This window comes from Sorex araneus, chromosome 3, assembly GCF_027595985.1.
Source record: "Sorex araneus isolate mSorAra2 chromosome 3, mSorAra2.pri, whole genome shotgun sequence".
NCBI classification, from domain to species: Eukaryota; Metazoa; Chordata; class Mammalia; order Eulipotyphla; family Soricidae; genus Sorex; species Sorex araneus.
Window position 1 is genome coordinate 100,457,438 of NC_073304.1, and position 117,934 is coordinate 100,575,371.

A 117,934-nucleotide genomic window follows, 5' to 3' on the forward strand; every position below is an offset into this window, starting at 1 on the left:
GAAACCTCAGACTGGTGGAAATTGGAAAGAAATACCAGTTGTAGTGCGGTCAGACCTTGAACGACATGGGGTTCAGGATAGACCAAGTTCAAGTATAGTCAAAGATCCAAGTAGAATTGATTGCTGGCCCTTTGTGCATGGAGGCCTGAAGGATTTCACACCAAATTAGATTAATCCATGAATGCAGAAGCCAAGGATAAGGGGGGAAAATCACAGGTAAGTGTATCTGTGCCGTTCAAGAGTTAATCATAACGATATTGCTATAAAACCCATCCCACATCAAATATTGACAGCTTACAACAGCAAGAATTTATAACCTCCCAGTTTCTGAAGGTCAGTAGTTGGGGGGGGGCGGGCACAGGGGGTGGGGTTCCTGGCTTGGAGAGTCTACTGAGGCTGCAGTGAAGAGATGGGCCAGGGCTGTGACCCAGCTGAAGCTTGGGCTGCGCTGGGCATCCTGTAGCCCACACGGCTCACACAGCTGCTGGCCAGAGCTCTGATTCCTCTCCGCTTGGGCCCCTCTACGGTACGGTTGTTCGTTGCTTCCCCCCACTCCACCCCTCCCGAGCAAGCGGCAAGAGAAGTGATTGTAAAGGCATCAGCTAGACTTGGGAAGGGTACCCTGTTCACAGATGGTCACACTTAGTCCTTAGGACTTGCAGTAGGAGCATGATGCCTGGTGGAGCCCTCGGGCTCTGCTGACGGCCTGCGGGTACAGGGCAGCGCCACTCACTGGGGCAAGGCTGCAAGACCTCAGAGGTGTGCTCTGAGGACCAAATATGTGGGCATGAGTAAGGAAATGTCCACTGTATGCTTCTGAAATTCTCCTGTAATTTTGAAACATTAAAGGAGAAAGCTTAAATCGTCATCAAGAAGGAATAAAGCTAAGTCCACTGCAAAAACATCTAGGAAGGGGTGAGGGGGGTCGTGGGGTGGAAGGCAGCAGAGAGAATACTGAAGTAAGGCGTTTGCTTTGCACACATCTGACCCGGGCTCTGTCCCCAGCACCACATATGTTCCCCTGAGTACCACCAGAAGTGATCCCTGAGCACAGAACCAAATATAAGGCATGAGCACACCCGGCTGTGGGGCCAAAGAACATCGATCCAGGAGAAGGAGAAATGACCAGAATAGAAAATTTGAATTAAGTTAAAAAATAAGTAAATAAGGTGGCAGTAGTAGGGCACATGCCTGAAGTATGTGGGGCCTGGGTTCAATCCCTGACACCACACACACACATGCTTGTGACAACAGCAAATATGTGGACGAAGTTCAGATCACGCATTTGGTGCACATAAAATGTTCTGGAAGCATGTGGGGAGCTGACGGGGACAGGGGAGAGTTCCTGTCTCTGCTAATAAAGCCCAGGGCATTCTGGGACATTTCCTTCCCTCCCGTTTGCTCTCCACTGCACCAGCTCTGCCTGGTCTTTCCCCAACTGCTGTTGGCCTTCTGGGCTACTTCACATCGACACCTCAAATCTGCTCCCCAGAGCCTGTGTTCTGGAGGGGGAAAGGGTCCAGCCTCCTGCGGTGGAGACAGCAGTGAGACTAGACAGCCCCACGCTCTCACTTTGGCTCCTCTGAGTAGGGTGGGTGACTTAGCTGTCTAGCTTTAGCTCCAGAGAAGTGCCTTCCCTCCCAGGGTGGCCCTGCCAGAGAAGGAGACCCCGGTCCCTGAGTGCCGGGACCTTGCTGAGCCAGACCCCTCTCCCAACAACCTCTGGAGCTGCCCCAGAGAGAGGTTCTGGCTGTGGGGGAGGAGCGGCACAAGCTACCCAGGATGCCCAGAGGACTTGGCTCTGCCTTTACCTCCCAGGATTCGGGGCGGACACCACTGTGGAGTGATTCTTGGAGAAACAGGCACTGCAGTGACTTTCGGAGTGGCCGCACCTCCAAGGTCTCTGTGTAAGCAAACAGAGGACAGGGCCTGGGGTGGGAGCCACACAGGGGGCAGAGCAAGAGCGAGCAGGAAGGGCTTTTGCCTTGCACAGGTCCGAGTGACCAGGGTACAATCCCATATGGTCCCCTGAACTGCCAGGGATAATTCCTGAGTGCAGAGCCAGGAGTAAGCCCTGAGCACCACCTGGTATCACCCCAACCACCACTCCCTAACTGCCCACCCCCACAGCAAAAACAAAACAAAAAAAAAGTACTCCGACAGAGACTGCAAAGGTGGTGGGCAGGATTCAGCCTGATGAGTCCTGAGGCAGACAGATCCCCAGGGCTCTGACCGCAGACAGCCTTAAGAAGCCCTCTGAACGCTTACAAATGCTCCCCTGCTAGTTCTTGACGCTCAGACACAGAAATGGGGAGGGGTTTTTGTTTGTTCTGTTTTTTTGCTTTTGCTCTGGGTGCTTACTTTTGGCTCTGAGCTCAGGGATCACAAAGAGTGATATCTGCCAAATCTGTGAACATTTTAGCCTTATCTATTCCATATAGATTCATTTCCTTTCTCTAGTGATCGATCGTTATTGAGGGTGAACAAAAGAAGCAGACCTGGATTGGATGGGGAAAATGAAAAGCCCAGTCTCATACCCCGGGTTAGAGAAGGCTGGTTCCCAAAGACCTGAGTTTCACGCAGACGAACACACACAATAATTGATGAAGGAGTTGAGGGATCTGGCTCACAGCTCAGACAGTCACAACCCGCAGATCAGTTCCGAGGCCACCCCACCCAGGCCCCGGGGACAAGGCCCTCCTCTTCTTCCCTGACCCCTCCACACAAAAAGTAACCCTGTCTGAAGGTCGGGAAGGTTTCTGGGTTGCTTCTGCACACGCTGAAAAGAGACAGTGCTTCAGAGGAAGAGGAAGAGTTGAGTGACAGAGCACTTAGGAAAGAAAAAAGACAAATTAATTAACTTGTCAAATCCTTTTTCTCCGAGACCATGAATGCAATAGTCCCTCACAGAGTGAGCTACCATTTCCCAGTAGGCCCACATGTCCGTTTTCATGCTTCTCGGTAAGCTCTCAATGTGGTTCAGGGGATACTCACAAATTAAAGCTGTGTTGACAGTTGCACATGGTGTCTGAGGAGGACGTTTTGCCATATTAGCACTCTGGCTTTAAATCTCTACATGCACGTACAGCTGTGACATGTATAAGGCTAAGTCTTTGCATCACTGCGTGACTCCAGATTTTACTTTAAATGATGTTACAATTTATAAGAGGTAGAAGTATAACGTTGTGAAATTTTTTCATTGGAATGTTGGGGGGGGCGATAATGATAATCTATGCAACTTGGTTAAGTATTTGAATAGGGTATATTGAATTCATGGCTCATTTCCAACTGTATACATCATTTTAAGATTTTGTTGTAAGTTCCACTTATACTGAACCTTTCTCCAAATTGAAACTAATTTTTAAAATTACCTTGGAATTACAGTACTCAGAAAAAGCTAGTCTAATACTTTAATCAAACTTAGCATCATCATCAACAGAACACAAATTGTGCAAAAATCTTGATTATAAAACATAAGTAGTTTAGCATTGAGAGGCAAGAAAAATTAGGTTACTGAACATTTATATATTTATATATAATGAACATTTATATGTTAATTTATTAATTATGTATATCTTAATATTTTTGCTCACCTAAACATCACAACTAATCAACAGAATATCCAAATATGTTCAAATATAAGTTCTCTCATCTGTATTGCTTTGCTAACTTTTATTCATACGAAGACAGAAATTTTACTTTTAAACATGTTCTTGTCTAATGGTAGAGGGAAGGTCTAACTGGTGGTAGGATTAATGTTGCAATATTGAATAACTAACAAATTATCACAAACAACTTTGTAAACCATGGTATTGAAATAAAGGGGAAAATACTGTATATTTTCTTTTTGGGTCACACCTGGTGATGCTCAGGGGTTATTCCTGGCTCTGCACTCAGAAATTACTTTTGGTGGTACTCAGAGGACTATAAGGGATGCCAGGGATCGAACCTGGGTCTGTTGTGTACAAGGCAAACACCCTACCCGCTATTTTTTAAATATTTTTTAAATGTTCTTGTCTAGCAGGTATGTGGTGTTGAATGTTGCATGCATTAAACCCTGTGTCCATATTGTCAATTGTGGCACCTTAAAAAAAAAGTTTTAATTAAAAAACAACTGGAGTAGGTGGGGGGAAAAAAAACTAATGGGGTTATTTTTCAAGGTGGAATAAATGTTTCCTCTTCCCGTCCCTTTTTTGTTGCAATTACTGTGTTGGGATAGGAGTTCCATATTTTTATTTTAGGGGGGCTGGGGGGGCTCCTGCTGAGTCACAGGCTCACACTCTTGTCCATGTTGCTTTGCACACATGCTGACTAGGGGTTGCACTTATCTCATTGTGGCCAAGAATGGGAGAGACAGATAGACAGACAGACAGACAGACAGAAGTGGCTGGTGGCTGCCATAAAGGCAGGCTGGGGTTGGGTGAGGAGTGATGGGAGGGAACCTGGGGACACTGGTGCTGGGAAATGTGCACTGGTGGAGGAATGGGTGTTGGAACACTGTATGACTGAAACCTAATCATGAACACCTTTGTAAGGGTCTATCTCACAGTGCTTTAATTTTTTAAAAGGTAAATAAAAAGAAAAGGAAAGCTCCCGCACATTCTGGTGTTAGCATTCACAGGGGTCACTGTGGTGCTCACACATAAGCTCTCTAGGGGTCACACACCTTTGCTTGTGGTGTTAATCCCCACCTGCACATTTTCCAGAGCTGATATACTCCACTGGAGTGTCACGGGTCCCAGAGAGGAGAGCCACTGGGACCCAGCTCATCACTGTGATGGCACTGGGGACCAAACCCAGGGCCTCACGCTTGCAAGGCAGGCACTTTCAGTCTCAGGGTCATCCCCAGGCCCCTAAGATATTTTTCACCAATAGTTGATTGGCGGGGCAGAAAGACACATAGCCAGCATGTGAGAGGCCCTGAGTTTAAGCCCCGAACTCATGCATGGCCTGCTGAGCATGGCTGGGTGTATGCTTTAAATCATTCCTGATGAATGTTTTAAAATAATAATAGTTTATTGATTTGGGGTTCTATTTTTAGATGTGTATAGATATGTTTTGTGGGCCTCTACAGTTCATGGTGACCTCTTCATCTGTAGTTTCACTTTCTTTAGTTTCGTTCATAGTCACATACACATACACATACACAGACATGCATGCATGCACACTCATGGCAACTACAGTTTAGAAGTATTACTTACAGTAAACTGTTCTGAGGGATGGAGTGATAGTATAGCAGGCAGGGTGCCTTGCACGCAGCAGACCCAAAGTCTATCCCTGGCTTCCGTACGGTCCCCCAGCCTGCCAGGAGTGAACCCAGAGCTCAAAGCCAGGAATAAGCCCTGAGCACCTCTGGTGTGGCCCAAAATAAACAAAAAATACTTTTTGAGAGGGATCACATTCACATAGCTTTTTTTCTAGTATATTGCCATAATCATTCTGTCTTATTGGTAGTTGTTATTAATCTCTTACATGCCTAAATTACTTTACACTTTTTTTTTAATAGGAATGAACTGGTAGGAGAAAAGCAGTGAGTCTAGGGTTCAGTGTTCTGCAGTTCCCATGTCCATGTCTTGGAACTTGGAACTCTATCAGCACAGCACAGAAACCTGCTGGCTGCTGCGTGAGCCCCTCCCCACCCCCCCCACCCCCTCCCCACCCATCTATGGCCCTCACCACAGGAGGGAAGTGAATTCACTCTACATTTTAATTCACTAGAAAGGAAGTGTTTCAAGTGGTGTAAAGAACTTGACTGAAGACATTAAAGTTTTTTCTTTTTTGTTTTTAAAGAAATAATTATTAGGGAAATTGTCTGCCATAGAGGCAGGGGGAAAGAGTGGAATGGGGGTGGAGAGATACTGGGGACATTGGTGGTGGGAAATGTGCACTGGTGGAGGGATGGGTGTTTGATCATTCATTGTATGACTGAAACTCAAACATGAAAGCTTTGTACCTCTATCTCATGATGATTCAATAAAGAAAAAGAAATTTAAATAAAATCCAAATTTTAAAAATGTTTTAAAAGAAATGATTATTTACAATTGATCCCCTATCTCATTTTTTTTTAATTACAGAGATTTTTGCCTGGCTTTGACTCAGGAAAGTCCTGGTGGGGAATAGCTGCCTTCTCCTCCAGGCCCCTCCTTTGTTCTCTGAGCCTGAAGGGCCAGAACCCCAGCCCTGTGAAGAGGGGCAGTGGAAACGACCCCAGCTTATCCCACAGACCTCCTCCGCTCCTGCTCTGGACTCTGCTTTTGGCTAAGGAAGAAGAGCGCTTTCAAGCACCCACAATTGTCCACCTGTCCAACGCCAGGGTCAGCTACTCCACAAACTGAAAAGATGGCTGGTTTTCCTGTCTCTGGCGGTCTCAGGTCCCCAGGGAAGGGGAAACACTGCCACTGACATCAGCTCCCCACTGAGAAGCATTTGCTCCGTTTCCATGGTGTGTGTGGTGTGCTGGGGTGGGGGATGGGAAGGGGCAGGCCTCACACACAGGCACCGACCACGCACCTCCACAATCAATCTCACAATAGGCACCCTTTTCCAGGAGCCCTTAGGTGGATGCTTTTATTTCCCTGACATAGATTCCCAGGAGAAGGATTGCTGGGTCAAAGGGCATATGTATTTTTAATTTTAATAGATTTTTCCAGATTGATTTTAAAAAAGGCTACAATAATTTACATCTCCACCAGCAATGATTAAGGAAGTATATCCCCCTGCATGCATTATGGATGGCCAGTTTTCATTTTGCCACTCTGCTCATACCATCTAATATTAAGATATTTAATATTACATTTGTTACTAGTTTGCATTCCCTAGAATTCGAATGAATTTGAGCACCTTTCCATACAGTTGGATATTTTTCTTCTCTAAATTGCCTGTTTATATCATGTGGTCTAATTCTCTATTGGGTTGTCTTATCAATTGATAAAAGCTCTTTGCATGTTACATTAACCTTTGTCTATCATCTGCATCAAAAACATCAAAATCATCTGCATTAAACAAAAGTATTAAATTTTTCCAATTTAATACTTATTTTATAACAATGATTGAAGCATTGTAGCTCATTTAAAATGTTTCCAAGTATGTCATGGAAGTAAAAATTCCCACTTTTTGATCTTTAAAATCTTTCCAAATTTGCTCGAGAAGGCCTTCTAACTCCTAGTTCACATAAGACCTCTTTCTTCAATTTTTTAGCTTTGTTTTTTGTTTTGGGGCCACACTGGAGATGCTTGGGGCTTACTCCTGGCTTTGCACTTGGGGATTACTCCTGGCAAGCTCAGGGGACAATATGGGATGTGGGAGATCAAATTTGGGTCAGCCGTGTGCAAGGCAATCACCTTACCCGATCAACTATCTCTCCAACCCCCTCCTCCCCAGATTTTTGTTATTGTAATATAACCTGGACTGGCGCGATAGCACAGTGGGTAGGGCACTTGCCTTGCACACAGCCGACCCAGATTCAATTCCTCTGTCCCTCTCAGAGAGCCCAGCAAGCTACCGAGAGTATCCCGCCCCCATGGCAGAGTCTGGCAAGCTCCGCATGGCGTATTTGATATGCCAAAAATAGTAACAGCAAGTCTCACAATGGAAACGTTACTGGTGCCCGCTCGAAAATTAATGAACAGTAGGACGACAGTGCTACAGTGCAGTGCAGTAATATAACCTGCCTGTGAAATAGTGCACATACTTTATGGAGCCATGGATTTTCGAAAGTGACATGCCCACGTAAGCAGAACCCAGATGCAGAAACCCTACCAGCTCCCTCATGTCTCCCTGTAAGATGGTAATCTCTGCTCCCCCTCCTCTGACTTCTAAATCAGAGGTTAGGAATTAAACTTGATTTCAGTGGGCCATCTCTAGGTACTCCTGTATCTGGATTCTTTCATTAGCATGATGTGTGAGAAATGCATTTATGTGGTTCATGCATTTCGTGCCACAGTCCTTCCTATACACATACCACACCAGATCTGGTTTACTCTTGAAGGCCATTTAAATAAATAAAACTTCTACAAACATTTGTGTATAAGCTTTCTGGTAAATCTACACCTGAATTCTGTTAGATATTTACCCCAGAGTATAATCTTGATGTGTTCAGCTTTTATAAATATTGCCAATTTTCCAAAGTGGTCAGACCCACTCTGGTATCATCTAACTCTTTTCCTCATTGGCATTCTGGTGGGTAGAGGCAATTGTGGCCTAGTTATTTGTCATGCCACGTTTTTAATACTTTCTTTCCTTTTTTTTTACATTCAAATCTTTAACCCATCTGGGATTTTAGTTTTATTTATGGTAAGGCAGAAGTCAGTTTGGCTCTGTTCCAGGAGAACGGCCCAATGGACCAGATCAATGTGACTAAAGGTAAAAGTGTGCCACAGCAAATTACACCAGAGAGGGGCCAGGGCCAGATCTTCTTGCCATTCTTGCAAAAGGTCAGAGTCACAAAGCTGTTGTTGAATGATGCAGCAAAGAACGAAGAACCCAGTCAGTCCCCCTGTCGTCTGGGGAGATTCTTTGGTCTCCGCATTTGGAAATCTGTGCTTCATCCAGCCGTTGTCCTCGGGAAACGCTGAGAAGCACTAACTAAGATCCATTACCCGTGCTGCTTCACTCCCGGACATGGGCACTGGTTGCTGCCCCATCCCTCTCCATTGTGGCTGTTGGGCTGACAGGGCACACTGTGGTGACACAGGGCCCACACAGAGACTTGCAGACCAGCTCAGTGCATGTGGGCAGCGTGGAGCATCAAACTCCGAGTCTCGCACTTCCAAGGAAGGTACTTGCCACTGAGCTGCCCTCCCGTCCCCGACACCCCTCCAGAGGACACGCTTAGCCTCTGTTTAACAGAGGAAAGCCTGGGGCTCAGAGATACCAAATGGCTTGCCCTTGGTCACACAGCAAGAAGGGCTGAGATGGAAACCTCAGTCTATCTCCCTCCTGAGGTCCTGGTTCCCCCTCCCAGACAGGCTGCTCACAGAGCCCGGGGATGAGAAGTGAGCTCCCAGCCACCTCCAGAATAATGGATCACGCCAGGAAACAGATCTGCAGAGCTACTTCCTCTTCCACCAACATACTCGTTTACCTGTTGGTGGCTGTTGGCTCTGCCCAGCCACACAGAGGCTGTTGGAAAAGCAGTCACTGTTCCAGGCAGCTAGGATCTCGTGAGAGGATGGATGTGCCAGGACACACGACTCTGGGCTTTGGGGTAAACTGATGTGTTGTGGGGTTCAGGGAAAGTGTCTGGGACACTGGAGCCAGAATGCTGGGTTGCCTCCGTTAGCCCTGAGCCATTGTAGTGGCCTCTGTCCTCACAACACGGGGGGCAGGAACTCTCACCAACATGAGTAAACGACAGGACCTCAGACACGGCAGACACGCGCACACACAGATGACTCGCAGGCTCCACGCGGCCCTGATCACTCCCTTCAGATACACCCTCCTGGAACATAAGAGGCCCAGCAAGTTCTTCTCACTCAAGGACTCCACACTTTACCCTGTGAGTGATTCTGCAGAGGGAAGTCACATGAATCACGAAGCAATTTCCCACCAAAGGGAAGATTTTAACTGCTAGACATAATTGTAGAAAAGTGCGCTGAAATTATGAGGTGCCATTTCCCTCTATCAGATTGGCAAAGAGGAAAAGGTTTGATAATTCTCGAGGTGTTGGTGGGGGTAAAGCAGCCATTTGGCAGAAAGAGTAAAACAGTTACTGGGCCCAGGAGAGAGCTCAAGTGTGTGTGACGGGCATGTGTGAGGCTTGGGGTTTAGCCCCTGGCACCGCATGAGCCTCCCCGAATCATGGCTGGGTGGAATCCTGGTGGTCCCCAAGCTAGGCAGGCTGAGTGACACTGGGAATGGCTCTGGACACCCTAGCACTGCTGAAAGTAGCTATTACGTGCATGAGGAAGTGGGGAGGTAGGGGACTAAAATTTTTTTATTTTCCCATATTTGTGCTATTCGACATTTTTATAATAGTTACATGTTAACTAGATAATACATTGTTTTAACTGAATTAAAAATATTTTAGGGGTTTCTGAAAAATTCACTTTGGAAAAAAGTTCCACTGAGGGTATCATGCTGAGTAAAGTCAACCAGGAAAGGGACAATGTGGAATAAATGTAGAATATAAACATGTATTTGTATATATATACAAATATATGCATATATGTACATATACATGTTAGTTAAGGGAATTAAAACTGTCTATGGTGGCTGGAGCAATATAGTACAGTGGGTAGGGCGTTTGCCTTGCATGTGGCTGACCCAGGTTCCATCCCAGACACCACATATGGTTCCCCAACCACCCAGCTCTGCCAGGAGTGATCCCTAAATGCAGAACCAAAAGTAAGCCCTGAGAACCTCTAGTGTGCCCCACCCACCCCCCAAAAATGGATATGGTAACAGACCCGGAGAGTAGATCTCCAGAACTGAGTTTACCAAGGGTATGAAAGGGGTGAGTGAGAACCTTGAGACATTGGTGGGACGACGCTGACACTGGTGGTGGTGTGGGAACTGTGTGTGCCTGAAAGTCTGTTATTAACATATTGCAAATCACTGCATCTGAATAAAAGTTGAAAAGAAAAAGAGGTCCATTGTATGACTGAAACCCGATCATGAACAGAGTTGTAGCTGTGCATTTCACAGTGATTCAATAAATAAATAAATAAATAGATAAAGAGTTCCACCAATAAAAGCTGTGGAAAACCTTCACGTAACCCCATCCTATTGGACAAATAGGAAAAAGTGTGGAAGACTTGAAATGGGGAGAAACAGCCTCAGAACTACAAGGCTACCTACCCCTTCACTCATTCTACTGCGGTGACCACATTTCCATGTAAGTCAGTCCACTTTCCCTGTCTACATTTGTAAGTCTCAGGAAACTCACAAGGATAGAGATGCCAGAGTAAAGCAAATAAATTTTGAGGGTGGAGAGGAGAGTGATTTCCCCCTCACTGTGGAAGAAGCCAGTTTGCTTTCAATTAACAAATTCCATAATGCGACAGAATTGTTCTCTTTAAAATGGTTCATTCTGGAAACCCAAGAGGCAGTTTTGCCCTGCACATGGCCAACCTGGGTTCAATCCCTGGCATCCCATATAGTCCCCAAGGCCTGCCAGGACTGATCCCCAGCATAGAGCCAAAAGTAAGCTCTGAGCACCACCTGATATGGCCCCAAAACAAAACCAACAAAAGGTTAATTTTGTTATTTAAATCTCACCTCAAAAAAAATTTTTTTAAAGCCCCCCCCCACACACAAAAAAAATTCTTTCCATTCTTCCTAATTGCCTATATGAGTTTGTGATTTCTGTATTTTTCTCTGAACTGGTTTTTAATGCAAGATTGGTTCCCTCATTAATTAGAGTTCAATAAAATTTAAAAATTAGTTTACACTTTTACTAAAGTAAAAATTATCTTTCGGGTCTAAGAGATAGTACAGGGTTAAGGCATTTGCCTTGCACACAACCAACCAAGTTTCCATCCCCAACATGTCTCATGATCCCCGCCAAACACAAGCCAGGAGTAAGCCTTGAGCTTACTGGGTGTGGCCCCCCCAAAAAATTAAATAAATAAAATCTTGGGGCCAAAGAAATAGTACAGCATCGAAGATGCTTGCAGCTAACCAGGGTTCCATCCCTAGCACCCCATATCATCCCTGAGTCCCGCCAGGAATGATAATCAGGAGTAACCACTGAGCATTGCAAAGTGTGTGTGCACCTCGCCAAACAACAACAATAGTGACAAAAACAAACAAAACAAAGTGGAAACCATGAATACCAGTTGAGGAAAAGGTATGCCCAAGGTTGGTGCCTGCAGTTGCAAATACAGTTGACCCTTAAACGACATGATTTGGTAGCTGGAGTGATAGCACGGTGGGTAGGGCGTTTGCTTTGCACACGTCCGACCTGGGTTTGACTCCCAGCATCCCATATGGTCCCCAGAGCACTGCCAGGAGGAATTCTTGAGTTCATGAGCCAGGAGTAACCCTTGCGCATCACTGAGTGTGACCCAAAAAGAAAAAAAAAAAGCATAAACTACATGGTTTTAATTTCTTTAATTAATTAATTAATTATTGCTTTTTTTGCGGGGGTCACACCGGCGATGCACAGGAGTTAACTCCTGGCTCTACACTCAGGAATAACTCATGGCAGTGCTCGGGGGGAATCATGTGGGATGCTGGGAATCGAACCCGGGTCAGCCGCGTGCAAGCCCTACCCGCTGTGCTATTGCTCCAGCCCCTCTTGAATTCATTTATAAGCAAAAATTTTCAAAGATAAGTAGCCCCAAGGAGTCGGAGAGATAGCACAGTGGTTAAGGCGCTTTCCTTGCATGCCAACCCGACTTCAATCCCTGGCACCCCATAAGGCCCCCGAGCCCCACCAGGAGTGATCCTTGAGTGCAGAGCCTGGGTAAGCCCTGAGCATCGCCCGGTGTGATCCGAACACAAACAAGCAAAGCAATAAACTCTTGGAATCCGACTCCAGCGCGTGCTCCGTGCAGGCACGTGGCGCGTTTCGAAGGCGCCTTCCCGCAGGTCCGGGCACGAAGTCCACACGCTGCTGAGACTCGGGCGGGCGCTGGACACCGGGCGCCGCCCGCGCTGGCCGCGCTGCCCTTCCCGCCCCGACAGTCCTCGCCCAGGCGCGCGGGGGCGGCGGCGACCCCCCTCCTGGGGGCTCGGATGGGGAGAGCGGCGCGGGGGTGGGGGGCGCACGCTGGCCACCCGGGCCGGCCCGACACGCCCCGCGAGCTGGAGAAGCCGCTGCCCTTAGGTTTGAAGCCCTCAAGCAAAGGCTGGAGCTCCGGGTGCGCGGACGTGACAAAGAGGCCTCCAGCGCGAGCCCGGGGGCATTTTTTTTCTCTTGCAGGAAATCCCGGAGGCTGGAGGCCGGGCTCCCGGCTCCCCCGCGCCGCTGCGGCTCCGCGCGGCCCTGCAGCGCCCCCTGCGGGCCCGAGCAGCTCCGCCCGCGGCGGCCTGAGGCCTGCGGGGTTCGCTCTGCGCAGCCTCCACTCACCCCGACCTCCAGCTCCGCTATGCATCCCCGAAACCCAGGCGCAAAGGAGGGGCTCCCCGGGACCCTGAGTCTCGCCCAGGCCACTCTGGTTCGTCTTAAGCATCCCTCTCTTTGCTATCTCCCCAACCTCTGGAGGAATGGGTTTTATATAAAATAATTTTCAGTGGTGGCCTTCGTGTACCCACCATGAAGGCGGTTGCAATGCACCACAGGGCACCAGCTCTCTCCACGGGCTTTCTCCAAGCCAGGGCGCAGGAAATACCGTTTGCGGGAACGGGCTGGCTGGAGCAGGCGGGGTTAGAAGTGGCTGGCTCCTGGCTGCACACCAGCCCATGCTCCAACAGTTTTGGGGAGGCCCTGTACCGTGACCAGCTAAAAACCGGGCTGGAAAGAGAGTAATAAGGTGCTCCCATGCAGAGAGTCAACCCCGACACCCCATATCATCCCCCAACCCCGCCAGAAGTGATCCCTTGCGCACAGAGCCAGAAATAAGCCCTGAGCACTGCCGGGTGTAGACCAAAAAATAAACACAAACAAAAACAGCCCAGAGTTCTTCCTGGGAAGGCTCATTCAACAGTGTAACTCCCTGGGTAAGTGAAAACAATAATGTATTCAAGCCCTGAGGAAATCTTGTTGGATAATTTTTTAAATAAGTGGCTTATTAATAGGGTCACTCTCAAGTTACAGTATCACCTGCATCACCTATTATCCTGTTGCTCATCGATTTGCTTGAGCGGGCGCCAGTAACATCTCCATTAGTCCCTGTAGCGTTCAGAATCAGGGGAATGAAACCCATTATTGTTACTGTTTTGGGCATATTGAATATGCCACGAGTAGCTTGCCAGGCTCTGCCCTGCAAGATTCTGCATTGCTCTCTTCCAGGAGCTTTGTTTTATAGTTTCTGATTCTTGGCCATTGATGAGATTACATGGGGGTGGGAAAGGGCAGCGGTTTGTGGGTGTGACTGCCAAGCTACTGGAAAACAGGGGATCTGGGTGGAGGAGGCCCAGTCCTAATCCAAGCAGGTTTGGAGATCTCAGCCACGGGTCCCACATACCTGGGTTCCTCTGTTGGTTTCTTCATGGGTGAAGCTCATCAGAGCGCGTGGAGAGGGTCCTTGAGCATGGCTGTGGCTGGGTTCTGGAGGTTTTGGTCTGCCAGAGCTCTGCTTGGGGAGGGAAGGGAAACTCAACCCGCCTCCTTCAAGGGGACCCCAGTGAAGTCAGCCTGGCACGGGGGCAGGAGATTCTGCCTGGCGCAGTGTAATCCCATCAATGGCCAAGATCCAGAGACTATAAAACAAAGTTACAGTATACAGGATAAATCTTAATAAAACCCCTTTCTGTGAAAATGTCTGTGTCTGTGTGCACACTTTCTTTTTCTTTTTCTAAAAATAGAAGTGATGCAGGGCTGGGGCGATAGCACATCGGGTAGGGCGTTTGCCTTGTACGTGGCCAACTCGGGTTCGATTCCCAGCATCCCATATGGTCCCCCGAGCACCGCCAGGGGTAATTCCTGAGTGCAGAGCCAGGAGTTACCCCTGTGCATCGCCAGGTATGACCCAGAAAGCAAAAAAAGAAAAAAAAAGTGATGTGACACTTGCCTTTCCATGAGATAGACCACTACAAAGCTGTTCATAATTGGGCTTCAGTCATACAATGATCCAGCACCCATCCCTCCTCCAGTGTACATTTCCCACCACTGATGTCCCCTGGTTCCCTACCACCATCCCTAACACCCCACCACCAACCCCAACCTCCCTCTGTGGGAGGCACTTTCCTTCTTTCTCTCTCTCTCCTTTTCCTTTTGTGCACACTTTCTAAATACCTGCAAAGATACACCCCCAAAAAAATGAACTGTGGAATTAAGGGTTATTTTTTAGGATTTTTGGGCCTCACCTGGCAGTGCTTGGAGATTACTCCTGGCAGCACTGGAGGACTCTCATGGTGCTCAGGATCAAACCTGGCTTGGCAGCGTGCAAGACAAACTCCTGAACCCTCCAACTATCTCTCCAACCTTTACGGGTGATTTTTTAAAAGCATTTGTAACTCTCTGTATTTTCAAAATAGGTATTATTATGTATTTGTTATGATTAGTGGAATTTCTTTGTTTTATGTTTTTGAGCCATGACTGGCAATGCTGAGAGGACCATATGTGTTGCTGGGGATCAAATCCAGGTCGGCCACATGCCAGGCAACTCATCTCTCTCTCTAGCCCCTGGAGGAATGGGTTTTACAGAAAAATAATTCTCATTGACCCTGATGAACAATGTAAGTTAGAGCTGCATAGATCCACTTACCTGTGATTTTTTTTCTTTGCCCTATTCCTGGAGTCTGCATTCTTTAGGGGCCACACCAGATAGAGCTCAGGGTTTGCTCCTGGCTCTTGCTCAGGGAACCATACGCAGTTCCAGGGAGGCTAAGTGTTGGTTAATATTGGGTTGTCCTTGCTCCTCCCCCAGGGAACTTAAGGTTTGTTGAGCCACTCCCACAACAGTGCTCCGGAGGCAACCCAATTCCATCAGGCACTAGTAATCTTGTATTGTTTTTCTCTTTTCTTTATGTAATTTGCATGGTTTATTTAACAATGTCCTTTTTGTAGACACAGGAAGATAGTTCATGCTATGCTTTGTAACATGGGAGTTAATTGACTCCAAAATAATATTTACTCCTGGGAATCCATATTTACTTGACTTAAGTCTCATTTCCCTTAGTTCCTAGCACTCAAAGAACAGAGTACTAATGAGGGACTGATGGACCCAGGACAAGCTGTGAGCTACCCTGGCATTGAAATGGGCCAGGCCAAGCACCTAATACTTAACTGTAAGTTAAGATCACGGTCATGGACAAATTCTGTCATGACCCAAAAAAGAAGTAACTGAATAAGGACCATGCTGGGGTTAGGAAAGACTAACCCAGCCTGAGGACTGGGGTCTGAATATATGACCCCTGAGATGACCCCAGAAAGAGCCAACCTTTAAGCTTAATATATTTCTTACTGTATTCATACAAAATGACATTGCTAGAAATATAATAGGGAGTAAATTTACTATGACTGTTTAAATGGATTACTAGTGAGGAAAGGAGAAATGAATACACCTTGGATAGAATCCCGCCCTTGAGCAAATCTCCTAGTAATCTGGAGTGCTGAACCCTCAGAGGAGATTTTGTCCTTGAGTTACTCCCCTGTAAGAGTGGCTTTACATCTCTTTGTGTTATGATAATGTTCAACCCCACCTTTGTATCCCCACCTTCATGATTTCTATATAACTATGCTGTAAGGGGTAAGAAGAGACTAGATGCTGGGGAAAGATGTTGAAGATGCTGAGTATGAGATGTTGGAGATGTTGAAGACGTTGGGGACTCGATGCTGAAGACTAGACATTGGGGACTAGAAAGTCAACAACTGGACGTTGGAGACAAGAGGAGAACGGAGACTTTGAAACATTGACATACATGAGGATTAGAAGGAGAACCAGATGACGATGATGACTGGAAGTAGAGGACTATGAGACTACGATAAGACGAGGAAGAAGATATAATGAAGGAGAGGACTTTGGGTCTACGAGGAGACTAAGATGATGGAACTCAGATCACCAGGACTATGACCAAAATGATGACTACGACTGTGCCTTGAAGGGAGAGATCGGACTACACTGGGAGGAGATAGAAATACACCGACAGCTGACCAGTCCAGTTTCTCCGTCCTTTGCCTGCCAGGGCGGCTCTCAGCCACCAAATGCTTGAGTCCTACATGGGTGCACCCACCGAATATTTTCTTCTGGAAACTTATCGGTGGGTAGGCTGATGCACAGCTAGAACTTTACCCCCGTGCTATCTCTCTGGCCCCATGATTAGTTTTATAGCAGCAAAGTGTTCACTGCCCACTCTAGCAACAATCAAGACATGGAAAGGGTTGGGTCAACAAGAAGAGATATGGAGCAGGAGCAATAGTACATCAGGTAGGGTGCTTGCCTTGCATGAGGCAGATCTGGGTTTGGTTCCTAGCACAACCTACGATCCCCTGGAGTTCCACTTAGAAGTGATCCCTAGGCACAGAGCCACGTGTAATCCCTGAACACAGCCTGAGATGGCCTAAAAAACTAAAAACAATTAATTAATTTTAACAAAGGAAGTAGGGATAGAGATTATAATGACACTTCCTGATAAATTTTCTGAAGCATGGACTACAACAAAGTCTGCCACACGACCCCATGGGCTGACTATACATTCCACACATCAAAAGCTCTGGAAGAAAAACCGCTACTTGCTACCGACTCAAGTTGTAACGAACAAGTCACGAATCCGCCAGTCTGATTTTTGTCCCAGAAAGTTGACAGACATGCAGTGATCAATGCAATTCTTCGCTGGTACTAACTCCATGCAAATTGACTGGAACACAAAGAACAGCCTCTGAAATTCACAGCTCTGTTCAAGCTCAGCTCAAGATCCATCCGGGAGCTGGATCTCCTCCAATAAGGCTTTAGATTCCAGCTGTGTGGAGCCCGTCTAGGTGTTACTGGGAGGGGTAGGGACAAAGCCGGTGTAAAGAGGAGCAAATCCTCCAGATTCTCCCTGGAAGGGAAATGACACTAAAAACCGTTCGCTTTTTTCCTTTCGAAACTCAGCAAAAGGACTGGAACGATAGTACATTGGGTAGGGTGTTTGCCTTGCATGTGGCCAAGCCGGATTCAATCCCCAGCATCTCATATGGTCCTCTAAGCACCGCCTGAAGTAACCCCTGAGCATCACCGGGTGCAACCAAAAAAAGAAGAAGAAAAAAACTCAGCAAAGTAACTAGTGGAATCTGTTTCTAATTTCCTTTCTCAAGAAAACCCAGCTGACTTTCAACATTACTTCCTGGTCCTGTGTCTTTGGGGGGGAGGGGGGAATCTAATTTTTCAGTATAACCTTGTCTAAGATATGCCTATTTGGAATGAGTAAATAAAATTGACGTGTTAGAATATGTTCTCAGTAAAGTACTACCCATTTTTTCTTTTAAAATTTATTCTCAATTGTTGGAAATTCTAGCACTGTAGCACTCTATCACTGTTCTCCCATTGTTCATCAATTTGCTCGAGCTGGCACCAGTAACATCTCCATTGTGAGACTTGTTGTTACTGTTTTTGGCATATTGAATACGCCACGGGTAACTTGCCAGGTTCTTCCATGTGGCGAGATACTCTTGGTAGCTTGCCGGGCTCTCCAAGAGGGATGGAGTAATCAAACCCGGGTTGGCCACGTGCAAGGCAAACACCCTACCTGCTGTGCTAAAAGAATCCAGAAAAATAAGGGAGTGGGGGAGGATTAGAATTTCAACATTAGGGATGACTTGCTTAAAATAATCTGTTTGCAATAAACTGCAATGAACTGTAATATCCCTTTTAAAGGAAGACTTAGAAATTAATTGCTATCTGTATAGAATCCATTTTCCAAAAGCCTATAACTGAAAGGGGATGAGGGGAAATGAATTGCCTGATATTTCTGGGAAGTAAGAGGTGACCTGCCACATTTGTTGAGGACCATTGACCTCAAGAGATGACCGCTTGAAGGGTTAGCCCCCAGTTTAACTGCTGCATTCCAAGTATGTTATAAAAAAAAAAAAACACTGTCCCATAGAATATAGATATAGATCCAATGGGCTTTAGTCTGCCCTGCTTCCTGTTTCAGAATTTTATTTTATTATATTTTATTTGTTTTGTTCAAAGGCCACACCTGCTGCTGCTCAGGGTCTATTCCCCATATCATGCTTAGGAGTGACCCCCAGCTGTGCTCAGAGGACCATATAGCAGTGCTAGGATTCGAACCTAAATTGGTGGGATGCACCCTCACATTCTCTTTCTGACCTGCCTTAGAACTGTGAAACAGGAGTGTGTGGGGCCTGAGAGATGGTACAGGGGTTATGGTGTTTGCCTTGTACACTATTGACCCCAATTCTATCCCCAATACCACATATGGTCCCCCAAGCACTGCCAGGAGTGATCTCTGAGTACAGTCAGAAGAAATCCCCGAGTATATCCAGGGATGGTCCAAAACAGAAAAATTATAATTAAGCAAATAAAAAGGGGAGTGTGGTGTATCTTTAGAAATCAGAGATCAAATCTCAGCCCCGCTGTTCCCCACTGTCACTCTCAGAAACTGTGCTCAGGCGAACCACTCAACCCCTCCCAGCCCAGTTCTACCTGACTAGGGAGAGAACTCTATCCATGGCAGTGCTTGCTGGGGGAATCATGATTTTATTATTTAATTCATATTTATTGAATGTCAGACACTGATCATAACAGATAAGCCCCTTTCCAAATAGGGTGAGATCATGATCACTTGTATCACTTGTCATCCTGCTGATCTTCAATTTGCTCGAGCGGGGGCAAGTAACGTCTCCATTCATCCCTGTCGAGTGCTAGTGTAGCCCAATGGTATCTGCTCGCTCCAGGAACATGAAGAACCTCAAACCTTTTGTTCAGGGATCACGATGAAGGGATGAATTTAAAAAAGAGAAAATGACATATTAATAAGTTCTGGACAGAAATAAAAGAGGCAGAATTGGTAGAGATCTGCACAATGGTCAGATGAGATTGGTTGGGCAGAGGCCAAATCACACTTTAAAACAGAATTGAATAGCAGAAAGGATCAAGGAGAGATGGTGCCAGAGAGATGGTACAATGGGTAGAGTGTTCGCCTTACACACGGCCAACTCAGGTTCAATGCCTCACATCAAATATGGTCTCCAAGCGCTACCAAAAGTGATCCCTAAGCACAGAGACAGGAGTAAGCTCTGAACACCACTGGGTGTGGCCCAAAAATAAAAATATAATGGTGGTAAAGATATTAAAGTCTAAGAAATGAATCCTTCTAAAAATTAACAAGTGCTCTATACAGGAAAGTCTAATGTGTTATTTCAAGACATTTAGATAAATAAAGAAAAAGATGTATCATAGTCCTAGATACAACTCAGTATTATAAAAATTTCATTCCTCCTCAAAGTAAAACTGAACTCCTGTTTGTTTGTTTGTTTTCTGATTTTGACAAGCCAGTTTGAAAACAGAGCCAACAATAGTCAAGATGTTACTGAAAAATCAGAGAAAATAATTTCTATTGACTAAGGATATAGCTCAGTGGCAGAGCACTTACCTTATATAGGTGAGGCCTGGGTTCAATCTCTGGCATGAAAAAATAAGAATTTATATTCTCAGATATCTAATGATAGGGCTGTTGAGACAAATAAATAGACCAATGCAACAATATAAAAGAGCCCAAATAGATATACAGGTGAATAAACATTTAATATTAGTCAGAGGTTACAACACAAAATCACTGAGAATTACCAATAAAATAAATTGTGACAATTGGTTATTAATAAAAATTTCTCCCACAACACACACAAATCTACTCCAAGATGAATCAAACATCTAAATATGAAATGCAAAACCACATAGCTCTGAGATTATGCAGATACCAGAAAGTATCTTCATGATACCAAGTAAGGAAGGATTGTTTTCTCCTAGCAATGAAAATATGAGTGAAAAAAGAAAAGGCAACAGTAAACTGGTACAAACTACTCATTATAGGGGCCAGAGTGATAGTACGCTATAGGGCAACTGCCTGGTATGCAGCAAACCCAGATTCAATGCCCAGCCGTACGGGGTTCTCTGAGCTGACGAGGCGTGATCCCTGAGCACAGAGCCAGAAGTAAACCCTGCCCCACCCCTCAAAAAACTATTAATTACATTCAAATTACGAACTTAAAAGGTTGAAGATATACTTAGCAATAAACAACACACCTTGCACAGGAGACCCTGGGTTTAAACCCTGACCACCCCCCACCCCAAGTAATAACTTACTTTTAATTCACTAAAGATATTATAAAAAGACAAGTGCAGGAGAGGGACAAAATATTTGCATTTAATAAATAACAACCTTGTGAAAATCACCAAATGGCAGCATTCTGTTGTTGGCAGGTCTGTGGAGCCTCAGTGACTCAAGGCCTGTTGGTTGAGTGGGGAGGACAAACTGGTATGTCACTTTGGAGATAAGTAAGAGATGTCTGACCTCTAAGAAGGCTGAAGACAGGTACATTTGACCCAGGAGCTTTACGTCCTTATATGCTCAAGAAACTTCTGCATATATCAGCAGTATCCCTACCAGTAAGACATGGGGGAAATTCCAAATGCTCTATTTTTGGTGAATGGATAAAATGGTGACATGGATAAGAATCTAACATTTCCACTCAGTGGGATATTATCTAGATGCTAAGCTGCCAAAAAGATAGAACAGGCCACTGCAGGGGCCAGAGTGGTAAGGAGCTTGCCTTGCATGCAGTCATCCAGGGTTTGATCCCCGATATCCCCTACGGTCCTGTGAGCCCATTCTGGGGTGATCCCTGAGTGCAGAGCCAGGAGTAAGCCCTGAGTACAGCCTGGTATACCCCATCCCCCCCACCACAAAAACACCTAAGCAAAAAGTCACTGCACTATGATCTAGGCAGAGATGCCTATTTTCCTTGTAGTATGAGAAACGGATCAGGGCCAGGAGGAAAATCACATAGAGTTCTGAGGGACCATAGCAATGACAGAATTTTGGGTCAACATGTAGCAGACCCAGTGCACTTCTCTTTCAGATACCTTTACTCCCACAACCACTCATTAGAAAAGGAATTATGTAGCAGATGACAGAAGTCAGTATTTAAAACCAGGTATCCTGGGCCAGAAAGATATAACAGGAGTTAAGGTGCTTGCCTTGCCTGCAGGGAGCTAACTTTTATTTGGTCCCTGGAACTGCATATGGTCTCGGAACAATCACAGAGCCAGGAGTGAGGCCCAGCATAGCAAGGTGTGCAACCAAAAAGAAAAAGAAATGTAACAATGGGTTGGAGAGAGAGCTCAGAGGTGAAGGCACTTGCCTTACAGGCCCAGCAGGGCCGTGGTTAGACTCTGGCACCAGGCAGGGCCTGAGCACTGCCAGGAGTGACCCCTGAGCACAGAGCCAGGTGTAGTCTTTGAGCAAGGCTAGGTATGGTGCAAGAAAGAATTGCACTGTAGCACTGCACTGTCTTCCCTTTGTTCATGGATTTGTTCTAGCGGGCACCAGTAATGTAAATAAAACTATGTATCAGATCCTACATTCTTTCCATTTAAGTAGAAATTGTTGCACACCTTGGGTTAAAGATACTCTATGCTTCTTGCACTGTGCCTGGGACCACATGTAGCAAAAGACATTTGTGCTTTTACTGTGGAAAGGGCAAAGTAGAAGGTAGAGGAAGCCCAGGCACCTGGGGGCCTCAGCTATGCCTATCAGTGGGGTATTTTCTACTTCTTTTTAATTAATTAATTAATTAATTAATTAATTAATTAATTTGCTTTTTGGGTCACACCCGGCGATGCACAGGGCTCACTCCTGGCTCATGCACTCAGGAATCACCCCTGGCGGTGCTCAGGAGACCATATGGGATGCTGGGATTCGAACCTGGGTCAGCTGCGTGCAAGGCAAACGCCCTACCCACTGTGCTATCACTCCAGCCCCAACTTCTTTTTAATTTATTCTACCTTAGCTTGGAAAACAGTTCAAGCTGATGGTTCTAGAACTGTTAGGAGACTTGAATCAAGAAGTAAAACAGGGACCAGAGTGATTACATAGCGGATAGGGCATTTACCTTGCAAGAGGTTGACCAGGCTTCCATCCCTGGTACCCCCAGAGCCCCGCCAGGAGTGATTCCTGAGCACAGAGCCAGAATTAGCGGCAGCACCGCCAGGGGTTCCACCACCTCTGAAAATATTCAAAGGAAGAAAAGCAATCAGAAGGCCAAATTTCCTTTTGCCTCCAAGCACATCACGCGAGTAATTACAGAATCCAAGTCAGATAACGGTGACATAAGCAGTGTGACGATGACAGAGTGGGCGCCGCAGCCTGTAGAAGTTCTAAGCAAGAGGCTCCCAGTACAAAAGGACCACACAGCCAGTATGACAGAGACGTTCCAGAAGCTGAGAGCCCCAGGCCAGGCCTGGGCCTCACCCTGCCCCTATGAGGCTCCCCAAACCCAAAAAGAAGCCTAGACAACTCAGTCCTTTCCCCTTTGCCAGGCAGCCAATCCCAAAGGGGAAGCCCCAGCCCCCCCACGACCCCCCATCCCACCTCCGTTATTAGCTCCCCTCACCAGCTAAGAAGAAGAAAGGAAGCTAATAACGGAGCACATTAGGAGAGAACATGGAGGGGGTCCCACCAGACTTTTTTTTCCTTTCTGGGTCACACCCAGCAATGATCAGGGGTTACTCCTGGCTCTGCACTCAGGAATTACTCCCAAAGGCTGAAACCCCAAAGGCCCCTCACCTGGCCCCAAATGGTGTAGCAAGTCCAATGAGGAACCATCGCTTCCTCTCTCTGCTTTGCTAGTGGCACCCTAGTCACCTGGTGCCTGTGCCTTCCACACAGCTGCCTCACCCTATGTGGCAATCTATCCCTAGCTCTTCTGGTGCCCTCCTGCGGCAGCTTAGGTGCAGGATGTCTGACTGCCCAGGGCTGCCGCTGCAGCAGACAGAGCTCCTAGGGTTTGGATTCTTCCTTTCTTCTTCTTTGTCCCTTAGGATTTTTCTGGAACCTCCAAAACTGTGCTCTGATTCCAGCTATCAGCTGGTGACAGACTATGCCCCTGGCATCACAGTGACACAGTGCAGCCTGGCTGAAACCCCAAAGGCCTGGAGCTTCAGGGCAAGAGGGCTAACCTAACTTCCAAAGGACTGCTGGGCGGGGGCGGGGGCTGGAGCAACAGTACAGCGGGTAGGGTGGTTGCCTTTTGCCTTGCACTTGGCCGAACCGAGTTTGATCCCCGGCATCCCATATGGTCCCCCAAGCACCGCCAGGAGTAATTCCTGAGTGCAGAGCCAGGAGTAACCCCTGATCATTGCTGGGTGTGACCCAGAAAGGAAAAAAAAGTCTGGTGGGACCCCCTCCATGTTCTCTCCTAATGTGCTCCTTCAAACCCTTCAGATCACATGGTGATACCAACTGGCGTTTGCATCAAAGTTATTTTAATGTGGATATTGGACTCTGCTTGTATCCCTGCAAGCTGCTCCTTCACCTAGAAGGCTTGGGTGGGATGCCTCAAGCTTCCATTTGGCTCTGTAACTTTCTGAAACCAATTTGTGTTTTCTTTCTCTTTTCAAGATCCTAGGGGAAGAAAGAACCAATCACCAAGGCCAAGCCTGGAGCAATTGAGGGTTGTGGGGGAGCCCAGGGGGAGTTTCAGGCCTGCACAGCCTGTTCTTTGTTCGGCCTAGACAATGGGGCCCCAGCTGCCTGCTCAGGGCTGCTGTTTCATGCTCCCCTCACTCTGCTCCCCCCCAGAAATCTCACTTCCAGAAAAGCAGCTGGCAGATAGAGGGTCCGAATCTGACTTTCTCTCAGGAAGCATTTAAAGAGGGACTGTAGTGAAGAGAGCTGAACGCTGCACTCGCCCCTGGTGAGAAGTGAAAAGTCCAGGCCACTGTCATTGTGTGTGTGGGACCCGAAGTCACCCATCAGGCTCACCCACGTTGGCAACTGTACCTGGTAGTCCTCATTCCCTGAAGCTCCTGGCGAGCAAGTTCTCAGCTGGAACTGAGGTCCACTCTGGCGCTCGAGTCTGGCCTGGCCATCACCCACAGTGTGAACTCACGATGAATAATCAGCCTGCAAGCGTCCAGGGCAGCTTCCCACAAGACTGGATGGGGCCATGCCTGCTGTTGCAGCCAGCAAAGTGTCAGCACTTAGTTGAACATTTCCAAGGAAAATAAATTATTATTTTCTGTAAGTACTTTTTTTAGCTATTGTCCTGTCCTGTGACTAAACCAAAAGTTTAAATAATGTGTATTTAAAAGGTGCTACTTAGTAGATCTATTTTGTTTTTAATTTTTGGTAGGGGAGGATCCTCTCAAACAGTGCTCAGGGGAGCTGGGGGCCAATCCCAGTGATACTTGGTAAACCAAGGTGAATGGTTTGATATTAGGGATCAATAATGCAGTACTGGGGTGCATTGGGGCCACACTGGTGATGCTCGGGACCCTCCAGGACTACATCTGGCAGTGTTGGGGAGCAGGTAGGGGCAGGTAATGCTAAACATAGTATCAGGACCTTACACATGAAAGATATGCACCCCTGAACTCTGAGTTATTGCCCAGCCTCCTAGAGAATAGATGTTATTCTGAGGAAGAGGGGGAATTAAAGAGTAATTTTTATTTCACTAGAGAGAGTAGATCTTAAAAGTTCTCATCAAGGGGCCAGATATCCAGGGAGTAAATAATTTTCCTTGCATGTAACTAATCTTGGTTTGAGCCCCCGCACCTCAGACAGTCCGCTAAGCACAGCCAGGGGTGATCCCTGAGCAGATAACCAGGAGTAAGCCCAAAGCACTATCAGGTGTGTGCCAAAAGCCAAAAATAAATAAATTAAATATACTATTAAAACACTTTTAGTTGGACTCACAAATAAATCTCTCAGAAAAGAACAGAGATGCCTCTGGACCCCGAGCCAGGCTGTCTTATCAGGATAACCTGGGTGGGGGTGAGTTACCCCCTCCCCAACAGAGCCCCAGCAGCCAAAATCCTCCAGAACTCAATCGCTGCCATGTTCACAGCCAATCTCCACAGGCTCAAAAGAGTTTCATTCATGAGTGAATCTGCTGGAAAACCCAGGTATGCGAGACTCGTGACTGAAACCTGCAGGCTCCCACGAAGTCAGGGATGGGCGACCTCCCCCCATTTCCTGAGCTTCCAGTAGCCTGGCAGTCACAACCAGAAACTGCCTCTGGTGCCATATAAGCTCATTAACAACCATGACCCAGAGACTCACAAATAAACCTCGGAAGAGGAAGAGAGCGACACAACACAGAGATGCCTCCAGACCCGAAAGTCACCATTCTGTTAAAAATTTAATTCCAGCTGTATCACCCTATTTAAAATCTTAGAATTCCTTGAACTTGTGGCCACTCATACTCTATACAAGTGCTAAATTCACACACTTTCATCTAAGGAAATCTTTTTGAATCATTTTTAGCAGATTATTCGTAACAAACAATACAAAATAAATTATTTAGGTCCTGCTTTGAGGGCAGGCTTTGGCGGTTGGGGTGGAATAATTTGAAATATGGTGGTGGGAAGGTATAATGGTGGTGGGATTGGTGTTGGAATATTGAATGAAATCAGTTATTGTGAACTATTTTATAGAAATTAATTTAAATTAAAAAATTTTAAAAACACCTTAAATTCTCAGGCACTCTTGAGGAATGAGTGGGAAATGGGAACATTGGTGGAGAGAAGGTCACAATGATGGTGGAATTGATGTTGGACCTGTGAAACAACTGGTTTATGAACAACTTTGTAAGTCACTGTGTTTAAATTAAAAAAAAAAACTGAAAAAAAATTAAGGGATCAGATCAATAGTATAGCAGTGAGTGCATTTGTCTTGCACATCAGGGTTTGCTGAACAGGGTTTGCTCCCTGGTGCTCCAAAAGGTCCCCCATGCCTACCAGGAGTCATCCCTGAGCACAGAGCAGGGAGCAACATTGTTGTTCAGGAGCACCCTGAACATCATTGGGTGTACCCCCAAAAGCCAAAAATAAGTAATTTTAAATTCTCATAAAGAAAACAGTTACTATGTGAGTCAAAGATGCTACTCATTGTTGGGGAGGGGGTGGGGAGAGCACGTCCAGCTACTCCTGGCTGTGTGCTCAGGAATTACCCCTACTGAGTGGCAGAAAGAGATCTCAGGTTGGCTGGGTGCAAGGTAAGGTGACAGAACACCTTACCCTGGTTCTGTCTCTCTGTTTCCTAGATATTAGCTAAACTTTTAGTAATCATTATCACTGTCACTGTCACTGTCATCCTGTTGCTCATCGATTTGCTCGAGAGGGCACCAGTAATGTCTCCATTGTGAGACTTGTTGTTACTGTTTTTGGTATATCGAATACGCCACGGGGAGCTTGACAGGCTCTGCCGTGTGGGCGAGATACTCTCGGTAGCTTGCCAAGCTCTCCAAGAGGAGCGGAGGAATCGAACCTGGGTCGGCTGCATGCAAGGCAAATGCCTTACCCGCTGTGCTATCGCTTCAGCCCAGTTATCATTATACATTGATTATATATTAATTATTTCCTAATAAATTTCAAACTGGCATAGAGTAATAGAAAGCATAGAAAGCAGGGGAATGGGTACAAAGGAGCTAGTAGCTCTCATGGGATACTGAAGATCCCAGGAAACTTTTTCTCCACATCTCACTGGTGTGGCATACTTCCTGTAGGATTGTTTTGTCCATAGCCTTTCCCACAATTTGGCTTTCTCTGTTCCCCGCCCCCCGCCCCCACAAATGTACCTTGAAAATGTATTTAGCTGGAGGCAGGTGGGTTGGCCTGGTGACCACCCAAGCAGAGCCCCCCGAAGCCACTTATTTACACAATACAAAATCACTGCTCTACCCCTGGCCTGGCTCCACCATCTCAGGACAGACCTCACCAAGATATAATCTGCTGAAAACTCGGGTATGCGGGTTTTGTGACTGAAATCTCCAGGCTTTCTTGGAGTTAGGATGGGCTATCTCCCCCACTTCCCAATACTCATGGAAGTACTGGCAGTCACCCACATGAATCAACTCCAGCACCACCATGTAAACGCTACCACTGGCCTTGCTTCAGAGACCCGTAAATAAATTGCAAAAGAGATCAAAAGCCATGGTTAAGATCAGATCCACGCATGGCTGAACATACCAGGGTAAATCAGAGGGGTTGGGTTGGCCTGGGGCTCACACAAGCAGAGCCCCCAGCAGCCACTTGCTTTCACAATCCAAAATCACTGCCATATCCCCAGCCTAACTCCACCATCTCAAGATAGTCCTCACCAAGGTATAATCTGCTGAAAACTCAGTCGTGCAGGTTTTGTGACTGAAATCTCCAGGCTTTTTTGGGGTTGGGATGGGCTACCTCCCCCCACCTCCCTCTACTTCTGGAAGCTTCGGCAGTCACATCCACACCCCAAAGTGGCCACCCAGTTGAAAAGCTACTCCAGCCTTACTTTTCCAATAAAAATACTGAATGAGCTGCACAAACACCATGACCTCTTGGCACCTGTATTGCAAACCATAATGCACAAAAGGAAAAAGAGAGAGCAAGAAGGAAAGTGTCTCCCATAGAGAGAGGCTGGGAATTGGGGGGTGGTGTTGGGGGATGGTGGTGAGGAAACAGGGGACATTGGTGGTAGAAATGTACACTGATGGAGGAATGGGTACTGGATCATTGTATGACTAAAACTTAATTATGAAGAGTTTTGTAATGGTTTATCTCGCAGATATCCAATTAAAAACTTTTAATTAAAAGAAAAAGTAATGTGGAGTTCATGCCCAATTGAATCAGCATAATCAATAGCTGAACAAAAAGCAGTACTCCTACATTAAAAAAAGAAAAAGAAAATCTATTTAGCTTGCCCTCTCAGGCTTCAACCTTATGTGGTTTTCAGGTCCATAATCAAAAACACGCAGCTACAGATTCTGGGGTCTTGGAATTCTCCATAGAGAGAAGTGACCTCTGACCAGTCAGGAGTTTTGCTGCTTTTGTGTTAGACACTGGTTCAAGAGGTGACAGAAAGACCTGCTGACTAGGAGCCATGGAAGGGCAGTTTCTCCGGGACTGACATGCTCCTCTGAGAAGCAGAGGCACAAGCAAGTCTAGAAACAGCTTTGGGCTCCACGTGGATTTCATTGGTCCCTCAGCTTCTTTTTCATGGTCGTCCAAATCTTTTCCCATGTCAACAACTCTTATTTAAAAGGGATGATATGGTCAGATGGGCTGGGATTGCTGAACCAAGGGAGAGATGGCCAGAATGGGGGTGTCTGTACTGGTGATCTGGCACTGCGGGGAGAACTAAGCCTCCTGCCTAAGATCAAAGCAAGGGAAATAAGTTTCACTGCCAAGTCCAAAGGTCGGGGTAAAATGGAAAATCTGACACAGAGCCAAGGTCAGGAGCCAGCAGGACTGGAAAAATGGAAACTGTCCCGGGAACAAGATCAGGCAGGACCTTCAGGCTGGCAAGTCTCATCTCACTGGCTCTCAATCTTGATCACACATAGAAGGGTCGAAGCCAAGAAGATAGGACTTATGCCCAATCCTCAAGGAACAACAGGAGAAAACAAGGCTTAAACTTGTGCGGTCCATGGTTTCCAGTGCATGCAGCTGACCTGGGTTTGATCCTCAGCACATCAGACAGTCCCCTACAACTGCCAGGTGATCCCAAAGCGTAGAGTCAGGAGTAAGTCCTGAGCACATTTTTTTCTGAGCCTGTTGATAGAGGACCGTGGTGGGGTTGGAGCCATAGCACAGCGGGGAGGGCGTTTGCCTTGCACGCGGCCAACCTGGGTTCTACCCCGGCATCCCATATGGTTCCCCCAAGCACCACCAGGAGTAATTCCTGAGTGCAGAGCCAGGAGTAACCCCTGAGCGTTGCCGGGTGTGACCCAAAAAAGCAAAACAAAACAAAACTGTGGACACCCCCGCCCCCCACCCGCCTTGGGGGATTTTTATGGCTTGAATCTAGTAATCCCACAAGGACAGTCACTGCAATCTCGATCTGAACATAAATCTTGAAGGATCTCAGTCGCCCTCCAAAGGGATTGAATTTCTCTGCCCACGTGGTGCCCCAGCCTACTGCGGCCCCCCAATCAGATGCCCCCGAAAGAGGATCTGCTGGTCAGGGATGCCGGCTGGACAGGCAGGCAGAGTGTGACTCCGGGAGCGGCTCCCGGGGACACGGATGGAGCAGCCTCATGAAGTTTTCCCGCGTCTCCGTAACCCGTTCGTGTCATCTGACAGAGAAAGCCAGTACACTCCCGGCCTTCTATTTTGGGGTAGGATGGAGCTTTTCCTAAGGGCGACAACAGCTCCGGGGCCGGACAAAAGCATCTTTGTCCAAGAGCCTGGAGGTCCCGCCGACATGCGCCCCCTAGTGCCCGGGATGGGGCCGCCTCCGCAATAGGCCCCGCCCCTCGGCGCCCAAAGCCCCGCCCCGTGCCGCCGTGACGAGCGCGCGTCGTGACGTCACGCGCCCAGCCCGGAAGCGGCGCGGACGCGGGCGGCGGCGGCGGTGGCGGCGCGGCGGGCGCACGGCGGTCCCCATGGCGCTGTGGCGCGGCTCGGCGTGCGCGGGCTTCGTGGCGCTGGCTGTGGGCTGCATGTTGCTGCTGGAGCCGCAGCTGCCGGGCTCGGCGCTGCGCTCGCTGTGGAGCTCGCTGCAGCCCGCGCCCGCCCCGCCGGGACCCCGCTCCCCCGAGGGCCGGCTGGCGGCCGCCTGGGACGCGCTCATAGTGCGGCCGGCCCGGCGCTGGCGCCGCGTGGCCGTGGGGTGAGTGCTGCGGGCCCGCGTCTCGGGACCCCCGGAGGTGGGAGGTAGCTGGCACCGCCGCAGACGCCTAGGCTCAGGGCGCCCACGGGTCCCTGGGAGGCGCCTCGGCGCTCCTGTCCACGCCGCTGCCCGGCGTCCCTGGCGTCCGGGGCGTCACTGCTGCAGGGAGCGCCCGTCCCCGTGCGGGGCCAGCCTCCTCGCCTCCCGCGGGTCCCGCGCTCTGCCGGCCCCGGCGTGCCAGCCCCCGCCCCTCCCGCCGCTGCCCCGCTGCAGACCCGCGCGCTGGCGGCAGCCGCCACCTCCTGCTTCTGAGCTTGGGCGGGGGACGCAGGTGCCACTTCCTCTTTCTTCTGAACTTCGGAGGGGAAGTGGGTGCTGTTTTCCCCTCTCTACACCTGGTCCCTTCTGTGGCCTGGCGACATCTCACTTTGCACAACTCTCCACGTTGCTGTTTTCACCTCTTTACCCCTGGCCCCTTCCGTGGTCTGGTGACACCTCACTTTGCACAACCCTCCACCCACCCCGCCCACGGTCCGAGCTCGCTGATGACCTGGGGGAGGGGGGGTAGTTTGTAATCCAGAAGGTCTGTTCATTTCAGGGCGCGCGCGCGCGCACGTGTGTATATGTGTGTGTGCGCGTGTCCGTTAATTTCAGGCTGTGTGTGTGTGTGTGTGTGTGTGTGTGTGTGTGTGTGTAACCTGTTGATTTCAATTCAGCTGCCCTTTTTTTCTTGATCAATCCAGCATCCTTTTCCGCATTAGACACGCCTTTCTCCTTTTAAGGCTTTTCTTTCCTGACTCCGTGACAGGGCATATTTAAGCTTCTTTCCAATCCCAGTGCCTCTTTTTTTGTATTCTTGGCCAGGAGTGTAATTATTCCTTGACTCAGTTCAATCTGAGAATCTTGCTGTCACCCCAAAGGCACCATAGTAAGTGCCAACTCTTCAAGTCTGTATATACTGTGACCAGGACAGGTAAAGTTAAGTCATCCTGAAGAGAAAGGGAGTAATCCATTTAGCATGTTGTCTGCCTCAAAGAGCACTCAAATGTTAGTGGATTTTAAAAAACGTTTATTAGTAATTTACTGTTTGTATTAATCTCCCTTCTTGCAGTTTCTTTTTGCTTTTGTCTTTGGGCCACACCCAGAGGTGTCAGGGGACTTCTCCCATCTCAGTGCTCTCGGGTCACTCTTAGAGGTGCTAGGGATGGAGCTTGGGACTCCTGCCTGTCGAGCCCGTGCCCAGTCCACTGAGTCATCTCCCCAGCCCTTCCTTCAGGGTTTGGCCCTTTCCAGGCCAGAGAGATGATACAGCAGGTACAGCCATGGCCTTGCTCACAGGTTTGAGCCCCACTACTCCTGTATGGTACTCTGTGCACCACCGAGTGTGACCTGGAAAACATATTTTGAGCTTTTCACCATGTCCTGTCTACCTCTTGGCCTCATGTGCAGTCACTCGAATATTCACAGGTGGTGTCAGATTTGTGCTAGGTTCTGAGGACACAGATGGGTTAATTTGTTAGAAACATCCCTTATTGGGGCTGGACCGATAGTACAGTGGGTAGGGCACTTGCACCTACTTATATGCACCTGACTTTGGTCCATATGGTCCGCCAAGCACCCAGGAGTGATTCCTGAGTGCAGAGCTAGAAGTAACTCCTGAGCATTGCCAGGTGTAGCCCAAAAACAAAACAAAAAAAGAAACATATTGCTTATTGTTTTATTCAGCTTGGGCTTCCATGATAAGTACCACAGTCTGGTTTTAACAATGAAAATGAATTTTCTCCCAGTTCCAGAGACTGGTTGTCCAAGACCAGGCTGCCAGCAGACTAATTCCTAGTAAATCCTCCTGACCCCCGCTGGTGTCCTCAGGTGGCCTCTCATCTCTTCCTCCTCTTGTAAGGACGCCTCTTCTAACCTCAGTCAACCCCTAAAACGGTCCCTGTCTCCAAATCCAGTCACTTGTCATGCTGGCACTTCAGGACAAGGATTTGGGAGGGACATAGGGAGTTAGGAAAAGTGCTTGGCCTAACTGGTAAAACAAGAAAAAAAAAAAAAACCCAAGATTGACTTGTGACCCAAAGAGGGATTGCTGATTCATTCCAGGATGAGATTGCTAAATAGCTTCATCCGAGAAGACGATAATACACTTACTATTGCTATGTCAGTGTAAAGCATTCAGTAGCGTAAAGTAATTATTTGTTGGGCCGGAGGAGCTTTGAATCCTGATGACTGGGGCTCTATCCAAGCACCCAAATGGTTCCCCCAGCTCCATCAGGAGTGACCTCTGAGCAAGCCAGGTGTGGCCCCAAACAAAATGATAGTTTTATTATGATTCTCAGGTTCAGATGGAGTCCACTGGGCGTTTCTCACTTAGGGTCTAGCAGTTTCAGTCAAGTGGTAGCTGGGGCCGGAGACATCTTGAAGGTTGATGGCGCTTTTCTGCCGCAGCCGCAGCTGAACGGTGCCACATGAACTCTCAACTAGATTTCTCAAAGCAGGAAGACTGGATTAAATGGATGTCACTGAACCAAGAGGACGAGGCAGAGGCCTTGTATTGGCCGCCATGAGGGCTGGAGTGACGGTATAGGGCACTGACCTTGTACAAAGCCAACCCAGGTTCCGTCCCCAGCACTCACGGTCACCCAAGCCTGGCAGGAATGACCCCTGAGCACAGAGCCAAGAGTAAGCACTGAGCACCACTGGGTATGACCCAAAAACAACCCTGAAGGCCAGGACAAGAATGCAGAGGAGTAGGGTGTGTGCCCAGAGCTCAGTCCCTGGCACTGCCCGGCCCTGCCACACTGGCCCAGTCCCTGAACTTCTAGGCCAGGTGTCACCAGGAGTGACCTGGAGGTTTATTTTATTTTATTTCATTTTTTTTTTTTTTTTTTTTGCTTTTTGGGGGTCATACCCGGCTCTGCTCAGAGGTTACTCCTGGCTCTGCACTCAGGAATCACTCCTGGCAGTGCTCGGGGGACCACATGGGATGCTGGGAATCGAACCCAGGTCGGCCGCGTGCAAGGCAAACACCCTCCCCACTGTGCTACTGCTCCAGCCCCTGAAGGTTTATTTTAAAAAGAAAGTTAGATGAAGCATCTAAGTGGTTGACTGTCCTGGAAATTAAACTCTGATTGCATGGGGCGTGCGAGGGTAGGGTCTGTCCATGTGAGAGTGGGACAGTAAATCCATTGAAGCTGAGAGAATGAAAGGGGAAGGATTGCTTAGGAAGAGCTAAGTCAGTGGGATTACCCTGTGTGGAGAGCGAGCCCCTTAGGGTAGAGAGATGTCGGATCATGGGAAAGACAAATTTATGAGCAGACCTGGGGACATAGGTCTGGTTCAGGAGGTCACAGGAGCACAAGTCCAATCCCCAGGGCCACATGACTTCTGAGTACCTTGTTATGGCTGTGGTGTCCCCAGCATGTGTACTGGAGCAGTGCTCCATCACCCGGTCTTCACATTTAACTTCTGGCCCAGATGTTTAAGTATGCCCAGGAGTTGCTCCTGGGCTCTCTATATACTATTTGGGAGCTTAATGCAAAAGGACAGGAGTACAAAGGGTGGGCGTTGAACCATGGCTCCAGCCCCTTGAACTCCTTCGCATCACTTTTGTGGGTAGCAGGCACTATTACCATCTGCTGTAACTGCAGACTGGCGTGCGGAGAATATATGTGAGAAGGCACAGCACTCAATCTCGCTCTGGCCGTGTGGAATTTGGGCTTCTCCTGAGAGTGCTCACTCGGAGCATAATGTGACTCAAGGAAGAAAGTCATGGTTAGAGGTAGGACAGTGGGTAAGGCACTTGGCTTGCATGCTAACTATGCAGCGTCAATCCCCAGCACCCCGATGGCCCTCCGAGCCTGCCAGGAGTGATCCTGAATACAGAGCCAGAAGTAAGCCCTGAGCACCATCAGGTGACAACAAGAAAAGGTAACGAGTCCTGAGACCCTGCCACTAGTTAAGTGGTCATTGTTGGATCTGTCTGAAGGGAGGAAATATTCAGAACCACATTGCTGTTAGCACCACAGAGGTGAGATTTGATAGTTGAGGGTGGGAGAGCAGAGAGGGTCTGTAAAAGCTTGTTTTTGTTTTGGCCCACATCAGTATTGCTAAGGGGTACTCCTAGCTTGGTGCTCAGGGGTCGATGAGGTGCCGAGGATCAGACCCTGTCCTCCAACTTCAAACTTGCAAAGCTGCACTCCCACCCTCTGTGCCATCTCCGGGGCCAAAAGTGACAGGTTTGAGTATTGGGCATCTTTTCTAGCAACGTTATGTGGAGAAACCGATGATGTCATCCACTTTTCGCCAGTGAGTAAACTGGGCCTTGAAACATTGATTTAGCCAAGATCACTCGCCTCTTATTTGCCAGAGATGCAGCTTCACCTTATCAATGTTTATGCCACATTGTTGCCATTGGGAGAGAAAAAAAGAGAAGGAAGTAGTTTGTGGTGGAAGATAACCCACGGGGTTTAAGAGGAGGGGGAACAAGCATTCTTGTTGATAAACCTTGTTGGGTTTCAAGAGCAGCTGAGCCAGAGGGCAGTGGAGGTTCCCGGACTGATTTGGCCTACCTCTTTCCAAATATTCTTTACCCGAACAAACAGAAAGCATCCCCCGCCAGCTGCACCTGAGACTACTGCCACCTGCCTGGATCGCTTCATTGCCACCCCAGTGCCTCCCACCCCATCGGGGCAAGTATCTCCCACCTGAGAAAACACTGGGTTAGACTTGAGGAACATGTGAGGTTGCAGGCTTGGAGCTGCCCGAGGAGAGGAGCGGGGATGGGAACTGGCAAGGGTGTGATTCTGGGGAGTACCGGCACGTAAGGGATTCGGGGAAAGGGGCTCGAGAGAGAAAGGAAAAGTTTCTAGAAGAGGGTCAGTGATGAACCCGCCACATTGTTCTAAAATGGGTGCCACCTCCTCTGCCTGGAATCAGATCTTGGTGGTGCCTGTGGCTTGCGGGTGAGTGGCGGGCTCGCGTCTCTGCCTCCATTGCCTGGCCCTGTCCCTGGCTTCACTCCGACCTTTGGAACCTGACTTGCTCCTCTCCAAACAGTCCAAACTCTCCCTTCTAACTAGGCTAGTGTCACTGTGTCCAGAGACGATTTCCTTCCCGGGATCTTCACCTGTGCAAACTCGCATGGACTTCGTTGTCTGATAAATCTGACCTTGCGTTTAGGGTCCTCCAGTCCGGCCTTTGAGACATTACCGCCCGGCCTCCCTTTCTCAGCCGAAAGCAGTGATGCCCCTTCGCTGGCTTAGAGCGTGGGGATGGGTGTGAGCTGCCTGAAGAGCCGCCCCGCCAGCAGTGCACAGAGGGACCAGGATATTGCCGCCCTGTCCAGAGCCAGGGCCCGGCCCGGCCTGGGACTGTTGCCTTAGGGCTTTCTCTCCCAAGACTTCTAGAGCTTACAGGGATTAGGTTAACTCAGAGTATCTCGGTGCTGCAGTGGGGAAGAACCTTCGGAAACATTTTAGAGACAGGCAGTAGGAACCACTGTCCTTGCCTCTTAGGCATTTAGAGTCCAGCTGAGGCACCCGGCCCCCTCCCCTCCTCCTCCAAGTCAGCCCTAGGTCTGGGGTCCCTTTGCCCTGTGTGTGCAGCTGCCTCGTGCTTCAGGAATTCACCATCTGGTGCCTTGCTTTGTTTCCCATTGTTTGCATCTGTGTTTGCTCTACAAAATCTTTCATGCATTTCTCATTGGAATTCTACATATGTTTCACTTGAGTATAATTTTTTGTCTTTGGGTTCTTTCATGGCCTCCCTTGATTTCCTCTGATACCAAAGCACCTGGATTGGAGCGATAGCACAGCGGGTAGGGTGTTTGCCTTGCACAAGGCTGATCCGGGTTCAATTCCTCTGTCCCTCTCGGAGAGCCCGGCAAGCTACTGAGAGTATCCTGCCCGCACGGCAGAGCCTGGCAAGCTCCCCGTGGCGTATTCAGTATGCCAAAAACAGTAACAAGTCTCCTGTTGAATTGGGTAGGTGTAGAGAAGTTTTTTGCTCTGGTTAAAGTCACAATAAGAAAACACATGTTAAAAACTTGGTATCAGGCACACAAAGATGTCCAGGCATCTTTTTATTATAACACATTTTTTCTTGTTTTTGGTCACACCTGGCTCTGCACTCAGGAATTACTCCTGGCGGTGCTTAAGGGACCATATGGGATAATGGAGATCAAACCCGGGTCGGCTGCGTGCAAGGCAAATGCCCTATTCTGGTCTGTTGCTCTGGTCCCTTATAAAACATTCTCAGTTAGGAAGTTTTCTTATAGACTTGATCTTCAGGCCTTTGTTCTCCCTTGAGCGTGTATCAATCTCTCTTGCTTGTCTCTACTCTGGAGAAGTCTGTGTTCTCTCTTGATCAGGTATTTCTCTTTCCCCTCAAATTTTTCTAAAGTTTCAATAAAACTATCTTGCTTCATCAAAAATAAATATTTCTTCTATAAGACTTGTTTTGTGACATGATTAGATGCGGATGAAAAGTGTTCATACTAATAATATATATATATTTTTTTAACTTGAAGTCCACTAGGATTTTGCCTTGTGTGGCAGAATATGCCAGTCCTGTTGTTTAGGTTTTGGACTTGGGGTCTTTTATTTTTCTTTTTTGTAGTTTTGTAAACTCAACTTCTCTTTCATTTGTGATTATTAGGTTTTGTCTTTTAAAAAATTTTTTTTTTTAATTTGTAAGTCTGGGCTGGAGTGACAGCACAGCAGATAGGGCATTTGCCTTGCACGCAGCCGACCCGGGTTTAATTCCTCCATCCCTCTCGGAGAGCCCGGCAAGCTGTCAAGAGTATCTCACCCGAGCGGCAGAGCCTGGCAAGCTACCCGTGGCATATTTGATATGCCAAAAACAGTAACAAGTCTCACAATAGAGATGTTACTGGTGCCCACTCGAGCAAATTGATGAGCCACGGGATGACAGTGATCCAGTGATCCAGTGAATTTGTAAGTCTAAGTAGAGCTCTACTGATTTTATTTTTTTAATTTTTCAGTTTTGGGTTCACACCCAGAGGTGCTTAGACATCTGCTTAGACACCCAGACTTCTGCTTCTGGCTCAGCCGCATACAAAGCAAGGAAATGTTGTTGTTGTTGTTGTTGTTTTTGGGGGGGGCCACTAGCGGAGAAGCAGCAGCTAGTATCTCTCAGGAAAAGATGCAGTTCCTGGTAGAGTGTTTGCCTCTGGCACCTCGCAAACCACCCACCTGCTCATTGGGCCTTTGTGGACGGGTTCAGAACTACTTGAATTAACCCAGAAGCCCAGGCACCGTCTCTACTGTGGGGAGCTGCCACGTAGCCAGCGGGGCCCCTGTGACAGTCTGGCAGGTAGGGGCACTTAAAAGGTGACCCGGAGGAAGGATGGCAGGACGGCCTCATCTGTTCCCTCATCACCTGTCCCCTCCAACGGATTAGTCTTAGGCAAGTGACACTGAAGCACCCAGAACCTTCTCGTGCACACCTGGGAGATGCTGTTCCAGACCCCTGAGGAAGGACTTCTGTAACTTCCTGGGAGCTTCCCCAGCCCATGGGGTCCTTACGGAACAGAGAGCAGCTGCCAGGGGACAGTGGTCACCAGATGACAGGTGTGGCAGGGTCTACACAGCACTACCCTGTTCTAAGAGTTGCACAGGGGAGTATTTTGGACCGTTGTGTATTTAGTGTATCTGACCCCCATCTGGCAGTGTCTGTCATGTGTCTTTTGACCGAAACATCTGTCTGCTGCTTCAGCACCAAGCATAGTGGGCGTAGAGTAACTTCTTTCCGCTTCACAACCTTCTGAGTTAAACGCTGACATTGTATAAGTGAGGAAACTTTCAGCAGTGAAAGGGGGATGGAGCTCGCAGTCTGGCGGGCTGCATTTCCTAAGGAATGCTGGATGTGTGTAACCAAGCTAGCCTTGTTCTGAAATGCTGGGTTCTCTTTGTAGCCATTTGCCATGCTGTTGATCAGAGTCCCGTGGCGTGACCACCAGACTTCCATCTGGATAAAACAGTCTCCTGTCCCGTGATTGAGGTTTCAGATGATCCCTCCATTGGTTTCTCTGTCTGAGGACGGTTCTCAGGAGCCCTTCCCTGCGGTCCCTGCACATGAAATAGCCACCTGAGTGCTCCTGCCTTTCCTCCACCCCTTCTGTTTCCTCCTCCCTCAGGGTCAACGCCTGTGTGGATGTGGTGCTCTCAGGGGTGAAGCTCTTGCAGGCGCTGGGCCTCAGTCCCGGGGAGGGGAAGGACCACGCCGTCCTGCGATCTGGCGCCGACCTGGAAGAGGCCTTCCTTCACTTCATGGGGAAGGGAGCCGCTGCGGAGCGCTTCTTCAGCAATCAAGAGGCCTTCCACACCATCGCGCGGGCGGCGTCCGAGTTCCCCGGAGCCCAGGTCTGTTGGCTTCATCTCTAGTGACTTAAGATGGGGCGGGAGAGTCCGTTTCATCCTCCCTTTTTGTTTGTTTGTTTCGTTTGGGTTTGGGGGCCACTCTGGCTGTGTGGACTTAACTCCTGAGTGTGAGTCCACCTCACACTCAGCGACCACTCCTGGCAGGGCTCCAGACCCATATAAGGTACTGGGAATGGAACCCAGGTTGCCGTGTGCAAGGCAAGCGCCCTCCCCGCTGTCCTATTGCTCCGGTCCCTGATTACTTTTTTTAATATCGTCCTGAGAAGCAGCCAGTCAAGTTTTCCCACCAGCTTCTGAGTTGGCCCACAAAGGTGATTTTTGGGACTTGAATGCGGTTTTCCCTTTTTTGTAAGATTGTATCTGGCCTTCAGTTCACCCACCACTTATGAAATGTGTATACCCAAATTTGGGTTCTGGTTCTTCCATGGTTCTGAGTTCTTCCATTAACTCAGCCATTTTCCATTTCACCCAAGTATAAGATGGTCAGACACGTGAGGAAGACTGAGGTATTCCTAACCCGTGTGGTCATTGCCATGGTTGATAACCTGCATCATGTTACTGCGACCGAGTCCGTTGAGCAGGAGAATGAGACCAAAACATCAGAGAACAGTCTCTGCCCTCTCCCAGGTCCTAACCGCCAGGCTGCTTGCTGGTCCAGTTTTCTCAGGCTGGCACTGTTTGCATTTGAGCTGGACAGTTCTCTGTTGTGAGAGCCCAGTCTTCCACACAGTGAAGATGTTCGCCGCCATCTCCGGGGTCTGCCAGCCAGATGAGAATAGCACTTTCCTCTGCCTTCCACAGGCTCTTACAGCCAAACATGTCTCCAGACATGGTCTGATGTTTCCGGGCTTGAGGAAAGACGCAAACTCAGCCCTGGTCAGGGACCACTGGTGTGGTTGGGGCTCCTCAGACCTGTGCACACGTCCGAATCACTTGGAGAGGTTATTCAGCGGGTCGCTCGGCTTGGGCCCCAGGTTTCTGATTCTGTTGATGAGGGACAGGATCCAACTTGCCTTTGTGGCAAGTTTCCTGCCTGTATTGATGTCAGTCCGGGGATCTTGCTTTGAAAAGCACTGATCTGCAGAGTAGACACTGGCAGGGGGAGAGAGCTTGAAGGTTCCCAGGCCCACTTGCTCACACCCCGAGTCTGCGTAGGCCAGGGAGCCCCAGCTGGCCTAGTGTCAGGCCTGAGCGCTGCTCCTCCAGATGCCCTCGGCCTCACACCTCTGCTTCCTTTCAGCCTCTCCCCCCCACCTCTTCAGGTTAGTCTCCCTGCCCAGGTGTGGTTTCACGGGGAGAGCTGTCAATGCCATTTTTAATTGGTGCCTCCCACAGGACACTCTGTAGGAGGATTTTTTATTTTACTAATTCAAGATTTTAAAGGTTGGGTTTGGTTTCTGGTTTTTTTTTCTTCTTCCTTTGAAGCTGCCCATTCAACATTAGTAAAACGAGCATCCCTATAACCCAGCTGAGTTTCCAGAGAGCAAGTTAAAATTCCAGATGGCATTGTTTGACAACGAAGCCCAGCACTGAGGTCTCTTGGGAGAATCTGAGCCACTCTTACCTGGTGACAAGTATGTTGCTTAGACATCTTAGGATTGTGGTATTTAAACCACCTATTCGAGTCTGTTTTCTACTTTGAAATCCTGCCCACCCTCCCAACCATCCCCTTTTTTTTCGTAACTCAAAAACTTTTTCAACTGAAACTTGTATCTAGCTTTTTGATCATCTGCGTTATTTTTTGGCGGGGGAGGGAGTGTGTTTGGGCCACCACTGCTGGTAGTCAGACATGACTCCTGGCTCTGCTGTTGGGGATGAAACCGGAGTTGGCTGCATGCAAGGCAGGTGCCGCCTGTAGTATCCCACTAGCCCTGTGTCATTTCTTTATGTTCAAAAGCCTGCCTTAATTTGTGCCTTTTTAATATTCAGTGATTTACTGACTTTGTGCTTTTTCCAGCTCTAAACTGTTCAGCAGCAGTTTATAACAATATTATTTTTCTTCAAAACTCTGAAGCCCACTTGGTAGAATCTTAATAGTTTTCCCCAAGAGTTTTGATATATTCTTCTAGCCATCATAATTAATAAGTTAAGACTAACATGTTAAAAGGCAAATTTTCAGCCTCAGAAGTTTTACTCACTAGAAAGCTGCCGATTGTTACAGAGATGGGTCTAGACAGGATGGTCGTGTTGGCTAGAAGAGTTGTTTAGTCTGTGCCGTGGAAGGGGCCGAGGAGAACCAAATCAGAACAGTGGCTTCCATGCAAGCAAGACTGTGGGTTGGGCTTCTTAAATTTTTATGACAGAACACCAGTCCTTTCTCCTTGTTAGCTTTCCAGAGCGGGCAGGCCCATCCCTAGGAATCTGGAATTCCTTTCTTGATGTCTGCTCTCCAGCACCAAGTCTTTGACTGAGAGCGTGGTCCTCGGCTAGGGCCGCTCCCTTTAGCCTTCACTCCCAGGAAGCCGTTGTATTTCCTGTGTGTGTGTGTGACCGATATTGAGGAGTGCTTGCTGTGATCAGTCAGGCCCCGCCTTGAGAGGGCACTTGTTCGGGGCCCAGATGAAAAAGTGGACACAGGCCTGTTAGAGGTGTGCTCAGAGTCCAGGGTCACCAGATCGGGTCATCCTGTCAGGAGAGGAGTCAGTGGGGGGCTGGGAGGCCTCACAGGAGAATGATGCTGCAGCCACTTTCTGAGAAGGGCTCCGGGACCTGCCGGGGGCTGAGAAGGCAAGAATTCAGTGGCAGGAGCGGCGTGTGCCGAGGGCCTAGAGTGGGGGAGCAGTGGGTGTGGAAGGGAAGGCCAGGAGGAAGGTAGCAAGGAAAGACTAGGGCGGCCAAGGCTTGTTTGCTTCATATAAAACATGGAATTTTACTTCCTGTCTGGAGAATGACCTGACCTGCTGTCTCCCAGTATAGAAGAAATCCTTCTATACGTGTGTGTTTGCCTTTTCCAAGGATGTAGCGACTGACATTATGGAGCACTTGCTGTGATTATGTGGGGATAATACGCACCTTCTTTCTAGCTTCCTGCAAGGTCAGGGCCGAATACCAGGGGCCAAGGCTGTGGCCATGTGGTAGAGTACATGCCTTGCATTGTGATCTGGGTCTGCTCCACAGCTCTGCTTTAGAAAGAAAAAAAAAAGGAAAAAGCCAGGGTTAAATTTTATCTATGAATCAGGCAATTACACTAATATTCATAATTGCCATGTTTATTTGGTCTTTTAGCTTATAAATCGTTGCCTGTTATTAACTTACGGGGCAATATTTCGTTAACTTAATTTGCATGTTGTAAAATCTCTTTAATTAAAAAAAAAAAAAAGACTATAGGGCCGGAGTGGTAGTACAGTGGATCAGGCCTTGCATGCAGCTGGCCCAGGTTTGATCCCTGGCACCACTTATGGTCCCCCAGCCTCCACCAGGAGTGATTCCTAACACAGAGCCAGAGTAAGCCCGGAGAACCACCAGGTATGGCCCCCACAAAATAGGGACTATTACACAATTTAGTAAATGGGGGGTGGAGTACAAGTGGATAGAGAGCTTGCCTTGCACATGACTGACCTGGGTTCTATCCCTGGCACCACATATGGTCCTCTGAGCTGCTCTAGGAGTGATCCCTGAGCACAGAACAAGGAATAAGCTCCGAGCCACCATGTGTGACAATCTCTCCCCCCAGAATACCTCCCAAAAATCAACAAATCAAAACTTGATTAAGTTTGAGTAATAAGGTTGTGTTAAAATAGTAATCTTGAATTATCTTACAGCACTATGTAGGAGGGAATGCAGCTTTAATTGGACAGAAATTTGCAGCCCACTCGGATTTAAAGGTAAGCCAAATTCCCAGATTAAAACTTGTGGCTTTCATTAGTTTTTTAATAATTTCAGGAGCAAGAATGAGTAGCTCTGGCGTACAGTTTGAACCCTGGGCCTCTCGTTAGAAGGCATAGAAATAGTAGCTGATGCTCTCCTAACATCACTTCCATCTGCCTGACGTCTTTAGTGCTTTACTTCATTCTCTAGTTCAACCCTGCAACTACCGTGGGCTGGGTGGAGAAAGATGGTTGCTGAGCTGGTGTCTGCCTTTGCACATAAGGCTTGAACTGTAGTGAGGCCCACAGCCAATAAGAGGTGAAGCCGTTCGAATGTGGACCCTGAGTCCATGTTTGGGGACCAGGGATGTGACTTAGCTGTAGAACACCTGCCTTGTTCATGGTTGATCCTTGGTACTACAAAACACACACACACACACACACACACAACTGTATTGTGTAATGTATTGCACATGGACATTGGAGTCAGGATCTGAGCCCGGGAACTGTACAGTGATGAGAGAAGCATGCAGTGGAATTGGATCCAGAGAGATGGAAAATGGTGAAGACCACAGGGGGCCTGGAAGGTCCGCCGGGGCACACGTCTCACTCACACAAGGCGCCCGGTGCGTTCCCTTGAACTACCTGAAATAACTGAACTGTGGCTTGGTTAGAGCAGCCAGATGAAGAGAAACATCCGAATGGAATCATGGTGCTAGGCCACATGTGGGGACCACGAAAATGATAGGTTTAAGAGGGACGACTCTAGAATAAACAGTAGAGGTACAGAAGATGTGGCGGCGGCTGCTGCTTTAGAAGGGGGACCCTAAATAATCCTCTAGTGGGGGGGGGGCCAGCCTGCAAATAGAAATAGGATTCAGGGCCCTAGAATCCAAAGGTCCTGAGATAGATTCATTAGCAGGTAATTCACACTTTGAGGGGGAAATTCATATGGAGTTGCTGCTAACCAAGAACGAATGTTCTCAGCCGTGGAGAGCACATTAAAATGTGGACATTCAGTGCAGGGTGGGGGTGGGGAACCACACCCAGCAGTGCTTAGGGGCTACGCCCAGCTTCATGTTTCGGGGGACAGTGTCATGCTGCATGCTTGGGGGGCCAGAGGTCGAATGAGGAATCAGACCTGAGCCGGCCGCATGCCAGGCCAGTGCAAAAGTACAGGTTCTTTGCAGTCATCATCTTCATAGGTATTAGTTCCCAGTAGCAGAGATTAGCTACTGCGAGATTTGTCTCCCAGAAGAATTACCAGTTTGCGGACAGAAGAGAAGATTGGTCATGTGTGTCTTAGAGCCAGGCCCTGAGCGCTGTTGGAATGGCCCGTGACAGGATGGCCTCTTGAAGCTGAGAACTCACTCTGGGAAGCATCCTGGGAAGCATCCTGCACGCCTCGGTGTAGACAAGATCACCCTCCCCTGATTGGCCTCCCTGGGGTCAGCATGTGCTCCTGGGGACTCACTGGAAAGCATTCTAGCAAAGAGCCAGGGAGGTGCCAGCGTGGGAGGCGCGGGGGTCCCTGTGCGGCTCAGCCGAGCCCTACCCAGATTCAGAGCTGGTTATTCTCAGGCCAGGGATGTAACTCCAGTGACAAGAGCACGGGCCCTGCCTGTGTGAGACCTTCAGTTCAGTCCCAAGTGCTGCGTGCTCCACACGAGCAGCTTTCCCAGCAGCACCGCCAGCCCTGCCACCCCTCCCCCAGCACCATTTCAGGTGTGGTCCCCACAGCAATAATACAAGCGAGTAAGAGAGAGAGAACTAGGCATTTTCCGAAGTCAAGCGTAGTAACAACTAGCATTTCACCATGGTCATATGCCAGACGTTGTTTTAATATGTCTTTTTATTAGCTCCTTCAACCCTTGTAATCCTTAATCCTTAAATAACTGTAAGGGATGTGCAAAAATGGGAGTGCCCCATTTTGTAGATAGGAGAAATTGAGGTTAAAACTGTCCAAGGCCGTATACTTAGTAATGGTTATAGAGCTGGGATTTGAACCCAAGTAATCTAGCTCTGCAGTTCATAGACTTTGGGGGGGAGGGGCAAGGGAGGTTTCCAGGGGCGATGCCTGACAGTGTTTGGGGTCTCTGTCCATGCCAGGGCTTGGATCTGGGACGCCTGCGTGCTGTGAATGCGCTCTAGCCCTTGCTCTTCCCAGCCTCGAAACACAGCTCTCGACCACCAGGCCATCTTGGGTCTAGATCAGTGTTTCAAATCAGTGTTTCTGTATTCTCCAAATAGCAGTTTACAAGTGGGATTGCTGCACCCTAGGATGTTGCTGTTTATAACCCAAGGATTGGCTGCATGAAGGTTCCTTTCACACCCTCACTGACCCTGTTTCGGGTCTTTTGATGTGGGGGTCTCGCAGGAGAGCTCCCTGTACTTTCAACTCTTAATTTCCAGATTTCTAGTTTCTTAGGGTAGAAGCTGGGGTCGCTGATTGGAGACCCCTCTTTCAGGTTGTGTGTGTGTCCGAAACCCCCTGGAAGATAATCTTCTGTAGTGTTTGTAGGACTCCCTTTACTCTTTCTGTTTCTTAGGAATCGCTTTTCCTTTTGCCTGGTGTCCAAACAGCTTGAAAAACATTGTTTCATCTTGTCTGATTTTTCATTATTGCAGGGAGATAAATCTAACCCTAGTTATCTCGTTCTAAAAACTGAACTTTCAGCCAAGAATTAAAGACAAAATTAAGTGCTGGGAGAGAGGCTTTTCAGAGTTCACAAAGAAGGGATGCAGGGAGAGTCTTGAGCTTTCTCAGCTGGAGCTGTGAAAGTGCCTCTGTACAAATGCGTGTTAATTAACAAGCCTCATGCCTTTTGAAGATCCCAGGTGACGCTTGTTAAGTGTGGGGTGGTGCTGATCTTCTCTGGGAACTGCCTTCCCATCCCTGCCCACGCCCAGTTTGTGCTATTGTTTAAGTCTCTTGGCCCCGCATGAGTGGGGCCCAGAGCTGAGCTGGCAGAACTGGCAACTTGGTGGAACCAAGAAACGACAGTGGGTGTGAAATGTTTTCTTGGAGGAATAACCACAGAGGCCCAGGATGGAATTTTGCTTTTGGAAAAGTTGCAGAGCCCATTTCCCCAAAACTTTCTGAATTAAGCTCTTCAGCTCTCCTGTATGGAGCAGGGGCCTGATCCCACAGACTCGGTCCCCTGGTTGCCAAGAGGGTGGTCTCGAAGAACTCTTCTCTCTCTCTCTCTCCCTCCCTCCCTCCCTTATAGTTTTTGACACTTAGAATAATTGCCATGACTTGAGGGGAAAAAGTTGCAAGTATGCCTAAGGGTAGCTTGGGAACACCCCCACAACACACACACACACACACACACACACACACACACACAAAGTTGCAAGTATGCCTAAGGGTAGCTTGGGAACACCCCCACAACACACACACACACACACACACACACACACACACACACACACACACACACACACACACACACACACACACACACACACACACCCTCTGGCAGTGCTCAGGGCTTGCTCCTGGCTCTGTGCTCAGGGGTCACACCTGGGGCGGGGCTTTGGGGGAACCATATGGCATGCCAGTGCCAGGGATCGACCCAGACCAGCCGCATGCAGGGCAAATGCCCTCCCTGCCAGACCATTGCTGTGGCCCCTCTCCCTGTTGTTATAAAGCCTCTGGTCCGATTGGATCAGGACTCCATGCTTGTGACCCCATATTGCCTTCCCCCAGAAGCCCAACCTCAGAATTTCACGTTGTTGGCAATTAAGCTTCAGCATGCAGTTCAGTGGGGGACGCAGACATCCGATCCAGCAGGGCATAAGGCTTCGTGAGGTTTCTGTGCCAGGTGTGACTTAGCCTTTGGGCAGCCCCTCCTGTCTGGGCACCTGGTGGCCGTGCTCTCCGGTGGGCCCTGGGTCAGCAGGATCGGAGGCTTTACTGGACAGGCCTCGTTCCTGTGCATCTTTTCCGGGTGGCACAGGTTTCGTGGGAAGGAATAGGTCTCCTGATGACCTTCACGCTCCTTGTCTCCAGGTTCTTCTTTGTGGTCCAGTTGGTCCAAAACTGCACGAGCTTCTTGATGACAGTGTTTTCGTTCCTCCAGAGTCACTGCAGGAAGTAGATGAGTTCCACCTCATTTTAGAGTATCAAGCAGGTAAGAAAACAAGCGAGTGAACAGGGTAAGACAGGGCTGGGGCGCTGTCTGTTGGCTGAGTGTCCGCTGACAGCCACCTTGGTTCTCATCACACCAAAGATTGCCAGACACCTTGGTGTCCTTCTGGGCTGCCTCTGGACAGTATCTCCACAGACTGACAGTGTCACAGCAGTGCAGGGAATTCCCGGGTCTGCAGATAGAAAGGATCTGAATGTAAGGGAACTTGGGCATCTGGGATCACAACGAGAATGCACTGAGCACACACATTTATATAAAGTTTTTTTTTTCTTTTTGGGTCACACCCAGCAATGCTCAGGAGCTACTCTTTACTCTGCACTCAGGAATTACTACTGGTAGTGCTTGGGCGACCATATGGGATACCGGGGATTGAATCTGGGTCGGCCACGTGCAAGGCAAACACCCTCCCCGCTGTACTATCGCTCCAGCTCCTATATAAAGTTTTTCTTTATTGCTATGAAAAGAAAAGGTCAGGTAACATCTGCTCGGCTCTCCTGGGTTCTGCCCCAGGCCTTTTTGTCAACTCTTCCAAGCTGCTTATTTAGGATTGATTCCAGACTGGAGCAAGCTTCATGTGAAGCATTTTATATTTCCCTTGAGTGTAGAAGTGTTTCTTATTTGGTAGCAAATATTCCCCATTATATAACTTTCTGGTATTTATAAATCCAAATCCACCCCTTCAGGCACCCTGCCCCCTCAGAAACCTCCATGCTTCACAGAGACTAGTGATCTGGTATCTGATGAAACTTGAAATAATATGAACATTCTGTCTGTCCTCTTCTGTGTATTTGCTTTTGTACCTTGCCTCTACCCAAAACTCAGCCTCCTGCCTTTCTGATTCCGTGCATTATTAGTTCCAGTTAGACATAGACATCTGAGCAGACGTGATTGGGACCTGCAAGCAGGCTTTTGTGAGCTACCTCCAATCAGGCAATTAGGGGAAACAGTCCCTGGAGTGGTGTTCTTTAAGCTGAGACACAGGGCTTTCTCCAAGTACAAAAGAAAAAAAAAAATCAATTGTTCACTTGTTCTTGGGGCTGGGGGGGGGTGTTGGGGAGAGAACACACCAGGGTGTTTGCTCGGCACTGAGCCGTATCCCCAGCCCTGTTTCTGGTCCTTTTAGGGTGCTTCCTAGGATTAGAAGCAGGAAGGGGATGTCTGAGAATCGGGTAGGATGTTGGAGTTGGCGTTCCACAGGAATCTCTTTGCGTTTTTCTGTCCCCAGCTGTAAAGTCGGTGACTGTCACCCAGAGGTGTGGTGGGGCTGAGGAGAGGCCCCTGTGAGAGCCTGGCTGAAGGCAGGAGCGGGGTGCAGGCGGGCAGGGCCTGGGAGAGCTGGGGGCCGTGGGCACTCGCTTCGGGTGGAACCTTCCGGCTTCTGTCCGTCAGGTCCAGCTGACCTGGTGCAGAGCCTAGACGCTTCTGCCAGACTCCCCGTTGCATCGGACAACCGTTTCTTTTTCTAGGCCTTCTGCCCTTGGGTTCCGGTCAGCTTTCAGGGCCAGCACCTTCTCAGCACTCCCCAAGCAGCCCCAGCCAGTGGCACGCCCTTGGGGTCAGCTTCCTTGACAGCCATCAGTCCTGTCCGTCTCCTCCTCGGAGTCCCCAGAGGGCCCGTGTCCTCTCCATCGCTCTCTCCTCCGGGTCCCCCACCCCCACCCAGTGTCTCTCTTGCAGCTGTTAGTCTGGGGACCTGGTAAGTCACTGCTCTGCTGAGTCACCAGCGGAATGGCACGGTGATGAGTTTAGAGGAGGAATCCCTGGCAGAAACGAACTCAGACTTGGGAGGAAGGAGGCGGCACTGGCTGTGTCACCGTCTCATCCTGTCTGAATTTCCATCGTTTTGCTCCTGCAGCTCCTTCAACCCCATGTCAGTGATGAGCTGCCACGGCCCCTGTGTCTTTGCCTCGCCGCTGCCAGCATTGGCCCGTGGGCAACGCATGGGTAGCTTAGCAGTGCCGCTCAGGACTTGCCCGTGGGGTCCGGGTGGGTCCAGCTCTGGCCCAGGGAGATCACTGTCTTGTGTTCTTCTGTCTCAGGCATTGGAGAAAGGTTGGATTTGTTCATACCCAGTTTTAGTTTTTGTTTTGTTTTTGTCGTCCTGGGCATTTAAGTTAGAGATCTGTTCTTGTTGCTTGTTCTTTTGCTAATTCCTTCCCCTGACAAGGTGCCCGGTACAGTGTGAGAGTGGGGGGCTTGGAGAGGAGAGGCCGGGCTTATACTCCACTTGCAGGCCCATGCAGAGGAGGGCCTGGAAGTAACTGCAGAGTTTCAGGGAAGAATCAGATCTGCTTGGGGAGAGGGAGAGGGACCGACACCCCCCGGGAAGGCCCTCCTGGTCTGAGTCTTCAGAGATGACGCTGAGGGTGAGCTCAACCCTGTCACCACCTGGGAGTTGCTCTTGGTGAGTGGTGAGCCGAGGGCTAGGAGGCAAGAAGGGAATGTGTCGCTTTGACCATTGTGTTGGGGTCTAGTGGGTAGGTGACCTTTGTCTTTTTGGTTATACAGAGACCCAAACACAAATGTTTTTCAGGGGGATGGATTCAGTGAGGCAGAGGAAGTAAGGCAGAGTCATCGCAAAGGAAGGAAAAGGCCTCCCAGCCCTGGCACTCTTGCTCCAAAGGAACCCCAGGCCCCGTGCACGCACACACGCACCCCAGAGAGGCAGGGTGCCCCTCGAAAGCCTGCCACAGGGTGGGGGGCCCAAGTTGGCAGACGGTCCTGCAGTGTGAAGAACCCAGTACTGACTGGGGGGAGGTAGGACAGCGGGCAGAGAGGGGAACGTGGCCAGCCACCTGAGCGCCATCGGCTGTGACTCCCGTCCATCTCCCCTCCCCCCCACCCAGATTTGTGCCTTGACTTTATGGAGCAAGCCGTGAGCGCTGTGTGGGAATGCTGCCGTTGGTGTGCTCAGCCCTCGCTGCCCTCCTGCGTATCAGATCTCTGGGATTGGCCACCAGCAGATCCAACACAGACCTGCTCCCGAGGCCTTAGGTGCACCCAGACTCCTCCCCCAGGGCAGATCCTCTTACCTCGTAGGTCAGGTGCCCAAAATCAGAGATGGGGAGCTGGGGGAGGGGTGGAGTGATGGGCGCTCTGGCCCCTTTCTGGGGGCGCTCAGGGGTCTGCTGGCCTCTGCACGGGGCCTGTGTGTGGGGCTCCTGTGCTGCGTCTTCCCTGGGAAAGCACTGGGAAGCCGGGATGTCAGAAGCTGGGGCAGTTTGCTTTCCTGGGGCCCTAGGGGAAGCATCGCCGTTCCCTGGGAAGGCATAGCCCCTGCAGTGTTTCCATCTGTGAGGGTTCTGAGTCCTTACTGCCCCTCCCCGCCCCCTGTCCTCCTGGAGGTAGTGCTAGGCTTCGGGCTCGGAGACTCACAGAGCCTCTTTCTTTCTCTCCCCCGCCCTGTGTGCCGACTGGGCCTCTCCAGGGGAGGAGTGGGGCCAGTTCAAGGCTCCCCACGCCAACAGATTCATCTTCTCCCATGACCTCTCCAACGGGGCCATGAGTATGCTGGAGGTGTTTGTGTCGAGCCTGGAGGAGTTCCGGCCCGACCTGGTGGTGCTCTCGGGACTGCACATGATGGAAGGACAGAGCCTGGAGCTCCAGAGGAAGCGGCTCTTGGAGGTAACAGCCCTGCTTCGACGCTCAAAGTCTTTCTGCTCAGATTCCTGCCCTCCTAGGCCCCTCCAGGATTCTCTGGAGCCCGGGAGTGGCTCGCACAGAGCAGTCGGGGTGCTGCCTGAGCCTCTGTCCCGTGCCCCCCTGGCTGGCGCAGGCTGCTGTGTCCGCAGTTTGTGCTCATGGTGGCGTCTCGCCTCTCGCATCTGCTGCGGCACTGTGGCACCCGTGGACTCGGGCACTGAGTGCCGGCGGGGCTTGCTGGGCGCTGCAGGAGCTGACCGCTGCGCACGGGCAGCCCTCCATGTCCTCCCGCCTCCCGAGCGAGCTGGGGGTCGGCTGTGGCTGAGCCTGGCTGTGGTGGCCTTTCTGATACAGCGCTCTCTGGAGGACAGAGATCCACGGACAGGGCCTGGCCTCTCAGGACCGAATCCTTCTTCAGTGTCGCCAAAGTGTCTTTCCTCTGCTCTCCGCAGGTCGTGGCCTCCCTCTCCGACATCCCCAGTGGCGTTCCGGTTCACCTGGAGCTGGCCAGCATGACTAACCGGGAGCTCATGAGCAGCATCGTGCACCAGGTAACCCCCTCCTCAGGCTGGGCTGGGGAGCGGGCAGTCCTCTGAGGTGGACTTCGTCCATGGGAACAGATGGGGGAGCAGGGCGGGACAGTGTTGGAGCAGGCCCTCCTGCCCGTCAGAAACAGCACAGTGGGGACCTGGCACACGGTTTGCAGTGGTTTGACCCCCGACACCCCATTGGATGCCCCGGAGCCCTGCTAGGAGTGAGCCCTGACACAAAGCCAGGAGTCGCTCTGAGCACCTCCAGGTGTGGCTCTTCCCCTAAAAAAAAAAAAAACAAGATTGAAAGTGGGTTCAGGGGCCTGGAAAGGTAGTACAGCAGGTAAGGCGCTTGCCTCAGACATGACCGATCCGGGTTTGATCCTTGGCATCCCATGGATCCCCGGCATCCCATATGGTTCCCTGAGCCTTGCCAGGAGTGACTCTTGAGCACAGAGCCAGGAGTAATTCCTGAGCACTGCTAGGTGTGGCCCCAAGATAAAAATAAGGGAAGTGGATTTAGTGGCTCCTTTCCCACCCTCTTGTCACCCTGCAGTCCTGACCCACGCCTGTCCCAAGAGCCTGGCTGCATTGCTACAGTCATTTCTGTTGGTGGGGGCGGGGGGTGCTCCCTAGTGGTGCTCAGGAGGCCCCGGGGCCTCACCGGCGAGTCTCTGCATTCCCGCCAGCGGCTCTGCAGAGGTGCAGGGATGCGGTGCTGCTGTAGTGGCGGGCATCAGACTGTTCAGGCTCGTGTCTGAGCTGCTGTGCCGGCCCCTGGCCCCAGGTCTCCTCCAGCCTGCTGCAGGCACAGCCGACAGTCTGTCACCCCGCAAGAGAGGGGCGTTGTGTGCAAAGGGAAAGTGAGAAACAGCTTAGCTCCTCCACACCCTTTGTGTCAGAATGGCAGGAGACGGATTAACTGTGACTGTCCTGCTTATCCAAAGTGTGACTGAAAGGGGGATAGTGGGAGATGTCATGAGCAGGACAGTGGTCTGTCTCGGGAGGAAGATGCCCTACCCCACGCTAGCTGTTGGCTATGGTCTGGGGCACCTTCGGGCCCGATGTCCCTCAGAAAGGGACCCGCCACTTTGTTTTTTGTTAGCAGGTCTTTCCTGCTGTGACCTCGCTTGGGCTGAACGAGCAGGAGCTGCTGTTCCTCAGCCAGGCGGCGAACGGGCCTCACTCTGCCCTCCCCACCTGGCATGGTCTCCCCGACGTGGGCATGGTCAGCGACATCCTGTTTTGGATCCTGAAGGAGCATGGCCGGCGCGAGAGCAGAGTCTCAGATCTCAGCAGGATCCACTTCCACACCCTGGCCTACCACATCCTGGCCACCGTGGACGGGCACTGGGCCAACCAGCGGGCGGCTGTGGCCGCGGGCGCACGCGTGGCGGGGACACAGGCCTGTGCCACAGAGACCCTGGACCCGGGCAAAGTGTCTCTTCGGGCGCCCCATGAGTTCCTGACTTTCCATTCCGGGCCCGGCTCCAAGGTCACCCTCAACCCCGACGAGCCTGTCGTGGAATGGCACCGGGAAGGCATAAGCTTCTACTTCACGCCCGTGCTGGTGTGTGCAGATCCCGTGCGGACCGTGGGCCTGGGGGACGCCATCTCGGCGGAGGGACTGTACTATTCCGAACTTCGCCCACACTCATAGGAAGGTGAAGGGGGCAGCTTTTCTCAGGAAGGAGAACTGGCCGGCTTAGAGTTCCGGGAATGAAGCGATTTGGAAAATAGGATGGAGGACGGCGGGGCCGTCTGTAGATCTACTTGAAAGATAGCCAAAGAACTAAGAAATAGCAGGCGGAACCGTGCCAAATCCATTCCAGCCTATGGACGTTGCAGACCAGTATTTCCAGTTTTGATCTAAATGTAGGTCACTGGATTCTTTTTTTTTTTCCCCAATGTTGTATGTTACAGGGGGAGTTACTTGACCCCCCAGTTTAAGCAGTGTCAGTATTTTAGGCCACAATTCTTTACTCTCAAGAGCATGTCGACTGGAAACAGCACTTCCCTTGGCCGTGCTGGAAGTGGGCCGCCCCCGACACTGGGTGTTGCCTAGAAAGCCTGTTCAGCGTCAGCGTGACAGCACCTCAGGAACACTTCTCAGGCTCCTGTCACACGTCACACTGAGCCACAAGCAAGGATGAAACCATCCATGTGCCTCATAGCCACTGCAGGGAGGGGACTTCAAGGTGCAGTTGCCGTGGCCTGCCTGCAGGGGGCACTGCCGGCTGAAGGCCATTGTGCCATCCAGCCCTGCCTTCTGAGAGGGTAAGCTGGCAGCTGGGTCCTGCTTCCTGGGTCCTGTGATAGAAGATTGAGCTTTGTTCATTCCGATGATTTTGAAACTGGAATATGCTTCTGTGTGTACAGCAGATCATGTGTGTTTACATTGACATATCACATCCATTAATGATTTGACCTCATAAGAGCCCCAGGATCATGAATAAATTCACCATGTTCTGTATTTATTTTTTATAAATTAAGATGACTATCAGTGTGCTTTTAAATAGATTAAAAACGTACATTTTGAGAATTGAGAATCGTAAGTCTATTTGTGACTGACTTTGTATCTCACCCTGCTGCAGTCAGATAAACTTGTGAATTACGTTTTTGCCCCAAGGGTTTGATCATCTTCCCTGGTATGGCTCAGGCAGTTCCTCACACTGAGAGCAAGTCCCCTGTCATGACAGAAGGGAACAGATCAGCAATGCCTGAAGGAACCAGCAGTTTGAAAGAGTGCAGCTTAGCCTTCTCCATTTGTTCCAAGAGCCCTAGAGAAACAGCAGCTACGGGCGAGTCCACTCAGGTCAGGGGACCCTTTTACACCAGGCCCACGGCAGCAGCTCCTGAATCTCAAGGCCACCCCTTACTCTTCACCTGCGGCCTCCTCCTCCTTGCCTTGAGTGGGGAAAGACACTGTCATACCTTCAGAGAAAATGCCGTCCAGGCCAGTGTCTGCCAAAGTGGGTGGCTTTGCTCTCCTCCCCAGATGCTTGAGTCCGTAGGTTATGCCTGTCCTACCCTGCGTGATTTTCACTTTTTTGTTGTTGGGGGGGGGGGCACACCCAGCAGTGCTTAGGGAACTGTTAACGATGCCAGGGATTGAACCCAAGTTGACTGTGTAAGGCAAGTGCCTTCCCCACAGTGCTAAATTTTGTCCTCATTGAAGATGCCAGTAAATAGTTCAAGGATAGCCAACTCCTGTCCTTTCCAAAGTGACTTTCCAAAGGATGAGTTTGGAACTATTAATAGTCACTGTTTTTATTGAATTAAGCATAAAGTATTTATTAAAAGTCACCGGGGCCCGAGGATTAATACAGGGGCACTTGCTTGCAATGCGGCCAACCCAGGTTCAGTCCCTGGCACTACACATAGTCCCCTGCCACAGCCAGGAGTCAGCCCTGAGTTCAGCCAGCTGTGGCCCAAAAACAAGTCCCTAATCAGTGGCCATCAAAAGATTGAAATGCATCCTGCACTACATGTGTCATTTTGTAAAAACATCTTCCTGTGCCTGAGTATGTAGATTTCAGGCTTCTTCCTCCACCTGTGGAGATCCTGAGAGCTCTGACCAGGCTGCAGCTCCTGAAACAGACAGGAACGGCCTCAGGCCCTTCAGCTCTTTCCATTGTGTTTTACAAAGGTTTCTACACATTTCCTCTAAAGGAAGCTTGGAAAATCTGCTAGATCAGGAAGGATGCATGATGAACATAGCTGGATGTCTGAAAAATGAGTTCTAACTTGAAATTGCTTCTCACGCCTAAGGGGAAATCTGCAGTCCTTACAAATCTTAAAACGGTATTTGTAGGCTTTTCTTCTCAGGTCGGTTAAGATGGTGGGGACAATTAGTCACCAATAGAAGAAATCCAAATTCGAGGCAGGTTTTGAGGTGGTCAGAAGGATATTTTGCACGTGCCCTTAATGAGTCTCTTTTCTTTATTGGTCAAGTAACAGTTCCAGCCAACCAAATACTGACTTCTGGGTGGAACATAAAAGTTTGAGAACTGTCAGCTAAACTGAACAGGCAATTTCCTGGGCCTCAAGAGTGATGGTGAAATATCAAAAAGCTACCACGATGATAATTTAACATAGTTTTTTGGACTCTTCCAGGTGAAAATTCCCTTATAGTGAAACTACACAAAATGTACAGAGTGGTAAGTTTTGGCAGATGCCGATGTCTAGCCCAGATGTCTGTCAGAGTGCTGTCATTACCTAGAGCAGCATGGCATTTCCAAGTCATCCCCCATCTTGTACCCCTGACTCCTTAGAAACTTTCCACAATCAACTTGTATTGCCTGTTCTGGTCATCATAGAAATGAAATAAGGATTTTGTCTGTTGTGGAAATTCATCTCATTCAGCATCTGAAGTCTGAGATTGATCCATGTTGTATGTACTTTTTCCCCTTTTACAGCTAAGTATTTGACTGTGGATAAGTTTCCACTTTGGTGCTTTTTGTAAATAATGCTGTCAGCAAGTCTTTGTGCACGTTTTCTTTTTTCTTGGTAAAAGTCCATCAGAGTAGAATTACCAGGATTACTTCATGTCATGGCTGACAGGCTGTTACCCAAAGATCTTCAGCCATGTACATTCTCACCACTAATCTGTTACATTTTGTGGTTGCTTTTCATTATCAGCAATGTTTGCAATGGTCAGAGCTGAATTCTGGCCTATTTGTTTTGTTTTGGGGCCATACCTAGTGGTGCTTAAGACTCTACAATCAGGGATCACTCTTGGGAGTACTTGGGGGACCATATGTGATGCCAAGGATCAAACACAGAGTGGCAGCAAGCAAATTTTGGTCTTATTTTTTTTAATTGAATCACCATGAGAACAATTACAAAGCTTTCAGGTTTAAGTCTCAGTCATACAATGATCAAATGCCCATCCCTTCACTAGTGCACAGATTCCACCACCAAGAAACCCAGTATACTTCCCATCCCACCCCCCCCCCACCTGTGTGGCAGACGATTTTCACTTTACTCTCTCTTTAATTTGATTACATTCAATTTTTGACAGAAAACCCACTATTATTATTTGGAATTTACCCCAAAAATCAGACCTGCCGAAAAGGCATCATTAATTTGTTTTCTATTGCTGATAAGAGCATATGATGTCACACGGCCGCAATAGCAGCCGCACGGTTTTGGAATTCTGGTGTTTTAGTAATTAAATCCAGAGGTATTTCTGCCAGTACCCACTGTGTTCCAAGATTGGTTTGTGTGCCTCTGGGATATTGGCCGTTCAGGGGCAGAGGAGCCAGTCCTGAGCATTTTTTGGCATATCAGTTAAGGTAGTCCTAGTCCCCACATACCGGAGCCATGTTTGTAGAAGCTCATGGTTGCCGGGATTCCATCTGGAGAAGGTGGGGCACCATCTGGGGCACCCTGGTGTTATCACCTCGGTTTGGGGTCCAGAGCATTCTCTGGTGTTGTAGTGCCCGCTGGCCAGGATTCTTCACTGCTGAGTGTGGCAAGATGGCACCAGGGGTGGGCTGAGGACATGACTTCCGGGGTCAGGAGCGGGCTGGAAGCCTAGAAGGAACTGCCCAGTTCCAGTGCCCCCAGGATTTTGGTCATTTTGATGGAGGCAGTAATACTTGTTTTTATGTTGCATCTCCCTGATGAGGAACAATGGATCCATGTTTGTGTGTGATGTGTGTTGTGCCAGGAGCAAACCTAGGGCATTAGACACATAACGCAGGTGCTCTTCCACTGAGGTCCAACATGCCCCAAAAGGATTACTGGGAGTGTTCTACCAAAATGATCGTGTAACTGTAGCTCTATGACTTCACTGATCTGCTTTTTTCTGTGTAGGGGGATGGAGGAGGAAGGGGGTCCACACCCAGCAGTGCTCGAGACTATTTCGTTCGTTCTTTATTTATTTAATGAATCATTGTAAGATACATTTACAGATTTAGACTTTCATGATTGCAATTCAATCAAACCGTGTTCAAGTACCCATCCCTCCACCAGTGCCCATTCCCCATCCCCAATGTTCCCAAGTATCCCTCCCCCCACCCCTACCCCTTCCCGCCTCCTGCCTCTGTGGGAGGCACAATTCCTCTTTCTCTCTCCTTTTGGTAGTTATGGTTTGCAATACAGGTAACAAGCAGCCATAATGTTTGGTCCATAGTCAAGACTATTTCTGGCACGGTGCTTGGGGGACCATGCACCCAGAGCCCTGGGTTTGATGCCACATACAAAGTTTATTCTCCAGACCTCTGAGCTCTCTCTCCAGCCCTATGTTGGTATTACATAATTTATGGTTAGGGATAGTCTTAGAAGTTTGAATCATCCAATTTTGTTCAAAGGTAACAATTACCTAGGTCCTTTGTATTTCTGTAACATTTTAGAACCAGATTATCTAGCCTACAAACCTGCTGGGATTATGACAGAAATAGACTAAAAAGTCATCTTTACAAAACTTTATTCATGAATATATTGGGGCTGAAGAGGTATTACAGGGAGGTAGGTGTTTCTCATGCATGCGGCCAACCCTATTTCAAGTCCTGGCACCATATATGGTACCCTCCACTACCAGGAGTAAGCTCTGAGCACAGCTGGGTGTGCCCCCCCAAAAAGAAAAGCCACATTCATAAACATCTCATTTTCAAAAAAATTACTTTTAAAACTTTTGGTTTGGGGGCCACACCCAGTGGTGCAACAGGCTTTCTCCTGGCTCTGCACTCTGGGATCTCCCCCTGGAAAGGGACTGGGGAACCATATATGGTGACAGGAATCGAACCTGGGTTGGTTGCATGGAAGGCAAGTGCCCTACCCACTGTACTTTCTAGCCTTAACAAAGGTTTTTTTTTTTCCTTTTGCCATACCCAGTGATGCTCAGGGGTTACTACTGGCAGTGCTTCACTGACCATATGGGATGCTGGGGATCAAATGCTTGCAAGGAAAGATGCCGGGTTGGCTGCTTGCAAGGAAAGCAAGTGTCCTACCCGCTGTACTATCACTCCAGCCCCTAAAATTGTTTTTAAAATCTCATTTTCAAACTCTTTCTTTCCGGCATAAAAGAATATAACTGAATTTTGTACACAGATCTTATTTCCTATACCTTGCCAAAAATATTTATCAGTTGTATCTAATTCTTAAGCATCACTTAGGATCTTCTACATAAACAATCATGTCCTCTGTTAAGATTTTCATTTTTACTTCTCAAATTTTGGTGCCTTTTTTATTTTGCAGGGACTTGCACATACTTCTACCAATGAGCTACATCCCTGCTTTCTTATTTCTTCATGGCACAAACTAGAATCTCGAGTATAATTATAAAAGCGGTAAGTGTGAATTTCCTTACCTTGATCCTTATCTCAGGCACAAAATATTCAGTGTTTCACCACTAAATATGATACTTACTGCTATTTTTTTTAATGACTTGCTTTTTATTTTTTATATTTTGCTCATACCCGGCGATGCTCGGGGTGACTCCTGGTTCTGCACTCAGGAACTACTCCTGGCAGTGCTCGGGGGACCATATGGGATGCTGGAAATCAAACCTGGGTCAGCCACGTGCAAGGCAAACACCCTACCCGCTATTACTCCAGCCCCCTTACTGCTATTTCTTATAGATGACTTTTATAAAGTTAAAAATGTTCACAAGGCCATAGCAATAGTATAGCAGGGTAGGGCCTTGCATATGGCTGACTACCTTTGCATATGGCTGACCTGGGTTCAATCCCTGGCATCCCATATGGCCCACCAAGCACCACTAGGTGTGATTCTTGAACAAAGATCTAGGAGTAATCCCGAGCACTGCGGGGTGTGGCCCCCCAAAACAAACCAAAAGTTCCCTTCTGTCCCAAATTTGGTGATGGGTTACAATGGTTTTGTATGCTTTTTTTGCATCTTATGACTTAATTTTGTTCACACTTGGAATCCTAGAACGTCCCGACTGGGTGACAGTAACCACAGTAATACTTATAATGTTGCTGGACTTGATTTTGTCGTGTACTATGAACTTTCACACCTACATCCATGCAAAATAATGGTCATACAATCTGGGGTGTTCTTGCTCAAAAAAATTCCTAAAAATTTTGTAGTGATTGTGGGTCACACCTGGCTGTACAGTGATGAAAATTCAACTGGAGTTGACCATATACAAGACAAGTGCCTTAACACCTTACCTGTAGTTGCTGGGCCCCTACAAGTTTTTGTAATGTCAAATTTAAGGGCAGCTTTTTTATTTGTCAGTTATATTGTCAGTTCTTTCCTATTTTGATTTTGTGCTTTTTTAGCTTATCATGTTGATGCTGTTTTTTAATTTGTTAGTTAAGCTATATTCAAATGTGAGCCATCTGTGGTACACACCAGTGTCAATGTATGAAGGTAGAAATCCTTGTCATCCATGCTTGTCTACCTTCTATTTGTTTAATTTCTCTCTCCTTTCTTTGCTGTTCATGTGTGATGACCCAAGTGTTGCACACAACACCTGGCTGTGGTGCATAACAAGGATTGCTGAGGTGCACAAAGTGCTCACATACTTGTCTCTGGTGTGGCTGCACGTCACAGTGCTGGGGGCCACAGGCAGCAGGGCTGCCAGGTTCACACCCAGCACAGGGATTTGATCTTGTTACCGTACAATTACCGGGCAGGCATTCTAAACCCACACCCCTTTTTATTCTGAAAGTAGCATTACTGCTGAATTTCTCTGTAAGCTAAATCACACAAGTTTCGATCTGTTTTCATTTAGAATACTTTCTAATTTCCTTTGCCTTTTTTTTTTTTTTTTTTGCAGTACTGGGGATTGAACCCAGGACTTAACCCAGGGCAAGGCAAGGAAATGCTAGATCTATCACTGAGCTACATCCCCGGCCCGTTAATTCCTCCAAAACTTAATGCAAATGTGTTTGATTCCTATTATTTGGAGGTTCCTCAGTATCTAAATGCTGTTGTTTCTAATATAATTGGAGTCAGAGAACATACCTATAAAATGTTTTAATATTCATCTAACTTTGAGATCTATTTCATAGCCTAGGTATGTCATGCTTGAATGTGTTAAAAAATGTACTTGCCATTAATGGTACTTTTCGATACAGGTCAAAGTGATCCTTCACACATTTTGTCTGATCGTATTAACTGCTAGAAGAAGCTGTATTTGTAAATTTAACTGCAGTACAGTCTATTTGTCTTCAAGTCCTTGGGTCTCTGCTGCAGTCACCACTTCACCAGAGTACACGACTACGTAACAGTAAAGAGCATGAGCTTTGCGTCTGACCAGGCTTAAGTGCAAGAGACTACCACTTGGAGAATTTACTTTGCAGTCCCTTTCCCAGAGTGATTCCGGTGAATACCCAAGTGACTCCTGCTGCTCCTTTAAACCAGATTCCACACGCTTACTGGTTAGCGTTTGGGTGTAATACGTAAACTAGACTCCGCAGCCCGAGTTCCCCTGCTCCGTGTGGCACCCCAGCCTTTCCAATCAGTCCCTATTTTCTGTTGATTTTGTTTCTTCGATCTCACACATTCTTTCTCCTCTCTAAGCAGTTTTATACCCTCATTATCTCTCCATCTAACAAGCACAACAATGAAAAAATTTCTGAACATGTAGAGGAAAACTAAATGTATAATGAATCCAAGGTGCTTCTGGCAGCACTCACCCATTTTATTTCTTGGGGAAACAAGTGGAAAGAGTTTAGCCCTGGACTAGGGGCCAGAGTGATAGTATAGCATGTAGGCATTTGCCTTGCACGTGGCTAATCCGGGTTCAATTCCTGGCATCCCATATGGTTCCCCAAGCACCACCAAGAGTAATTCCTGAGTGCAGAGCCAGGAGCAACCGCTGAGCATCACTGGGTGTGACCCAAAAAGTAAAAAAAATAAAATAAAAAAAACAGCAGCCAAACTCCATCCATACTGAGGTGGACATGGACAAGTGCTTTCTCGGGTTAAAGTATCACCCAAGTTCTGCCACATGCAATCCTTGCGGACTTCTGAGCTGCAGACTCCTTCAGTTTCAAGCTAGACTCAGAAATAGGAAAGACTAAGCCACAGGTTCTTTTTAAACTTTTTATTGTAATCTCTTATTTTTATGCCTGAATAACTTCCTCAAAGGAATGACAGCACATAATCTTTATTCTAAAAAGGACATACACATTATATAGAATATCCATAGTATCTGGCCTATGATATCGTTGATTATTTTATATAAAACTCCTTCATTCTTACACTGACACAATCTGGCTCTATACTGTGTCCTCTCTCGAGAATTAGACTTGTTCTGGAGTCCCTTCTGCAAGTGACACTAGAACTTCACTCAGCAGGCTGGGCCTTAATTCAGAGGTATTTTCCGTTTTTCAAAAAATATGTACCTGGATGACTAATCCAAGTAGCCATGGAGCTGAAATACCTGAGGGTTTTCGCCTCAGCTAAGCCAAGGCTTCATGGTCATGATGGGGCAGAGGTCTGTCAAATCTCCCTTTCAAAAGCACACAGCGTCTTGTGCCCTGCTGGCTCAGTTCTTACAGGACTGATCTGGCTGCTTTCCTCCTGATTCCCAGGGCCCCTCCTGACAGGCTCCACTCTGCCTGCATCTAACCTGCTACATCCTGGCCAAAGAACCCCATACTTCTGGGGGTCAGCCTGTTTCTATTTTTCTCTGATTTGTGCTGCTGCTTCAGTTGGATGAGCTTCCACAGCAGGCTCGAGGGGAAGAGATGGTTCTTTTGTGAGCTGGAGTGTGCCTCCAGAACCTAGAAACAAAGCAAATAGCTTCACCATGCCAGAAAGAAACTTTGTAGCTATAAAAGGACACCATAACGGAAGAAAAATGATTTCTTGAATCATTGAAAAATGCTTTCAGTGATTCACTGAGTATGTGGCTAATACCCTATTCTGACTAATGGGACTAGACATTGGAATTTAAGCAAAACTATACATTTTTTGTAACTCGTAAAGACCCAGTATGTTGACTATCCAACAAGGGTCACAAACTGTCCTTAGGAAACAAGCCACCTCGGGCCTTGACGGGACCTCCTACCTGAAGGGAGCTTCCTGTACGCCGCTGCCGAAGACATTGCCCGTCCGAGAGCTTGATTAGAGCCCAGAGGCTGCTGGGAACTGGCAGGTTTGCTGGTTGAAGTGGTCCGTTGCTTTGATTTGGGATCTTTAACTGGTTTAGTCCAGACCAGTGCCTCCCCAACCTGAAGAGCAGCTCCCAACTTCTGGGCCATGTCCACCATCTTATCCCACACAAGAAGAAAGAGTCAGCATGACTGGCTGAGACAAGGCCTTCCAGCATAAGGATAGCTGAAACAGTATCTATCAGTTCTAGCATTCAAGGGAATTAAGCAAGGGAAACCACCTCAAAGAACGAACACAGAACAATGGAAGGCAGGGAGCTCACACCAGATGTGTGGTTTGTTACTGGGTTAAGCTACTGCCTTTCCTACATTAGTAGTAAGAGGAAGTCTCCAAGATAGATCTTAACTCCACTTCTATTACTAGTAACAGATAACCCTGAATTTCTACTTATTTCTACCTTTGGGGTGGGGGACAGACCTGGCAGTGCTCAAACGAGGGTCAGCCACATGCAAAACAGGCCCCTTTAACTCTGGTACCAATTTCTAGGAAGTTTTTTTCCCCTTAGTCTTTTACTAATTCAAGCTACCAGGAACACCAAAACAAACATCAGCATCTACCACCCTCCATTTGGATTACTTGGACTCAATCAAGTTCTTGACAGCTTGCTTATGACTCCAGGGAGCGCAAAGACATACCTCAGGGTCAAATTCTACAGACATGCTGTCCTTGAGCAGGTTGACTTTCTTCTCCATCTCCTGGTACTGGGCCATGGCACCTCTCTTCTCCCCACAGTTGTACAGCAGCACCGCGTAATTTAGGTTTACTAAAGGGTTACACCTGTGGCAAACAAATGGATTCCACAGGGCCAGCTCTCTAACCAGTGGAAACATTCATGCTTGTGTGGACCTGAGACAAAAATCAAGGAACTGCCCAACAAAAAGGTGCTGGGCCCAAGACTAAGATTTCAGTCCCCGACAAAGACCACCAGAGAGTAACTGAAAAGCCACTCCCCACCCTGCTGTGGCAGAGACCAGGCCAGGGGAATAAAGCTGACAGCCAAGTTTATCTTTGACATAGTCCCGGCTCATATTTCAGCAGCCCAGTCTTTTTTTCTGACTTCAAGCCAGAAATATTTTCTCAGAAAGAAAATTTCGGCTGAGGCTACAAACAAGCCTAGGAGAGAGCCCCAAGGCCAACGCAGGCAGCACGGGCGCCACCGTGTGGCTCTGCAGAGCCCATGCCAACACCTGCTTACTTGTCCAGACGCACTGCTTCTGAGTAAGCCTTCTTGGCATTCTCTGTGTCTTCCAAATTGGTCAGAGCCACTGCAACAAAGAAAGAGAACACTGCAACTAGAAGAATGGAGTAGGTCAAAATCCCAGCTCATTTACTGAACTCTAACTCCACCTTGGCCCTCTCAGCTCCTGGCATCATTATTCAGTCATTCCAGGCTTTCCACTTTCCACACAGCTCATCATCTGATTGTTCTACTTCAAAGTCCTCACTGCTTTTCCATCACCCATAACCATCCTCTTTAAATCTGTTTGACAATAGGACACACCCCTTTAAAAAGAGTATCTTCTGGAAGTCTGATCTATAACAAACACACACCTGCTCTGGAAACCCTGCCCACTCAGTTCTGTCAGACACTTAAGACGGATCTAGGAATGGAATTTGAAAAACATGGCCTCTAAATCAAGTGTAGAGTCCGTGTGTTGTGCTTTTGATGGATACTTTCCACTGGGTCCCACGCTGCCTTTCCTACCTCATCTCCCACTATATTCTGTACCTAAAACTGTAGACTGCTACTTGCAGGGAACATCAGTTTCTTAGCCTCATGTCTCTGTTCAGTGGCCAATGGCTACTCCGCGATACTGAGTTCTAGCTTATCTTTTCAGTGTGCAAGCCATCGTTTTGTGAAGTTAGAATGACTGCTTATGCCTCATGGCTCTTTGGTTACATTCCTGTGTCCCCATTTGTTTTTTTGTCTTACAACCTTTCTTTTATAAATAGTATCTCCACATTAAAGACTCATAAAAATCCAGCTGAAGACAACTGTAAGACATTGGTGGGGGGAAATGATCACTGGTTAAGGGGTTGGTGTTGAAACAATGTATGCCTAAAACCTAACTATGAATAACTTTGTGATCTATAGTGACTTAATTTTTAAAAAATTAAGACTGTGAGAACATAGAAACTGCTTTCGAGCTAACAATATGTTTAGTTTGTTTTCTCCTTGGGTTACACCTGGCAATGTTCAGGGGCAACTCCTAGCCCTGCACTCAGGAATTACTCCTGGCGGTGCTCAGGGGAGCATATGGTGTGGCAGGGATTGAACCCGGATCAGCCACATGCAACAGCTCTACCCACTGTACTATTGCTCCAGCCCCAACACTATGTTTAGTATACATAGAAATAGCAGGCCCAGAAAGAGCATTTCAAAAGTTTATTTATAGCAAAAATAGTATAGCAGGTAAGGCACTTGTCTTGCACATAGCCAATCTGGGTTCGATCCCCAGCATCCCATATGGTCCCTGAGTGCAGAGCCAGAAGTTACCACTGATCACTGCCCAGTGTGGCCCCAAAATATATTTTTTAAAATGTTTATAGTAAAGTAATTATATGTATTACTCACTGTATCACTCATCCCACTGCTCACTGAATTGCTCAAGCTGGCGAGACTTGTTGTTACTGTTTTTGGCATATCGAATATGCTACGGGTAGCTTGCCAGGCTCTGCTGTGCAGGCAAGGATAATACTCTCGGGAGCTTGTCAGGCTCTCCGAGAGGGACGTAGGAATTGAATCCGGATCGGCCACGTGCAAGGCAAAGGCCCTACCTGCTGTGCTATTGCTCCAGCTCATAATTATATGTAATGATTATATATAATACTAATAGTACTAATTATTGGCTCTTTACTTATATAACCTTCTCACCAACCCTAGAAGATGGCAGTAGTAACTAACAGTGGCCCAGCTGTCTCTTACCAGCCAATAGCATGTAAAGCTCCCCCATCTTTGGCTGGAAATTGATAGCTGCGCTGAGAAAATGAAAAGCCGACGCGTACTGCTGCATGGTCAAATGGACCAGGCCCAAATTAAACAGAATCTTCCAGTCAAAGGGTGCCAAGTAGTTGGCTCGTTTCAGACAGCTGATAGCCTGCAGGGGGAAAGGGCACTCACTCAGATGCTGGGCCAAGTTCACAGATCCCAGTCACCATGTGTGTACACATATACAAGGAAGATGAGGAGGCACTCACTGCCACATATTTCTTCTTGCCAAAGAAACACATTCCAATATTATTCCAGAGCGGAGGACTTTCAGGAACAGCACATGCTACTACTCTGTATTTGGTGAGGGCAACATCAAAGTCTGCGTGGGTCTGCATCATGCTACCTGCTGCCAGGATGGCCTAAAATGTAGAAGAGGGAATGGTGGTGATTCCGTCCTTCCTAAAAGGTCAAAGCAATGAAGTTACCTTTCTGGGGGCAGCACAAACAGGGCTGGAAAAGTCTTTCATGAACATACGCAAGCTCAAGGGGAATGTCATGAAAACCAAATGTGGCTCTCTTGACATAGCACAGGGTATCAGAGGCCTTTAGGTAAAACTACCGCTGCTGGGCGCCCGTGTGCTCTAGAAGAGGTCCCACCGCTAGGCCATGAGAGTAAAAAACGCTAAAAATCTCTGCCTCAAAAAACTGAAACGACAACATCTGATTTACCCACTAATGGTGCAGATCCTTGTGCCACAGCCAAAGGTGAGTCAGCTTCTTAGCCTAATAATGCAGCCTTTTTATTTCTCTAAGGGAGGAAATGTAGGCAGGAAGCTGAATCACCCTCAGATGACTTCCCAGATTGGAATGAATTTGTACTCTTCAACCAAAAGCCCGTTTTGTGGCATCTCCCTTATTTATTTGAGGATACTCTCATCCATAATTTTATCTGGACAACAACTGTTGTCTCAACTTCATTAGGAATCTAGAATCACTGCAACAGAATTACTTTTGGCAGTAGCTCTAAAGATTGCTAATTTCCTAAGTAATACATTTACAAGCATCACAACTTCCCTTTCTACATAGTGGTAGGCTTATTACAACAAATGTGTCCTTTTTATAAATTATGCAGAACGTCAGTACTTTATAGTATTTTCAATAAATACTATGGTTAGTGATAAAAAGAGCTATGGTTAGTGATGATTTACCTAAGAAAAAGGAAATTTCTCAGGTATTCAAAATGCTTCCTGGGGCTACACAGCCTTTGACGGGCTGCGGTACCTTATAGTTCGTAGGGTCGTAAGTCAGTGCATTTCCAAGATGTTCAAATGCCTTCTGGTAAATGCCGAGCTTGGAAAAAAAACAAACCAAAGAATTGATATGGGACAGAAGTTAAGGAGTCAAGTCACCTTCTCTCTGAACAGAAACAGTTTTCTTGTCAAAAATAAAGCAACAGACACCTGAGAAAGTAAGAATAACTAAAAATCTTCACACTTGTGTTTCCCACTCCATATAAGACTGGCAAAATTGTTCCCTAGTAAGAACAAATTATCCATTCACTAGCAGTAACTATCTCTGCTACTCTAGTGCTGTTCTAGGTAGAAATCAGCCCATTAGCCCCACATCCCATTGGGGCAGCCTCTCAGGCCAAAGTCCAGGAAGGGTTAAGGGTTAATTCCTTCTACAGAGAAAGAGATCCAAAAAGACCACACAGGCAGAGTTAAAGACAGGACTGACTGAGAGACAGGGGAAAGACTCCCCAGGGATCCCTGGGCTGGTATTCAGGCTGATACAGACAAGTGATGGAGCTAAAGGACTCCTATTCACACTCAGGAACAGGGAGGGGAGAGGCGATACCCTTGAATGCTTACCTTCCCTTTCTATAGGAAGACAGAAACAGAAATAGTCTTTATCCCAAAGCCCTAATAGAGCTAGCTTGTACCACACAATTTCTCCCCAAAATAAAGTGTTCACCCACCCATTTGTCAACTACTTTTCATATGTTCTCTTTACTTAGATAAGAAGTATGACTCTACTACATTTACATGCTTCTGAGATGAATGCATAAATGTTCATTTCTTTAGCAAAGAATATCAAGTGCAGAGAGTAACAAAATTGCTACAGGTGCCAGAGCGACAGTACAGCAGATAGGGTGCTTTCCTTGCACACAACCGACCTAGGCTCAATCATCAGCATCCCATATGGTCCCCCAAAGCACAGCTAGGCATAAGCCCTGTGCATTGTAGGGTATGGTCCCAAAACAAAACAAAACAACAAAAATATGTTTAATATGACTTTCAGTAAAAAGATAAAGTATAATCAACTGCAAGGAAACCAGGAAATTCACAAATTCAAAAGTATTTCTAATGTCAACACACGAATGAGTAAATCTTACCTCTAAGTAGAGTAATCCTAAAGTTGTGAGAAGTTCTGTATTTTCTGGTGAAAACCTACAACAAACAAAGGCTCAGAGGAAAGCTGATGTGGGTGGACATGTGTACAGTGAGGTGCCCTCCTGCAACATGAGTCCCCTGACACTCCTGAATGACTTCAGGCCCTCGCTGAGATCAGTCTCAGGTGCCATCAGCATGCTCCCAGCAGCTCTGCTGTCTTGAGCCCCCACTACTGGAATAGTCTGGGAGTTCGAATACACAGCCAAGTGTGTCTGAGCACCACAACCACGCAAGTACCACCATTTCACTGGTTTTCACACAACAAAATGGCAGATAGACAGAAGTCCAAAATCTATTCTCTGTGTACCTAAACACTGGGGTCTGTCTGCCAGCTAGGTGTAGCCTATAAACAGTAATGATGCATAACAAGGTATATAACTTCTGGGCCATTTACCACTTACTGAAAGCTGTTTCTTGAGTATTTAACGTCCTCTCCCACCCCCTTCCACCACAGCCTGGGCTATGGATGCACTATAGTTAAGTCAGCTTTAACTGTGCTGAAGGAACTGTGAGTTAAAACAGAAGGAACTTGGATCTCAGGCTAACCCTGTTGAGCAGAAAGGACCAGCGGGGAGAGACCAGACATACTGTTAGAAAAGAAAGATACAAAATCTTCCTCACATAAGCTACTGGGAGCTAACCCTTCCTTGTAGATAATATACAATGAGTAATAACCACACACACATTCTTGATCTACCCCATTTTCTTTCTTTTTCCCCCAGTTTCTCATTGCTCTAAACGAACCACTTACTCCACAGCTTTCTTGTAGACTTCAATGGCTTTGTTCAAGTCCCCCTCCAGCAAATGAATCTTCCCCAGCATAATGTAAGTCAGGTCATGCTTGTTCAGATGTAGGGCGTTGTGCAGCTGGTCTTTCGCCTAAGAAGATTAGTGGAATAAAGAAAACCAAATCATACAGTGGAAGGTGAGTGGCTCTGTACAGCAATAATGTAAAGAGAGCTTGTGCTGTACTAAGGTAGGAGCATCCCATGTGAGCAAAGAGCCCTTAGTTCCCCCAAGCCCCAAACTGCTTGCTGCCAGGAACAAGACAGCAATACAAAAGTGACTGCCCCTGCAGCCGCCTGAGAGAGCTGAGTACCTAGAAAGACGAATGACCTTCTTCTATTTTCTACTTCTTCACATTCAAACCTCATGACATATTTCCTAAATCAAAAGGGACATCCCAGTTCTTGGTGGTGGAATATGAGCACTGGTGAAGGGATGGGTATTCGAGCATTGTATAACTGAGATTTAAACCTGAAAACTTTGTAACTTTGTAACTTTCCACAATAAAAAATTAAAAACAAAACAAACAAACAAACAAAAAAAGGGACATCCCAGGACAGTAGCACTACCCCAGATGATCTCAGCTGGCCCACTGACCAACTATTAAAATTCTCTTTTTTGACATCTAAGTTTTATTAAACATATGTTTCTGGACTGGAAAACTAAATTGGGGTGGTGAAAAAAAATTAAGATTGCCATTTATAATTTCTAAAATTTCTCATTGTCTTACTAAAAGCAAATAGTAATGAAAAATGAGAATCAATGGGAATAAGTATATATATCACTTCTAATTTTTACTACCAAAAATCTCTGGAACTGAAAAGAACACAAAAATAACAATGACATCTTGGTAATGAGCATACCCTCAGAGCAATTCCCCTGCCCAATTCTCGCTACCTTTCTCTTAATTACCTTGTTGAACTGTTTCAGGTAAATGTAGCAAACTCCCAGGTTATGACAGATCTCCTGCATGTAAAAGAAAAGAAGATAGGTGTGATACCAGTCCTATAGTGGGTAACAAAGTTGTTGTTGCTTAGCCAAATTCAAGCTTTGAGGCATGCATAATGCTACAATAAATTTTTAATTAAATTTCATATTCAAATATATTTAATTCTATAAAATGAGCTCAATACCAAAAAAAAAAAATTCACAGATTAAAAGAGAGAAAAGCAGAATAACCAGGTGCTCTTCCTGGGTCTGTGGTCCCTTGAGTACATATATTCCCACCACCTTCCAGAAAAGCACGGAACCTGAGGACAGCCGGGTATGGTCCCCAAAACACCAATACCAACAAAAACCCCATAAACTAGGTAAAGATACAAGCAGAAGTGCATGGCAATGTCTAGGCAGGCTGTCCTTCCCAGCTCAGGTTATGGGCTTTTCTCTTTGCTGCTCCCAGTAGGGTAACTCAGACCTAGAGCAGACATCTTGGAACCATGAGGGGAAGTAAAAGGCCTCACTCTCGACATCCCTGGACCACCAAATCACAGTAAGCAACTGTATCTGGACGTCTCATTTCATGAAAAAAGTTAAACCCAAATTTGATATGCCCAATATTCAGTCAAAATATTTTTGGTTAGACCATCCTGACAGATTGAAAGAGACAGAGGGAGGAATAAAGAATTATCAGGAAAAAATTTTCTGATCCAGACAGACAAAGGCCCTCAAAGTTAGAATGTTCACAGAAGAGGGTAATAAAAGAAAATAAACTCATTTACACAACTATTACTAACATTTCAGGACTCCCATGATAAAAGGAAACTTCATAGTTTCTAAAAAGGAAAATGAGGTTATCAACAAGCATGAGACTGTAACAGACTGCTTATAGCTACACAATCTGCCAGAAACAGGCAGCAACATCTGCTAAGTTATGAGGAAACAAGATTCTTGAACTTATACCTAACCAAAGCATCAATCAAGGGTAAATACAAGACATCTCAGCATGAAAGAACTCAGTAATAACAGTAACTGAAAAAGTAGTGTTCAATGACATCAATACAATGTTACCAATAACAAAGAACTTAAAGCTCCATACTGACCCAGTCTTTCTGGTTAAGTTTAGCAGCTTCATTATATACTTCAGTGGCAGCTTTATGTTTTCCCAAAAGAAATCTGTGGAAGAAATACATATTCCATTAATTATTGTCAGTGTCGGGTACCAGTAATTATTATTAACTCAAGTAAGTTACTAGACCTACATTTAACTTTTTTTAAAGAATTCTTGAAGACTCTTTCCTACGAGCTGATTATGCTGGTGTGGCCAGTGGTAAACCTACATCTGCTATAAATCAATATCAGAATGTAGGGATATCACTGATAGCTGTTCTGGACTTTGGTCCTATTCTACATGAATTTTAGTTAGTCTTCCATAATTTATGTTTCACAATGCTTAAAGACCAAATCAAATCAAACTATACTAAGCAAGAGCTGTCATCATTTACCAATTTAAAGGCATGCCCTTTCTTTCTAAGTCTGTCTCTCTCTCCATTATACGAAATCATACTTCTGAAGAGACAGAAAAAACTGGCTCTGGGCAAATGCAGTACTTGTACAAATGACAGCCAGAGATAACACAAGGAACCCTAGTACCTCCTGTGAATACAAGCATGTGCGCGTGCACACACACACACACACAACCTGCTAGTATTGATTGGAACATGAAAACTTCCATGGGTTGCCAATAATATTAAGGGCTAGAATATCACTACTTCTACAAGAATATTAGCATTCCCGAATTGGACTAGAAGATAACAGTATTTGATATACTCAGTTCCTATAAACTACACTGTTACAAAGTTACACAGCTTTCTCTAATTTCAAAATTAATTTCTACTTTTAAAGTAGATGCTAGTGTACCCATCAAGCACCTCTCCCTGTGACCGCCTGCTGGCTACAGAAGCAGCCTCTCCCTGAGCACTGACATTGTTCTCTGAGTGCCCTGCTGGCTGCCAATACTCACAAAGATCTGGCCACTTGCTTGAGGTTATCAGCACACAGAGGGCTGAGAACAGCACATGTCTGAAAGAGTTCGAGGGATTCTTGGATATTTCCTTCCAGGCGAAGTATCAGTGCTGTCAAGAAAACAGAAAATAAAACCATTCCCTCTTTTCTGCAAAGAACAAAGCCTGGTATCAGAAAAATTAAGGCAAGAAATAATACTGAAGAAATTCTTTGAATAAATAAATATTTAATGCAATCAATGTTTTTTTTTTTAATTTAGTCACCATGAGATTACAAAGTCATACATAATTGGGTTTGGGGCATATAATGTTTCAACACCAATCCCTTCACCAATGCCCACTTCGTGTCACCTATTTCCTCTCCTCCCCATATTTGCCTCCCTCCCACCCGTCTGCTTCTATGAAGGCCACTCTTTTTAATATAGAAGTTTTTGAACTGTAATTTACACTATTATAGCACTACTGCTGACAGAATTTCATATATAACACTTTACTACCTTTCAGCACCACCTCCTCTTCCTGGCTCAATGCTTCTCTCCACCAAAGTCATTGCCCCCTCCCCTGGTCATTTGGCCTGTTTCCACAGAATACCAGTTTTCATGTTGTTGGGGTTTTCTTTTTCTTTTTGGGGTTTTATTTTTATTTTTTTTTTGGCTTTTTGGGTCACACCCGGCAATGCTCAGGGGTAAGTTACTCCTGGCTCTGCACTCAGGAATATGTTTGGCTATATGGGATGCTGGGGATCAAACCTGGGTCAGCCACATGCAAGGCAAACACCCTCCCTGCTATACTATTGCTCTGACTCCCAGTTAATCATGTTCTTTGCTTCCACAAACAGGTACTATTTCAGAGGAGCTAAAATAGCAAAGTTGTTAACAAGCTGAAAACTTATGAATTTCAAACCAAACCCACCTATTCCTTCCACTGCCAAAATCCAAAACACTGATAATCAGGTGCCTTGTGAACTGTCCTACAAATTCTTTTGTTGTTGTTTTGGGGTTCACATCCAGTAATCTCAGGGGTCACCCCTGGCTCTGCACTTAAGAATTACTCTGGCATATGGGGGAACCATATGAGATGCTGGGGTTCAAACCTGAGTTTGTAAGTAAGTCCAAAGTAAGTCCAAAGTAAGCACCCTAAATGTTGTACTATTGCCCCAGTCCCCCACAAATTCTTCAAAATGAAACAATCCTGGGAATTACCATCACACTCTCTTTATCATGATAATCAGACTCTCGCCTGATTCACAGAGCACATCGAAAAGGGCAAATGAAATCAATACCCAAATCCAACAAGGAGACTTTGGCAAATGAATAGTAATGTTTCACACTTTGTCTTCAGTATAGCAACCACTAATGACTTGCTATACAACTGTAGCACTGTAGTCCTGTTGTTCATCGATTTGCTCGAGCGGGCACAGTAACGTCTCCATTGTGAGACCTGTCACTGTTTTTGGCATATCGAATACACCACAGGTAGCTTGCCAGGCTCTCCGAGAGGGACCAAGGAATCAAACCTGGGTTGGTCCCGTGCAAGGCAAATGCCCTACCTGCTGTGCTATCGCTCTAGTCCTGCTACTACATTTTCTAAACCTAGTTCTCAGAAGATCTGTACATATTAAAGTACTATGAAGTGCTGAAAATCTAAAACTTTTACTATTGGAAATAAGCTCCTCCCTCCTTCCCTCCCTCCCTCCCTCCCTCCCTCCCTCCCTCCCTCTTTAAATAAATCACCGTGAGGTACAGTTGAAGATTTGCCAACTTTTGTGCTTACATTTCAGTCATACAATGTTCAAGTACCCATCCCTCCACCAGTGCCCATTCCCCACCACCAATGATCTCAGTATCTCGCCCACCACCCCCATGCCATCCCCCCCACCCCACCCACCTCTGTGGCAGGGTATTCGCTTTTGCTTTCTCATTCTTTCTGGGTGTTGATGTATTGAGTGGCCATCATTCGGTCTATAGTCTACTTTCAGCATGCATCTCCCATCCCGAGCAGACCCTCGAAGCACCCTTTACTCGGTGGTCCCTTCTCTATCTGAGCTGCCTTTCCCCCCAACATGTGAGGCTGGCTTCCAGCTTTTTCTTTTCTTTTTTTTTTTAATGTCAGGAAATTACATATTAGTATGAAGACAAAGAAAGAAATAAGTTGTAAATAAAACTATTTGCTAATAATAAAGAGTTAAAAGTTCTGGAAAAAATGTAAGTTATGTTGGGCTGAAGAGATAGTAGAGTATGATGCTTGCCTTGCAGTTAGTTTAATTTTAATTCAGCACCCAACACCGCACAGCGGGTAGGGCGTTTGCCTTGCACACGGCCGACCCGTGTTTGGTTCCTCCACCCCTCTCGGAGAGCCTGGCAAGCTACCGAGAGTATCTCACCCGCACAGCAGAGCCTGCCAAGCTACCCGTGGCGTATTCAATATCCCAAAAACAGTAACAAGTCTCACAATGGAGACATTACTGGTGCCCACTCGAGCAAACTGAGCAATGGGATGACACTGATACAGTGATACCCAACACCACCAAGGGTCTCTCCTGATAAGCCCCTGAACACAGCCAAGTATGGCATGAACACCACCCTGCACCACACACCCATTTCTTTTGGCACAAAAGGATAAAGTTCCAGTCAGTGGTTCCTACATTTGGTTTCTGATGTATTTCATTAATTCTCTTCTGTATCCTGTATACTGTAGGCTTCCCTTTATCCTGACTCTTGTAAAAATCCTCAGATCTTTCCACATTTTTCTTAACTTGACTACAGAAACACTTCAAGCCTCTTCTGGGCCTAAAATTGATATCCATGATATCCATTCTGAAAGAATACTAGTCAGAAACTAGGAAGGAATAAAAGATGGTAACCAAAAAAAAATTTTTTTTTATTGCTTTTGGACCACACTCAGTGGTGCTCAGGGCTTACTCCTATCTCTGAACTCAGGGACCACAACTGGCAGGTTTCAGAGCCATATGGGGTACTAGAGATCGAACCCAGGTCGGCCATGTGCAAAGCAACAGCCCTACCCACTGTACTATCTCTTCAGCCCTGGTAGCAAAATTTCCAATAGTGTCTGAAGTTTCTGAAATTGAATCAAGCACAAGGACTGTGTTCCAATTTCAGGACACAGAAGAAGTGAATAAGGCCTCTGGAGGGCTAGAATGATAGTACAGTGGTAGGGAGCTTGCCTGCCACGTGGCAGACCTAAGATTTGATTCCATATTGGCCTATGTGCCTGCCAGGAGTGATCCCCAAGCACAGAGCCAGCAGTCAGCCCTGTGCACCGGTGGATGTGGCCAAAAACCAAGCAAGAAACCAACCTCTGGAACAGGTAAAGTTTTTTATAAAGTTATTTGCTTTTTTCCCTATAATCAAGCAAAGTGTGTTTCTCTAGCAAAAGATGAAAAATATGTCTTACCTTGTACATAGATAGCGTATTCACACAACCCCTGAGTTTCCTGAAGCTGTTCTTTGATAACAGCCTAAAAGAGGAAGAAAAGAATTTCTGAGCAATAAATATGTCTTGAATAATCTTTAGAAAAAAATAAATATAAACAAAGAACAAAGTAATAAATCCAGGATACTAATAAAATAGTTCATCTATAATTTTTTAAATTTTAGCTCATTTGTTCTTGTGTATTCTACAACACTCACTGATTGGCAAACAGACCACATCTGACCCACAAAGTCTACTTATACAGATCTCAAGCTATTAGTGTTTCATATGTTCTTTAAGAGAAGATAAAGAAAATGAAACAGCAGTATGTGACCTGCAAATCCTAAAGTATTTACCAAATGACCCTAGAGAAAGAGCTTGCAAGCCCCTATATAAAATCTACAGAGGCAAGATCAAACAAGAATGAAGACTTCCAAGTCCAGTGAGGGGCTCTCTCAGGAGTACTATGTGCTCAAGAAGCTCAGTGCGCAAGCACCTAATTCAAGTCAGAGACACAGGCAAGGCTTTCCTGCCTCAGCAGTGGCAGCTCAGGTGACCAAGACAGTTAGAGAAGGCTTCTAATGCCATGTGAAAGCCATTCTAAAGGTCATCAAAACATCTTGGTCAGTTTTCAGTCGGGATGGGAGATGTGTGTTGAAAGTAGATAAAGGAGCAAGTATGATGACCTCTCAGTATCTGCACTGCATACCATAATGCCCAAAAGTAGAAAGAGAGTATGGTGAATATTGTCTGCCATGGAGGCAGTGGGAGGGTGGGAAACTGGGGTTATACTGGGGATACCGGTATTGGGGAATGTGCACTGGTGGATGGGTGTTTGATCGTTGTGTGATTGTAATTCAAACATGAAAGCTTGTAACTGTATCTCATGGTGATTCAATAAAATAAAAATTTTTTTAAAAGTTTTAAAAAAATCTTGGTCAGTTTAAACAAGGAGCAATCACATTCTATTTACTGTAAAATCTTTTTCAGACCACTGTTGTAAGCAGACTGAAGTCAAGGCTAATACACTGTCACTGTCATCCCGTTGCTCATCGATTTGCTCGAGCAGGCACCAGTAATGTCACCATTGTAAGACTTGTTACTGTTTTTCGCATTTCGAATATGCCACGGGTAGCTTACCAGGCTCTGCCATTCAGGTGAGATACTCTCGGTAGCTTGCCAGGCTCTCCGAGAAGGCAGAGGAATCGAACCAGGGTCGGCTGTGTGCAAGGCAAACGCCCTGCCGCTGTGCTATCACTCCAGCCCAGGCTAATACAAAACCTTATTTATTATGCTCATTTAAATTAGAACGATGTGTACTAACTAAAGACTCTTAAGACATGGGGCTGGAGTGATATCACAGCAGGTAGGGCGTTTGCTTTGCACGAAGCCAACCCGGGTTCAATTCCCAGCATCCCATATGGTCCCCTGAGCACTGCCAGGAGTAATTCCTGACTGCAGAGCCATGAGTGACCCCTGTGCAAAAAAAAAAAAGACATGAACAATGTCACGACAGGAAAAGAAGGCTCTCTAGAACTTGGTGACTATGGTTAGTGATATGACTGCTACTTCTTGTTTTTGGTTGCTGGGCTACCCCTAATGTGATGCTCAAAGCTTACTCCCTACACTGTGCTCAGGGATCATGTCCTGCAGGGTGTGGATGACATGTGGTGCCAGGGATTGAACCCAGGAAGGCCATGCAAGGCAAGTGCCCTACCCACTGTACTACCGCTGTTATTGGTGCAAGGTCCCTTTTGAGTTGGGCAGCAATTGCGACAGCACCTGGTTTTGTTAGCCAGGCCGAGTCTTGAAAGAAGGGAAGCCTAACAATGGCTTTTCAATCCTATTTCTCCCTCTTACACAGGCTGGAAACTGAGCAAAGACTTAAATCCTGTGGCCTCTCTTCAGTTTATTTCATAAAGAAAAGGTGTCAAACTGAGACCCACATCACTGCCTAAACAACAGCTGAAAATCAGAAAGCTATGAAAAACCTGCTGCCGGAATCCAGAGCAATAGTACAGTGGGTAGGGCACCTGGCTTTGATCCTTGGTACCCCATGTTATGCTCAGGTTCCTCATACTAAATGAGATAGCTGAAATCAAGAAGGGTAGCAGGACATACTTCAACATCATAGGCCCAAGGATCACAATAGATTATGAAACTCCAAAACCATTCAAGTAATGATTACAAAACGGAGCTTGCGCATTTATACTCTAAAACTACATTACAAAGTGTCAATTAAAATCTTGCAAGACTGAACCAGAGACACTGCAGGGCTCTTGCCTTGCACATGTCCAGCTCAGGTTCTATTCCCTGCACCCCACCTGGTCCTCCAAGCACACCAGGACTGATCCCTGAGAGCAGAGCCACGAAAAAGCCCCAAGCATCACCAGGTGTGGTCCAAAAGCCAAAAACAAAATTGATTCTACAAGATTAACCACAATTTTGACTTATGTCTAAAAGAAGCTATGGCTTACAGCCACACATCACACAAGAATAAATTGCTTCTTTACATAGCTCAGAGCGCACCTTTCCCCAACCCTTATCAGCACAGACTGTTGCAAATTCCAAGGTCTGTTAGGGATTTACACAGCACAGATGGCTGCTCTTAAATTTTAGGGTCTGGGGCTTACAAAAGGTAGGGTATTTGCCTTGAATTCAGCTGACTAGATTCAATCCCTTGTATCCCATATGGAACCCAAGCACTGCCGGGAATAATTCCTGAGTGTAGAGCCAGAAGTAACCCCTGAGCATCACTGGGTGTGACCCAAAAGGAAAAAAGAAAATTTAGGATTGGGGGGGGGGGAGGCAGGGTATGGGAGAGAACCTGGGAAATTGGTGGAGGGAAACTGACACTAGTGGTGGGATCAGTGTTGGAACACTGTATGCCTGAAACTTAACTATGAATAACTGTAAATCACAATGCCTTAATAAAACAAAATTTAAATTTTAGGGCCTGAATCTTACAAACTTGTTTTGTTTTGGCTTTTTGGATCATCCCCAGGGATCTCAGGGGTTATTCCTGGCTCTGCATGGGGCAACCATATGGGATAGCAAGCCACATGCCAGGCAAATGCCTTACCCACTGTAGTATCACCCCAGCCCCTCTTAACAAACTTTTGACTTTTACTTGGTCCAACAGTGAATGATGTTTTGGTTTTGGGGTTTAATCTGTTTAGTTTAGTTTTGTTTTTTTGTTTTGTTTTGTTTCTAGACCACAGCCAACAGTGCTCAGGGCTAACTCCCATCTCTGCACTTAGGACTAATTCCTGGCTGGCTCGGGGGAACCATACAGGTGACAAGGCTCAAACCTAGGTCAGCTGCATGCAAGGCAAGTGCTTTATCTCCTGTAGTCGCTCTCTGGCCCCAGATGATGTTTTGTTAAACTATGTGATATTATAGCAGATTATGACAAAAAACTTAAATTAGCATATAACACTCATATGGTCCTGTGTACACTCCCAGGAGTGATCCGAGTGCAGAGCGAGAGCCAGGAGTAAACCGTAAGCACTGCCAGATATGGCACCAAAAAAGAGAGGGGTAAGGGGGAGCGGAGAGAGGAGAGAAAGAGGGGAGAGAGGGAGAGAGAGAGAGACAGAGAGGAGAGGGAGAGACAGAGAGAGACAGAGAAAGAAGCGGGGGAAGGAGGGAGGGAGAGAGGGGGTGAGTAGGGAGGCAGAGAGGCAGGGAGGGAGGGTGGCAGGGTGGCAGACAGGCAGGCAGGGAGGAAGGCGGCAGACAGGCAGGCAGGGAGGAAGGCAGCAGACAGGCAGGTAGGCAAGCCCACCCACGGCAGGGCTAGACAGTACAGAAATAAGAATCAAGAACAGCCCAATTCTCAAGAAATACAGAGGTGAGAAGCAGAGGAGGTAGGGGAAAGGAAATAGTTCCAAAAAGGCAAATGGAACAAAAACATAGAAATCTTTCAAGAGTTACACAGTGCACTGCTAATTCTGTTCACTGACATGAGTAAAAATGACACAGAGATGTAATTAAACACACCAAAACCTTAGGAACACTATAAAGATGCCAAAAAAGATGATACCAGGCTGGAAAGAGAGAGGTAGGATTTGCCTTGTACACAGCTGACCCTAGTTCTATCCCTGGCACTCCAGAATCATAAAATAAACCTCATGGAAGAACTATTTTCACTCCTCTAGAGATTAAAAAGTTAAACCCTGCTGTGCTGTACACCTACCTTTTGTCATGAAACCAACAAGCTCCCAGCGGTGGCTTCAGTCTAATCCTGAAATGAAAACACTTCGCATATGCCTGACCTTGGCCCTAGCTAGTCCCAGGCCTGAAGTTACAAGCAGTCAGACCACAGACAATCTGAATAAATGTCGCTGGAAACCACTGGCATTTTGAGACTATTTCTTAAGCAGTTATCATTATAACAAAAGCTAACCAAGACACGAAAAGTGTGAACCAAGGACTTATACATCATAATAGGATAGGACCTGCCACAGACACAGTTGCCTATCTAAAGCATGTCTCTCATTTTCTCTGTCATCATAGTCTCTCACCTTGCATGCTTCATAATCTTTTCGGATATAGTGAAGATGGATCAACCAGTTCTGCTTCTCCAAAATAGGAAAGTCTGGGGCTGAGTGAACATATTTTGACAAGATAAAAAGAGTCATGGTTAGTTCTTCAGTATTGTTTTCTTGTCTAAATAATCACAAATAAAATATCATATTAATTTTTTATACTGCTGATTATAAGAATATAGTGCATCGGAGGATGGAGAGATAATACACACCTGATACACTAGGTGTACACTAGGTGTACACTAGGTGATACACTAGGGTGCTTGCCTTGAATGTGGCCAATCAGGATTCAATCCCCTGCATCCCATGTGGTTCCCCAGGAGTAATTTCTTAGTACAGAGCCAGGAATAAGCCCTGGGCACTGCTGGGTATACACTATTAAGGCTGAGAATTAGCATAGGGGTTAAAGTTTGCCTCACTCACAGCTGACCCTAGTTCAATCTTTAGCATCACATACAGTCTGAGCACTACCAGGAGTGATCCCTGACCAGAGAGTCAGGAATTAAGCCCTAAAAACTACCATCTATAGTCCAAGCACTGCCTCTCAAAATTTTTTTTTAATTTATTTTTATTTATTTTTATTGAAGCACAAAATAGACTATTAAAATGAGATACAGGGCTGGATAGTACAGCGGGTATGGCACTTGCCTTGCACATAGCCAAGCCAGATTTGATCCCTGGAACCACATATGGTCCTCTGAGCACTGTCAGTTGTGATCCTTGAGTGCAGAGACAAAACTAAGTCCTGAGCACTGCAGGGTGTGGCCCCAAACAATAATAATAAAAAAATAAATAAAAAGACCTGGGATCAGAGCAATAGTACAGAGGGTAGGCTGACCCAGGTTTGATCCCCAGCATCCCATATGACCTCCAAACACAGCTAGGAGTAATTCTTGAGTGCAGAGCCAGGATTAATGCCTGAGCATCACTGAGTGTGCCTCAAAAACAACAAAGGGACTATGGCCAAAGAGACAGTACAGAGTATAGGATGCTTGCCCTGCATGTGGCGTACCCAAATCCCTGGAGTCCCACCAGGAATGATACCTGAATGCAGAGCCAGAGCCCTGAGCACGGCTGGGTATGGCCCCTAAATAAGATAATTAATTTGACTTAATACAGGGTGAGCCCTGAATTCAGTCCCTGAGCACTACTAGGACTGGCTCCCAAACAGACCCAAGAGTTTCCCCCAGAACCATTGGGTATGACTCCACAAAAAACTTTAAAACACAGCAATTACAACATAGTACAAAAAGCATATATACCTCTGCATATATACCCTGCATGCAGAGGTCCCAAGTTCAGATCCCTGCACTGCATGGATCACTGCCACTACTGCTAATTGTAGCCCCCAGCTCTGCTGGAAAATCCCTCCCAAAATAAGTTTAAAATACAGGTAAAAACTCATTTAAGAAATTACTTGGGGACACTGGAGAGAGAGTACAAAGGTTAAAGCACTTGCCTAGTATGTGGCTGTGGCCAGCACTACAACCCTGGTTCAAATCCCAGCATGGCATATGGTCCCCCAGCACTACCATATGTGGCTCCTGGAGCACCAGCAGTGTGGCCCACACAAGCTCCCCAAAAATTATTTTTCAGGGCCAGGGATGTAGAGCCTCACATCTCTGGGCTCAATCCCCAGCAACACACACACCATTAAAAAGAACAGAAATTACATGTTTGTGTTTAAAAAGAGAAGATTCCCTGCTAATGTTGAAACAACAGAAACCTCAAGGAAGAAAAAGAAAGAAATTCAGAAAATAGAAAAAGTTGACTTCAACTCTTTGATGCTTTCTCAAAAATAAATTACAATCTCTAAAATAGGGGCCAGAGAGATAGTACAGTGGGTAGGGCAGTTAGCTTGTATCTGACCTGGGATGGATCTCCAACACCCCATATGCCCTGCCTGAGCCCCACTAGGAGAGATCCCTGAGCACAGAGCCAGGAGTAAACCCTTAGCACCACCAAGTGTGGCCTCAAAACAGACAAAAACAAACAAAAAATTCTAAAACAAAAAGAATTCTAAAATATACATGGCTACATGTTTTCACTTTGTAAATCCAGTCAGTGAGTACAAATGTTTCTATTGTTTTTTATGAACCTTTATATATCTGAGATAGTCCCTGCATAAAAAAAAAAAAAGAGTCCAAAGCAGTACTAGTACAGCAGGTAGAGTAGTTGCCTTGCACAAGGCTAACCCAAGTTCAATCCCTAGCACCACATATGATCCCCTGAGCACAGAACCAGGAGTAAGTCCTGAGAACCAATAGGTATAGCCCAAAAACAAAAACAGAAAAAAGTAAAAGGTACAACAGGAACAAGAGGGATTTGCAATGCCATGAACCTTAGAAGATAAAAATCAATATAGAAAATGATTGTTCCATAGCTCCATAATGTGAAAGGAAGGGGAGTACCACAACCCAAAGTCAATGTTATCAGAAAACGAAATTGAAGTAATATTACACATTCCTTCCCAAAATAGAATATATCAATAAAATTATCTAAATTAAAATTTATTTAAAGTATGAATACGACTGTATATGGAAGGAGAAAGAAAAATAACACTGTTAAAGCAACTGGCATCCACATTCTAATTACCCATATTCTCTGGGCAGTTCTATCCTGCAGGTCAGTAGTAATCAAGGAAGGAATCAGGAAATCTATGTCAGATTCTTTGATTTTGTTTCCTTCATTTCTTTTCCCTCAATTTCCACAATCCATTAGATACTGGTCACTCCTGTTCTGCATAACCATTTCCAGAATTAGTTTCTTATTAAAGGCCATACAAATCACCAAGTTTAAAAACAGGTATGTAGTGTAATATTCAATGTGTGTCATTGAACTTAATAGTTCTGGGACAAATAGCTCAGTGACAAATCTTGGACTCAGACTAACTATATATATGTTACCCTCTGCCACTAAGCCTAATGAAAAAGATAAGAGACAGAACAATTTTTTTTTTTTTTTTTTGCTTTTTGGGTCACACCCGGCGATGCACAGGGGTCACTCCTGGCTCATGCACTCAGGAATCACCCCTGGCGGTACTCAGGGGACCATATGGGATGCTGGGATTCGAACCCGGGTCAGCCACGTGCAAGGCAAACGCCCTACCCGCTGTGCTATCGCTCCAGCCCCGAGACAGAACAATTTGAGTTCAGAAAATCACCAGGTATTATTTCTTTTACAATTAAATTGTTACAATTAATTAAATTTAAAAAATTAAATGCAAATTTGAGTTTTCTGTATTAAAATTTTATAAGGGAGAGAGAAATAACAGTATGAAAGTTAAGATGCTTGACTTGTAGCCTGCAACACTGGTTCAAATCTCAGCACCACATACAGTCTCCATATGCCCCACTCCCCCATCTCCCAACAAAGAAAAATCTTACGATGAAAGTCAAATCATTTTATGCACCCTAGCTGAAAAATGGAGAGGGGGAAGTGATCAGTTTGCAAAGTAATTTGAGGACTTAAGACATTTATGAGATGAAGTACTAAGGATCACAAGAACAAAAGGAACCACCCAAAGCAGTGTTTAAAACTCATGCATAGTCCTGGAGTTGTAGACTGTCAAAAAAACTAAAAGAATTTTCGTTTCATCGATGACCTTACAAATCATTTCAGTGTCCTCATATCTTTCTATTACTGTTGTATGGTAAGTCATTTCCTCAATCGTAGAGACATTCATTCAATAATCACAGAACACCTACCATGTGCTGGATACTGAGATCTGAAAATGAAGAAAACTAACCACCTGCTTTCAGGGAGTTTATAGTCTGTTAGGATTGAGAGAGGTGGAACAAAGGGTCCTGGTAGAGGGGACAGAGGATAATAAGTTATGAATAAGTATGAATAATATTTTCCCTTTTTTTTATTTTGGGGGGACACACCCAGTGGTGCTCGGGGCTTACTCCTGGCTCTAAGCTGAAGGATAATTCCAGGCAGAGCTCAGGGGACCATACTGGGTACAAGAAATTGAACTCAGTCAGCCATATGCAAGAGTGGTGCCTCACCTGTTATACTCTCACTCCAGTCCCATGATGGTATTTCTCTATGGAAAAAGTAGAGATGAGCAGAGCCAGAATAGTACAGCAGGTAGGGCACTTGCTCTGCATGTGGCCGATCTGGGTTCAATCCCCAGAATTCCATATGGTCCCTTGGCCACCTAATTCCTGAGTGCAGACCCAGGAGTCACTCCTGAACACCTCGGGGTATGATCCCAAAATAACAGGCGAGGAACTGAAAGGAGTGTAGAAGGGGGGGGGGGAGGATTATACTTTTAAATGGGGGAGGGAGGATGAATTAAATATTCATCCTCTATATGTGAGGACTGAATACATAGAGATTCAAATATTATCTGGTACATGTTAAGTCCTAAAGAAGTGTTAACTAGTGTTATTGTTATTTTTATTGTATTTATCTTCAAAGGTGAGGAAACTCTGAATACCTTACAAATCCCTATAGGCTATGCATCCTAATTTTCAGTTAGAATTTTTACCTGTGCAAGTTGAATTTCTTGCATTTCAAATAAGGATATGGAACCTTAATATTTTCACAACTACTACAAGAATTACATTATCTGAAAGAGCTTCTAAACGATGAGGATACTTAAATGCAAGCAGAGTCACTTCCATTTAACAGCAAACAGCAGTCACATCAGATGCCACATTTTTGGAGTGCATAACCACAGAGAGGTGGCCAACTGATGAGATACAAGGTAATTTGTTTATAAGAAGACCTGTTTCCACACATCTCGTCCCTGCACCATCAGTGAAGACAAAGTCTTTCTACTGTTTGCACAAAGACCACTTTCAAGTTCCCAGCTCTCACACACTTGTCTTTCCATCGCCACAAGGGCAGAGGGCAGAAGGCTAGCAACAACATACTCATGGCCTTTTCTCTCTCCTGCTCCCATCCTACACTGTTGTGACCTCTGTATCAACTTAAGGATGAGCAAGACATGTATCTTAAATAATCCTACAATCAAACAAATCTGAGATCACCAGAATTCTTTTTCCCAGTCATCTATTTGCCTGGGTACCAAATTCTCTTAGGAATGATCCTAACTCAAACCTTCAGAGTAAATCTAATACTAGATTTACTAGTAACAATATGAAAGAAAATCAGAATGTGCTTTGGGTTTAGTTCTTTAATGGGGGAGTATATTTTCCAAGCAGTACTCAAAAACTGGGGGGTGAAGGGGTTGAGATTAGTGAATGTAGGCCAGCAGGACATCAGTTCTATACAGGTGTCTGAGGAGGCAATGATGCCTGAGCCCTGCAGTGCTGGGGGTACCTGGGCCCCAAGAGGACGGACAGGGGTGCTGGGGCCTCCAGGGCTACATTCAGAAATACCTGGAGGACAATGTGGTGTTTGGAATTGTACCCTAGTGAGATGCATGCCAGACATGATCCTTAACTGCTGTACTATCTTCTGGCTCCTGCCTTAGATTATTTTGATGAAAATTTTTCTAAAATAGCTAAGGGGGCCAGAACAATAGTACAATGGGTATGGCACTTGCACTGCATACAGGTGACTTGGATTTGATTCCTGGCACCACATATGGTTCCCTGAGCCGCACCAGGAGTGATCCCTGAGCACTGCTAGGTGTGGTCAAAAAAAAGGAAAGAAAATTTTTTTGAATTTTTCAAATAAAAAAGGGAGTGTACTCTTCAAGCCTGTATTCTCTCTTGAATATGCATCTCACTTATATGTCTCTATGGTTCTTTGCTTGCCTATTACCATTCTGGAGAAGTCTGTGTTCTCTCTTCAACAGATTTTCTCCCTTTCTCTCCTCTCACACCTTTCTAAGCAAATTTCGTTCAATAAAAACAGCATTGCTTCGCTCACTAAAAAATAATTAAGCGGGAACTTTAACTGAATGAACAGGTGACAAAAGAAATTTATACAGGCCCAAAAGACAAATCAGAGATAAGCATCAGACCAAAGGCTGTGACCACCTCTAGCCTACATTGGTAAGTGTGTTATGGCTGAAGTTACCCAGAGAAAGCTGCCAATGAGGTCTGACTGGCAGAAACAATAAAGAGATGCAGCCAAAAGTGCATTCCCACCCTCAGAGCTTCCTCAAGGTGAAAAGGAAGAGGGAGGAAGAAAACTAGCTGCTTCTGCCTCAGACCCTCCAATCTGCTGTTCCTCATACTTGCTAATCCAGTGGAAGTCTGCTGACACAGGAGCCTGGAAGGATTCTGAGGGTCAGCTCCTCACAAAGGCAGCAGGGAAGGAAAGGGTGAGGATTGATCTTGTGGGAAAAGACCCAGAATCAGCAGAAATATCAACTCTGCTGACACAAACAATGGAGGAGACGGGACATCATCAGTTCCAAAAGGATACACACTGGAAGCTGGATTTTTTCTTATATTGCTGGTTTCCAACTTGTTCTCTTCCTTCCATGATTTTAAAATGAATGGGGCAGGGGTGGGAGTCACTGCTGTGACTATTGTTGAGAAATAATACTGGGATTAAGGCACTTACTTTGCAGGCAATCAAGTTTGATCCCTGGCATCTGGCATCTGATATGGTCCCCTAAGCATCAACAGGAGTAAGCCTTAAAGCTATACTGTGTGTGGGCAACCCCGAAAAAGGGAATTAGAGAGAAAAATCATGTGAAATATGTTAAAGTTTTACAACATAACCTAGATAAGTTTTTTTTTTTCAAACAATTACACACACATACACACACACACACACAGAGTGGGGGGAAGAGAGAATATTTAGGGGCCACACCTGAGAATATTTAGGGTTTCCTCCTCATTTTGTGCTCAGGGATCACTCCTGACTTGGGAACCATACTGAGGATCAAATCTGGGTCAGCTGCATAAAAGATAAGGGTCTTACTCACTGTACTATCTCTCCAGCCCCAACAACATAATTATGTTTTGGGTTCATGGATGTGTGTATTCCGCTTAAGTTATTTGTATACAGTTTTATTGATATATGTAATTTGTATGTATTATAGTTTGTTTCTGTATATCTGATACATATTTACACTGAATTGTTTTCTCCCCAGTTATTTGACTGAATAATCCCAAGAGGCTAAAGTCAAACAATTCAGGGACTATTACGTTAAAGAAAGAAAAAGAAAAACTAAGTCTCCAGAGAGTAAGTGATTTTGCCCCTATTCAAGAGCTAATTAATGGAAGAGACAGAATGACAAACCACATTTCTAAGGATACTAATTAAGCTGCACAAAGTTTCTGTCCTACCATAGTCTAATTTATTTTGTTTGTTTTGTTTGGGGGGCACATCAGAGTTTACTCCCAGCTCTGTATTCTGGGGAATTGCTCCTGCAGGTAAAGCATGTGCTTTCGATTCCTTTGATCTCTCTCCATCTAATTTTCTTATTTTTTGGAGAGAAGAGAATTCTGAAAGATTATATATTATAGCTCAAGTAAGCAATGTTTACAACAGTGTCAATGTTTTGTGGTACTGATGGACAGTCACTGCATCCACCAAAGTGCCCAGGATCCTCCACCACTGTCTCTTTGTCACCTCTAGCCCACCTCGTCCTCCCTCTCCCCCAACTCTTTTGTATCTTGTAATCCAAGGTTAAAAGATTGTTACTAATTGATACTATCTATTTCATTTTGTCCTTCTCTGTGTCACAGATGGATGAAATCATCCTGTACTTGTCCTCCAATTTTGACTAGTTTCACTTAACATGATACACTTCAGTTCCATCTAAGTTGTAATTAACTGCAAGATTTCATCCTATCATACAGCTGCATAATATTCACAGCATATATATAGACCACTTACTTATCCATTCACCTGATGGACTTTGGGCTGTTTTCTTATCTTGGCTATTGAACTAAGTACTACGATGAACACAATGCATATGCACATATTTTAAATGAATGTTTCTCCGCTGGTAGGGGTGAGGGAAAGATAGATGTTGTGAAGTGGAATCACTGAGAGCTCTACTCTCAGTAGTTTTCTGAAAAACTTTCATACTGTTTTTCATAAAGGCTGAACCCACCAACAGTAAATGAAGGTTCCTACTTCTCTACATCCTCACCAACAATGGTCATTTTAAGCTCTTTCTGATACATATAGCATTCTCACTGCTGTGACTGATATCGTACCTTTTCTTTTCTCTTTTTTTTTTGGCTTTTTGGGTCACACCCAGCAATACACAGGGTTATTCCTGGCTCTGCACTCTGCATTCAGGAATTACTCCTGGTGGTGCTTGGGGAATCATATGGAATGCTGGGGATCGGTCAGATGCGTGCAAGGTAAACACTCTACCTACTGTAGTATCACTCCAGCCCTTTCTTTATCTTATCATTTTTAATTTCCTTGATAAGAGGATGAACCCTTTTACATTTGCCTACTGGCAATATGTATGTCTTATGGGAAATATCTGTTCCTCTCTTTGCCTTATTTTTATTTTTAATTTTTTGGGGGAGGTTTCTTTTTCTATTTTTTTTTTGCCTCATTTTAAAATAACATTATTTTGTTGTTGAGCTTTGTGAGTGCTTTATATACTTTGGATATTAGCCCTTTATCTGATGTACTGTGCACAAATAGTTTCTCCCATTCAGTATGATGTCTTCTTTATTTTTTTTATTTTGGGGCCACACCCAGTAGCACTCAAGGCTTAGGACTGGCTCTACGCTCAGGGAGCATTCCAGTAAGACTCAGGGGACCATAATGGGGTGCTAAGGGTTGAACCTGGGTCAGCTGCATGCAAGCACCCTACTGGCTGTATTCCCTCTCTACCCCAAGCTGAGACAGAAATATAGTATTGTCTCACATTGCAGGAAAAACTTGACCTGAGTTACAACTACGCACAAAAGGAAATGGAGACTCCTTTAAGGAAGGAGATATATATACTCAAGAAGTAAGCTGATTCACTCACCTCAGTGATGGATAAGGTCCTCAACTGAAAGCCGGAAGAAAGTCACCTGGGGTCATATCATGGGGAGAAATGAAGAGGACTTAAGTAGCCCCAGGTAGGATATCATTCTCTCAGAACTACCAAGTAGTTCTGATAAACAATAACAAATTAAGTTTCTTGTTCTTGAAAAAGTCCTGCTATATCGATATTCCCATGCAGGAAGTTGTTTATCCCTTCCATAGTTGACACCCAGTACCTTCAAAGACTATACTTAGTGCAGAATAGGAGCCTCTCTAGCTCAAGAAGGGGAAGACCATCAGAGATAATACCAAATTCAAACTCAGAATTTCTCAGTCGAAATGCTTCTGATGTGCACAAATAAAGCCTCTCTGCGTGTTAATCCAGCTTCTATGTGAATTCTTCCTGCCTTTTACTTAACCAGATTAGGGCTCCTCAATTATGAGCAATTATGTACCCAAGGAGACAGCTGACGATGTCTGGGCCCATTTTTGGTTGTTACACCTCGGTCCTACTGACATCTACTATGCAGAGGCCCAAGAAGATGCTGTTAACATACTAAACAGTACTGCTCCTATGACAAGCAATTAACTTTCTCAAAATGTCAGTAGTGCTAATGTTGAGAAAATCAACCTTAAACTAAAGGTTAAAAAGAAATTTAAGGATAGACAAAAGAGAGTACAGTGGGTGAGGCATTAGCCCTAGCTCCATGTGCGGTCCCCCAAACCATGGTCAGGAGGGATCCCTGAGCTCAAAGCCAATAATTCTAAGGTTAGAGACAGTACTGCAGGTAGGGCACCTGTCTTGCACAAGGCTGACCTGGGTTCAATTCCCGGCATCCCATATAGTCCCCAGCACTGCCAGGAATAATTTCTGAGTGTAGAGCCAGGAGTAACCCCTGAGTATCACTGGGTGTGCCCCCTGCCACCCTTCCCCGCCAAAAAGAAAAAAAAAAAAGGAATGAGCTCTGAGCCTCTAGGTGTGGTCTAAAAACCTTAATAAATAACAGTCTAGAAAATAAAGAGCCAGAAGTAGCTATCCTCAGCAGTGCATGTGCAGGGGGAGGGGAGGAGGGGGGAAGAGTAGAGTATAAGCCAAACCCCTCCAAAAAATCAAATATATTAAATGCCATAATAATCCTTGTTTCTCTTGGGGATAGGGGGGATGGACTGAGCCACATCTGGCAGTACTCGGGGTTCCGTGCTCAGACATCAGTCCTGGCAGTACTCAGGGTACCATACTGGTATGGACTGTTGAACCAGGTAGAAGCTGAAACTGCCACATGTAAAGCAAATTGCCTTACATCCTGTACTACCTCTCCACCTCCTCCTCCTGCTTTTCTTGTAATAGTTTATTTGCCTAAAAACAACTTTCCTTCAGAATGGATATACCTGTATTATTTTTCTACTCACATTCATTATTGCTCTGTTTCTGAACCATGAGTGTCCAACACTTGCTTTGTTTTTTATTTTTGGGCCATACCTGCCAACACTCAGGAATTACTCCTGGCAGTACTCAGGGGACCATATGGGATGCCAGAGGGTTGTATTCAAGTTGGCCCCCTACAAGGCAAACACCCTATCCACTGAACTATCACTCTGGCCCAAACTTGAATTTATTATGTATTCTTAAGTAAAAATCCAATTGACATGAGAATTCAGAGAAATCATTGAGTAATATTAAAGCAACATTTTATAGAAAACAAGTACTTTCTTTTATCTTTGTTTTTGGGCCACACCTCCAGTGCTCAGGACTTACTCCCATTTCTGAGCTCAGGGATCATGCCTAGTGGGGCTGGTGAACCATATGTGGTGACAGGGACTGAACCCAGGTTAGTCACATGCAAGGCAAATACTCTAACTACAATCTCAGAAAGTAATTATTTTGTGATATCCTATTCTTCAGAGTCAATTAATTCACATACAACATATAAAATGTGCAACTCATATATTTACATTCCTCCCCCCCTTCTTTTTCCTAGTGGGTGAGTGGATCCTCCCAAGTGGTGCTGAGGCAAGTGGGGCCCTTCCGTGCAGAATTAGGCCAACCAGTCAGCAGTCAGCGGTTCAAAGTGAGAACCTGAGGATGCAGTGCTAGTCAATGCCAGTGACCAGGCAGGGAAATTATCAAAAAAAAAACCAGAAAGAGTACAAGAGATTTAGTAACTAGAGCACTACAAGCATAATTAGAACAAACACAAAGAAAACAGATGATACATCTCATAATGGAAAATGCACCATGGTAGGACAGCTACTGACTCCTAAAGTACAACTCTAGTGAAGGAATATATAAAAGTTTGCTATATATTCTCATTTAATCCTGTATCCTTACAGTTCTTACATCACTATTTAGTTGTTACTCTGTGTACAAGATGTGTATATCACTTATTAGATTTTCTTGCTCTGCAACCAATAATGGACCCCCAACACAAATTCATCCCAGATGAGATTAAAGTAAATTGCAAGAAAAACACCCTATCTCCACTGTCCATGACCATCAGGTCTATTAATTTGACCCAATTAAGAGTATTCCTTACAGGAGGGTAGAATTCTTGGGGGAGGAGGTAGGGGAGTTGGGGTTTTGTTTGTTTAGCAGCCATACCCAGCAATGCTCAAGGTTTGCTCCTGGTTCAGAACTCAGAAACCACTCCTGGTAGGCTTGGGGATCATACAGATTCTCAACAACTTTAGTCAACAAAGAAACGCAAATCACAACCACAATGAGATGTATGACATGTCACTTCACATGAACTAGGATAGCTATTTTTCTTGAACACTACCAAAAGAAAATGAAACGTGTGACCAGGATACAGAGAAACTAGGGCCACTGTATTTTTAAGATGAGAACTTAAAAGTGTAGCAAGTACAGAAAAGTTTAGCATTCCTTAAAAAGTCCGACACAGAAATAGCACACGATCCAGCAATTTCATGGTTTTACGTTTCCATGAATTTTCTTTTATTTTTTTCCCCCTTTTAGGCCACACCAGGAGATGCTCAGGGGCTGCTGTATGCTCTGCACTCAGGAATTACTCCTGAAGGTGCTCAGGGACTATATGGGATGCTGAGGATCAAACCCAGGTTCACCACCTGCAAGGCAAGTGCTTAACCCACTGTACTATTGCTCTGGACCCTCCATCATTCTTCTTCTTCCTCTTCTTTTTTTGGGGGGAGGAGGATTTGGGGGCAACACCCGGCAATTCTCAGGGGTTACTCCTGTCTCTGCATTCAGGAATTAATCCTGGCGATGCCAGGAGGACTATTTGGGATGCCGGAGATCGAACCTGGGTTGACCACAAGCAAGGCAAACACTCTTCCCACTGTATTATCGTTCTGGCCCAGGTCCCTCCATCCTTAATCCTCAAAAAAAAATGAAATCAGAAAGAGAATGAAATAGAAATCTGTATACACATGCTCACTCCACCATTATTCACAACAGCTGAAAGTGGGAAATAACCCAAATGTCTATCAGCAGATGAAAAGATCAGCAAAATGTGGTACAACATGCAATACAGTATGTTCTGCCATAAGAAAGAAATGACTGGTACACGCTATAGAGATGAATCCTTAAAGCACTATGCTCAGTAAAATAAGCCAGATATTCATAGAAGCAGAAAGGAAAATAGAAGTTAGCAGGAACTGTGTATACTGAGGTGGAGTGGAGCCCAGATGGAGAGTTACTGCTCAATGGTTATGGGATGATGAAAGAGGTCTGGGAATAGTGGTTGACAGTTACAACACTGAGAAGGTAATTAACACTACTGGATTATACACTAAAATGGTTAAAATATCATTGTATATTATACAATTTTTAGAATGTGTAATACAAAAAAGGGCTGGAGCGATAGCACAGTGGGTAGGGCGTTTGCCTTGCACATGGCTGACTGGGGTTCAATTCCTCCGCTCCTCTCGGACAGCCCAGCAAGTTACCGAGAGTATCTCGCCCACAAGGCAGAGCCTGGCAAGCTACCCATGGCAAAAAGCAGTAACAACAAGTCTCACATGGAAATGTTACTAGTGCCCGCTCAAGCAAATCCATGAGCAACGGGATGACAGTGATACAGTGAATACAAAAAAATAAGAAAAACCGAATTGTATCCTTTAATGGGTTAAAAGGAAAAAGAGGATGCTGTTCACGTAAATGAAAATAAACAGCTTCTTACACACTGTGAATTTCACTGGAAAATGCTATCTCTAGGGCTAGGGACATAGCTCAGTAGTAGAGCACTTGCCTTATAAGTGTGACAGACTATAGTTTCAATCCCCTGGCACAAGAAATAAAGAAAGAAACAAGGATGATAAGAAAGAGGGGAGGAAGAAAGGGTGGGTGAGAGGGTAGGAGGTTGGCGGAACACCAGTGGAAATCCTTTTAAAAAAATGTATTTTTAGGAGCCAGAGAGAAGCCTAGGGGTTAGACATTATAGAGTGAGCTCAATGAGATTACTATGCATTTATGAATGCCAGTATATAAATGCCATATTATATCTAAATGTCATTCTGTAAGTGCTGTTATAAATGCCAATAGTATTATGATGGTTGCAGATCAGCAATTTTTATATTTGTTGTGGAATCCATACCAGATGGAATAGAAAGGGGTCATAGTGCCACAGACCAACCATACAAACCATGTGTTCTCAACTTGAACCACAACTCTAGACAGAACTGGTAACTTTTGTGGGTGAAGAGCGGAAATTTGGGTCACAACTCACAGCACTCAGAGGCTATTCCCTGCTGTGCTCAAGGATCATTCCCTTTGGTGCTCAGGGGCCCAATGCAGTATTAGAAATCAAAACTGAGACAGTGGAGCAACAGTACAGCGCGTAAAGCTTTACATATGGCCACCCCAAGTTTGATCTGGCATCTCTTATGCTACTAAGCACCACCAGGAGTGATTACTGCATGCAGAGGCAGGAGTAACCCCATAAGTCCCAAGCACTGCCATGTGTGGCCAAAAAAAAAAAAATTTTTTTTTAAATAATAAAAAACATGTTCACATAATTTGAATTCAGGGATTAAACTTTTCTAGGTGTGAGATCAGAGAGATAACTCAATAGATTGAAGTCCATGGTTTACATGCAGGAGACCAATCACCACACGGTCCTCAAGAACTGAAAGGAAGGGACCTGGGATATAGTATAGCGGGTAGGGCACTTGTCTTGCATGTGGCTGACCCAAGTTCAATCCCTGGCATCTCATGTGGTTCCTTGAGCACTGTCAGGAGTAAGCCCTGAGTACTGCTGGGTATGCCCTCCCCACCACTGCCAACACACACACACACACACATACACACAGAGGATTATATATATATAAATATATATTAATCTTGATAAAATTATAAATAATAATGCTTAAATACAACTAAAATTTAAAAATATATATACTGTACATATAATCTCATCAACAGCCAAGATCCAGAGACTGAATAAAGCTCCCAGAAGAGAATGACATAGAATATCCTCACCCTGCACCTGGCTATCTTCAATGGGGCAATTTGGAGTAGGACGGGTTGAGTTTCCCTCCCTACCCAGCAGAACCCTGGCAGTCAAAAACTTCCAGAACCCTAATGCAGTCATGCTAAGGCTGCTCGGAGAGGCCTCACCCACGAGAGAACCTGCAGAAAAACCCAGGTATGTGGGACCCGTGACTGAGATCTCCAAGTTCTCTCTTGGTGGGTTTGGGCTTCTTGCCCCCAGCTCCCTAGTCTTCCAGTAGTTTGGCAGTCACACTCATAAACTGCCCCCAGTGCCATACAATCTCATCAACAGCCAAGATCCAGAGACTCTGAAATAAAGCTCCTGGAAGAGAGCTACATATTTACAGAGAGCCTATAATCATATTCTAAATTTCAGAATTCCTGTAGTGCACAGCCAAATGCAGCCACGTGACCTTTCATACTCTAGCCCACTGATGTACCAAAAGTAGCACACATTTGCTTGGGTCTAGTATACATGCTTGTAATGTCTTATACAGGGGCTTAAGTGGCTCCAGGATGAAACAACAATCTTCACACACTTTGCTCTTATGGTGCTGGTAGATGTACGTTGGTGGGTTTGGTGCTTGAATATTAAATGCAATGAATTATTGTCAACAACTTTATAAAAATAAAATAAAATTTAAATATATATATGTACTGTAACCCAATTACTGATGATGGATGCAGAACAAGAAAAGAGTTACTTCAATAAATTTTTTTAAAGGAAACAAAAAATCAATATGGACACTGGTTGACAGTTATTAGTAATTTAGTGGTGGTGAGATGCAGTATCTGTATAATAAAAACTTTAATACCATTGCAACCTTGCTATCAAAAATATAATTAACAGTTCTTGAAGAAAAATACAGATCAATATTCGCCATGGAATTAACAGAAACCCTCAGCAAAGTATTAACCCACTGAATTTCACAATATGCAGAAAGATTAACAAGTCATGATCCGGTGTGGCTTAACCCAGGGCTATAAGTATACACAATATTTTGAAAATCAATCAATGCAGACAATCATATCAACAAATCAAATTATAAATTATGAAAATAAAGAAATTAAAGGAAAGATTAATCTCAATATCTTAGGTGCCTCTGTCATTACCTTACATAACTCCAGAGTCACTGTTTCTGTTGCAGTCATTTTATTCTATGGGGGTATCGCCCTCAGTACTGTGTAATAAGGTAATATTGAAAACATGTAGTTACCCCAAAAGATAAAGTAGTTGGACTACAGAAATAAAATTGGACTAACAGAAATAAAAGGTCCAGATTACACTAGGATATGGAGACACAGCCCCTGCTCATTTTTCAAAGAAATAGACAAAACACTTTCTGAAATTCATATGGAATTTGAATTAAACCCCACGAATAGCTAACACAAACCTTGGGAAAAAGAAGATGGTGGCATAACCTTCCCCAATTTCAAACTGTACTACAAAGCAGTAGTAATCAAAACAGCATGGTATTGTAATAGAAACAGATCTGCAGACCAATGGAACAGAGCTGAACATTCTGACACAGCCTCTCAAGTATACAGTCACTTAATATTTGATAGAGGAACAAGAAATGTGAAGTGAAGCAAGGAAAGCCTCTTCAACAAGTGATGCTGGGAAAACTGGACAACTACAAGCAAAAAATACAACCTCAGATCCCTGTCTAATGCCAAGCACAAATGTCAGATCCAAACAGAATAAAGACCTAAATATCAGGCCTGAATCCATGAGGCACATGGAGGGAAATGTAGACTGAACCCTGCATGACACTGAAGCTAAAGGCATCTTCAAGGATGAAACACCACTGACCAAGCAAGTAGAAACAAATATAAACAAATGGGATTACATTAAACTAAGAAGCTTCTGCACCTCAAAAGAAACAGTGACCAAAATACAGAAAAAGCCCATGGAATGGGAAAAATTATTTATTCAATATCCATCAGATAGGGGCTTAATACCCAGGATACACAAGACACTGGTAGAACTTTACAAGAAAAAAACTCTCCAACCCAATTAAAAAAAAAAATGGGAAGAAATGAATAGAAATTTCCTCAAAAAAGAAATTCAATGGGGGTATGATGTCGCCAACCTGTACATGCGGGACAAGTGCATCAGCAGCCTGATGGTGCCTTCAGGCTTAATACCCCAAAATTGCTGCTGTGCCTTTGGCCGGACCCTAGTAACCTGGGACCAAGTTTACCAAGAAATTAAATGGCCAAAAGTTAGATATGTGGGAGCCATGCCAACAAACCACCTCTGGCTCAGCTATACAAACTCATTTATTGGCCTTATTTCAGAGACACAGAGAAAATCTCGAAAGAGATCAAAAGCCACAGTTAACCTCGGACCCGCGCATTGCTGAACAGACTGGAGTAAATTTGGGGGGCGGGTTGGCCTGGTGGCCTGCCCAAGCAGAGCCCCTGATAGCTACTTGCTTCCACAATCCAAAATCGCCGCCATCCCCTCCTGCCCCCCCTCCTGACTCCACCATCTCAGGACAGACCTCACCAAGATATAACCTGCTGAAAAGTCAGGTATACGGGTGTTGTGACTGAAATCTCCAGGCTTTCTCAGAGTTGGGATGGGCTACCTACCCCCCACTTCCCAGTACTCATGGAAGCACTGACAGTCACCCCCACGAACCAACTCCAGTGCCAAACTGTAAGCTCTACTATTGGCTTTGCTTCAGAGACTCATAAACAAACCTCGAAAGAGATCAAAGGCCGCGCAGTTAAGCTTGGCTGAAAAGACCAGGGTAAATCGAAGGGGGTGGTTGGCCTGTGCCCACCCAAGTAGAGGCTCCAGCAGCCATTGCTTCCATAATCTAAACTGCCAACATACCCCTGGCCTGACTCTACCATCTCAGGATGGACCTCAGCAAGATATAATCTGTTGAAAATTCTGGTATGCATGTTTTTTTTTAAATTTTATTTTATTTTTATGTATTTATTTTTTCTTTTTGGGTCACACCCGGCGATGCACAGGGGTTACTCCTGGCTCTGCACTCAGGAATTACCCCGCGGTGCTCAGGGGACCATATGGGATGCTGGGATTCAAACCCGGGGTGGCTGCGTGCAAGGCAAACACACTACCCGCTGTGCTATTCCTCCAGCCCCGGGTATGCATGTTTTGTGACTGAAATCTCCAAGCTTTCTTGGGATCAGGATGGGCTACCTCTCCCCACCACCCTGTACTTCCGGAAGCCTTGGCAGTCACATCCACACCCCAAAGCTTTCAACTAATTGAAAAGCTACTCCAGCCATAACATCCCGATAACAATACCAAATGCCCTGAACAAACACCATGATCTCTTAGCACCTGTATTGCAAACCATAATGCATAAAAGGAAAAGGAAAGAGAGAGCAAGAAGGAAAGTGCCTCCCACAGAGTAAGGCTGAGGGTAGAGGGTTGGGGGATGGTGGCAGGGAAACGGGAGACATTGGTGGTGGGAAATTTATGCTGGTGGAGTGATGAGTGCTGGATTATTGTATGACTGAAACCCAATTATGAACAGCTTTGTAATGGTCTATCTCACGGATATACAATTAAAATAATTTTTTTAAAAAGTAATGTGTAGTTCATGCCCAATTTAATCAGCTTAATCAATGGCTGAATAAATAGCAGTACTCCTACATAACACCCAAACCATAACACCCAAAAGAAGAGAAAAAGAGGAAATGTGCCTGTCACAGAGGCAGGGGGTGGGAAGAGGTGGGAATGACAGGAGGGATACTGGGAACACTGGTGGTGAAGAAAGGGCACTGGTGGAAGGATGGCTGCTCGATCACTGTATGATCGAAACGTAATCATGAAAAGTTTGTAAATCTGTAACTGTATCTCACAGTGATTCAGTAAAAAAATAATTAGTTAAAAAATAAAATAAGGGGCTGGAGTGACAGTACAGCAGGTAGTGTTTGCCTTCCTTGCATGTGACCGACCTGGGTTCGATTCCCAGTATCCAATATGGTCCCTTGAGCACCGCCAGGAGTAATTCCTGAGTGCAAAGCCAAGAGTAACCCCTGTGCATCGTCGGGTGTGACCCAAAAAGCAAAATAAATAAAATAAAAATAAAAGGTCCAGATTTGTGTTTTCTAAAGTAGACAATACTCTGGGAGGATTCTAGAATGATCTCAGGGGGCAACTGATAATCCAGGGGTGCGCTTTCTATTTGTTTACCTAAAGAAGGTAGATTTTTTGCAAAGGCATTGTGATTTTTTATTTCCAGAAAAGGGGACAGTTGGCCAAGTAAATCTGGATACCTCTGATCCAGATGGAGGCTTTTTTTGAGGGCCAGAGGGTTAGGTTTTGGGGTTACATCTTTTGTGCTCAAAGGCTATACTCCTGCCTCAGTGATCAAGGGTCACTTCCGGCAGTATCTCCAAGGTTAGCCACATGCAGGAAAGTTCCTTACATACTGTACTGTCACTCCAGCCCCAAGTTAGGAGATTTTTATCTTCCGAAGATTACTCTTAGCTCTGTTCATATCATACCTGAACTCTACAAGTGTCAATGAATTCACCAGATGATCAAAGTCAAAGGAATTCTAGGCATATCATATAAAAACAAGTCAACAAGTCAAAGAAACTGGGTGGGGTTGTTTTTTTTTTTTTGGGGGGGGGGGTAGTAGAGCTACCACAGCCAACCCGGGTTCAATTTCTCCATCCTGCTCAGCGAGCCTGGCAAGCTACCAAGAGTATCCCATCCACACAGAAGAGCCTGGCAAGCTACCCATGGCGTATTCGATAGCCAAAAACATAACAACAAATCTCACAATGGAGATATTACTGGTGCCCGCTCAAGCAAATCAATAAACAACAGAACAACAGTGCTACAGTGCTACAATAGCACTACACTTGACAAGCATTCAGAGGCTATTTCTGGCTCTATGCTCAGGAGTGAGCCCTGACAATGTTTGTTGGGGACAATATGCAGTCCAGGAAAAAAACCTGGGTTGGTGGCAAGTATGCAAGGCAAGCACCAACTCCTGTACTCTCTGGCCCAAAATTGGAAATAAAACCTGCAAAAGAAATGACTAAAGGAACACACAGCATACTTCAATTATTTGCTTATATCCTAAGTATCCTAAAGGCTATTAATTCCTATTTGTCATTGTATTATCAATACCTATCACTGGTAAGTACTCCTAGGTCAAGAACAGGAAAGGCTGGGCTGACGAGTGTACAGTGAGTAGGGCACTTGCCTTGCACATGGTCAACCCATGTTTGACCCCCAGCATCCCAACTGGTCCCCCGAGGATGGCTAGGAGTGATTCGTGAATTCAAAGCCAGGAGTCACCCCTGCAAATCACTGGATGTAGACCAAAAACAAACTTAAAAAAAAAAATGAAGCAAACAAACAGAAAAAGGAAAGGCTGAGCTTTGTATAAGAGTAGGATGTTGTTGCTCTGCAGTGGAAAAGTGATAAAGAATTCATTCAGGGGGCTGGAGTGATAGCACAGCGGGTAGGGCGTTTACCTGCTGACCCGGGTTCGATTCCCAGCATCCCATATGGTCCCCTGAGCACTGCTAGGAGTGATCCTGAGTGCAGAGCCAGGAGTAACTCCTGAGGATTGCAGGGTGTGACCCAAAATGAAAGAAAAAAAAAAAGTGTCCTTTTCCCTTTAGCCATATACTTCACATTTCATCAGCCTGAACTGGGCGTGGCCCATTTCTTGATTGGCATACTATAATTATAGTTCTTCTGGACCAGGAGTCACTGAAACCACCTCAGGAGAAAGAGTATAATCAATATTTAAGAGTATATCATAATACCCATTTGTCCCACTTAACTAGCCAAAAACCCTATTTATAAATTGAAATGACAGCAAGTAAGATGATCATCATGTATAGAAACGGCATAAGCATTTTCATAACCAATGGCATTCAGTATTAGCAAAATACTGTAATTTATAAACCTACATTACAGCTGTAATGCTTTTTCAATGAATGATATATTCATGAAAAATTCTTTGAAAAATTTCTGGGGGCTGGAGCAAAAGTATAGCGGAAAGGGCATTTGCCCTGCACAAGGTTAACCTGTGTTCAATCCCTGGCATCCTATATAGTCCCGAGAGCACTGCCAGGAGTAATTCTCGAATGCAGAGCCAGGAATAACCTGACGTGTGCTGCCAACACCCCCCACCCCATCCTATCCCCAACAAAGAAAAGAAATTCCTGAACGATAACTATAATTCCCAAAAATGTGCATTATAATTTCAACCATTATAACATTATTCTAATTTCAATTCCCCAAGTAAACTAACAATTTATTGGCAAAATCAACTTTAAAACTCTTAACAGAAGGGCTGGAGAGATTATAGAGGAGGCAAGGCATTTGCCTTGCACACAACCAACCCAAGTTCAATCTCTAACATCCCGTACAGTCCCGTAGGCCCTGCTAGAAGGGATCTCTGAGAACAGAACGAGGAGTAAACTCTGAACATTGCCAGATGTGCCAAACTCAGGGTTTGGCAGTCTTTCCACAAGGCAAAAATAAGTACATATTTAAATAACAAACTAAATGAGAAAAATAAGATCATAAAATCACATTTAAACACATCTCCCAGGTAAAATTGTTCCCTGTACATCACTGTGAGGGAGAAAAAAAGCCACATATGGCAAAACCATTACTACTTTTTTCAAGATTCACATTTTGAAAGTCTTTAGGGGGTTGGAGAGATAGTTCAATGGGACTGAGTGCATGGATTTACAGAGTCCCAGGATGAATCCCCAGCATCACCTAAGCACTGCTGAGATAAAACCACCACCAGGTATAGACAAGTACCACCAGGTGTAGCCCCAAAACATCAACTAAATATCTAATACATACATAACAATTCTCTTAACACCTGAGTAAGTCTACTTGCTCAGTTTATTTCTACCAGCGCTTGTTTCCCTGACTGGGAATCAAATCCAGGCACTGCAGCCCCGTGGCGGTGAGAGCGCCGAATCCTAACCACTAGACGACTAGGGCTGGAGCGATAGCACAGCGGGTAGGGCGTTTGCCTTGCGGGCTGACCCGGGTACGATTCCTACGTCCCTCCTGGAAAGCCTGGCAAGCTACCGAAAGTATCCTGCCTGCACGGCAGAGCCTGGCAAGCTACCCGTGGCATATTCGATATGCCAAAAACAGTAACAACAAGTCTCACAATGGAGACGTTACTGGTGCCTGCTCGAGCAAATCGATAAGCAATGGGATGACAGTGACATAACAATTAACTATTAAAGAAACCTGTGCAAGCACACAATGAAAACTACATACAGACCTTTTTTCGGTCGAGAACTCTGAGATTCAGCAGTTGCACCAAACTGTGTTTTCTAAAATGAAAGAAATCAATGTTAATGCACCATCATAACTTTTTGTTTTGCTTTTAGACCACAACCAGTGAATCTCAGGGGCTACTTCTAGCTTGATGTTCAGGAGACCATGTGATACTGGGATGAAAAAGAAGCCCGCTGCAAGCAAAGAAGTAAGCTCCCCCACCCATAAATCTTGCTAACTTAAAAAAGCACTCACGTAACAACAGATGATGTTATCCAATGATGCAGTAAATTAACTGCATACAGATAAAAAGAATTTAAAAAAGGATCTCCCCAAAGGAAAGCTGAAGGATGTAGGGAGTCAATTCTGTTGTTGCTTTATCAGTAATGTAAGCCCAACGGCCGGAGCAATAATATAGGGGACTGGGCACTTGCCTTGCATGCAACCGACACAGATTCAATTCCCAGCACCTCATACCGTCCCCCATGCCCAACAGGAGTGATCGCTGAGTGCAGAACCAGGAGTTAAGCCCTGAGCACAGCTGAGTGTGTCCCAAAAACTAAATAACTAAAAAGGAGAAAACCACTATCATCTACAACATAGATCGTTGCTTCCCAAAGTGAGCAATCCAACCCCCACTGGGGGTGCAGAGGGGTTGCTGCAACAGTCCATGGGATCATAAGTATGTAAAAGTCACTTTTTTGGTGTGAATTCATATGTATATAGTTATGTGACCATTTATTCATTTGACAAATCTTCTGGTAATACGTGATATGTGCTAGGCACTCTGAGCCAAATCAATTAGAGGAATGTTAATTTTTGCTTTCTATTTTAAAAACTTTGATCTATAATGGGAATTAGGTAGCTATAAAAATTTTATAAATATAAATCATGGAAGTAAGAGCTATGTGCATGTGTTTTAAGATCTTATAAGCAAATATTGATTAATAAAATATAAATGTCAGTTCTCAGTCTTCCTCCCTAGAGAACTGGAAGTAACCATTAATAGCTTTAACAGCATATTAAACTAGTCCACACTAGACTAATTTTACTCCATTTGCCGGATGTCTCCTGGAAAAATTGCAAAAATTTGCAAAACATTCAAATTTTTCTTAATTCTTTTCTCTAAAATATACAGTTGCTCAAATCCCAAAGGGTTGGAGGTTTGTTTCTTGGGCTACACTCAGCAATGCTCAGGGATCATTCCTGGCAGAGGCTCAGGGGACCACATGGAGACCAGGGAATCGCACCTAGAATGGCAACATGTAAGCAAGTGCCCTAAAACCAAATCTCTCTGCTTTAAGCTCTAGTCATCTTTCCTCATCTATAAATCCTCACCTACAAATCTATTTTTTATTTGTGTCATAAAATTTCGAATACGCCACGGGTAGCTTGCCAGGCTCTGCGGTGCGGGCGAGATACTCCCTGTAGCTTGCAGGGCTCTCCGAGAGGGGCAGAGGAAATGAACCCGGGTCGGCCACGTGCAAAGCAAACACCCTACCCGCTGCGCTATCACTTAAAATTTAATTACACGCTATTCTCCAAACCATATCATTTTTATTTAAATATATACTATATTTAACATATCCTAATAATGAGCATTCAATGTTTCCACTACCAACGCTGCAATGAATATCCTGTCACATGCTTATGTTTTACTTTTATATTAATGGGACAAAGGCTGAGGATTAGGATCCTTTTAAACATTATTACAAAATAATGTTTTGTAATAATGTTTTTTTTTTTTTTTTGCTTTTTGGGTCACACCCGGCAATGCACAGGGGTCATTCCTGGCTCATGCACTCAGGAATTGCCCCTGGCGGTGCTCAGGGGACCATATGGGATGCTGGGATTCGAACCCGGGTCGGCCGCGTGCAAGGCAAACGCCCTACCCGCTGTGCTATCGCTCCAGCCCCTGTAATAATGTTTTTACACTCCCCCAAAATGTCAGAAATTCTTATTTCCAAAGAATGTCAACTTGCTAAAATGAAGTTAGAATTTAAAAAACAACAAACTTGACACGGGTGTAAACTATTATTCTCAGGTTTAAGTGCTAACTAACATCGTATGGAAATCAGAAAGTCATGCTTTAAAAGCACTACTGACAACCGTACCAGGGATATCATTATATCACAGGTATCAAATTCATAGGCGACACCTGTAATGAGCACCAGAAAATAAGTCAGAAAGCACGACGGCAGGTGGCAGTTTGCGGACACAGGAACTGAGTCCTGGCAACTCACCCCCTCTCCTCCCGCTGTTCCCGGTCCGCCGCGCTCGCTTCCCTCTGTCTCCTGCAGTTCCCCGAATGCGGGAAAGCGCCGGCCGCGGGCTGGGGGGACCCAGGGCGGACCCCCCTTCCCTGCAGAGCAGCTCCTCGCTCCAGCCCGGCCTCGCGGCTCCCCGGGAAACGGGCCTAGGGAGCATCTCCCCCTGGGCCGGACCCGGCGGGACCCACGTGCGGCCTGACGACAGCGGGGTCTGGGCCGTGGGGGGCGGGACCCCGGCGGGTGGAGAGGGAAGCGGCCCATTTCATATAAGTCACCTGCACCAAAATGATGCCGCTGAACTCTTCTCCCGTACGGTTCCAAGACCTAAAGCCCAGGAGCACTGCGCACGGCATCTGAAGAACACAAACCGCCGTGCAGGCGGCGGGCCAGGGCTGACCCCGGGAGCCCCTCCGCTGCCCCGAGCCCCGCCGGGAGCGATGCCGCAGCGCAAGGCAGGGGCAGCCCGTAAACAACAGAACCGCAGCGATTCGGTTTAACGGAACCCTCTGCTCTGGCCTCCTTCGTCTCCAGAGGTCCGGAGGGTGCTCTCTCCGCAGGGGAGAGGAGAAAACACAGGCCCGCGGGGGGAAGCGGGCCCTCCGTCGTTTCCCGGGCGTCTCGCCAAGGACCCACGAGCGAAACGCCGCAGTCGGCCTCTCCGGCGGGCCGGCGTGGGGACGCAACCCGACAGCGCGGACGAGCTGCCCGGCTCGGAACGCCGCGGCCCGCGCAAGCCCGCGGCCCACCGCCACCTCCCTCCCGGGCCGCTCGAGAAGCCACCTCCAGCCCAGCCGCCACACTGAGAGCGAAGCTCCGCAGCTCACCGTCACCGCAGTCTCCTCAGCCATCTTGGCTCCGCCCCCTCCTCCCCCCGCCGCGCAGCCGGAAGTTGTCCGTTTCCCAGGCGACCGGAGAATCGGAAGTCGTCGGGCGGGACTAGCCCGGGCCGGGCCGGAAGTAGGTGGGCGGGACGGAAAAAAACCGCGCCTGGAGGGAGAGGCACCGGAAGTGGCGCGGCTGCTGCTTTGGGCCGACATGCAGCTTTGGGCGGCCGTAGCACTGCGCACGGCATCTGAAGAACACAAACCGCCGTGCAGGCGGCGGGCCGGGGCTGACCCCGGGAGCCCCGCCGGGAGCGATGCCGCAGCGCAAGGCAGGGGCAGCCCGTAAACAACAGAACCACAGCGATTCGGTTTAACGGAACCCTCTGCTCTGGCCTCCTTCGTCTCCAGAGGTCTGGAGGGTGCTCTCTCCGCAGGGGAGAGGAGAAAACACAGGCCCGCGGGGGGAAGCGGGCCGGCCCCCGACCGCCCGCGCCTTTGGACGCTGCTGCAGAAATCTCGTGTGACGGCGCTTCTACCACCGGGCTCGGCCGCGAGCTGACGTTTATTTCAGTCTGGAAGACCTCGCGTTCGCTGTCACTGTCCGACCGGTGGAGTTGCCCAGCTTAAAGAGTAACAAAGTCAAGCATTAGCTAGCTATAGCTAGCTTTGAAGAAAGAAAATGTAACTTTGTAAGGAAGTGGAGGGAACGCCCTAATTAAAGTTTCCAAAAGGTGCATTCCATCACTTAAAATTTCATGGACATAGGAATGAGGAAATTTGCATTCTTTTGTCTAAGACTAGTGAGAATGTAATTTGCATAACCTCCACTGAGAGCAGTTTGTCAACTCTAAAATTGGGCCAGAGCAATAGTATGGCATAAGGTACTTGCCTTGCACATAATGGACTTAACACCCCATATAATCCCCTGAGCACTGTCAGGAGTGATCCCTGAGCACAGAGCCATGAATACAGAGATATGAATACGCCATGGGGAGCTTGCAAGGCTCTCCCGTGTGGGCAATAGACTCTTGGTAGCTTAGTCTTATAGTCTCTGGATGTTGGCCGTTGGTAAGATTACACAGCACCGGGGGCAGTTTGTAAGTGTGGCTGCCAAGATACTGGAAAATGGGAGTTCTGGATGGAGAAGGCTCAGTCCCAATTCGAGCAGGCTTGGCGATCTCAGCCCCGGGTCCCGGACATCTGGGTTCCTCTGCTGGTCCCTTCATGCATGAGGCTCATCCAAACTAGTAAAGTTAATTACTGATGCAGGTCCTTCTAGGAAGATGGTGGTGGACAGCCAAGACTGTGCTTCCCGGTATTGAAAACGTCCCTGTATAAATGACATTCTTTATACCTGTTATTAAATTTAAGTTAATAATTATTATATATTTACAAATCCCCTTTGACGCTTTGTCTTAGGACATTGATAATAGAAAAAGAAAAGAAAGAAAGGAAAGGAAGGGAGGAAGGAAAGAAGGGAGTGAGGGAGGAAAAGAAAGGAAGACAGAATGGCTGAAGGAGGATGGCTTAACAGGCTAGAATATATGCTGGAGGGCAATAACAGGTACTGCATGGTGCCCTGAGTACTCACAGGGGCAACTCCCCAGATTATAGCCAGTAGTCCCAAGTGTTGCCCATTGTGCCCCTACACACACACACATATATACAAAAGCATGTAGCATGTGGTAGTAGGAAGACATTAACATGTTTATAAATAGAATTTTGAGAAGAAATAAATTGGCAGGGATGTTTGCCTCTGTAGAAACACAAATCAGAGTCATAGGAGTAATTTTCATGGTTTACCATCTGTAAAATTAAAATTTTTATTACCCATGTATGTTTTGTTTTGGAGCCATACCTAGCAGTGCTCAGGGCTTACTCCTGGCTCTGAACTCAAGGATTACTCCTGGCTGTGCTCAGGGGACCTTCTGGGGTGCTGGGGATGAAGCATGGGTTGACTAGGTTAAAAGGCATAAACCCTGTCCTCTGGACTCTCTAGACCCTATAACACTTTTTTACTTTAAAAACCAGTTAAGGAGGCGCTAGCCTTGGCATGCAGCTGACCTGGGTTCAATCCCCAGAACCCTTAGGGTGCCCCAAGCCCTGCCAGGAGTGATCCCTGAGCACCGAGCCAGGAGTTAATCCTGAGCACTGCCAGATGTGCCCCCTCCCCACCAAAAAACTAAACAGTTAAGGATTGGGGATACCACTCAAATGATGGAGTACATGTTTTGCATATACAAGGCCCTGAGTTTTATTTTCAGCAGCATATGGCTGTCTAGCACTATTTGAGTGGCCTCCTGCAGTGCCCAGTATGGCCCCCAAATCAATCATTAAAAAAACAATTGAGGGGCTGGAGTGACAGCGCAGCAGGTAGGGTGTTTGCCTTGCATGCAGCAGACCCAGGTTCAATCCCCAGCATCCCATATGGTCCCCTTAGCATCGCCAGGGGTAATTCCTGAGTGCTGAGCCAGGAATGACCCTTGTGCATCGCCGGGTATGACACCGAGCCCCGCTGGAGAGATAGTACAGTGAGTAGGGCATTTGCCTTGGTTTGATCCCATCCCATATGGTCCACCAGGCACTGCCAGGAGTAATTTCTTAGCACAGTTAGAAGAAACCCCTGAACATCAGGTGTGGCCCAAAAACAAAAATGAATAAAATTTTGAAAATAAGTCACTTATAAAATTCCCATTCCTGAGTATACTTTTTTTCTTCCTGCTTTTTGGGTCACACCCAGCAATACTTAGGGGTTACTCCTAGCTCTGCACTCAGGAATTATTCCTGGCAGTGCTCAAGGGACCATATGGGATGCCAGGATTGAACCCAGGTTGGCCACATGCAAGGCAAACGTCCTCCCCACTGTTCTATGGCTCCAGCCTCCTTACTTTTGTTTTGAAGGTGGAAAATCATGAAAGAACATAACTGCTATGCTAGCAAATAAAAAGTCCCAATTAGCTAGAAAGTCAAGGGCTGGAGAGATAGCTCAGTGGGTAAGTTACTTGCCTTGCATAACTTGCCAGGTTTGAGTCCTGGCACCCAATATGGTCCTCTGAGCCCAACCAGGTTGCACTACCAGGCGTGACCCAAAAACAAACAAAAACCCAGAAAATCAAAACTACTTTTAAGTCATCATATATCTGAGACAGACCAGAGAGAGAATACAGAGCCAGGAGTAAACCCTATGCATAGCCAGGATTTAGGGCTTAAGGTTTTTGTTTTGTTTTTGGGTGTAGTTCAAAAAATAAAAAATAAATAAAAAAAATAGAAAAGGTAAAAGGCCAGGGAGATAGCAGTAAAACAAGAATGCTGAGAAATCCATTAAAGAGATACTTGAAGGCTAAGAGTAGGGCACTGTGAGTTGGGAGACTCAGTCTCGGTTTCTGTGGGCATTCTCCCTCAAAGGAGTAAAGGGTCAGACACACATGACCCAAAGAAATGTTTCCCATCCTCCTATGCCAATGATTGAAAAACAAATAAAATGGGCAGAGCAATAGTACAGGGGGTGAGGTGCTTGCCTTGCTAATCCAGGTTTAAGTTCTGGCACCCCATGTTCCCTGAGCCCTGCCAAGGCAGGAGTGATCCAGTGAGCGCAGAGCCAGGAGTAAGCCCAGCACACTTCCAGGCATGACCCCAGAATTAAACTAAGTAAATAAAAGTGCAAAATAAAATGGGAAGCTAGACTACAAAGCAAGGAGAGATCTCCCACATTTTCAGAAGCTCCATTACTTGGCTATGAAGCAATGTTCAATCTTTGAACTCTGTCAATAGCCAATCAGGCCCTAATGAAAATAAAGTTCTAATTCTTCCTTCAAAATTCTTGTAGTGAATCAAATCAAAAGCTGTGTTTATATATGTATATACACATACATATACATATATATGCGATAAGATCAAATGCATTGTGTATAATAAAGACCAACATACATCTGATTTACTGAGCCGCTTCCCATATTCTTGAAAAAAATGAACACATCACATTTTGTTGTTTTACACTCTAGGTGCATATTTGTTGTTTCTTTCTTCCATAACTTTATTTGACAATCAGTGATTAGTTCTCATCCACATTAACTGTTCACTTTTTAAAAGTGGTAACAGGTACATAGGTTACCAGAGTATAAAACTTGTTTGATAAATCTTCATCCTTGTTACATTTTCTGGACACATGGATACAGTATGAGATGTTCTTTATTCCTTTGACCTAGATAAAGTTCTTGAGTACACATTTTCAGTGCTCATCACCTCTGCAGAGCATGCCCCATTTTGATGACAGATAATATTTATTCTTAGCATTTCCTTTTCTCTTGTACAAAATGTCCAGTATATCATCAAATATATAAAATATGTGCAAATGCAACATAATTAGATTCATGATAGCAGAGGAAGGCATTAATAGAAGCAGAACAAGAGATGACCTAGATGTTGAAATATCAATTGGAATCTTTAAAATAACTGATTTAAATGCTAATTAAAAATATTGGAAGCCAAAATGCTGAAATAAATACACAAGTGTTTAACTATGATGAAAATGCTTAAAAAAACAGTCCAGACGAAATTTGTGGACCAGTATACAAAGAAATGGAAAAATTTTAGCAGAGTTATGGTGACTATATGATCATAATATAAGAGGCTGCAAATGAAAAATACTTTATATGAAATTAAGAATTCAGTATCTGACTTTAACAAAAACAATGTACCAGGAAATTTAAGGAGAACTAAATGGGAAGTGCTTAGGAAATAAAGATTAGGGAAGGTCACTCAAAGGGCTGAAGCACATGTTTTCTTTTTTTGTTTACTTGTTTGTGATTTGAGGACCACATCAGCTGTGTCCTGGCTCTGTGCTCAGGGATCACTTCTGGCAGGGGAGCAGGGCAACCATACATTGTACCAGAAAGAACCCAGTCAGCCTTGTGTAAGGCAAGTGCTATACTATCTCCCTGCACCTGGAGCATATATTTTGTATGCAGGAGCTCCAGGTTCTATCCCTGGCACTTTATGCTTCCCCACCACCATCACCACATCTCCCAGTGTGGCCCATCTCAAACAATTTTTAAAAACCTTAAAAATGAAAAGAGTGGAGAGAATTTACCTGAAACCTATAGGTAAGAAGACAAACATTCAAATACATAGAACTAGAGTCTCAGAAGAAGAGGGGAAGCAAGAAAATAAGAACAAAAATATTTGGAGAGAAAATGTTCAAGAAATATTCATTATTAGTGAAATACATCTACAGGGATCCAAAAATTCAGCAAACTCAAAGATTCAGTAAACACGAAAGAACAAACTTAGACATATCCTAGCCAATTTGCTGAAAACAGCAAGTGGGGAGAAAGAGGTGGGAGAAAGACATTATAGAACTGAAAACAAATGAAAATCATGGATGACTTCTTACCCAAAGTAAATGAGACCTGAGAACAAACAAGAAACTGAACAAGAAATAAAAAAAAAGCAAGCTAGAATTTCATATCCAACTATGAAATACTCCTCCATACCCCTCAAATGTGACAGATAAAAAAATACCCTTTCAAACATGACAGATAAAAGCTGAATTAATCTGTAGAAAAACGGCAGTAAAAAAGATGGTAAAGGAAGTTCAGGTTTTAAAAGCATGTTCTGGGGCTGAAGAAATAGTGCAAAGGTTAAGACTTGCCTGCCATGTGGCTGCAGCCACAATTCTGGTTTAAATCCTATCATCATTTAAATCCCTGGCCACTGCCAGTTGTGGCCCCTGAGTGCAGAGCTGGGTATTGTCCCTGAGTACCGCCAATTGTGGCCCCAAACAAAACTTCAGATTAAGCATTCATGAAATAGAAACTTAAAATTTGTTGTGAAATATAAAAAGCACTAAAAGGGTTGGAGAAATACTATAGTGAGTAAAGTGCTCGCCTTTCATGCAGCTGATCTGAATTCCCAGCGTCCCCATAGAATCACCCCAAGCTCTGACAGGAGTGATCCCTGAGGGCAAAGCCAGGAGAAGCCTTGAGAATTGTCAAGTGTGGCCCCAAAACACACAAAAACTAGAAGAGACCCCATAGGAAAAGTGAATAGACAAGTTACAATCACCTCCCTAAGCTACAATATACATCTGTTGGAAGGTTTACTTTTTGTGTATGTAGTTAGGTTTTAGGGCTACACTAGGCAATGCTCAGGACTTCTTCCTCACTATGTGCTCAAGATCATTCCTGGAGGTGCTTGGGGACCCTACAGGGTGCCAGGGATTGAACCCAGGTCAGTCACGTTCAAAGCAAGCACACTACCTGCCATACTATCACTCCAGCTCCTGTTGGAGGACTTGAATCTAGAATTCACAGAATAATAACCACGATTTAAAGTCCAATAAAAATAATCCAATTTTAAAATGGAGAAAGAATTGGAAGACACATAAGATACACAAGCATACAAAAAGTGCAACATTGTTAACTGTCATTGATTTAATTATTAATAAGTCATGGAATCATTTCCTAGCCACTAAAATGGCTGATATAATAAATACTAAAAACAATAAACTTTGGTAAATATATAGAGCAACTGGAACTCTTTTGTTAAGGGAGTTAGAGATGGTAAGATCGCTTCAGAGAACACGAAGACATTTTTTTCCCCTTTTCATGTTTTTTTCTTTTTGTGGGGGAAGCATACCCAGCAGTGCTCAAGGGCTCCCAGCATGGTGTTTGGGGCATATGTGGTGGCAGGAATCCAAACGTGGTCAGCCCTTTGAGATAGGATGCCAGCCCCAGAAGACAGTTTCTTTAAAACACACACACACATACACACTCACGAAATAAACCAGCAATTTGCTAATCCGAGGGAATAAAAACATATCCAGGGAACTAAAGTGATAGTACATCAGGTTAACCTGGGTTCAATCTCTGGCACCCCATATAGTCCCCAGAGCCCTGGCAGTAGTAATTCCTGAGTGCAGAGCCTGGAGTAACCCCTGGGCATCACAGGGTGTGGTCCAAAAACCAACCCACCAACCAACCAACAAAAAATAGAACAAAGCAAAAACTCTTGCATAAAACATACACAGCAGCCTTATTCATAATTGCCACAAACTGGAAATAAACTAAAAGTTCATCATAGGAGAATAAGACAATTGTGATATTTATAGAAATATTATTCAGCAATAAGAACTAATTTAATAATATGTACGTAATAGGAATTCCTTTCAAGCATTGTAGGTGAAAGAAGCTAGATGCCTAAGTTTTTTATTAGTGCATTATAAAACTCAAAAGCAAGAAAAAAAATTTTGACAGCAAGTAATTACTGGAGTGGGAAGGGGAGCAGGAGTAATTTCAAAGTTTCAAAAGAGCTTTCTGAATTAGTGGGTTGAAAAGATAGCATAGGGGTTAAGGTGCTTGCCTTGCGTGCAGCAGATCTCAGTCTGGATGCCGGTTCCATTTCCAGGACCACATACGGTTCCCAGGAGTGACTGAGCAGAGCCAGGAGGAAACACTGAGCACAGCCAGGTGTGGCTCCCGAAGCAAAATCAAACGAAAACCAAAACAAACCGAAAACTTTGAGCTAATGGCAGTGCATACTTTTTAAATGGTTATCACACAATTGTCAAAACTTCAAATTTAACCCTTAACATGTATGCAGTATTTAATGACATTAATTTCTATAACTCAATTCTAAGGTGAGTGGAGGGTTCCTACGCAAGAGGCCTTAGTCCTCAGCCCTTTATAAATGTATTTATACTCTTTAGAGAGATACCTGGGTTCTAAAATTATGGGCTCTTGGCTATGGAATTTATCTTCAAGGACACACAATCCAGAGTTTCCCCAAAATATCTTCTAGAATGTGAAACAGTTTCATTTTCATTGGTTACTGTGGAATGCAACAGCTCGTACTAATGTGATTTTTACTGGGGCTTTAGGATCACACCCAGTGGTGTTCAGGGTCTATTTCTGACTCTGAGCTCAGGAATGACACCTGGCAATACTCAGGGGACCATATGTGGTGCCAGAGATTGGGCTGTAGTGAGCAAATGCAAGGCAAATGCCATATACTCTTTTTGCTCCTGCTAACCATGGTTTCATTTATTTTTTGGGCCATACCTAGCTTATTCCTGGCTCTGCACTCAGGGGTCATTCCTGGTGGTGCTCAGGGGACCATATGGTATGCCAGGGATTGAATCTGGGTTAGCTGCATGCAAGGCAAGTGCCCTGTCTGCTGTACTATCTCTTTGGCCCCTGCCAATAGTGATTTTTAACATGAATAGTTAGTGCAACACTTAATCTATTTTATGTAAGCTTGCCAATTTAATGGAGCAGTTGATTTTTCAAAGGCATCTAGTACACTATAACTCATTAAGCACCTTCACTGGATTTTGTTGCCATGGTGTCTACAATACTCAGAGCAGTTGCAGAAATTGGGGATATAAAATAATTTCCTACCCAGAGTAAATGAACACTGGTCATGCTTACTCCCATGTTAGAAAATGCTCTAGTTATATAGAAATAAACCACAAGTTAGGGTCATATGGTAGGAATTTATTAACAAGCAAACAATTCTGTTCATACCAGGAAGACTTGTGATTAGCTTATAAATAACGAGAGCAAGTGCAAGAACTTACAATTCTTTAAACATTCCATTAGAATGTCTATTGTCCAAGTAGGCGCACGAAAGATGCTTCAAAAATACTGGTTATGCAGCTCTTCCTCTGAAAAAATGATGTGCAGAGGAGGAAGTCTGACAGCGCGCTTGGAAATTCAGTATGTAGTGGTTGTTTCTGAATAGAATTCCCAAGAACACAAGATGAAACCCCTCTGGGTTTAAACCCTCCTCTGGAACTTCAATATGGCCAGTTGATTCTAGAGTGTGTAACAGACATTTACCATTCAACAAAGCAACTGCTAGGCTACTAGCAGCATATAGAGCAGCACTGAGCATACAGAAACCAAAATTTTAGCCATCAGAACTAAGTTTAAAATCTAGAGAGGCAAATTTTCAGCCTAGAGAGCTTTCTGAAGAATATTATAGTTCTGTATTTCTATAAGCACTTTCCAAATTTCCTTATCTGAAGTTTGAACACTCCATGGCAAAGTCCAAGTAGCTTGAAAAGTAAATGCCGGACTTCTACAGGCATTGTCAGTAAAGGAACATAAAGATGGAAAATAAGACACTAAGTCAGACACCAAGTTACTTAGGGACTAGGAGGTCGCCAGTTTAATAAGGTAATGACCTTGGAGATCATTGGGTTTGCTGATTGTGGGGGAGAGGATGGGGATTTCTCAGGGGCCCTTCCTGAGTCTGAGCTCAGGAGTGACCCTTGACAGTGCTGGGTGATCTTATGCAAAGCTGGAAACTTCAACCAGGCATGCAAGGCATGGGCCTTACCTCCTGGACTCCCTCTTCTGCTATTTTCTTCCTGGCAGGGGTGGGAGGTGGGCTCACAACAGCAGCCTCAGGACTATCTTTGGCTCTGTGCTCAAGTCACTTCAACCAGTGCTCAGGGAATTATATGTGGTGTTGGGGATTCAAACCAATCATGGCTACCATAGCTGCTTGCAAGACAAGGGCCTTACCTACTATACTATCCCTCCAGCTCTGGCACACCCCACTGTACTCAGAGGCTATTCCTGGCTCAGAGCTCAGGAATGACTCCGAGAAATTCTCTGGGGAACATATATGGTGCTGAGAATTCAATGGTGTCAACTGCACGCAAGGCAAGTGTTTTAACCCTAGAGTATTCTGCCTGCCTGCTTTATAACTCTCATTAAAATTTTAGGGTGTCTCCCAAGTGTAAAGGAGCAAAGTATATTTTGGGACCTTCTTAGTAAAGGTTAACAACATTTTGGCCAAATAACACTGAACAAAGAACAATCAATGAAACAAGAAAGTCAGTGAATCTTGAGGCCAATCTAAGGCCAATCTCCCCTAAGCAGGCTATGCAGTTTTAGTAGGTGCCTTTGGCAAGATTATTTCAAAAACTAGTGTGATGAAAATAGTGTAGTGGTCAATATGAAATGGGGGTGGGGGGGCGTTCCTGGGACAGGGGGGAAGTAACACCAGCTCTATCATTGATTGGCTGAATGACCTTGGACAATTCATTGAATCTATGTGGATTCAGAAGTTAGAGCTTCAACTAATAGACTGCCCATTGCTGTAACTTTCAACATTAAGAATAGATGCAAGGGGCTGGAGTGATAGCACAGCGGGTAGGGCGTTTGCCTTGCACACGGCCGACCCGGGTTCGATTCCCAGCATCCCATATGGTCCCCTGAGCACCGCCAGGGGTAATTCCTGAGTGCAGAGCCAGGAGTGACCCTTGTGCATTGCCAGGTGTGACCCAAAAAGCAAAAAAAAAAAAAAAAAGAATAGATGCAAGACTCCATGGTTAATGACTGAAGACACTTAGATTCGACTCTTCATCCTGTCACTTACAAAATAATGACATCAGAGACCAAGAGATAGTACAGCAGATAAGGTGCATTGCATTGCATATGGCTGACTTGGGTTTGATCCTCAGCACCAATTAGGGTCTCCTGATTATACAGTGATTCCTGAACACAGAGCTAGTGGCCCTGAGTACCACCAGGTGCAACTCTCAGACTAAACAAACAAAAATCAACAGTAACAATGAGGGAAATTTCCCACCTATTTTGAACACCTTACTTATAAGATGGAGACATGAAACATTTAGTAAACATTAAATTAGCCATAATTGTAGGTTCTACATCTTACCAAAAAAAGGTCGGGGGGGAGAGGGGGAGAGTTTGTCAATACCATCTGTGCTATGAAGCCAGAGAACCATGATTTTCAAGATCTGCCTCCGAACTCACAGGGCTACGTCCCCAGGAGCTGCCATTTGTACTTATAATGCTGTCCCATGGCTGTTTGGTTGTCGGTGTGTCTGGAGTGAAAATATGTAGCACCCGAAAGTATAGTAGATAGGAAAAGCAGCTGAAGAAGGCTGTGGGTATACAGATGGTAGAAGAAGCTAGTATGAGTCCAAAATGGTTTTCTGGCTCTTAGATCTAATCTCATACTGCCTTTGGGAATCTGAGACAGCACCACATTTTTTTTTTTAATTAAGTCAGCATGCTTTTAATTTGTAGTTAGTTTTGTTTTCAATAGTTTATTTTGATCCTCGTACTATTTTCATAAAATGAACAATATAGCATGATAGAATGGAGATCAGACACCATCTGCTATAAAATCAGTACATTCTTTTGGAAGAGCACACCCCGTGCCCAGGGATCACTCCTGGTGGGTTCGGGGACTATGTGGAGTGCTGGGGATCCAACCCAGCTTGGCTGTGCAAAGCAAAAGCCCAATCTGTTGTACTATTATCTCTCTGGCCCCAAACTCCGTAACTTTAGGATAAAACTCTGAGCCTCATTTATAAAACACTGCCTATTTTCAGGGCTGCTTAGAAAAGATTAAGTAAGGCATCCATTCAGTACTTAATAACTTACAGCTTTTATTAGTAGCCCCTTTTTTTACAAAAGGTAAAATGATGCTCTACTATACCACACACACTGAGTAAACAACAAAAGCTAGTGTCAACATACCAGATGGCTGTAAGAATGAAAGTGAGAAACTTGTGAGTGCACCCTAATCAGGGGTGGGGATGGTGACAGAACTTTGAAACTTGAGCTCAGGGCACTACCCAAAGGAACTCAATTTTTTTTTTTTTTTTAAATCTCTGAGGTGGGATCTTTGCAGAATTTCTTCTTTAAGGCTAGGGAGTGAGGGCAAGTACTCTACAGCTGTACTGTTCCCCGGGCCCAATTTATTGTTTGGAAGGATGGTGGTATTGAAGCAACCTATACTGTAAAATAGGGCCCACATGCAGGTCTTCTGACTTACATTTAGAAATAATGTGAATCAACTGTCGACATTTAAAAATTGAAAGGACTGTTATAAAGTGGACCTCACAATCCCAATAGTCAACCCTGTCCAGGGTGATGTATTAAAATATTTTACCTTAGACTAACAATTATGACTGGTTATATATTGGCTCCTAAAACAAAACATGGACAAAGAAAAGTTTACTTATGATTTCATCCATCTAATAATTTCTTAAAAGAATCATTTCCTACAAGCTGATGCCTAGAAAAAGTTAGAAAAAAAAAGTTGTCTTACTGCTGCACTGACAGCAGACACTAATTATTTAAAATAAACCAAGATGGACGTTATCCCCAGAGGGACCGGAAACACCCAGAAGTGCTAGGGACTGAACCCAGGTCTACCACATGCAATGCAAGCACCCTACACACAATTCTGTCTCTATCCCCAGAAATCTGAAAGTCTTAATCAGTCCACTTTTTTGTTTTTGAGGGAGTTATGATTTCTCCAAAATGCTCAGTTTATCTTTTTAAGGCCCCAAAGTTCATTTTAGTGCTAGGAAGAACTGAGAACAAATAGTTTTCAGCTTCTGTTTTACAGTTAGGACATATTCTCTGACACATTACAGTAGACTACCCCATGTTGGAAATCCAATTGACTAACTAGACTTCCTGGGCACTGTATCAAATGATGCTGAATCTTTTACTCTCAAATACCAGGTATCATAGTCCACACATTAAGACCTTATCAGAAAGATTATTCTTCTGTCCATAGCTGTCCTCTCCACCCCCAAGCAAATATAGGAACACAACAGCTGCAAACTAAAGAAATATTAATGGTCAGAGATTGTAAATGCTGTTTTTTTCAACTATCTGCAAGCATCAAAAAAAGGTTGAAAACCTTGGGGCTGGATAGTACAGGGAGGCTGTTTACCTTGCATGCAGCCAACCAATCCCCACAATTCCATATGGTCCCCCAAGCACCAACAGGTCCAATTCCTGAGTGCAGGACCCATGAGCATTGCTGGGTGTGACCCAAAAAACCAACCAAACAAAAAAAAAACCCTGAAAACCATTAACCTACTGCAGTGACCACAATTACTTTCCATCTGGGGTACAAGAGCTATTCCTGGTGGTGTCAAGGGACCATGCAACACCAAGGGATGAAATTCAGTCTTACCACATAGTAGCAAAGTAGTAGCAAAGCCCCTACTGCAATTATTTTTAATTCCTAGTCAGAGGACCAGTGCTCAGATTAGTCCTCAGGTCTAAAACAGTTGAAAAGCTTCGACTTACAGCATTCCTATCAAATCCCGTGTTTCTCAACCTTTTTCTGACCATGGGTCCCTTTCCTGCTGTTCACTGTCCTACTGGCTGGCTGGCTCTCTGCACCCCCATTAATGGAATTTTCTTCTGTGGCTTCCTAACTTGAGGCCTACAAGGTGCGTGGTTGAGTAACACTGCTGTAAACTACAGATGGGGGACTTTTTTTTGCTACATTAATTTTTAGGCCACACCCAATGGCACTCAGGAATCCTTTTGGGCTTGGGGCACCATGTGCGACGCCAAGGATCAAACCCAAGTCAGCTGCTTGCAAGGCAAGTGCCCTAACCGCTGTACTGTATCACTCCAGCCCATAAATATAGTGCCACGCCTGGTAGTGCTTGTGGGACCATTTGTACCTGGGATTGAACTGGGTTTGGTCACATGCAAGGCAACTGCCATATTCCCTGTACTATTTCTCCAATCATGCCATGTATATTTATAGTATCACTTTCAGGTCACACAATACAGGCAGAAGGGTCACAGGCAGCAGACCAGACCCATGGGTGGTATCTGTCCTGTCATGTACCAGGGCCAGATCACAAGATTTCACTGTACATGACCCACAGGTGCACCATTCTTCACTTATTAGTCTTAAATAGTAGCAGTGAGAAACGTTAATCATCTATGATGTGGTTTGAAGTATATAAGTTTAAAGTTTCTAAGAGCCACCTCTCCTGGTATAAATGCTAGGTCATTCTGAGACCAGATTAAGAAAATACTAATACAAAGAGGTAGTACTATGTTGGTAGAGTTTCAGAAGTTTAAATCCCATATAAAAGAAATGAAGGGTCTAGAGAAAGTTACTTAATCTTGCTAAGCCTTGTCATTAGTAGAACAAAGCAATTTCTAAGACACTTATTTAGATGGAAACGTAAGTTAAAATGCTGAAAATTGTGATGAATGACTTTTTATAATTATAGGTCCAAGAAAAGACTAAAGTATCTTAGAAAACCTGGACCTGGTTAGAAAATCACTAACAAAGATCTCAAACTGTAGGGCCTTCTTTAGACAAA

At 45.7% G+C, this 117,934-nt stretch overlaps 2 protein-coding genes across 9 annotated transcripts; one reads left to right on the plus strand and one right to left on the minus strand.

Moving 5' to 3' along the window:
- The first annotated feature begins 30,077 nt into the window (after positions 1-30,077).
- On the plus strand, positions 30,078-75,563 carry ADPGK (ADP dependent glucokinase). 6 transcript variants are annotated; one of them, XR_008629390.1, is made up of 10 exons: positions 30,078-30,360; positions 38,519-38,744; positions 42,524-42,586; positions 46,584-46,704; positions 50,150-50,346; positions 50,817-50,915; positions 52,000-53,171; positions 55,011-55,054; positions 58,098-58,189; positions 75,545-75,563. XR_008629390.1 is itself a non-coding variant. In XM_055133943.1 (7 exons), exons 1-7 carry the CDS (start codon positions 30,134-30,136, stop codon positions 52,552-52,554), a joined length of 1,488 nt encoding a protein of 495 aa, XP_054989918.1. In that variant the 5' UTR covers positions 30,078-30,133; the 3' UTR covers positions 52,555-53,471. The 6 variants fall into 6 exon arrangements, 3 of the variants coding, with proteins under 3 accessions (XP_054989918.1, XP_054989919.1, XP_054989920.1); XR_008629389.1 differs by lacking the exon at positions 75,545-75,563 and adding an exon at positions 59,948-60,760; XR_008629388.1 differs by lacking the exon at positions 75,545-75,563 and having other exon boundaries at positions 58,098-60,760.
- On the minus strand, positions 60,907-103,876 carry BBS4 (Bardet-Biedl syndrome 4). 3 transcript variants are annotated; one of them, XM_055133941.1, is made up of 16 exons: positions 103,804-103,876; positions 100,714-100,765; positions 79,081-79,160; positions 74,537-74,600; positions 71,122-71,233; positions 70,202-70,274; positions 69,075-69,128; positions 68,128-68,255; positions 67,319-67,373; positions 66,205-66,273; positions 65,190-65,342; positions 64,918-65,089; positions 63,187-63,256; positions 62,627-62,768; positions 61,888-62,089; positions 60,907-61,600 (listed from the first exon to the last, which is right to left on the minus strand). In XM_055133941.1, the coding sequence occupies exons 1-16, from the start codon at positions 103,825-103,827 to the stop codon at positions 61,497-61,499; spliced, it is 1,554 nt and encodes a 517-aa protein (XP_054989916.1). In that variant the 5' UTR covers positions 103,828-103,876; the 3' UTR covers positions 60,907-61,496. The 3 variants fall into 3 exon arrangements, with proteins under 3 accessions (XP_054989916.1, XP_054989915.1, XP_054989917.1); XM_055133940.1 differs by lacking the exon at positions 103,804-103,876 and adding an exon at positions 102,953-103,751; XM_055133942.1 differs by lacking the exons at positions 79,081-79,160; positions 103,804-103,876 and adding an exon at positions 102,953-102,971.
- Positions 103,877-117,934: the final 14,058 nt, after the last annotated feature.

Bases quoted from the DNA above. Each gene is read 5' to 3' on its own strand.
- ADPGK (XM_055133943.1), top strand. From the start codon at position 30,134: ATGGCGCTGTGGCGCGGCTCGGCGTGCGCGGGCTTCGTGGCGCTGGCT. The intron at 30,361-38,518 runs GTGAGTGCTGCG...CTCCTCCCTCAG, and splicing joins TGGCGCCGCGTGGCCGTGGG to GGTCAACGCCTGTGTGGATG. The intron at 46,705-50,149 runs GTAAGAAAACAA...GGGCCTCTCCAG, and splicing joins CATTTTAGAGTATCAAGCAG to GGGAGGAGTGGGGCCAGTTC.
- BBS4 (XM_055133940.1), bottom strand. From the start codon at position 103,240: ATGGGCCGCTTCCCTCTCCACCCGCCGGGGTCCCGCCCCCCACGGCCC. The intron at 66,274-67,318 runs GTAAGATTTACT...TTTTTTTCCAAG, and splicing joins TAGGATTACTCTACTTAGAG to CTCGGCATTTACCAGAAGGC. The intron at 65,090-65,189 runs GTGAGTGCCTCC...TTCCCCCTGCAG, and splicing joins GCAAGAAGAAATATGTGGCA to GCTATCAGCTGTCTGAAACG.